Raw genomic sequence first — 110,000 nt, forward strand, 5'->3', positions numbered from 1 at the left:
TGGATTCCTGCTGTTTTTAGCGAGAATACAGTCAATATCCTCCTCCTTGGATGAGCAGACAAGCGAGATCTACCTCAGCAACGCGTCATCACGGGGGGACACACACGCTCCACACGCTCTCACTGAGACTACGTCACGGGGTGGGCGGGGACACACGCTCTCACTGAGACTACGTCACGGGGTGGGCGAGGACACACGCTCTCACTGAGACTACGTCACGGGGTGGGCGAGGACACACGCTCTCACTGAGACTACGTCACGGGGTGGGCGGGGGACACACGCTCTCACTGAGACTACGTCACAGGGTGGGCAAGGGACACACGCTCTCACTGAGACTACGTCACGGGGTGGGCGAGGACACACGCTCTCACTGAGACTACGTCACGGGGTGGGCGGGGGACACACGCTCTCACTGAGACTACGTCACGGGGTGGGCGGGGCACACACGCTCTCTGAGACTACGTCACGGGGTGGGCGGGGGACACACGCTCTCACTGAGACTACGTCACGGGGTGGGCGAGGACACACGCTCTCACTGAGACTACGTCACGGGGTGGGCGAGGACACACGCTCTCGCTGAGACTACGTCACGGGGTGGGCGGGGGACACACGCTCTCGCTGAGACTACGTCACGGGGTGGGCGGGGGACACACGCTCTCACTGAGACTACGTCACGGGGTGGGCGGGGGACACACGCTCTCGCTGAGACTACGTCACGGGGTGGGCGGGGGACACACGCTCTCACTGAGACTACGTCACGGGGTGGGCGGGGGACACACGCTCTCACTGAGACTACGTCACGGGGTGGGCGAGGACACACGCTCTCGCTGAGACTACGTCACGGGGTGGGCGGGGGACACACGCTCTCGCTGAGACTACGTCACGGGGTGGGCGGGGGACACACGCTCTCGCTGAGACTACGTCACGGGGTGGGCGGGGGACACACGCTCTCACTGAGACTACGTCACGGGGTGGGCGGGGGACACACGCTCTCACTGAGACTACGTCACGGGGTGGGCGAGGACACACGCTCTCACTGAGACTACGTCACAGGGTGGGCGGGGGACACACGCTCTCGCTGAGACTACGTCACGGGGTGGGCGAGGACACACGCTCTCCCTGAGACTACGTCACGGGGTGGGCGGGGGACACACGCTCTCGCTGAGACTACGTCACAGGGTGGGCGGGGGACACACGCTCTCGCTGAGACTACGTCACGGGGTGGGCGGGGGACACACGCTCTCCCTGAGACTACGTCACGGGGTGGGCGGGGGACACACGCTCTCACTGAGACTACGTCACGGGGTGGGCGGGGGACACACGCACTCACTGAGACTACGTCACGGGTTGAGCGGGGGACACACGCTCTCACTGAGACTACGTTACGGGGTGGGCGGGGGACACACGCTCATGCTGAGACTACGTCACGGGGTGGGCGGGGGACACACGCACTCACTGAGACTACGTCACGGGTTGAGCGGGGGACACACGCTCTCGCTGAGACTACGTCACGGGGTGGGCGAGGACACACGCTCTCGCTGAGACTACGTCACGGGGTGGGCGAGGACACACGCTTTCACTGAGACTACGTCACGGGGTGGGCGGGGGACACACGCTCTCACTGAGACTACGTCACGGGTGGGCGGGGACACACGCTTTCACTGAGACTACGTCACGGGGTGGGCGGGGGACACACGCTCTCACTGAGACTACGTCACGGGGTGGGCGGGGGACACACGCTCTCACTGAGACTACGTCACGGGGTGGGCGATTTTCCGCTGTCCTCTTGTCCTCTGAGCTGGTGGGCTCCTCTTGGGCTCTGAGCTGGTGGGCTCCTCTTGGGCTCTGAGCTGGTGGGCTCCTCTTGGGCTCTGAGTTGTGAGGTTCTGATCACTCTCAGCTTGTGCTGTAGTGGGTGATTAGAGCCAAAGAGCAGGTTCTGATGCGTGTGTGTAGGTTTCTGTGTAGCACCGTTTTTCCATTAGTCCTGGGCATGGAAAGGACGTAAAAGGATGTCGGCTTGACAGACACACCAACACAAGACAATTACTACACACTAGATTTAATAAAACATCAGCAAAACTGCCATTGTAACCGCCAATAAAGCAGAGCCTGAAGCAGATGGAAGGAAGGAAACAAACACAGAGAAAAGCAAACAGGACATCGAAAACTTTACTCACGTGAAGCGAAATACAAACTACAGTTTACGTTACAATAGTTACAGTACGTTACAGAACGTTACAGTACGTTACAGTAGTTACAGAACGTTACAGTACGTTACAGTAGTTACAGTACGTTACAGTAGTTACAGTATGTTACAGTAGTTACAGTATGTTACAGAACGTTACAGTAGTTACAGTACGTTACAGTAGTTACAGTATGTTACAGAACGTTACAGTAGTTACAGAACGTTACAGTACGTTACAGTATGTTACAGTACGTTACAGTAGTTACAGTAGTTACAGAACGTTACAGTACGTTACAGTATGTTACAGTACGTTACAGTAGTTACAGTACGTTACAGTATGTTAAAGTACGTTACAGTAGTTACAGTACGTTACAGTAGTTACAGTATGTTACAGAACGTTACAGTACGTTACAGTAGTTACAGTAGTTACAGTAGTTACAGTACGTTACAGTATGTTAAAGTACGTTACAGTAGTTACAGTACGTTACAGTAGTTACAGAACGTTACAGTACGTTACAGTATGTTACAGTACGTTACAGTAGTTACAGTAGTTACAGTACGTTACAGTATGTTAAAGTACGTTACAGTAGTTACAGTACGTTACAGTAGTTACAGTATGTTACAGAACGTTACAGTACGTTACAGTAGTTACAGAACGTTACAGTACGTTACAGTATGTTACAGTAGTTACAGTATGTTACAGAACGTTACAGTACGTTACAGTATGTTACAGTACGTTACAGTATGTTACAGTATGTTACAGAACGTTACAGTACGTTACAGTAGTTACAGTACGTTACAGTACGTTACAGTATGTTACAGTAGTTACAGTATGTTACAGTATGTTACAGTAGTTACAGTATGTTACAGTAGTTACAGTATGTTACAGAACGTTACAGTACGTTACAGTATGTTACAGTAGTTACAGTAGTTACAGTATGTTACAGTACGTTACAGTAGTTACAGTATGTTATAGTACGTTACAGTACGTTACAGTAGTTACAGTATGTTACAGTATGTTACAGTACGTTACAGTAGTTACAGTATGTTATAGTACGTTACAGTATGTTACAGTAGTTACAGTAGTTACAGTATGTTACAGTACGTTACAGTAGTTACAGTATGTTACAGTACGTTACAGTACGTTACAGTAGTTACAGTATGTTACAGTACGTTACAGTACTTTATAATACATTACAGTAGTTACAGTATGTTACAGGACGTTACAGTACGTTACAGTAGTTACAGTACGTTACAGTACGTTATAGTAGTTACAGTATGTTACAGGACGTTACAGTACGTTACAGTAGTTACAGTACGTTACAGTACGTTACAGTAGTTACAGTATGTTACAGTACGTTACAGTATGTTACAGTATGTTACAGTACGTTACAGTTCGTTACAGTACGTTACAATACGTTACGGTAGTTACAGTATGTTACAGTACGTTACAGTAGTTACAGCACGTTACAATACGTTACAGTACGTTACAGTACGTTACAGTAGTTACAGTATGTTACAGTAGGTACAGTAGTTACAGTATGTTACAGTACGTTACAATACGTTACAATACGTTACAGTACGTTACAGTACGTTACAGTAGTTACAGTATGTTACAGTACGTTACAGTACTTTACAATACATTACAGTAGTACGTTACAATACGTTACGGTAGTTACAGTATGTTACAGTACGTTACAGTAGTTACAGCACGTTACAATACGTTACAGTACGTTACAGTACGTTACAGTAGTTACAGTATGTTACAGTAGTTACAGTAGTTACAGTATGTTACAGTACGTTACAGTAGTTACAGTATGTTACAGTACGTTACAGTACGTTACAGTAGTTACAGTATGTTACAGTACGTTACAGTACTTTACAATACATTACAGTAGTTACAGTATGTTACAGGACGTTACAGTACGTTACAGTAGTTACAGTACGTTACAGTACGTTATAGTAGTTACAGTATGTTACAGGACGTTACAGTACGTTACAGTAGTTACAGTACGTTACAGTACGTTACAGTTCGTTACAGTACGTTACAATACGTTACAGTAGTTACAGTATGTTACAGTACGTTACAGTATGTTACAGTATGTTACAGTACGTTACAGTTCGTTACAGTACGTTACAATACGTTACGGTAGTTACAGTATGTTACAGTAGTTACAGTATGTTACAGTATGTTACAGTACGTTACAATACGTTACAGTAGTTACAGTAGTTACAGTATGTTATAGTACGTTACAGTAGTTACAGTAGTTACAGTATGTTACAGTACGTTAAAGTACGTTACAGTACGTTACAGTAATTACAGTACGTTAGTACGTTACAGTAGTTACAGTACGTTACAGTACGTTACAGTACGTTACAGTACGTTACAGTACAGTATGTTCAAATCAAATCAAATCAATTTATTTTTGTAAGGCCCAAAATCACAACAACAGTTGCCTCTGAGGGCCACAGGGAGAAATGAATCAACAATGTCTGTGGTGGCGAGGGACGATGTCCCAGGGTCCTCTGTCCTTAGACTCTCCTTCTCGGCCAGGAAAAACTACAAAAAAAAACCTCTTTGGGAAAAAAACGTAGAAACCTGGAGGAGTTCCAGTGAAGGAGAGATCCGACTCTCACAGACGGACAGACGGACACAAGGAGACTGGAGCTGGACCCACTCTTCAGGCAGAAGAGGGACCGACTGAGGCGAACTGGACCCACTCTTCAGGCAGATGAGGGACCGTCTGAGTCGAGCTGGACCCACTCTTCAGGCAGAAGAGGGACCGTCTGAGTCGAGCTGGACCCACTCTTCAGGCAGAAGAGGGACCGTCGGAGGCGAGCTGGACCCACTCTTCAGGCAGACGAGGGACCGACTGAGTCGAGCTGGACCCACTCTTCAGGCAGATGAGGGACCGTCCACACAGGGCAGGGACCACTTCACCAGGGGAGGGGCATCTGGGTCCACAGGTCCTCAGGAGTGAGAGAAAGAAAAGAAGGCGGTGAACAGTTTGCAAGTGGAATCAAAAAATAAATATTGTTTGATAGCATAAGTAGTCAGAAGAAGAAGAGGATAGTGCTCAAGCTGTCATACTTCCCCCAGCACAGTTACTCCTAGGGCAGCGTAGCTGAAGCTGTGGGTTTATCTTTCTGTTCCTAACTACTCTGACCATAAGCGATTTCGAAGAGGAACGTTTTAAGCCTGGACTTAAATGAAGAGACTGTGTCAGCATATTTAACATGGGTCGGGAGCTGATTCCATAACACAGGAGCTTGGTAGCTAAACGCTCTACCTCCTACAGTACTTTTAGAGACTCTTGGCACCACCAGAAGGCCAGCATTCTGAGAGCGAAGAGCTCTGTTTGGATGATATGGTTCTATAGCATCTTTGAGGTAGGATGGGGCCATGTCATTTATGGCTTTGTAGGTCAAGAGTAGAATTTTGAATTTGATTCTAGACTCGACGGGGAGCCAGTGAAGAGACTTCAGCACTGGCGTAATGTGCTCTCTTCTTTTTGTTCCTGTTAGTAATCTTGCTGCTGCATTTTGAACCAGTTGAAAGCTTTTTATGGAGCTTTTAGGACACGCTGCAAGCAGGGAGTTACAGTAGTCTAATCTAGTCGTTACAAATGCATGGATACGTTTTTCAGCATCACTTTTAGGCAGGATTCTTCTGATTTTGGCGATGTTGCGCAAATGGAAATAGGCTGTTTTACAAGCTTGATTTATATGAGCTTTAAATGAGAGCTCCTGGTCAAATAAGACTCCAAGGTTTCTTACAGTAGAACTGGAGGCTACACTGACATTGTCCAGTGTGACTATCTGCTCAGATAGAGCGTCTCGTAGATGCTTAGGGCCAAGCACAATGACCTCGGTTTTTTCAGGGTTAAGAAGCAGGTAGTTTAGTGTCATCCAGGTTTTTATCTCCTTCACACAAGCACTAAGTCTGTCTACTTGATCGCTCTGATCAGGTTTCATTGATAAATACAGCTGAGTGTCATCTGCATAGCAGTGGAAGTTAATGCCATGCTTTCTAATAATGTTGCCTAATGGTAGCATATAAAGAGTAAACAGAATTGGACCGAGTACCGAACCCTGTGGCACACCGTAAATTACTTTAGAGCTTGGTGAGGAGCTCTGGTTTACATTAACAAATTGGAACCTATCAGATAGATAGGATTTAAACCAGCTGAGGGCTGTTCCTCCAACACCTACATCACATTCTAACCTCTGCAGTAGAATGTTGTGGTCGATGGTGTCAAACGCTGCGCTGAGGTCCAACAGAACCAGGACTGAGACCAGTCCATCGTCAGCGGCTAATAACAAATCATTTGTGACTTTAACTAGTGCAGTTTCAGTGCTGTGGTGGGCTCTGAACCCTGACTGGAAAACTTCAAATAAGTTATTGTCCTGCAGGTGGCGACAAAGCTGTTTTACTACAACTTTTTCAAGGATTTTAGAGACGAAGGGAAGATTTGAAATAGGTCTGTAGTTTACCAATAGGTCGGGATCTAGATTAGGCTTTTTCAGAAGAGGTTTAATGACTGCATGTTTGAAGGACTGTGGAACATAGCCACTTTGGAGTGAAGTATTTATTATATTAAGAATAGGGTCTATAATTAGGGGAAGAATGTCTTTGAGGAGTCTGCTTGGAATGGGGTCTAGGACACAAGTTGAGCTTTTAGAGGACATAATGGCTGAAGTTATCTCTGCTTGATCAACAGCTGTGATCCTTTCTAAGTTTACAGGTGGATTTATATGGGACGTTAGATTTACAGCTTGGGCTAGTTCAGGGCTAATAGCGGGGGTAATTTCATCTAATTTATCTCTGATTGTTTTTATTTTATTATTAAAAAATAGGAGGAAATCATCAGAGCTGAGTGTAGCTGGGATTGAGGGCTCTACTGCACTGTGACAGTTTGTTAGCCTAGCTACAGTGCTGAAAAGGAATTTAGTGTTACTTTTGTTGACTTCTATTAGATTTGAATAATATCTGGTTTGGGCCTTACGCAGAGCCTGCTTATAGGACAGCAGGCAACTTTTCCATGCTTTTAGAGATTCTTCGGTGTGAGAGCGACGAAATAATCCCTCTAACTTTCTAACTTTTTGTTTATGTGAACGCAGTTCTTGGTTGTACCATGGGGAGGCGCGCTTTGGCCTAATGACCTTCTGTTTTAACGGCGCTACAACGTCAAGAGCAGACTTCAGAGAATTCATGGTCAAGTCGACACATTGATCACTTAAACTGGGACTAAAGCTGTTCTCAGCAGGATCACATGACATGTCACATGACGTGATCACATGACGTGATCACATGACATGATCACATGACATGATCACATGACATGTCACTGAATATTGGCTCCATTATTTCTTTGAATTTTGAGATAGATTTTTCAGATATTGTCCTTTTCATTATAACTTTATTTTGTGGGACTGGATGATCTTTAAGAATAAACTGAAAGGTAATTAGGAAATGATCTGACAATATAGGGGTTTGAGGGAGGACAATGAGGTCACTAATCTCTGTTCCATACGTTAGGACAAGATCCAGAGTGTTCTTGTGAGTGTGAGTCGGTTTATTTACATTCTGAGTGAAACCAATGCTGTCTAACAAGGCGCTGAAGGCATTACTGAGAGAGTCATCACTCATATTCACGTGGATATTAAAGTCTCCAGCTATAACTATTTTATCCCAGGCTAACACTAAGTTTGATATAAAGTCAGAAAACTCTGTTAAAAACTCTGAATAGGGACCAGGAGGTCGGTAGATAACTATGAACAAAACTCCTTTTTGGTTTTTCATATTTGGACATGTGATCGACACATGAGGCTTTCAAATGAGTGAAATGCATTGTTAGTTTTAGGGCTCATGAGTAGGCTTGAGTGTGAGATCACTGCCACACCACCACCTCGGCCTGTGCTCCTGGCGGTCTGAAAGTTAACATGGGTGGGTGGGGTTAACATGAGTGGGTGGGGTTAACATGGGTGGGTGGGGTGGACTCATTTAGTCTGACGTAGTCGTCTTGTTGAAGCCACGTTTCAGTTAGAGCTGAAGATCTATGTTATAGTCACTAATTAATTCATTAACTAAGAGCGATTTGGAGGAAATTGCTCTAATGTTTAGCAGTCCACATTTTACGTGTTTATTCATTTGTGTATTTGTGTCATTTGTGATTGTTATTTTCCTTAAGTTATTTGGTCTGACGCCTGAAATATTTTTTCTGAGATGTGACTTTTTGGCATTATTTGTATGAGGGACACGAGGGACACGAGGGACACACACAGTCTCTATCTGTCTTGAATCTTAACACTTCACAGGTAACAGAACGGGCGAGAGTTCAGCGACAGAGGAGCGTCTTGAACTGCTGCTCTGCACCTGGGGCTCATCCCTAGATGGTCACTTAACACGACTAAGACTATCGGTCAAATTCCGAACTAATAGGGACGTACCCTCCGAAGTCGGATGGATGCCATCCCTGCGTATGAGCCCGGGCTTTCCCCAAAACGCACTCCAGTTATCAATAAAGACAACGTTGTTTTGAGGGCACCATCTGGATAACCAGTTGTTGAATGCTGAAAGACGGCTGTACAATTCAGCATTGATCCGATTGGGCAGAGGACCAGAAAATATTACAGTGTCCGACATCGACTTCGCTAGGTCACACACCGCGGCTACTTGAACTTTGAGCACCTCTGATTGTCTCCGACGGGCGTCGTTACCGCCTGCGTGAACCACGACTCGCCGGAAACGGGTCCTGCTCCGCTTTAAGATCCTAAGGTTTCCTTCGATGTCACCCATTCTGGCCCCCGGGTAACACCTAACGCTAGCAGCTGGCAGCTTCACGTCTCTAACAATAGAACTCCCGATTACAAGAGTTTCTCTCGTGTGTTCAGCGGGCGTGTGATCGCTGAGGGGAGAAAACCTATTATAGACGTGAAGCTCACGGCGCTCTGAGGTTCGGCGCTTAGCGCCTTGTCCCCTCCGAACTGTCACAAAATGGTCCCTATTCTGTTCCTGGTCTAGTCCCGGCTGCACGGGAGACGCTGAGGGGCTGAGCTCGGCCTTACTGCTACTGCTAATGCTAATGCTACGCCCTGCAGCGCGGTCCGGTAGCCCTCGCGCTAAAACCGAACTATAACTGGACTTAAGCTCCTCTAAACAGCGGATCCGCGCTTCTAACTCCGTAACCCTGGCCTCCAAAACTACCACTACACTGCACTTCACGCACCTGTCATCAGAGAAGGAGCCAGGGTTCTGACTCGACATGTTACAGTAGTTACAGTACGTTACAGTATGTTACAGTAGTTACAGTACGTTACAGTAGTTACAGTAGTTACAGTACGTTACAGTACGTTACAGTACAGTATGTTACAGTAGTTACAGTACGTTACAGTATGTTACAGTAGTTACAGTATGTTACAGTAGTTACAGTACGTTACAGTATGTTACAGTAGTTACAGTACGTTACAGTAGTTACAGTACGTTACAGTAGTTACAGTATGTTACAGTAGGTACAGTAGTTACAGTATGTTACAGTACGTTACAATACGTTACAATACGTTACAGTAGTTACAGTACGTTACAGTATGTTACAGTAGTTACAGTATGTTACAGTAGTTACAGTACGTTACAGTATGTTACAGTAGTTACAGTACGTTACAGTAGTTACAGTACGTTACAATAGTTACAGTAGTTACAGTACGTTACAGTAGTTACTATGGTTATAGTAAAGTCATCAGGCTCGTCTCTTTGTGGTAGGTTTGGTTTTAGCATCAGTCGTGTTATAAAACCGCCGCCTCGTCATCGGAGGATTACGTTCCAAACCAGAGGTTTTACCGCAACATAAAACAATGAAAAAACAACCTATATGAAATCAAAAAAAGAAATAATTTAAATCTGCTATAGGATAAAAATGACTATGTACTGTACACAAGTTGAATTTACAATGAACAATAAACATATGCAGCATGTGTGACGTGACAGTGCCCGTGTGCTCCAGTCATAATCACGCCATAATCAATCAATTATTTATTCAACTTAATTATTTTACGATTATTTATTAGTGGTGCATTGATATATGTATCTGCGTCTGCGCATGTCTGTGCCGAGCGTCTGCGCACGTCTGTGCCGAGCGTCTGCGCACGTATGTTCTGAGCGTCTGCGCCGAGCGTCTGTGCCGAGAATATATAGAATAGAATATATATTCTATTATATTATCTAAATTATATAAATGTAGAGATGTCAATAGAGTACAATAGAGTACATTAGAGTACATTAGAGTACATTAGAGTACAATAGAGTACAATAGAGTACATTAGAGTACATTAGAGTACAATAGAGTACAATAGAGTACATTAGAGTACATTAGAGTACAATAGAGTAGAATAGAGTACATTAGAGGACAATAGAGTACAATAGTATTCTAGAGTACATTAGAGTACATTAGAGTACAATAGAGTACATTAGAGTACAATAGAGTACATTAGAGTACATTAGAGTACAATAGAGTACATTACTCTTCTGCTGTTTAAAACCGGACACACAAGGGTAAAACCACAAGTCTCAAGTCATCAAAACTCAATTCTGACTTTTGTCCAGGTCACAATTTGATATATAAATACATATATATATATATATATATATATATACATATATATATATATATAAAAGTGTGATAAAAGTGCTTTTAGAAGTATAATGTTTAAAATATGACATGTACTGAAATAGATGCACTTTATAAGTTGAATAAGTCCTTTCTTCTTTCAGGGAGGTCATCATTTCAGTCCTGGAAGAGAACCACACCCAAGGGCCCCCACAAGACAGTCAAGGGCCTCCGGGACTCAGTGAGGGGCCCCAAAACAGCAGTAGTGTCCAGCTGAGGAACGGCGTCCACAGTGGCACAGAGGGGGCCCTGGAGCCACACCCCGCACACGGCCCCGCACACGGCCCCTCTCCTGACCCAGACGTGAGCCACATCACTGGGGCAGAGCTGTTGGGGTACGTGGGCATCGAGGCTGTTCTGGACCAAATGAGACGCAAGACCATGAAGGCCGGCTTTGAGTTCAACATCATGGTGGTGGGTGAGTGTCACGTCTGGCTCAATGGCACAGCAACAAGCTGCTGCTTTATGACGAATGCATTTGGGAAATGAGTCACAAATATGGACACTTCTTTGGAATTGCCTTGACTAAATATTTATAATGTAAAAAAATAATAGAATAAACCACTTGAAATGACGGCGGAAAGACCTGGTTGACATTTCCTGCATTTATTCCGTTTTGTCCATGATCTGAGAAAAGATAACTATCAAGCTCAAGGGAAGAAAACAGACAAAACCCACGTATTTTCAGTCAAATCAACCGTTGTGGAAGAGTCAGGGTCAGTTTGTTTCTAACCTCACAATTAAAAAGAATACGTCTAAAATAAAATACAAATATTCAAAGTCAAATTTTGGGCTATTTTATTTAAAAATTCTCTTAATCTCATGTTTAGTTAAAATTGTTTCAGCTTTGAAAAAGGAAAGGTAGACGTCCGGTTATGATGTCGGTCTACGCTACAGCCAATATTTGCCTTAAAAATCTCAGTTTCACCCACATAACTTTACAACAGGTGGCCCAGTTGCGTGAAATGCAGCACGACATGGAGTCACTGAGAGCTGAGGTCAGAGCAGGGAACAACAGTGGCAGGCTCGACCGAAAGAACCAGACATACTGGACCGAAAGAACCAGATATACTGGACCACCTAAAGAATCAGATATACTGGACCTAAAGAACCAGATATACTGGACCTAAAGAATCAGATATACTGGACCTAAAGAACCAGATATACTGGACCTAAAGAATCAGATATACTGGACCTAAAGAACCAGATATACTGGACCTAAAGAATCAGATATACTGGACCTAAAGAATCAGATATACTGGACCTAAAGAACCAGATATACTGGACCTAAAGAACCAGATATACTGGACCTAAAGAACCAGATATACTGGACCTAAAGAACCAGATATACTGGACCTAAAGAATCAGATATACTGGACCACCTAAAGAACCAGATATACTGGACCTAAAGAACCAGATATACTGGACCACCTAAAGAACCAGATATACTGGACCACCTAAAGAACCAGATATACTGGACCTAAAGAACCAGATATACTGGACCTAAAGAATCAGATATACTGGACCTAAAGAACCAGATATACTGGACCACCTAAAGAACCAGATATACTGGACCTAAAGAACCAGATATACTGGACCTAAAGAACCAGATATACTGGACCTAAAGAACCAGATATACTGGACCTAAAGAACCAGATATACTGGACCACCTAAAGAACCAGATATACTGGACCTAAAGAACCAGATATACTGGACCACCTAAAGAACCAGATATACTGGACCACCTAAAGAACCAGATATACTGGACCTAAAGAACCAGATATACTGGACCTAAAGAACCAGATATACTGGACCTAAAGAACCAGATATACTGGACCTAAAGAATCAGATATAATGGACCACCTAAAGAACCAGATATACTGGACCTAAAGAACCAGATATACTGGACCTAAAGAACCAGATATACTGGACCTAAAGAACCAGATATACTGGACCTAAAGAACCAGATATACTGGACCACCTAAAGAACCAGATATACTGGACCACCTAAAGAACCAGATATACTGGACCTAAAGAACCAGATATACTGGACCTAAAGAACCAGATATACTGGACCTAAAGAATCAGATATACTGGACCTAAAGAACCAGATATACTGGACCTAAAGAACCAGATATACTGGACCTAAAGAACCAGATATACTGGACCTAAAGAACCAGATATACTGGACCTAAAGAACCAGATATACTGGACCACCTAAAGAACCAGATATACTGGACCTAAAGAACCAGATATACTGGACCTAAAGAACCAGATATACTGGACCTAAAGAACCAGATATACTGGACCTAAAGAATCAGATATACTGGACCACCTAAAGAACCAGATATACTGGACCACCTAAAGAACCAGATATACTGGACCTAAAGAACCAGATATACTGGACCTAAAGAACCAGATATACTGGACCTAAAGAACCAGATATACTGGACCTAAAGAATCAGATATACTGGACCACCTAAAGAACCAGATATACTGGACCACCTAAAGAACCAGATATACTGGACCTAAAGAACCAGATATACTGGACCTAAAGAACCAGATATACTGGACCTAAAGAACCAGATATACTGGACCACCTAAAGAATCAGATATACTGGACCTAAAGAACCAGATATACTGGACCTAAAGAACCAGATATACTGGACCTAAAGAACCAGATATACTGGACCGAAAGAACCAGATATACTGGACCGAAAGAACCAGATATACTGGACCTAAAGAACCAGATATACTGGACCTAAAGAACCAGATATACTGGACCGAAAGAACCAGATATACTGGACCTACGTCACTATATTTTGGAGGTAGTGAAACTGCGGACAGAGAAAAAGAGGATCCTGGACTTCTGCGTGTGGCTCAAACTGACTCGTAGCACGGTTACGCCGATATCGGCTGCTGCCGATATTTGCCTTTATATCTCTTTTTTTTAGGCACAAACCCAGAAGCTAGACACTTTGAGATATGACTAAACCCAGAAAAGACAAGGGAGGCAATACTTTGAGAACTAAACTTAATTAATACTGAAGGACTATAACCTCGGGCGGGAAAACCGATTTCCCCACAAGCTTACAATGCTACATGCTACATGCTACATGCTAGAACAGCTCCAGAGGGGCGGCTGCCTACCACCACCACACAGCCGAGCTCCGCCTCTGGTGGGGAGCTGACATCACTTTTGTTAACAGGTTGTCCTTATGTTGTCCTTATGTTGTCCTTATGTTGTCATTATGTTGTCATTATGTTGTCATTATGTTGTCATTATGTTGTCATTATGTTGTCATTATGTTGTCATTATGTTGTCATTATGTTGTCTTATGTTGTCATTATGTTGTCCTTATGTTGTCCTTATGTTGTCCTTATGTTGTCATTATGTTGTCATTATGTTGTCCTTATGTTGTCCTTATGTTGTCATTATGTTGTCTTATGTTGTCATTATGTTGTCATTATGTTGTCTTATGTTGTCATTATGTTGTCATTATGTTGTCATTATGTTGTCATTATGTTGTCATTATGTTGTCTTATGTTGTCATTATGTTGTCCTTATGTTGTCCTTATGTTGTCCTTATGTTGTCATTATGTTGTCATTATGTTGTCCTTATGTTGTCCTTATGTTGTCATTATGTTGTCTTATGTTGTCATTATGTTGTCATTATGTTGTCATTATGTTGTCCTTATGTTGTCCTTATGTTGTCCTTATGTTGTCATTATGTTGTCCTTATGTTGTCATTATGTTGTCCTTATGTTGTCATTATGTTGTCATTATGTTGTCATTATGTTGTCCTTATGTTGTCATTATGTTGTCATTATGTTGTCCTTATGTTGTCCTTATGTTGTCCTTATGTTGTCATTATGTTGTCATTATGTTGTCATTATGTTGTCATTATGTTGTCATTATGTTGTCCTTATGTTGTCCTTATGTTGTCCTTATGTTGTCCTTATGTTGTCCTTATGTTGTCATTATGTTGTCATTATGTTGTCCTTATGTTGTCCTTATGTTGTCCTTATGTTGTCCTTATGTTGTCATTATGTTGTCATTATGTTGTCATTATGTTGTCCTTATGTTGTCCTTATGTTGTCATTATGTTGTCATTATGTTGTCCTTATGTTGTCCTTATGTTGTCATTATGTTGTCATTATGTTGTCATTATGTTGTCATTATGTTGTCATTATGTTGTCCTTATGTTGTCATTATGTTGTCATTATGTTGTCCTTATGTTGTCCTTATGTTGTCCTTATGTTGTCCTTATGTTGTCATTATGTTGTCATTATGTTGTCATTATGTTGTCCTTATGTTGTCATTATGTTGTCATTATGTTGTCATTATGTTGTCATTATGTTGTCATTATGTTGTCCTTATGTTGTCCTTATGTTGTCCTTATGTTGTCATTATGTTGTCATTATGTTGTCATTATGTTGTCATTATGTTGTCATTATGTTGTCCTTATGTTGTCATTATGTTGTCATTATGTTGTCATTATGTTGTCATTATGTTGTCATTATGTTGTCATTATGTTGTCCTTATGTTGTCCTTATGTTGTCCTTATGTTGTCATTATGTTGTCATTATGTTGTCATTATGTTGTCATTATGTTGTCATTATGTTGTCCTTATGTTGTCATTATGTTGTCATTATGTTGTCATTATGTTGTCCTTATGTTGTCCTTATGTTGTCATTATGTTGTCCTTATGTTGTCCTTATGTTGTCATTATGTTGTCATTATGTTGTCATTATGTTGTCATTATGTTGTCCTTATGTTGTCATTATGTTGTCATTATGTTGTCATTATGTTGTCATTATGTTGTCATTATGTTGTCCTTATGTTGTCCTTATGTTGTCATTATGTTGTCATTATGTTGTCATTATGTTGTCATTATGTTGTCCTTATGTTGTCATTATGTTGTCATTATGTTGTCCTTATGTTGTCCTTATGTTGTCCTTATGTTGTCATTATGTTGTCATTATGTTGTCCTTATGTTGTCCTTATGTTGTCCTTATGTTGTCCTTATGTTGTCATTATGTTGTCATTATGTTGTCATTATGTTGTCCTTATGTTGTCATTATGTTGTCATTATGTTGTCATTATGTTGTCATTATGTTGTCATTATGTTGTCCTTATGTTGTCATTATGTTGTCATTATGTTGTCATTATGTTGTCCTTATGTTGTCCTTATGTTGTCCTTATGTTGTCATTATGTTGTCATTATGTTGTCCTTATGTTGTCCTTATGTTGTCCTTATGTTGTCCTTATGTTGTCATTATGTTGTCATTATGTTGTCATTATGTTGTCATTATGTTGTCCTTATGTTGTCATTATGTTGTCATTATGTTGTCCTTATGTTGCGTGATATGTAGCATGACATTATTGAGAGCAGAAGTCAGAACACCGAACAATGAACCCAGATTTCCCAGAATGGAAGCAGAAGGAGGAGGAGTGGGCAGCACTCGCTTCACGGTGGACCAACACATCTCGGACATTATTTATGATGGAGAACAAAAATATGAAAAGAAAGATTCTGGATTTGGCATCCAGATCACGCAGGAGAATATCAGCCTTTTGGGGGTCCCAGAGGGCCAGGAGGGCTCCTCCAGAAGATCATTTCTGAGCTTAAATCCGGCACTGGAGTTGCGGTCCCTTCCATCACTAAAGAAAGAGCACGGCGTCTGGGCCGAAGAAGACAAGAAGCTGATAAACCACCAGGGTTAAAGGAGACCTCCAGGGTTAAAGGAGACCTCCAGGGTTAAAGGAGACCTCCAGGGTTAAAGGAGACCTCCAGGGTTAAAGGAGACCTCCAGGGTTAAAGGAGACCTACAGGGTCAAAGGAGACCTCCAGGGATAAAGGATACCTCCAAGGTTAAAGGAGACCTCCAGAGTTAAAGGAGACCTCCAGGGTTAAAGGAGACCTCCAGGGTTAAAGGAGACCTACAGGGTCAAAGGAGACCTCCAGGGTTAAAGGAGACCTCCAGGGTTAAAGGAGACCTCCAGAGTTAAAGGAGACCTCCAGGGTCAAAGGAGACCTCCAGAGTTAAAGGAGACCTCCAGGGTTAAAGGAGACCTCCAGGGTTAAAGGAGACCTCCAGGGTTAAAGGAGACCTCCAAGGTTAAAGGAGACCTCCAGAGTTAAAGGAGACCTCCAGGGTTAAAGGAGACCTCCAGGGTTAAAGGAGACCTCCAGGGATAAAGGAGACCTCCAAGGTTAAAGGAGACCTCCAGAGTTAAAGGAGACCTCCAGGGTTAAAGGAGACCTACAGGGTTAAAGGAGACCTCCAGGGTTAAAGGAGACCTACAGGGTCAAAGGAGACCTCCAGGGTTAAAGGAGACCTCCAGGGTTAAAGGAGACCTACAGGGTTAAAGGAGACCTCCAGGGTTAAAGGAGACCTCCAAGGTTAAAGGAGACCTCCAGAGTTAAAGGAGACCTCCAGGGTTAAAGGAGACCTCCAGGGTTAAAGGAGACCTACAGGGTTAAAGGAGACCTCCAGGGTTAAAGGAGACCTCCAAGGTTAAAGGAGACCTCCAGGGTTAAAGGAGACCTCCAAGGTTAAAGGAGACCTACAAGGTTAAAGGAGACCTCCAGGGTTAAAAAAAGAGCTCCAGGGTTAAAGGAGACCTCCAGGGTTAAAGGAGACCTCCAGGGTTAAAGGAGAGCTCCAGGGTTAAAGGAGACCTCCAGGGTTAAAGGAGACCTCCAGGGTTAAAAAAGAGCTCCAGGGTTAAAGGAGACCTCCAGGGTTAAAGGAGACCTCCAGGGTTAAAGGAGACCTCCAGGGTTAAAGGAGACCTCCAGGGTTAAAAAAGAGCTCCAGGGTTAAAGGAGACCTCCAGGGTTAAAGGAGACCAGCAACAAAAACACCAGGAGAAGCAGAGGTGTTCCTCAGAACACCAGGAGAAGCAGAGGCGCTCCTCAGAACACCGGGAGAAGAAGAGGTGCTCCTCAGAAAAACACAAGAGGGTTTTTGCTTGGCGTGTGTGTTTATCTCAGCAGCATTATTAAGACCATGAAGATGCACAACAGATAAACTCTTACTTTAAATTCACAGTGATTTAATTGACTGTCACTGTGAAGTTAATGGCACCAAATTGAAGATGGTATTTACATAAACACGTCTTATGTGTCTACTTCCATCATCTGAGTGTTAAATGTGCGAGAATCGCTTTGTGGGAAACTGGACAACAAATGCAGAAGATGGCGGAGGAGCGGAGAGTTTGGAGAGGTAGAGGATCCAGTTCTTTGAGAGGATTGGTACCAGGAGCCGGCTGGAAGAGGATCAGGGGCCCCTCATTAGAGTCAGAATCAGAAAGAGGTTTATTGCCATTGTCAGTGAAAGTTCAAAGTGCAAAATACAACAATGAATAATCATTGTAGCAAAATATATATATTAAAAAAGGGAATGTAAACAATTTAGAATTGAATAATAAGATAAAATAGACTTTTAGGAAGAGTCTTCTACACAATCAGGTTTAGAGATGAGTTTATTTGCATATGTTTATGTGTTCTCTCGTAGGTCAGTTCATCACAATCAAAACCAATCAGGTGTTTGGAGCATCCTTTAATGTGAATGGCATATTCAACCCAATCAAACGATCGTAAATATTTGCAAAATAAATATAAAAAAATATATATACATTATATATTTACAAGAAACATGTTTAAGTGATATAGAACATCAAAAACTAGCCACATTTTATTATAGAAAGTACTTTTCATCATACAGGGGAGTTGCAATATTGATGTCAAACCAAATAGCTTTTGAACCAATCTTTGAATTTAAAGACAAAGAGGACAGATGTGTACTGATTAAAGGAACTAATAAAGGTCCCATATCATGCAAAATCGACTTTTAACCTTCTTACAGTGCTATTGTTGCCTCATATATGAGCCCAAAGTGTTTTTTTGAGTGATTCCTGCTGTTTTTAGCGAGAGAACAGTCTATATCCTCATCCTCGGATCAGCAGAAAAACGGATGCTCTCGTTGAGACTACGTCACGGAGCGGTACAAAGCTCTAAAGACACACCTCAGAGTGGTATAAAGCTCTAAAGACACACCTCAGAGTTTACAAAGCTCTAAAGACACACCTCAGAGTTTACAAAGCTCTAAAGACACACCTCAGAGTATATAAAGCTCTAAAGACACACCTCAGAGCGGTATAAAGCTCTAAAGACACACCTCAGAGTGGTATAAAGCTCTAAAGACACACCTCAGAGTTTACAAAGCTCTAAAGACACACCTCAGAGTGGTATAAAGCTCTAAAGACACACCTCAGAGTTTACAAAGCTCTAAAGACACACCTCAGAGCGGTATAAAGCTCTAAAGACACACCTCAGAGTTTACAAAGCTCTAAAGACACACCTCAGAGCGGTATAAAGCTCTAAAGACACACCTCAGAGTGGTATAAAGCTCTAAAGACACACCTCAGAGTGTTATAAAGCTCTAAAGACACACCTCAGAGTGTATAAAGCTCTAAAGACACACCTCAGAGTGTATAAAGCTCTAAAGACACACCTCAGAGTGGTATAAAGCTCTAAAGACACACCTCAGAGTGATATAAAGCTCTAAAGACACATCTCAGAGTGTATAAAGCTCTAAAGACACACCTCAGAGTATATAAAGCTCTAAAGATACACCTCAGAGTGTATAAAGCTCTAAAGACACACCTCAGAGTGTTATAAAGCTCTAAAGACACACCTCAGAGTGTATAAAGCTCTAATGACACACCTCAGAGTGGTATAAAGCTCTAAAGACACACCTCAGAGGGGTATGAAGCTCTAAAGATACACCTCAGAGTGTATAAATCTCTAAAGACACACCTCAGAGTGGAATAAAGCTCTAAAGACACACCTCAGAGTGTACAAAGCTCTAAAGACACACCTCAGAGTGTTATAAAGCACTAAAGACACATTTTAGAGTGTATAAAGCTCTAAAGACACACCTCAGAGTGTATAAAGCTCTAAAGACACACCTCAGAGTGGTATAAAGCTCTAAAGATACACTTCAGAGAGTATAAAGCTCTAAAGACACACCTCAGAGTGGTATGAAGCTCTAAAGACACACCTCAGAGTGTTATAAAGCTCTAAAGACACATCTCAGAGTGTATAAAGCTCTAAAGACACACCTCAGAGTGTATAAAGCTCTAAAGACACCTCAGAGTGGTATAAAGCTCTAAAGACACACCTCAGAGTGTATAAAGCTCTAAAGACACACCTCAGAGCGGTATAAAGCTCTAAAGACACACCTCAGAGTGTATAAAGCTCTAAAGACACACCTCAGAGTGTATAAAGCTCTAAAGACACACCTCAGAGTGTATAAAGCTCTAAAGACACATCTCAGAGTGGTATAAAGCTCTAAAGACACACCTCAGAGTGTATAAAGCTCTAAAGACACACCTCAGAGTGGTATGAAGCTCTAAAGATACACCTCAGAGTGTATAAATCTCTAAAGACACACCTCAGAGTGGAATAAAGCTCTAAAGACACACCTCAGAGTGTATAAAGCTCTAGACACACCTCAGAGTGTTATCAAGCTCTAAAGACACATTTTAGAGTGTATAAAGCTCTAAAGACACACCTCAGAGTGGTATAAAGCTCTAAAGATACACTTCAGAGAGTATAAAGCTCTAAAGACACACCTCAGAGTGGTATGAAGCTCTAAAGACACACCTCAGAGTGTTATAAAGCTCTAAAGACACATCTCAGAGTGTATAAAGCTCTAAAGACACACCTCAGAGTGTATAAAGCTCTAAAGACACATCAGAGTGGTATAAAGCTCTAAAGACACACCTCAGAGTGTATAAAGCTCTAAAGACACACCTCAGAGCGGTATAAAGCTCTAAAGACACACCTCAGAGTGTATAAAGCTCTAAAAACACACCTCAGAGTGGTATAAAGCTCTAAAGACACACCTCAGAGTGGTATAAAGCTCTAAAGACACATCTCAGAGTATCTAAAGCTCTAAAGATACACCTCAGAGTGTATAAAGCTCTAAAGACACACCTCAGAGTGTTATAAAGCTCTAAAGACACACCTCAGAGTGTATAAAGCTCTAAAGACACACCTCAGAGTGGTATAAAGCTCTAAAGACACACCTCAGAGGGGTATGAAGCTCTAAAGATACACCTCAGAGTGTATAAATCTCTAAAGACACACCTCAGAGTGGAATAAAGCTCTAAAGACACACCTCAGAGTGTATAAAGCTCTAAAGACACACCTCAGAGTGTTATAAAGCACTAAAGACACATTTTAGAGTGTATAAAGCTCTAAAGACACACCTCAGAGTGGTATGAAGCTCTAAAGACACACCTCAGAGTGTTATAAAGCTCTAAAGACACATCTCAGAGTTTACAAAGCTCTAAAGACACACCTCAGAGTGTTATAAAGCTCTAAAGACACCTCAGAGTGGTATAAAGCTCTAAAGACACACCTCAGAGTGTATAAAGCTCTAAAGACACACCTCAGAGCGGTATAAAGCTCTAAAGACACACCTCAGAGTGTATAAAGCTCTAAAGACACACCTCAGAGTGGTATAAAGCTCTAAAGACACACTTCAGAGTGGTATAAAGCTCTAAAGACACACCTCAGAGTGTATAAAGCTCTAAAGACACACCTCAGAGTGTATAAAGCTCTAAAGACACACTTCAGAGTGGTATAAAGCTCTAAAGACACACCTCAGAGTGTATAAAGCTCTGAAGACACACCTCAGAGTGTTATAAAGCTCTAAAGACACACCTCAGAGTGGTATAAAGCTCTAAAGACACAACTCAGAGTGGTATAAAGCTCTAAAGACACACCTCAGAGTGTTATAAAGCTCTAAAGACACACCTCAGAGTGTATAAAGCTCTAAAGACACACCTCAGAGTGATATAAAGCTCTAAAGACACACCTCAGAGTGTTATAAAGCTCTAAAGACACACCTCAGAGCGGTATAAAGCTCTAAAGACACACCTCAGAGCGGTATAAAGCTCTAAAGACACACCTCAGAGTGTATAAAGCTCTAAAGACACACCTCAGAGTGGTATAAAGCTCTAAAGACACACCTCAGAGCGGTATAAAGCTCTAAAGACACACCTCAGAGCGGTATAAAGCTCTAAAGACACACCTCAGAGTGATATAAAGCTCTAAAGACACACCTCAGAGTGTATAAAGCTCTAAAGACACACCTCAGAGTGTTATAAAGCTCTAAAGACACACCTCAGAGTGTACAAAGCTCTAAAGACACACCTCAGAGTGATATAAAGCTCTAAAGACACACCTCAGAGTGATATAAAGCTCTAAAGACACATCTCAGAGTGTATAAAGCTCTAAAGACACACCTCAGAGTGTATAAAGCTCTAAAGACACACCTCAGAGTGTATAAAGCTCTAAAGACACACCTCAGAGTGATATAAAAACAAACAAAACAAAGCCAAGGCTTTTGATTCCGTTAGCTGACCATATTTATTTAAAGTGCTAAACAAATTTGACTCTGGAGGGAGGGTCAGACAGGGCTGTGCCTGGTCTCTCCTCCTGTTTGCTTTGTATTTGGAACCATTGGCCTAATTTATTAGACAATCAAAAACAATTCACGGTGTTACATTTGATGGGATGGAAAGTAAAACTGTCTGCTGGAGATGATGTTGTTATTGTGTTGTGTTAGACCAAACCAGACATTTCCATATCTAATGTGATGCATTTTCCTCCAAAAAATTGGTCCAATGTCTGGATAAAAAAATGAATGTACAAAAAACTGAAATGTTTGCTCTCATTCTGGCGCCCCCCTCTGTCCTCCTAGATACTTGGGTGTGGTCCTCAGAGGGATCCATCAACAATTTTGATGAAAACTGAAAAATCATACTATTCTTTTTACTACTATAAAAAAGACCTTGGAAAATGTACTTTTAACCAATGAATCCTGTCTGATCTTTGTGGATTCAGTTTGGGAGGATTTGTTCCATTCTTTTGGACATAATTGAGGGGAATAAACGATAGTCCACATTCATGATAGAAATAGTCTCTATTAGGCACAGTCCAGTCGGTCTTTCCCTTCTTTTGGTCTCAGGGACATGATGGCTCACCCTTCGAGTCAAATGTTGCTGAGATTTCGGAAGTTACAAAAATAAATAGCAGTGAATTTTTTCCAACTAGGAGGGCACTTTTTCTCCTGTTTGTTTCTCCTTTGTTTGGTAAAGAGCATTTTCTTAAGTATTTCTTAAGTACTCCTCTCTTCTGTTTAGGCTAGTTTTTTATGTTCCTTAAATGTGTCCTGGTCTAGACCTGGTTTAGTCCTGGTTTAGACCTGGTTTAGTCCTGGTTTAGTCCTGGTTTAGCTGTGATTTAGTTCTGGTTTAGACCTGGTTTAGTCCCGGTTTAGTCCTGGTTTAGCTGTGATTTAGTTCTGGTTTAGACCTGGTTTAGTCCTGGTTTAGTCCTGGGTTAGACCTGGTTTAGTCCTGGTTTAGTCCTGGGTTAGACCTGGTTTAGTCCTGGTTTAGTCCTGGTTTAGACCTGGTTTAGTCCTGGTTTAGTCCTGGGTTAGACCTGGTTTAGTCCTGGTTTAGACCTGGTTTAGTCCTGGTTTAGTCCTGGTTTAGTCCTGGGTTAGACCTGGTTTAGTCCTGGTTTAGTTCTGGTTTAGTCCTGGTTTAGACCTGGTTTAGTCCTGGTTTAGTCCTGGTTTAGTCCTGGGTTAGACCTGGTTTAGTCCTGGGTTAGACCTGGTTTAGTCCTGGTTTAGTCCTGGGTTAGACCTGGTTTAGTCCTGGTTTAGTCCTGGGTTAGACCTGGTTTAGTCCTGGTTTAGCTAAATTCTAAATACATCTTTACGGATGTGTGAGCCTGAAATTGCAACAGGAAGTTCAACGCTGCAAAGGGGAAGTGGTTTGGCCTGCTTCCTGTTTCATACGTAACAAAATGCTGATAATGTTGACAGCTACACATGTAGTAATGTCAACTGCGTTTAGCTACTACACTATTACACTACTTCACTACACTACTACACTACACAACTACACAACTACACTACACTACACTACTACACTACTACACTACACTACTACACTACTACACTACTACACTACTACACTACACTACTACACTACACTACACTACTACACTACTACACTACACTACACTACACTACACTACACTACACTACACTACACTACACTACTACACTACTACACTACTACACTACTACACTACACTACTACACTACTACACTACTACACTACACTACTACACTACTACACTACACTACTACACTACTACACTACTACACTACTACACTACTACACTACACTACTACACTACTACACTACTACACTACACTACTACACTACACTACACTACTACACTACTACACTACACTACACTACACTACACTACTACACTACACTACACTACTACACTACTACACTACTACACTACTACACTACTACACTACACTACTACACTACACTACACTACTACACTACTACACTACACTACACTACACTACACTACTACACTACACTACACTACACTACACTACTACACTACTACACTACTACACTACTACACTACACTACTACACTACTACACTACTACACTACACTACTACACTACTACACTACACTACTACACTACTACACTACTACACTACTACACTACTACACTACACTACTACACTACTACACTACTACACTACTACACTACTACACTACTACACTACTACACTACACTACTACACTACACTACACTACTACACTACTACACTACACTACACTACACTACACTACACTACACTACTACACTACTACACTACTACACTACACTACTACACTACACTACTACACTACACTACACTACTACACTACTACACTACACTACACTACACTACTACACTACTACACTACTACACTACACTACACTACTACACTACTACACTACACTACTACACTACTACACTACTACACTACACTACTACACTACTACACTACTACACTACTACACTACACTACTACACTACTACACTACTACACTACTACACTACTACACTACACTACACTACACTACACTACACTACTACACTACTACACTACACTACTACACTACTACACTACTACACTACTACACTACACTACTACACTACTACACTACACTACTACACTACTACACTACTACACTACTACACTACACTACTACACTACTACACTACACTACTACACTACTACACTACACAACTACACAACTACACAACTACACTACACTACACTACTACACTACTACACTACACTACTACACTACACTACACTACTACACTACTACACTACTACACTACTACACTACACTACACTACTACACTACACTACTACACTACACTACTACACTACACTACTACACTACTACACTACACTACACTACACTACACTACACTACTACACTACTACACTACTACACTACTACACTACACTACACTACACTACACTACTACACTACACTACTACACTACTACACTACTACACTACACTACTACACTACTACACTACACTACACTACTACACTACACTACACTACTACAGTACTACACTACTACACGACTACACTACACTACACTACTACACTACTACACTACTACACTACTACACTACTACACTACTACACTACTACACTACACTACACTACTACACTACTACACTACTACACTACTACACTACACTACACTACACTACTACACTACACTACACTACACTACTACACTACACTACACTACTACACTACTACACTACTACACTACACTACTACACTACTACACTAGTGGCCGGCCCTCCGGTACTTGCCTGGATTCGAATATGGCCCTCGGAGGGAAATAATTGCCCACCCCTGATATATATAATAATATATATATATATATAAAAATAACACTAAAGTCATGTTTTAATGCCCTTGTGTGCAGGTCAGAGTGGTCTGGGGAAGTCTACACTGGTCAACACTTTGTTCAAGTCCAGAGTGAGTCCAAAGTACTACTCCAGTGTGAAACAGGAGAAGATCCCCAAGACCGTCCGGATCCACACGGTCAGCCACAGTAAGTGGAGCTCACAGAGCTCACAGAGATCACAGAGATCACAGAGATCACAGGGCTCACAGAGATCACAGAGCTCACAGAGATCACAGAGATCACAGAGATCACAGAGCTCACAGAGATCACAGAGCTCACAGAGATCACAGAGCTCACAGAGATCACAGAGATCACAGAGATCACAGGGCTCACAGAGATCACAGGGCTCACAGAGATCACAGAGCTCACAGAGATCACAGAGATCACAGAGATCACAGAGCTCACAGAAATCACAGAGATCACAGAGATCACAGGGCTCACAGAGATCACAGGGCTCACAGAGATCACAGAGATCACAGAGATCACAGAGATCACAGAGATTACAGGGCTCACAGAGATCACAGAGATCACAGAGATCACAGAGATCACAGAGATCACAGAGATCACAGAGATTACAGGGCTCACAGAGATCACAGAGATCACAGGGCTCACAGAGATCACAGGGTTCACAGAGATCACAGGGCTCACAGAGATCACAGAGATCACAGGGCTCACATAGATCACAGAGATCACAGAGATCACAGAGCTCACAGGGCTCACAGAGATCACAGAGATCACAGAGCTCACAGAGATCACAGGGCTCACAGAGATCACAGAGATCACAGAGATCACAGAGCTCACAGGGCTCACAGAGATCACAGAGATCACAGAGCTCACAGAGATCACAGGGCTCACAGAGATCACAGAGCTCACAGAGATCACAGGGCTCACAGAGATCACAGAGATCACAGAGATCACAGAGCTCACAGAGATCACAGAGATCACAGAGATCACAGAGCTTACAGAGATCACAGAGATCACAGAGATCACAGAGATCACAGAGCTCACAGAGATCACAGAGATCACAGAGATCACAGGGCTCAATTCAATTAAATCTATGTTCGTAATGCCCAAAATTAAACAATGTTCATAGGGACTTGGCAATGTCCCAGGATCCCCCGTCCTTAGACCCTCCTTCTGTCCTTAGACTCTCCTTCTGTCCTTAGACTCTCCTTCTGTCCTTAGACTCTCCTTCTGTCCTTAGACTCTCCTTCTGTCCTTAGACCCTCCTTCTGTCCTTAGTCCTTAGACCCTCCTTCTGTCCTTAGACCCTCCTTCTATCCTTGGACTCTCCTTCTGTCCTTAGACCCTCCTTCTGTCCTTAGACCCTCCTTCTGTCCTTAGACCCTCCTTCTTTCCTTAGACCCTCCTTCTGTCCTTAGACCCTCCTTCTGTCCTTAGACCCTCCTTCTGTCCATAGACTCTCCTTCTGTCATTAGACCCTCCTCCTGTCCTTAGACCCTCTTTCTGTCCTTAGACCTTCCTTCTGTCCTTAGACCCTCCTTCTGTCCTTAGACCCTCCTTCTGTCCTTAGACCCTCCTTCTGTCCTTAGACCCTCCTTCTGTCCTTAGACTCTCCTTCTGTCCTTAGACTCTCCTTCTGTCCTTAGACTCTCCTTCTCGGCCAGGAAATATTAACAAACCTCTTTGGGAAAAAGTATAAACCTGGAGGAGTTCCACACTGAAGGAGAGATCTGACTCCCTCAGACGGACAGGAGGACGCGAGAGAGACAGTGGAGCTGGAGCAACTCAGAAGGAGAACCAGTTCATCAGGAGGAGAACCAGTTCTTCAGGAGGAAAACCAGTTCTTCAGGAGGAGAACCAGTTCTTCAGGAGGATAAATAGTTCTTCAGGAGGAGAACCAGTTCTTCAGGAGGAGAAGCAGTTCTTCAGGAGGAGAACCAGTTCTTCAGGAGTAGAACCAGTTCTTCAGGAGGAGAACTAGTTCTTCAGGAGGAGAACCAGTTCTTCAGGAGGAGAAGCAGTTCTTCAGGAGGAGAACTAGTTTTTCCTGGCAGATGAAGAAACATTCATATGGAGTAGAGACCGCTTCTCCAGGGACTCGAGGATCATCTGGGTCACAGGTCATCGATGAGCCTGTTCCACTCCCTCTTGGAGTGGCCGGGAGAGAAGAAGAGAGAAGAAGAAAAGGCAATGAATAGATTGCAAGTGAAAATTAAAAACAGTTTGTCAGAATAAGTCAGACATGGGCCAACTACGGCCCGCGGGCCTTCATAATCCAACCTGCCAAAGAATTTGTTTGTTTTTTACCCTTGGGCTTTATTAGACAGGAGATGAAATAATGAAGGGGGGATGAGAGAAAAGGGAGGACATGCAGCAAATGTCGGAGTGGGGATTTGAACTCCGCCGGCCGTTCACATTTCACCTAGAGATAGCGCACTTATGACCTTTTTGGCGCCCTCTTCTTCTCTGTTAAGCTTTTAACATGCTAATGTCACGTCGGATGGATCACCAAATTTAAGAGGAAAAAACGTTGTTGAAAAGAATCCAGGACAAAGTGAAAGAGGAAAACCCTGAGCAGGATGTTATTTCCTTCACTGTATCATCAGAATCACTGTGGAAGTCTATAATGCAGCTTAACCATGTCGTGGATCCCGTTGTAAAACTTGTGAACTTTATATGTGCAAAGGGACTCCAGCATCGTCCACCATCCATCTGTTCCTGGCCCGGCCCCTACCTCAAATTTTAGAACCCACTGTGGCCCTCGAGTCAAAAAGTTTCCCAACCCCTGAAATAAGCAATCAGAAGCAGAGGATCGAGCTCAAGCTGCCATACTTCCCCCAGAGGTACTCCTAGGGCAGCGTAGCTAAAGCTGTGGGTTTATGTTTCTGTTCCTAACTAGTCATTTAGACATAAGACATTTCAAAGAGGAACATTTTAAGCCTGGACTTAAATGAAGAGACTGTGTCACTATATTTAACATAGACAGGAGCTGATTCCATAACACAGGAGCTCTACCTCCTACTGTGCTTTTAGAGACTCTTGGGACCACCAGAAGGCTCCACCTCCTACTGTGCTTTTAGAGACTCTTGGGACCACCAGAAGGCTCTACCTCCTACTGTGCTTTTAGAGACTCTTGGGACCCCTAGCTTTTAGAGACTCTTGGGACCACCAGGAGGCTCTACCTCCTACTGTGCTTTTAGAGACTCTTGGGACCACCAGAAGGTCAGCATTTTGAGAGAGAAGAGCTCTGTTTGGATGATATGGTTCTATAGCATCTTTGAGGTAGGACGGGGCCATGTCATTTATGGCTTTGGAGGCCGGTCCATGTTAAGTCCTGACTCTGGCACCAGCAGGAGGCCGGTCCATGTTTAGTCCTGACTCTGGCACCAGCAGGAGGCCGGTCCCTGTTTAGTCCTGACTCTGGCACCAGCAGGAGGCCGGTCCATGTTTAGTCCTGACTCTGGCACCAGAAGGAGGCCGGCCCCTGAGAACAGGACTAATGTGATGGTACTTCCTGGTTCTAGTCAGGACCCGAGCAGCAGCGTTCTGGATGAACTGCAGCTGTTTTACAGCTCGTTTGGGACCAGTGAGCAGGCCGTTATAGTCTAATCTACTGGAGACGAACACATGGATAAGTCTCTCCAAGTCTGATTGGCAATGTTTTTTAGATGATAAAAAGCTGCTGATGTTATTGATTTGACGTGGCTATTAAAGTTCAAGTCTGAGTCCATTATTACCCCCAGATTTCTAACTTGGTTTGTAGGTTTTAGAGCGAGACTCTGGAGGTGACCGCTAACACTTTCTCTTTGTTTCTGTGGGCCAAAAACGATTATTTCAGTCTTGTCTGAGTTCAGCTGGAGAAAGTTGTTTTGCATCCACACACTGATCTGTTGGATGCAGTGACAGAGTGAATCTACTGGTCCATAGTCACCTGCCGATAGTGAAACATAGATCTGAGTCGTCTGCATAATTGTGATAGGACACATTTTCACTGCGTATCAGTTGACCTAATGGCAGCATGTAGAGGTTGAACAGAAGAGGACCCAGGACTGACCCTTGGGGCACTCCACAGGTCAGGGTCATGTGGTCTGAGACACAAAGTACTTCCTGTCTTCCAGATAGGACCTTCACCAGTTTAGGGCGGGGCCAGTGATGCCCACCCAGTCCTCTAGTCTCTGTAAGAGGGTCCCATGATGGACAGTGTCAAAAGCAGCACTCAGATCTAACAGAATTAAGACTGGGGCTTTGCCCGTGTCAGTGTTCAGGCGGATGTCATTTGTCACCATGACAACAGCAGTCTCAGTGCTGTGATGAGGTCTAAAACCTGACTGAGAAACATCAAATGAGTTGTTTATTAATGTGACTGTTGTAAACAACCTTTTCAAGGACTTTGTCCCAAAATGGCAGATTAGAGATGGGCCGGTCATGACTCAGGACTGCAGCATCAAGACTGCTCTTCTTTAGGAGAGGCTTTATGACCGCAGTTTTCCAAGACATTGGGAATGTTCCAGATTGAAGCGACATGTTAACTATGTGAGTGAATGGTGCTAACAAACTGTTCAGCACAGACTTTAGAAATCTGGAGGGCCACACATGGAGGCAGCATGTAGATGAACTCAGACTGGTGATGATCTCATGGACAGTTTTGTCAGTTACAGGTGCAAAGGTTGTACATGTTCAGCTTCTCTTTGTAAATCTCTTTTTGAACCTGGAGCTTTGACTTGTGTCACTCCCTTTTCTGTGCCCTGACCCAATCATCATGTCTCCATGGCAACTTCTGCTTATTTTAACCATTTTAGCCTTCATAGGGGCGATGGTGTCCAGAACATTCAAAACACTAGATGTAACAGAGTTCAACAAGTCATTTACATTAGAACATGAGACATTTTCAAAGTTTATCATTTCCATAAACAGTGCACATGTGCCATCATTTATGTGTCTCCTCTGAACAACTGCAAGACCAGCCTCTGAACAGCTGCAGGACCAGCTGGTGGTTTGGGAAAAACAGACAGGTCAAAGAAGACACAGAAATGATCAGACAGAGCAGAATCGACCACATTGACATTTGAAATATTTACCTCCTTTGTAATTATGAGATCTAGAGTCTGCCCTCTGCTGTGGGCGGGGCCACTATGCTCTGGGTGGGGCCACTGTGCTGTGGGTGGAGCCACTCTGCTGTGGGTGGGGCCACTCTGCTGTGGGTGGGGCCACTCTGCTGTAGGTGGGGCCTCTCTGCTGTGGGTGGGGCCTCTCTGCTGTGGGTGGGGCCACTCTGCTGTAGGTGGGGCCTCTCTGCTGTGGGTGGGGCCTCTCTGCTGTGGGTGGGGCCTCTCACATGCTGAGTAAGACTGAAGGTTTCAAGGACAGCATCAAGCTCTTTAGCATTTCTGTCACAAATATTATCAACATGCACATTGAAAATCACCTGTAATGACCAAACCATCAAAGTCTGTGCGACTGAAACATCTCAGTAAAATCATCAATAAAACGTTGGCAGTGCTGGAGAGGCTTGTTTAACCTGTTACCATCCACCTATTTCACCCTGTGCACAATGGTTGGACCCAAATGTCATTGCTTATTAAAAGAGGATGTTCTGTTCCACATGCAAGTGTGATGCATCATTAGAAAGCTTAGGCCTTCTAGTTTCTGCAGATGTGCACATGTCACACTGTCAGGGCTTCAGAACTTACACTACAGAGGCCCAAATATAAACAAAACATCCTTTTTTTAGTCTCGCCTGAATATTGTCAATTTGTAATGGTCCTGAGCATGACATACTTCATTGTGTGCATATGCTGTTCACTGTACATGATGTTTATCTTATCGACAACAACTGTGTAAAGTTTCAGATCTGTAGGAACAGGCATTTTAGTGCTTTGACCTTTTTGTATCAAAAAGTATATTCGGAACAAGTGATCCAAATATGTGCCAACTGTGCCAAACTGTTTTATTACAATTTTAATCACTAATACCCATTATAACTGCTAAAAACAATGTGTGTGAAAATGTGTAAATATGAGTTTACCCATGAATTTTCCATATAAAGACCCTCCTTCTTATAAATAAGCTTCAGTTGTAGTCATCTGGACTCAGTTTGAAAAAATAGACGTTTCGACTCTCATCCAAGAGTCATTGTCAATAAAAGAATTTAGATCGAGAACTCTGATATTAATACTGTTCTGTGGTAAGACCCACCCATTGGGCGGAGCCTTCCTGAAGTAGAAAGAGTTGTTTGTTTCAACAGAAACTCCCCCCTTGTATCTACCGAGCCTATTCAGAATCTTAATGGGCTATTAGAATCCTCTTTGTCTTTGTGAGACCCTGGCTCAACCACCCTGAGTACCTGATTAGCATCTAAATGTCCTTGTCCTGGTCCTCTACCTTTCCAGGGGTTCAGTAACCCATTATAAATAACATTAACAGATTAAACCTTAGCCCTCCATTTCTGTTTAAAGAAGGTCTTTCTTTTTTAACAAAAATAGCTTCCTTGACTCCTCTTTCAAACCATCTTTTCTCCCTGCTTAAAACCTTCACCTCACCGTCTTCAAACGAGTGATTAGAGGCTTCAAGATGGAGATGCACGGCACTCTGAGGTCCTGAACTTGTATTTCTTCTGTGCTGATAAAGCCTCTTGTGTAGAGGCTGTTTCGTCTCACCTATGTAACGTTCTTTACAACTTTCTTCACTGCATTGGATCGAATAAACTACATTGCTCTGTTTTTGAGTCGGCAACTTGTCCTTAGGGTGAACCAGTTTTTGTCTTTAAGTGTTTCCTGGTTTAAAATAAACAGGGACTTCGTGTTGTCTAAAAATTCTCTGCAGTTTTTCCGACAGGCCAGACACATAAGGGATAGAAACACCCTTCCTTCTCTGTTCAGTTTCCCATTTGTCCTGCTTTTTGGTTCTCTTCTCTCTGTTGAGGGCCCAAGCGGGGTAACCACAGGCTGAGAGGGCATTTCGGACATGTTTTTCCTCTTTCTTCTTGCCCTCTGAGCTGGTGGGCACTCCTTGAGCTCTGTGTTGTAAGGTTCTGATCACCCCCAGCTTGTGCTGTAGTGGGTGGTTGGAGCCAAAGAGCAGATACTGGTCCGTGTGTGTAGGTTTCCTATATACTTCTATTTGGAGTTTCCCGTCCTCTCCTCTGATCGTGGAACAATCAAGAAAGGCCAAGCGATTCTCCTTAGCGTCTTCTCTTGTAAACCTGATATGTGGGTCCACAGCATTGATGTGATCAGAGAAGGTTTCCAGCTCTTGTTTCTTAATTGTTACAAAAGTATCATCGACATAGCGGAGCCACAGTTTTGGGGCTATGCCTGAGAATGAGGACAGTGCCTTCTTCTCAAAGTGCTCCATGTACAGGTTGGCCACTATGGGAGAGACGGGCGAGCCCATGGCACAGCCATGAATCTGTCTGTAAAATTGTCCCCGGAATTGAAAGTAAGTGGTGTTCAGACAGATGTCCAACAGTTTACATATGTGTTCAGGTGTCAGTTTGGTCCTTTCCTGTAGGGTGGTGTCTTCCTGCAGTCTGATCCTCTGCCTTCTTCTCAAAGTGCTCCATGTACAGGTTGGCCACTATGGGAGAGACGGGCGAGCCCATGGCACAGCCATGAATCTGTCTGTAAAATTGTCCCCGGAATTGAAAGTAAGTGGTGTTCAGACAGATGTCCAACAGTTTACATATGTGTTCAGGTGTCAGTTTGGTCCTTTCCTGTAGGGTGGTGTCTTCCTGCAGTCTGATCCTCACCGCTGCTACTGCATCAGAGGTCGGGATGCAGGTGAACAGGGACACAACATCATATGAAACCATGAGGTCATCTGGGTCCAGTTGGAGATGTTTCACTTTATCTACAAAGTTGTGCGTGTTTTCCACATGATGTTCCGAATTCCCCACAAGCGGAGCCAATATAGTTGTTAAATGCTTGGCCACATTGTAAGTGATGGAATCTGTGCTGCACACTATGGGTCTGAGTGGAACCTCCTTTTTGTGTATTTTTGGAAGGCCATAAATGCAAGGCATGGCTTCACCAGGATACAGTCTGTAATACAGAGGCCGGTCTATCACTTCCTCTTTTTCCAGCCTTTGTAAACAGTCTATCACTTTCTTCTTGTAGCCACTGGTCGGATCTCTTTTCAAGCGCTCGTATGTGGTCGTGTCCTCGAGGAGGGTGTGGACTTTGGCTTCGTAATCAGCTGCGTTGAGAATCACAGTGCAACGTCCCTTGTCTGCTGGGAGGATGTTGATGCTATGATCTTTTTCCAGTGCTGAAAGTGCTTTTCTCTCTTCAAATGTGATATTTGAAGGCGGTGGTTTGGCACTCTTCAGGGTCGCTGTGACACGTAGCCTCAGGTCTGCAGCCTCCGATTCAGTCATTTTGTTGTTTCTAATTGCCGTTTCAGTGGCTGTGATGTAGTCCTCTGTAGGGATGTGTTTAGAGGTGACAGAAAAGTTGAGACCTTTAGAAAGCACCTCCTTTTCTGCCTGTGTCAGAACACGATCTGATAGGTTCTTAATCCAATTGTTTTTGCTGGTCGCTAATTTGTCTGTTTCAGTCCTAATGTCTAGCTCGACCTCACCTGCATTCTTTTTGTTCAAAAGAATGTTGAACTTCTTGATTTGGCGTTCTTTGCTCTTCCTGTGCTGTGCTTCTTGTGCTGTCTGTGTAAAATCCAGCACTCTTTTGAAAGCTTCTTCAGGGAGTATGCTGGTTAATTTCTCCTGTAAAGTTCCTGTTCTGTCTTTCAATTTATCAATTCTGACGTTGTTTTCCTGGATCCTTTCACTGAGCATCTGCATAAGGCTCCTTCTCCAAATCTTCTCTGCTCTGTGTCCTCTGACCGGTGATTTGATCTGCAGGCTCTTCGGGATCATATTGTTCTGTCTGCATCTAAGATTGAACCTCAAGTGATTCCTGTTGTCTGCTAGTTTCCTGGCTACAGATTCGAGTTCCCGAACTAAATCCAAGGTTTTAGGCCCAAAATTCTTGGAAATATGTCGGTGTAATCCCTCATTCGTCCAGGCGTGTTCCATAGTAGAAAAAGCTTCAGTTGTAGTCATCTGGACTCAGTTTGAAAAAATAGACGTTTCGACTCTCATCCAAGAGTCATTGTCAATAAAAGAATTTAGATCGAGAACTCTGATATTAATACTGTTCTGTGGTAAGACCCGCCCATTGGGCGGAGCCTTCCTGAAGTAGAAAGAGTTCTAATAGCCCATTAAGATTCTGAATAGGCTCGGTAGATACAAGGGGGGAGTTTCTGTTGAAACAAACAACTCCTTCTACTTCAGGAAGGCTCCTCCCAATGGGCGGGTCTTACCACAGAACAGTATTAATATCGGAGTTCTCGATCTAAATTCTTTTATTGACAATGACTCTTGGATGAGAGTCGAAACGTCTATTTTTTCAAACTGAGTCCAGATGACTACAACTGAAGCTTTTTCTACTCAGAAGAAATGGAAATCTGTGGAGACGAGAGATGATGTGATCAGTCGCACTACTAAACAAACACACGTGCAGCAGCGGAGCTGTTTCCTGCTTCTGCACGAGGTTTAGTGGGAGGCGGCCTCTTGGAAAGAACAAGTCACTTGAGTTCTCAAATCGTCGAAAAATCCTCTATTATTCCTTTAAGAGAACAAACTTCTGTGTGTGGACATTGACTTTGTGTGTGGACATTGACTTTGTGTGTGGACATTGACTTTGTATGTGGACATTGACTTTGTGTGTAGACGTTGACTTTGTGTCGACATTGACTTTGTGTGTGGACGTTGACATTGTGTGTGGACGTTGACACGGGCGGGACAGACATTTGTCTCTGATGCTGTGACCACTGGACATGTTTAAGACTATTATTGATGAGACTATGTCCACACTTGTTTGACTCGTGTCCAGAAGGACAACAGAAGGACATGTGAGGTGTTTAAGACTATTATTGATGAGACTATGTCCACACTTGTTTGACTCGTGTCCAGAAGGACAACAGAAGGACATGTGAGGTGTTTAAGACTATTATTGATGAGACTATGTCCACATTTGTTTGACTCGTGTCCAGAAGGACAACAGAAGGACATGTGAGGTGTTTAAGACTATTATTGATGAGACTATGTCCACACTTGTTTGACTCGTGTCCAGAAGGACAACAGAAGGACATGTGAGGTGTTTAAGACTATTATTGATGAGACTATGTCCACACTTGTTTGACTCGTGTCCAGAAGGACAACAGAAGGACATGTGAGGTGTTTAAGACTATTATTGATGAGACTATGTCCACACTTGTTTGACTCGTGTCCAGAAGGACAACAGAAGGACATGTGAGGTGTTTAAGGCTATTGTTGATGAGACTATGTCCACACGTGTTTGACTCGTGTCCAGAAGGACAACAGAAGGACATGTGAGGTGGTCTCTGGGCCCTCGGCTCTTTTCTACTGGACAAATGTCCTGGACACTATAAACTTTGAATCTTCCTTGTCTCTTTTAAATTAATTCATAGAATTTACTCCACTGATCCATTGATGCAAAGATATATTAAAACTAAAGATCTGACCTGCACTTTTTGTCCAAAATCCCCTGAAATGATCATGTTTTTTAGAATTGCACTTTTGTAAAAACCTTTTGGAAAGACTTCAAATTGATTCCAAGTTTAGATTAAAATTTGAACAAATTATTTTTGGTTTTCATGAAACGAATAATAAGAAACTGACATTTAATTCAATTCTTATATTTGGCTAATTCTATCTTCATGAAAGTAACATTCCCTCATCAGTAAACAGACTGAAACATTGTATGTATGAACTGTTTCACAGTACTCCAGTAGAGTACTCCTACTAAATATGAAATATATTTTATGAAAGGTTTTACTTCTACTTGAGTACGTCATAAGGCGCTGGTACAGCTAGCAGCCCGGTGTAAACGCTCTCTCTTCTTTCTCACACTTATTGTGCTTTATCTCCTATATTTTGTAAATATAGTTAGTATATTTTTTCTATTTTACTGTACGATAGGGACACGCGCTGGAATAGTTTTTTATTCAACTGTTTTTGACTTTTTTCGGCTGGATTTGAGCGTTTTTCGTTGCGTTCGTTGTGTTGTTGTGATGTGAGCTAGCTCCGAGCGAGCCCACCAGCCCCCCCCCCCCGCGCCCTCCGACCGCGCTAAAGTACGGCGTGTCGTCGGTACACGTTTATATACACGTTTATATGAAAGAGGAACTTCACCAACGATCGGGACACACACTGGAATCGCTTTAAATGAACTTGTTTTGACTTTATTCGGCTGGATTGAGTGTTTTCGTCGTGTCGTTGCGATGTGTCTTGGCTCTGAGTCCCCCGGCTCCGGCCCCGCCCCCCGGCTCCGGCCCCGCCCCTGGCTCCGGCCCCGCCCCCCGGCCGGCGCCGTACCGCGTTTACACAAAGGAGGAACTCATGAAACTGCGGAGAACAGTCGTCTTACCCGGAGATCGTCACGTTATCCCGGCGGACATCCTAAGGAAAACGCAACGAGGCAGACGGGCTGGACGTAAACTCCGAGACATTGTCTGACTCCATCGCCACCACAGACATTGTTGATTCATTTCTCCCTGTGGCCCTCAGAGGCAACTGTTGTTGTGATTTTGGGCCTTACAAAAATAAATTGATTTGATTTGATTTGATTTGAGAGAAGAGAGGGACAAACAGGAAGTCGGTTCCCGCCGTAGTCATGGGTAACGTCAGGTCCCTTCAAAATAAAATGACGGAAATAGCGAGCCTCATGCGGTCCCAGAGGATTTATAGGGACAGCAGCGTCTTGATTTTCACAGAGACCTGGTTAACAGCAGAAATGCCAGACTCTATTGTAGGTTTGGACAATTTTCATCTGCTGCGGGCGGACAGAACGAGAGAATGCGGGAAGAAAAGAGGTGGAGGTCTGGCGGTGTATGTGAACAGGAGCTGGTCCAACCCGAACACTGCACAGTGAGGGAGCAGCTATGTAACAAGGATATTGAACTATTGGCTATTGGCATGAGGCCATATTATCTGCCCCGGGAGTTCTCACATGTGATTTTGATCGCAGTCTATGTGGCCCCGTCTGCCAATGCTGAAAATGCTTGTGAAGCACTGCTCTCCTGCACTTGTAGGCTGCAAACACAGCATCCACAGGCTCTCTTCCTCATCTCTGGTGACTTTAACCACGCTCCTCCCTCTTCTGTCCTACCAACATACACCCAGTATGTTACCTGCCCCACCAGAGAGAATAGAACATTGGACTTGTTTTTTGCCAACACCAAGGAGGCTTATTCTTCTTCCCCCCTCCCTCCTCTGGGCAGCTCGGCCCACAACCTTGTACATCTGAGGCCTGTGTATGAACCCATCGTGCGCAGGCAGCCTGTGGTGTCCCGTGAGGTGAGGATGTGGTCTGCTGAGAGCGAGGAGGCTCTGAGGGACTGCTTCAGCACCACTGTCTGGACTGAGCTTTATGACCCACATGGGGAGGACATCAACACAATCACAGAGTGCATCACGGACTACATCAACTTCTGTTTTGAGAACATTGTTCCCTCCCGGACGGTGCGGTGTTTTCCAAACAACAAGCCATGGATTAACCGTGAACTGAAGGCTCTGCTGAAGGAGAAGAAGAGAGCCTTCAGGTCAGGGAACAAGGAGGAGCTGAGGACTGTGCAGAAGGAGCTGAGGAGGAAGATCAGGCAGGCTGAGGCCGGCTACAAGAGGAGGATGGAGGAGCAGCTGCAGCAAAAGAACATTCAGGGAGTGTGGAGGAGCCTGAAAACCATCTCGGGCTTCAAAATCCCCCCTGCCCAGACAGAGGGGGATCTACAGTGGGTGATTGATTTAAATGCTCACTTCTTGAGGTTTGATCAGTCACCCGCCCCTCCCCCTGCACAGCTGCATGCTCCCTCTTCCACAGCTGGACAATGCCCTGCATCTGTTCCTCTTCGCTTATCTGCCCCGGACCATCAGCTCCCCACTTCGCCTGGACTCACCCATCCCCCCAGCACACGGTCCCCCTGCCAACCACTGACTGTCACAGCAGCACAGGTGAGGAGTGAGCTGAAGAGGATTAAAGTGAGGAAGGCAGCAGGACCTGATGGCATCAGCCCCAGGCTCCTTAAGTCCTGCGCAGATGAACTGTGTGGAGTTATGGAGCATGTCTTCAACATGAGCCTGAAGCTGAGGGTGGTACCACAGGTCTGGAAGACCTCCTGTCTGGTACCTGTGCCCAAGACACCGCGCCCCAAAGACCTCAACAGCTTCAGGCCAGTGGCTCTCACGTCCCACCTGATGAAGACACTGGAGCTGGTCCTGGACCACCTCCGCTCCACCGTGAGCTCAGCCATGGACCCGCTGCAGTTTGCATATCGTTCTGGCATCGGAGTGGAGGACGCTGTCATCTCCCTGCTGCACCGCTCTCTCTCTCACCTGGAAAAGCCTGGCAGCTCTGTGAGGATTCTGTTCTTCGATCTTTCCAGCACCTTCAACACCATCCAGCCGCTGCTCCTGAGGGACAAGCTGGAGACGGCTGGTGTGGAGTATGACCTGGCAGAGTGGATCCTGGACTACCTCACAGACCGACCCCAGTTTGTGAGAGCCCGGAACTGTGTGTCTGACACTCGGACCTGCAGTGTGGGGGCGCCCCAGGGCACTGTCCTCGCGCCCTTTCTCTTCACCCTTTACACTGCAGACTTCAGACATGACACGGACAGCTGTGTCCTGCAGAAGTTCTCTGATGACTCTGCCATCATCGGACTCATCACGGACGACGATGACGAGGAGTACAGAGGACTGGAGCAGGACTTTGTGGACTGGTGTCAGCGGAACCACCTCCTCATCAACGCAGGGAAGACCAAGGAGATGGTGGTGGATTTCCGCAGACGCCACCCCACTGCCCCCTCGCCAGTGAACATCCAGGGACGGGACATTGAGAGAGTGGACTCATACAAGTACCTGGGTGTTCATCTGAACCACAAACTGGACTGGACTCATAACACAGACGCACTGTACAGGAAGAGCCAGAGTCGGCTCTACCTCCTGAGGAGACTCAGGTCTTTTGGAGTGACAGGGCCACTCCTGAAGACCTTCTACGACTCTGTGGTGGCATCAGCCCTCCTGTACGGTGTGGCCTGCTGGAGCAGCAGCATCACAGAGAGGGAGAGGAAGAGGCTGGACAGAGTCATCAAGAAGTCCAGCTCCGTCCTGGGCTGTGCTCTGGACTCGGTGCAGGAGGTGGGGGACAGGAGGGTCCTGGCTAGATTCACATCTATGCTGGACCATGAGTGTCACCCCCTGCAGGACACTCTGTCCCCTGCAGGACACTCTGTCCGCTCTGGAGAGCAGCTTCAGTGAGAGACTAATCCACCCTCGATGTGTGAAGGAAAGGTTCCGTAGGTCTTTCCTTCCTGCTGCTGTCAGACTTTATAACAAAAACTGTTAGTACTGCACACTCGCAATACTGACCTAACCTAATACTGATGTGCAATTCTGTCATATGTGCAATTGCTGTTGGAATTCATGTGCAATTCATGTGCAATTACTGTGAAATTCATGTGCAATCTATGTGCTGTCGTGACACATATTCATGTGCAATTACTGTCGTGATCACATGCAATGGTATTTATGTATTTATTTATTTGTCTAGGGGAGTTTTTATTTATTTATAGGAGATCTTCTACTGAAAGTGTTTTTCAGACTTCCTATAAGTGATCTGTTCTTCTGTATCTACCTCTGGATCTACCTGCGTTGCACCAATGAAATTTCCCCATGTGGGACAATAAAGGAATATCTCATCTTAGTTATATCACGTTAAAGTAACTTTATTCTTACATCTCTTGGTCCCATGAATGTCACTGTGTTTGTGGTTCAGGAGTAGAACCAGGCTGTGATTGACACAGGTCAACATCTGTCCAGAAAAGTACAAGTATTTGAGTACAAGTATTTGAGTACAAGTGTTTGAGTACAAGTATTTGAGTACAAGTATTTGAGTACAAGTATTTGAGTGGGGCTGCTGTGCTTGTGCTGTGCAGTTATCGAGGAGAAGGGCGTGAGAATGAAGCTGACCGTGGTGGACACGCCCGGCTTTGGAGACCACATCAACAATAACAACTGGTGAGCACAATATCTCAGTCCATTCATTGTGCACCGATAATAAGAAAGTATTTATTCTAAAAAACATTTGACACAAACCCATGACTTAATAATGTCTAAATGTGAGCTACACTCCACATACGTTCTTATATATTATATATTATATACTTTCATGTCTCGTCCATCCAGAGGGACATTTACACCATCATGTGATGCTGCTGTTGTCTTGCAGTTGGGAGCCGATCGTGGCCTACATGAAGGAGCAGTACGAGAAGTACCTGAGGGAGGAGCTGAGCGTCATGCGGAAACGCCACATTCCTGACACCAGGGTGCACTGCTGCGTCTACTTCCTGCCCCCGACTGGACACAGGTCTGACCACATCACCTGGGTCACTGCTTAAGCCATGTGTTCATCTTATAGTCGGATGGAATATCTATATAATGCTGTTGTTTTGAAATTATTTATATGTTTATTTGATTGGGACAGAACAAAATAACCTGCACAGGCGCTCAGAGCTCGCCACGCTCAGAGCTCGCCACGCTCAGAGCTCATTTAGAGACCTGGGGCCTCATTTATAAAAAAGTACATGAAATTGTACTTGAAAGAGTGCGTACCAGAATGGACAAGAATACTTCCCTCTTTCTAATCCCAACACACCTTCATCTATGGCCATGCAAATCATCATCATCATATTCATAAGGGCGAGACACGGGGCCACAAACCGAACGAGAAAAGTTGGAAAAAGAGGATTTCTCCGAGATAGAAACACTAATGGGCGAGGTGGAGGCCCCCAAGGCCCCCAACAGTCTTTAAACAGAAGCCTAACCCTATGTATAAGGTTATCACTGAGGGAGGTCTGTGACACAGAGGGAGGGTCTGTGACACAGAGGGAGGTCTGTGACACTGAGGGAGGGTCTGAGACACTGAGGGAGGTCTGTGACACTGAGGGAGGGTCTGTGACACAGAGGGAGGGTCTGAGACACTGAGGGAGGGTCTGAGACACTGAGGGAGGGTCTGTGACACTGAGGGAGGGTCTGAGACACAGAGGGAGGGTCTGTGACACTGAGGGAGGGTCTGTGACACAGAGGGAGGTCTGTGACACTGAGGGAGGGTCTGTGACACAGAGGGAGGGTCTGAGACACTGAGGGAGGGTCTGAGACACTGAGGGAGGGTCTGTGACACAGAGGGAGGGTCTGAGACACTGAGGGAGGGTCTGTGACACAGAGGGAGGTCTGTGACACTGAGGGAGGGTCTGTGACACAGAGGGAGGGTCTGAGACACTGAGGGAGGGTCTGTGACACTGAGGGAGGGTTTGAGACACTGAGGGAGGGTCTGTGACACAGAGGGAGGTCTGTGACACAGAGGGAGGTCTGTGACACTGAGGGAGGGTCTGTGACACAGAGGGAGGGTCTGAGACACTGAGGGAGGGTCTGAGACTCTGAGGGAGGGTCTGTGACACAGAGGGAGGTCTGTGACACTGAGGGAGGGTCTGAGACACTGAGGGAGGTCTCTGACACGGAGGGAGGTCTGTGACACTGAGGGAGGGTCTGTGACACAGAGGGAGGGTCTGAGACACTGAGGGAGGTCTGTGATACTGAGGGAGGTCTGTGACACTGAGGGAGGGTCTGTGACACAGAGGGAGGGTCTGTGACACTGAGGGAGGGTCTGAGACACTGAGGGAGGGTCTGAGACACTGAGGGAGGGTCTGTGACACAGAGGGAGGGTCTGTGACACTGAGGGAGGGTCTGTGACACAGAGGGAGGGTCTGTGACACTGAGGGAGGGTCTGTGACACTGAGGGAGGGTCTGAGACACTGAGGGAGGGTCTGAGACACTGAGGGAGGGTCTGTGACACAGAGGGAGGTCTGTGACACAGAGGGAGGGTCTGTGACAATGAGGGAGGGTCTGTGACACTGAGGGAGGGTCTGAGACACTGAGGCAGGGTCTGAGACACTGAGGGAGGGTCTGTGACACAGAGGGAGGGTCTGTGACACTGAGGGAGGGTCTGTGACACAGAGGGAGGGTCTGTGACACTGAGGGAGGGTCTGTGACACTGAGGGAGGGTCTGAGACACTGAGGGAGGGTCTGAGACACTGAGGGAGGGTCTGTGACACAGAGGGAGGTCTGTGACACAGAGGGAGGGTCTGAGACACTGAGGGAGGGTCTGAGACACTGAGGGAGGGTCTGTGACACAGAGGGAGGTCTGTGACACAGAGGGAGGGTCTGAGACACTGAGGGAGGGTCTGTGACACAGAGGGAGGTCTGTGACACAGAGGGAGGGTCTGAGACACTGAGGGAGGGTCTGAGACACTGAGGGAGGGTCTGTGACACAGAGGGAGTCCATGATGGAAAACACCGTTCCTCCATCAGGGGGCGTTCAAGTGCCTTTATGCGGCTGTGAAAAAAAGAAAAAGCTTACTTTTTTATAAACAAGCTCTTTGTGGAGTCCTTTGGCCAGTTGGGGCTTGTCTGCAGCGTGGGGTCTTTCTAGACTTCATGACTACAGGCCTGAGGCGCTGACGTCTGTAGTTATGAAGTCATTTGAGCGCCTGGTCCTCCCCCACCTCAAGTCCTTCACCTCCCCCCTGATGGACCCCCTGATGGACCCCAGCAGTTCTGTAGACGACACGTTCAACCTGGCTCTCCACTTCATCTTGCATTATCTGGACGCCAGGATCCTGTTTGTGGACTTCAGCTCTGCATCAACACCATCTCCTGCTCTGCTCCAGGAGGGATCAGAGGCAGTGGGTTCAGCTGGGGCAGAATGTCTCAAACACACGGACTATCAGCACAGGAGCTCCACAGGGTTGTGTACTTTCTCCCCTGCTCTTCTTCCTGTGCACAAACTGCTGCACTTCCATCTGTAAAACTGATCAAGTTTGTGGACGACACCACCATCATCACCATGACGACACCACCCTCATCGGGCTCATCTTGGACGGGGATGAGTCCGTCTACAGGAGGTGGAGTGGCTGGTGTCCTGGTGCAGCGGTAATAACCTGAAGTTTAACGCCCAGAAGACAGTGGAGATGATCGTGGACTTCAGGAAAGTGGGAGCCACCATCAGCTCCTCATCAAGAAGGCCCAGCAGAGGATGTACTTCCTGCTGCTGCTGCTGAGGAAAGACAAGCTGCCAGTGGAGATGATGGTGCAGTTCTACACGGCCATCACCTCCTCTATCACCTCCTCCATCACCTCCTCCATCACCTCCTCCATCACCGTGTGGTACACTGGAGCCACAGCCAGGGACAAACAGAGACTACAGCGCCCTCTGATGAGAAGGTGTTCGGCTGCAGACTTCATCTCTGCAGGACCTGGACGTCTCCAGGACTCTGGGACGAGCAGGTCTGATCACTGCTGACCCTTCTCACCCTGGACATGGACTATTTGAGCCACTCCCCTCAAGCAGGAGGCCACTCCCCTCAAGCAGGAGGCCACTCCCCTCAGGCAGGAGGCCACTCCCCTCAGACAGGAGGCCACTCCCCTCAGGCAGGAGGCTACTCCCCTCAGGCAGGAGGCAACTCCCCTCAGACAGGAAGCCACTCCTCTCAGGCAGGAGGCTACTCCCCTCAGGCAGGAGGCAACTCCCCTCAGACAGGAAGCCACTCCCCTCAGGCAGGAGGCCACTCCCCTCATGCAGCAGGCTACGGCCCATCCGGACCAGAACCTCCAGCCTCAAGAGCAGTTTCTTTCGATCTGCCCGTTGGACTCGTGCCACTTTAAGTTATTCAAACCAACAACCATTTATTGCACTGCTTATTTTTTGCACTGTTCTAATCAACTGTAATTTGTGTATTTATCCTGACCAAGTCTATTTGATTTGTAAATTCTAAATGTAATGCATGCCCTTTTGATGTATTTTGCTACTATTATTATTTGTGTTGTATGTTGCACTTTAATGGTAATGAACCCCTTTCTGATTCTGATTCGTGGTTGCATGATCCTTGCTAATGAAATAAGGCCTTATATAAATGTGTTGTTTTGCCTGTTTACATTCGAGTTGAAATTATACTATGTGAAATACCTGTGATGTGTCCAAAATGAACTAAAATAGCCTGAATATATATATTTGCGTTCAGATTCTAGAATGTGGTAATGCTTCGCCAGAAAAGGACGAAAGACCATTTTTTTATATTTTCATATAAAAGACAACATTTGGAACGTGACATTTTATATTAGTAAATATATTATTAGACTCCGCCCTACTGAAGTACATATCCTCAATAGTAATGTCCCATACTAAGCTTACAGAATGGTTTAATCTGTTGTGTGATACAGTACAGTCTGGTGCATTATGATGTGGCTCTGTGTCTGCGGCAGGTTACGGGCCATAGACGTGGAGTTGCTGAAACACTTGGGGAGCATCGTTAGCATCGTGCCGGTCATTGCTAAAGCCGACACGCTAACACTGGAGGAGCGGCTTGACTTTAAGCACAGGGTGAATCTATCTCTACCTCCGCTGCTTCTGGTCTGCAGTGGCTCACGTTAACCATCTGCTCCTGACACAGATCCGACAGGACCTAGCGGCTAACGGCATCCAGGTCTACCCCCAGAAACAGTATGACGAGGACCCAGAGGAGCGCATCCTCAACAGCAGCATCAGGGTGAGCAGCAGCACCTCAGGGTGAAAAAGGGACAGAACACAGTCTTAAATGGACCAAACACACAGCTTTAGAAATATAATAATAACATAACGGACCAAGTTTACCATCAGAGCCCAGAGGTAAGTTGGAATACTAACTTAAGACAACAGCTCATCCAACTAAACTGGATGTTAGCTAAATCTAAACTAGATCTAACCGAAGGCTCTGGTCCCAATTCATCTTAGAGTTCTTTGATTTGATTAGGTTAATGTCGGCCTGATTCTCCGTGTTCAGGTCCTGGCTCTGGGTCCAGAGGCCGACCTCTATTGCGTGACCAACTTACATCAACACAACCTAACTTATGTGTTCTTAATATATCAACATGAAATAATACCTGAATTCAAATTTTAAATCATTCGCAGCCATTCTCAGCAATTTACAAAAAGACATTAAATAATTCCAAGTTTGTGTGGCTCTGAGATGTTGCTAAAGCTAGGGTAAACGGGAAACTACTTCCGGTCTCTCCTCAGCTTTTTCCCTACAGGAAGTCAGCCATATTGTATAAAATCCAAACCTTGGTCATAAGACAACCAGTTTAAGATTGTAACATCTTTGTTTAGTTTGTATCTTTTGATCAGCTCCTTCCATGTTGTAAGAACAGATTTCACTCAAGGATTCTCCACCTCCTCCTCATGACTCAAGCGACTCATCTGCAGTAAGACCTGTACAGGAACCCCCGGCACCACATGACTCTCAGTATAAGACCTGTACAGGAACCCCCGGCACCACATGACTCTCAGTATAAGACCTGTACAGGAACCCCCAGCACCACATGACTCTCAGTATAAGACCTGTACAGGAACCCCTGGCACCACATAACTCTCAGTATAAGACCTGTACAGGAACCCCTGGCACCACATAACTCTCAGTATAAGACCTGTACAGGAACCCCCGGCACCACATGACTCTCAGTATAAGACCTGTACAGGAACCCCCGGCACCACATGACTCTCAGTATAAGACCTGTACAGGAACCCCCGGCACCACATGACTCTCAGTATAAGACCTGTACAGGAATCCCCGGCACCACATTACCCTCAGTATAAGACCTGTACAGGAACCCCCGGCACCACATGACTCTCAGTATAAGACCTGTACAGGAACCCCTGGCACCACATGACTCTCAGTATAAGACCTGTACAGGAACCCCCGGCACCACATGACTCTCAGTATAAGACCTGTACAGGAACCCCCGGCACCACATGACTCTCAGTATAAGACCTGTACAGGAACCCCCGGCACCACATTACTCTCAGTATAAGACCTGTACAGGAACCTCAGGCACCACATGACTCTCAGTATAAGACCTGTACAGGAACCCCCAGCACCACATGACTCTCAGTATAAGACCTGTACAGGAACCCCCGGCACCACATGACTCTCAGTATAAGGCCTGTACAGGAACCCCCGGCACCACATGACTCTCAGTATAAGACCTGTACAGGAACCTCAGGCACCACATGACTCTCAGTATAAGACCTGTACAGGAACCCCCAGCACCACATGACTCTCAGTATAAGACCTGTACAGGAACCCCCGGCACCACATGACTCTCAGTATAAGACCAATACAGGAACCCCCGGCACCACATGACTCTCAGTATAAGACCTGTACAGGAACCTCAGGCACCACATGACTCTCAGTATAAGACCTGTACAGGAACCCCCGGCACCACATGACTCTCAGTATGTTTCCTTTGAGCTTCATATTCTGGGTCACACCAGCAACGCTCTGATCTGAGCTGGAATAAAGTAATTTTTCAGAAAAGATAAACCCCAATTTATTTTGATAATTGTAGAGTTTTAAATCGGATAAGAATTTTTTGCCTTGCCATATAAATCTTGAGATTGTTTACATCAAACGTCGTTGGGGATGGAAATCAGAAGAGTCTGTAACAGAAATCTGGATAAAACATTCATTTTCATAGTTTAAATTCTTTGATTTAGACTTAAAGGCGGTATGGACGATTTTTCGGCGATTTGAGAACGCAGGCGGAAGTGCTCATGCCACTCCCCTGTGCACATGCCACTCCCCCGTGCTCATGCCACTCCCCTGTGCTCATGCCACTCCCCCGTGCACATGCCACTCCCCCGTGCTCATGCCACTCCCCCGTGCACATGCCACTCCCCCGTGCACATGCCACTCCCCCGTGCACATGCCACTCCCCCGTGCTCATGCCACTCCCCCGTGCACATGCCACTCCCCCGTGCACATGCCACTCCCCCGTGCACATGCCACTCCCCCGTGCTCATGCCACTCCCCCGTGCTCATGCCACTCCCCCGTGTGGACTGATACAACACACACGTGCGTTTGTTTATTAGCGCGACGGATCACATCGCATCTCTCGTCTCCCATAGATTTCTGTCCACTTCTGCGTCAGCTCGAACTGTCTTTCTCCGTCTTCATTTTGCCCCGTACACTGAGGGAACATTATTATGATAGATCCATGCGCTTAGGCACGCGGAAACGTGGGGACGAGCCTGACGCGGCTGCAGGTGAGCGGTAGGTGCGTTTTATGATTGACACGTGGCAGGACAAATGATTTATCCACGCCACGAGGAAATATGATAAACAATTTGCTGAAAAAAATCGTCCATACCACCTTTAAGTATGGGATAAGAGCCAAATGTTCATGTAATATGAGGTCATTAACATTTTTGGACATTCCATTTGTTTCCAGACACTGGACCAACTTCTTGGTTCATCACATTGGGTATGGAAATGTCTAGTTTGGTCAAATACAATAGAATATCATCTGCAGCAGGCAATTTAATGTTCCATCCCATCAATTATAACACCGTGAATTGATTTAAGATTGTCAAGTATATGGGCAAATCTTTCCACATGCAAAGCAAACAGGAGGGGAGACCAGGCACAGCCCTGTCCCACCCCTCTTTTATAAAGCGCCCTGATATACTTTTTTATTACGTCGTCTAGTTGAAATTTGTTCAGCACTTTAAATAATTAATACCAACAAACAATCCAGAGTCTTCTCAGCGTCCAGACATTATTTCATTATGACGTCGACCCACATTTATAATACTTTTGTCTGATGAAGAGCATGTTCTTATTTCCCATTGTGTGTGTGTGTGTCTGTGTCTGTGTCTGTGTCTGTGTCTGTCTGTGTGTGTTTGTGTCTGTGTGTGTGTATGTGTGTGTGTGTGTGTCTGTGTCTGTGTCTGTGTCTGTGTGTCTGTGTCTGTGTCTGTGTGTGTGTGTATGTGTGTGTGTGTGTGTGTGTCTGTGTCTGTGTCTGTGTCTGTGTCTCTGTGTCTGTGTCTGTGTCTGTGTCTGTGTGTGTGTGTGTGTGTGTGTGTGTGTAGGAGTGCATCCCCTTTGCTGTGGTGGGCACTGACAGGGAGCACCAGGTCAATGGCAACAAGGTCCTGGGACGCAAGACCAAGTGGGGCATCATCGAAGGTGCGTCCAACTCTGCATCAAATTACACTTACTGACACCCGCTGTCACCCGCTGTCACCCTCTGTCACCCTTTGTCACCCTCTGACATCCTCTGATACCCTCTGACACCCTCTGACATCCTCTGTCACCCTCTGACAGCCTCTGTCACCCTCTGTCACCTTCTGTCACCCTCTGACACCCTCTGTCACCCTCTGTAACCCTCTGTCACCCTCTGACACCTTCTGTGACCCTCTGACACCCTCTGTCACCTTGTGTCACCCTCTGTCACCCTCTCACCGTCTGTCACCCTCTGTCACCCTCTCACCCTCTGTCACCTTCTGTCACCCTCTCACCCTCTGTCACCCTCTGTCACCTTCTGTCACCCTCTGTCACCCTCTGTCACCCTCTCACCCTCTGTCACCCTCTGTCACCCTCTGACACCCTCTTTCACCCTCTCACCCTCTGTCACCCTCTGACACCCTCTGTCACCCTCTCACCCTCGGTCACCTTCTGTCACCCTCTGTCACCCTCTGTCACCCTCTGTCACCTTCTGTCACCCTCTGTCACCCTCTTTCACCCTCTCATCCTCTGTCACCCTGTCACCCTCTGTCACCTTCTGTCACCCTCTGTCACCCTCTGTCACCCTCTCACCCTCTGTCACCCTCTGTCACCCTCTGACACCCTCTGACACCCTCTGACAGCCTCTATCACCCTCTGTCACCTTCTGTCACCCTCTGACACCCTCTGTCACCCTCTGTCACCCTCTGACACCCTCTGTGACCCTCTGACACCCTCTGTCACCTTGTGTCACCCTCTGTCACCCTCTCACGCTCTGTCACCCTCTGTCACCCTCTCACCCTCTGTCACCTTCTGTCACCCTCTGTCACCCTCTCACACTCTGTCACCCTCTGTCACCTTCTGTCACCCTCTGTCACCCTCTGTCACCCTCTCACCCTCTGTCACCCTCTGTCACCCTCTGACACCCTCTGTCACCCTCTCACCCTCTGTCACCCTCTGACACCCTCTGTCACCCTCTCACCCTCGGTCACCTTCTGTCACCCTCTGTCACCCTCTCACCCTCTGTCACCCTCTGTCACCCTCTGACACCCTCTGACACCCTCTCACCCTCTGTCACCTTCTGTCACCCTCTGTCACCCTCTGTCACCCTCTGTCACCCTCTCACCCTCTGACACCCTCTGTCACCCTCTGTCACCCTCTGTCACCCTCTGTCACCCTCTGACATCCTCTGATACCCTCTGACACCCTCTGTCACCCTCTGTCACCCTCTGACACCCTCTGTCACCCTCTGACACCCTATGTCTCCTTCTGTCACCCTCTGTCACCCTCTCACCATCTGTCACCCTCTGTCACCCTCTCACCCTCTGTCACCTTCTGTCACCCTCTGTCACCTTCTGTCACCCTCTGTCACCCTCTCACCCTCTGTCACCCTCTGTCACCCTCTGTCACCTTCTGTCACCCTCTGTCACCCTCTCACCCTCTGTCACCCTCTGTCACCCTCTCACTCTCTGACACCCTCTGTCACCCTCTGTCACCCTCTGTCACTCTCTGACACCCTCTGTCACCCTCTAACCCTCTGTCACCCTCTGTCACCCTCTGTCGCCCTCTGTCACACTCTCACCCTCTGTCACCCTCTGTCACCCTATGTCACCTTCTGTCACCCTCTGTCACCCTCTCACCCTCTGTCACCCTCTGTCACCCTCTGTCACCCTCTGTCACCTTCTGTCACCCTCTGTCACCCTCTGTCACCCTCTGTCACCCTCTGACACCCTCTGTCACCCTCTCACCCTCTGTCACCTTCTGTCACCCTCTGTCACCCTCTGTCACCCTCTGTCACCCTCTGACACCCTCTGTCACCCTCTCACCCTCTGTCACCCTCTGTCACCCTCTCACCCTCTGTCACCCTCTCACCCTCTGTCACCCTCTGTCACTCTCTGACACCCTCTGTCACCCTCTCACCCTCTGTCACCCTCTGTCACCCTCTGTCACCCTCTGACACCCTCTGTCACCCTCTCTCACCCTCTGTCACCCTCTGTCACCCTCTGTAACCCTCTGTCACCCTCTGTCACCCTCTGTCACCCTCTCACCCTCTGTCACCCTCTGTCACCCTCTGTCACCCTCTGTCACCCTCTGTCACCCTCTCACCCTCTGTCACCCTCTGTCACCCTCTGTCACCCTCTCACCCTCTGTCACCCTCTCACCCTCTGTCACCCTCTGTCACCCTCTGTCACCCTCTCACCCTCTGTCACCCTCTGTCACCCTCTGTCACCCTCTCACCCTCTGTCACCCTCTCACCCTCTGTCACCCTCTGTCACCCTCTGTCACCCTCTCACCCTCTGTCACCCTCTGTCACCCTCTGTCACCCTCTCACCCTCTGTCACCCTCTGTCACCCTCTGTCACCCTCTGTCACCCTCTCACCCTCTGTCACCCTCTCACCCTCTGTCACCCTCTGTCACCCTCTGTCACCCTCTCACCCTCTGTCACCCTCTGTCACCCTCTGTCACCCTCTCACCCTCTGTCACCCTCTCACCCTCTGTCACCCTCTGTCACCCTCTGTCACCCTCTGTCACCCTCTCACCCTCTGTCACCCTCTCACCCTCTGTCACCCTCTGTCACTCTCTGACACCCTCTGTCACCCTCTCACCCTCTGTCACCCTCTGTCACCCTCTGTCACCCTCTGACACCCTCTGTCACCCTCTCTCACCCTCTGTCACCCTCTGTCACCCTCTGTAACCCTCTGTCACCCTCTGTCACCCTCTGTCACCCTCTCACCCTCTGACACCCTCTGTCACCCTCTGTCACCCTCTGTCACCCTCTGTCACCCTCTGACATCCTCTGATACCCTCTGACACCCTCTGTCACCCTCTGTCACCCTCTTTCACCCTCTCATCCTCTGTCACCCTGTCACCCTCTGTCACCTTCTGTCACCCTCTGTCACCCTCTGTCACCCTCTCACCCTCTGTCACCCTCTGTCACCCTCTGACACCCTCTGACACCCTCTGACAGCCTCTATCACCCTCTGTCACCTTCTGTCACCCTCTGACACCCTCTGTCACCCTCTGTCACCCTCTGACACCCTCTGTGACCCTCTGACACCCTCTGTCACCTTGTGTCACCCTCTGTCACCCTCTCACGCTCTGTCACCCTCTGTCACCCTCTCACCCTCTGTCACCTTCTGTCACCCTCTGTCACCCTCTCACACTCTGTCACCCTCTGTCACCTTCTGTCACCCTCTGTCACCCTCTGTCACCCTCTCACCCTCTGTCACCCTCTGTCACCCTCTGACACCCTCTGTCACCCTCTCACCCTCTGTCACCCTCTGACACCCTCTGTCACCCTCTCACCCTCGGTCACCTTCTGTCACCCTCTGTCACCCTCTCACCCTCTGTCACCCTCTGACACCCTCTGTCACCCTCTCTCACCCTCTGTCACCCTCTGTCACCTTCTGTCACCCTCTGTCACCCTCTGTCACCCTCTGTCACCCTCTCACCCTCTGACACCCTCTGTCACCCTCTGTCACCCTCTGTCACCCTCTGTCACCCTCTGACATCCTCTGATACCCTCTGACACCCTCTGTCACCCTCTGTCACCCTCTGACACCCTCTGTCACCCTCTGACACCCTATGTCTCCTTCTGTCACCCTCTGTCACCCTCTCACCATCTGTCACCCTCTGTCACCCTCTCACCCTCTGTCACCTTCTGTCACCCTCTGTCACCTTCTGTCACCCTCTGTCACCCTCTCAACCTCTGTCAACCTCTGTCACCCTCTCACCCTCTGTCACCTTCTGTCACCCTCTGTCACCTTCTGTCACCCTCTGTCACCCTCTCACCCTCTGTCACCCTCTGTCACCTTCTGTCACCCTCTGTCACCCTCTCACCCTCTGTCACCCTCTGTCACCCTCTCACTCTCTGACACCCTCTGTCACCCTCTGTCACCCTCTGTCACTCTCTGACACCCTCTGTCACCCTCTAACCCTCTGTCACCCTCTGTCACCCTCTGTCGCCCTCTGTCACACTCTCACCCTCTGTCACCCTCTGTCACCCTCTGTCACCTTCTGTCACCCTCTGTCACCCTCTCACCCTCTGTCACCCTCTGTCACCCTCTGTCACCCTCTGTCACCTTCTGTCACCCTCTGTCACCCTCTGTCACCCTCTGTCACCCTCTGACACCCTCTGTCACCCTCTCACCCTCTGTCACCTTCTGTCACCCTCTGTCACCTTCTGTCACCCTCTGTCACCCTCTCACCCTCTGTCACCCTCTGTCACCCTCTGTCACCTTCTGTCACCCTCTGTCACCCTCTCACCCTCTGTCACCCTCTGTCACCCTCTGTCACTCTCTGACACCCTCTGTCACCCTCTAACCCTCTGTCACCCTCTGTCACCCTCTGTCGCCCTCTGTCACACTCTCACCCTCTGTCACCCTCTGTCACCCTCTGTCACCTTCTGTCACCCTCTGTCACCCTCTCACCCTCTGTCACCCTCTGTCACCCTCTGTCACCCTCTGTCACCTTCTGTCACCCTCTGTCACCCTCTGTCACCCTCTGTCACCCTCTGACACCCTCTGTCACCCTCTCACCCTCTGTCACCCTCTGTCACCCTCTCACCCTCTGTCACCCTCTCACCCTCTGTCACCCTCTGTCACTCTCTGACACCCTCTGTCACCCTCTCACCCTCTGTCACCCTCTGTCACCCTCTGTCACCCTCTGACACCCTCTGTCACCCTCTCTCACCCTCTGTCACCCTCTGTCACCCTCTGTAACCCTCTGTCACCCTCTGTCACCCTCTGTCACCCTCTCACCCTCTGTCACCCTCTGTCACCCTCTGTCACCCTCTGTCACCCTCTGTCACCCTCTCACCCTCTGTCACCCTCTGTCACCCTCTGTCACCCTCTCACCCTCTGTCACCCTCTCACCCTCTGTCACCCTCTGTCACCCTCTGTCACCCTCTCACCCTCTGTCACCCTCTGTCACCCTCTGTCACCCTCTCACCCTCTGTCACCCTCTCACCCTCTGTCACCCTCTGTCACCCTCTGTCACCCTCTCACCCTCTGTCACCCTCTGTCACCCTCTGTCACCCTCTGTCACCCTCTGTCACCCTCTGTCACCCTCTGTCACCCTCTCACCCTCTGTCACCCTCTCACCCTCTGTCACCCTCTGTCACCCTCTGTCACCCTCTCACCCTCTGTCACCCTCTGTCACCCTCTGTCACCCTCTCACCCTCTGTCACCCTCTCACCCTCTGTCACCCTCTGTCACCCTCTGTCACCCTCTGTCACCCTCTCACCCTCTGTCACCCTCTCACCCTCTGTCACCCTCTGTCACCCTCTCACCCTCTGTCACCCTCTGTCACCCTCTGTCACCCTCTCACCCTCTCACCCTCTGTCACCCTCTCACCCTCTGTCACCCTCTGTCACCCTCTGTCACCCTCTCACCCTCTGTCACCCTCTCACCCTCTGTCACCCTCTGTCACCCTCTGTCACCCTCTCACCCTCTGTCACCCTCTGTCACCCTCTCACCCTCTCACCCTCTGTCACCCTCTCACCCTCTGTCACCCTCTGTCACCCTCTGTCACCCTCTCACCCTCTGTCACCCTCTGTCACCCTCTGTCACCCTCTCACCCTCTGTCACCCTCTGTCACCCTCTCACCCTCTGTCACCCTCTCACCCTCTGTCACCCTCTGTCACCCTCTGTCACCCTCTCACCCTCTGTCACCCTCTGTCACCCTCTGTCACCCTCTGTCACCCTCTGTCACCCTCTCACCCTCTGTCACCCTCTGTCACCCTCTGTCACCCTCTGTCACCCTCTCACCCTCTGTCACCCTCTCACCCTCTGTCACCCTCTGTCACCCTCTGTCACCCTCTCACCCTCTGTCACCCTCTGTCACCCTCTGTCACCCTCTCACCCTCTGTCACCCTCTCACCCTCTGTCACCCTCTGTCACCCTCTGTCACCCTCTGTCACCCTCTGTCACCCTCTCACCCTCTGTCACCCTCTCACCCTCTGTCACCCTCTGTCACTCTCTGACACCCTCTGTCACCCTCTCACCCTCTGTCACCCTCTGTCACCCTCTGTCACCCTCTGACACCCTCTGTCACCCTCTCTCACCCTCTGTCACCCTCTGTCACCCTCTGTAACCCTCTGTCACCCTCTGTCACCCTCTGTCACCCTCTCACCCTCTGTCACCCTCTGTCACCCTCTGTCACCCTCTGTCACCCTCTGTCACCCTCTCACCCTCTGTCACCCTCTGTCACCCTCTGTCACCCTCTCACCCTCTGTCACCCTCTCACCCTCTGTCACCCTCTGTCACCCTCTGTCACCCTCTCACCCTCTGTCACCCTCTGTCACCCTCTGTCACCCTCTGTCACCCTCTCACCCTCTGTCACCCTCTCACCCTCTGTCACCCTCTGTCACCCTCTGTCACCCTCTCACCCTCTGTCACCCTCTGTCACCCTCTGTCACCCTCTCACCCTCTGTCACCCTCTGTCACCCTCTGTCACCCTCTGTCACCCTCTCACCCTCTGTCACCCTCTCACCCTCTGTCACCCTCTGTCACCCTCTGTCACCCTCTCACCCTCTGTCACCCTCTGTCACCCTCTGTCACCCTCTCACCCTCTGTCACCCTCTGTCACCCTCTGTCACCCTCTGTCACCCTCTCACCCTCTGTCACCCTCTCACCCTCTGTCACCCTCTGTCACCCTCTCACCCTCTGTCACCCTCTGTCACCCTCTGTCACCCTCTCACCCTCTCACCCTCTGTCACCCTCTCACCCTCTGTCACCCTCTGTCACCCTCTGTCACCCTCTCACCCTCTGTCACCCTCTCACCCTCTGTCACCCTCTGTCGCCCTCTGTCACACTCTCACCCTCTGTCACCCTCTGTCACCCTCTGTCACCTTCTGTCACCCTCTGTCACCCTCTCACCCTCTGTCACCCTCTGTCACCCTCTGTCACCCTCTGTCACCCTCTGTCACCCTCTCACCCTCTGTCACCCTCTGTCACCCTCTGTCACCCTCTCACCCTCTGTCACCCTCTCACCCTCTGTCACCCTCTGTCACCCTCTGTCACCCTCTGTCACCCTCTCACCCTCTGTCACCCTCTGTCACCCTCTGTCACCCTCTCACCCTCTGTCACCCTCTCACCCTCTGTCACCCTCTGTCACCCTCTGTCACCCTCTCACCCTCTGTCACCCTCTGTCACCCTCTGTCACCCTCTCACCCTCTGTCACCCTCTGTCACCCTCTGTCACCCTCTGTCACCCTCTCACCCTCTGTCACCCTCTCACCCTCTGTCACCCTCTGTCACCCTCTGTCACCCTCTCACCCTCTGTCACCCTCTGTCACCCTCTGTCACCCTCTCACCCTCTGTCACCCTCTCACCCTCTGTCACCCTCTGTCACCCTCTGTCACCCTCTGTCACCCTCTCACCCTCTGTCACCCTCTCACCCTCTGTCACCCTCTGTCACTCTCTGACACCCTCTGTCACCCTCTCACCCTCTGTCACCCTCTGTCACCCTCTGTCACCCTCTGACACCCTCTGTCACCCTCTCTCACCCTCTGTCACCCTCTGTCACCCTCTGTAACCCTCTGTCACCCTCTGTCACCCTCTGTCACCCTCTCACCCTCTGACACCCTCTGTCACCCTCTGTCACCCTCTGTCACCCTCTGTCACCCTCTGACATCCTCTGATACCCTCTGACACCCTCTGTCACCCTCTGTCACCCTCTTTCACCCTCTCATCCTCTGTCACCCTGTCACCCTCTGTCACCTTCTGTCACCCTCTGTCACCCTCTGTCACCCTCTCACCCTCTGTCACCCTCTGTCACCCTCTGACACCCTCTGACACCCTCTGACAGCCTCTATCACCCTCTGTCACCTTCTGTCACCCTCTGACACCCTCTGTCACCCTCTGTCACCCTCTGACACCCTCTGTGACCCTCTGACACCCTCTGTCACCTTGTGTCACCCTCTGTCACCCTCTCACGCTCTGTCACCCTCTGTCACCCTCTCACCCTCTGTCACCTTCTGTCACCCTCTGTCACCCTCTCACACTCTGTCACCCTCTGTCACCTTCTGTCACCCTCTGTCACCCTCTGTCACCCTCTCACCCTCTGTCACCCTCTGTCACCCTCTGACACCCTCTGTCACCCTCTCACCCTCTGTCACCCTCTGACACCCTCTGTCACCCTCTCACCCTCGGTCACCTTCTGTCACCCTCTGTCACCCTCTCACCCTCTGTCACCCTCTGACACCCTCTGTCACCCTCTCTCACCCTCTGTCACCCTCTGTCACCTTCTGTCACCCTCTGTCACCCTCTGTCACCCTCTGTCACCCTCTCACCCTCTGACACCCTCTGTCACCCTCTGTCACCCTCTGTCACCCTCTGTCACCCTCTGACATCCTCTGATACCCTCTGACACCCTCTGTCACCCTCTGTCACCCTCTGACACCCTCTGTCACCCTCTGACACCCTATGTCTCCTTCTGTCACCCTCTGTCACCCTCTCACCATCTGTCACCCTCTGTCACCCTCTCACCCTCTGTCACCTTCTGTCACCCTCTGTCACCTTCTGTCACCCTCTGTCACCCTCTCAACCTCTGTCAACCTCTGTCACCCTCTCACCCTCTGTCACCTTCTGTCACCCTCTGTCACCTTCTGTCACCCTCTGTCACCCTCTCACCCTCTGTCACCCTCTGTCACCTTCTGTCACCCTCTGTCACCCTCTCACCCTCTGTCACCCTCTGTCACCCTCTCACTCTCTGACACCCTCTGTCACCCTCTGTCACCCTCTGTCACTCTCTGACACCCTCTGTCACCCTCTAACCCTCTGTCACCCTCTGTCACCCTCTGTCGCCCTCTGTCACACTCTCACCCTCTGTCACCCTCTGTCACCCTCTGTCACCTTCTGTCACCCTCTGTCACCCTCTCACCCTCTGTCACCCTCTGTCACCCTCTGTCACCCTCTGTCACCTTCTGTCACCCTCTGTCACCCTCTGTCACCCTCTGTCACCCTCTGACACCCTCTGTCACCCTCTCACCCTCTGTCACCTTCTGTCACCCTCTGTCACCTTCTGTCACCCTCTGTCACCCTCTCACCCTCTGTCACCCTCTGTCACCCTCTGTCACCTTCTGTCACCCTCTGTCACCCTCTCACCCTCTGTCACCCTCTGTCACCCTCTGTCACTCTCTGACACCCTCTGTCACCCTCTAACCCTCTGTCACCCTCTGTCACCCTCTGTCGCCCTCTGTCACACTCTCACCCTCTGTCACCCTCTGTCACCCTCTGTCACCTTCTGTCACCCTCTGTCACCCTCTCACCCTCTGTCACCCTCTGTCACCCTCTGTCACCCTCTGTCACCTTCTGTCACCCTCTGTCACCCTCTGTCACCCTCTGTCACCCTCTGACACCCTCTGTCACCCTCTCACCCTCTGTCACCCTCTGTCACCCTCTCACCCTCTGTCACCCTCTCACCCTCTGTCACCCTCTGTCACTCTCTGACACCCTCTGTCACCCTCTCACCCTCTGTCACCCTCTGTCACCCTCTGTCACCCTCTGACACCCTCTGTCACCCTCTCTCACCCTCTGTCACCCTCTGTCACCCTCTGTAACCCTCTGTCACCCTCTGTCACCCTCTGTCACCCTCTCACCCTCTGTCACCCTCTGTCACCCTCTGTCACCCTCTGTCACCCTCTGTCACCCTCTCACCCTCTGTCACCCTCTGTCACCCTCTGTCACCCTCTCACCCTCTGTCACCCTCTCACCCTCTGTCACCCTCTGTCACCCTCTGTCACCCTCTCACCCTCTGTCACCCTCTGTCACCCTCTGTCACCCTCTCACCCTCTGTCACCCTCTCACCCTCTGTCACCCTCTGTCACCCTCTGTCACCCTCTCACCCTCTGTCACCCTCTGTCACCCTCTGTCACCCTCTGTCACCCTCTGTCACCCTCTGTCACCCTCTGTCACCCTCTCACCCTCTGTCACCCTCTCACCCTCTGTCACCCTCTGTCACCCTCTGTCACCCTCTCACCCTCTGTCACCCTCTGTCACCCTCTGTCACCCTCTCACCCTCTGTCACCCTCTCACCCTCTGTCACCCTCTGTCACCCTCTGTCACCCTCTGTCACCCTCTCACCCTCTGTCACCCTCTCACCCTCTGTCACCCTCTGTCACCCTCTCACCCTCTGTCACCCTCTGTCACCCTCTGTCACCCTCTCACCCTCTCACCCTCTGTCACCCTCTCACCCTCTGTCACCCTCTGTCACCCTCTGTCACCCTCTCACCCTCTGTCACCCTCTCACCCTCTGTCACCCTCTGTCACCCTCTGTCACCCTCTCACCCTCTGTCACCCTCTGTCACCCTCTCACCCTCTCACCCTCTGTCACCCTCTCACCCTCTGTCACCCTCTGTCACCCTCTGTCACCCTCTCACCCTCTGTCACCCTCTGTCACCCTCTGTCACCCTCTCACCCTCTGTCACCCTCTGTCACCCTCTGTCACCCTCTCACCCTCTGTCACCCTCTCACCCTCTGTCACCCTCTGTCACCCTCTGTCACCCTCTCACCCTCTGTCACCCTCTGTCACCCTCTGTCACCCTCTGTCACCCTCTGTCACCCTCTCACCCTCTGTCACCCTCTGTCACCCTCTGTCACCCTCTGTCACCCTCTCACCCTCTGTCACCCTCTCACCCTCTGTCACCCTCTGTCACCCTCTGTCACCCTCTCACCCTCTGTCACCCTCTGTCACCCTCTGTCACCCTCTCACCCTCTGTCACCCTCTCACCCTCTGTCACCCTCTGTCACCCTCTGTCACCCTCTGTCACCCTCTGTCACCCTCTCACCCTCTGTCACCCTCTCACCCTCTGTCACCCTCTGTCACTCTCTGACACCCTCTGTCACCCTCTCACCCTCTGTCACCCTCTGTCACCCTCTGTCACCCTCTGACACCCTCTGTCACCCTCTCTCACCCTCTGTCACCCTCTGTCACCCTCTGTAACCCTCTGTCACCCTCTGTCACCCTCTGTCACCCTCTCACCCTCTGTCACCCTCTGTCACCCTCTGTCACCCTCTGTCACCCTCTGTCACCCTCTCACCCTCTGTCACCCTCTGTCACCCTCTGTCACCCTCTCACCCTCTGTCACCCTCTCACCCTCTGTCACCCTCTGTCACCCTCTGTCACCCTCTCACCCTCTGTCACCCTCTGTCACCCTCTGTCACCCTCTGTCACCCTCTCACCCTCTGTCACCCTCTCACCCTCTGTCACCCTCTGTCACCCTCTGTCACCCTCTCACCCTCTGTCACCCTCTGTCACCCTCTGTCACCCTCTCACCCTCTGTCACCCTCTGTCACCCTCTGTCACCCTCTGTCACCCTCTCACCCTCTGTCACCCTCTCACCCTCTGTCACCCTCTGTCACCCTCTGTCACCCTCTCACCCTCTGTCACCCTCTGTCACCCTCTGTCACCCTCTCACCCTCTGTCACCCTCTGTCACCCTCTGTCACCCTCTGTCACCCTCTCACCCTCTGTCACCCTCTCACCCTCTGTCACCCTCTGTCACCCTCTCACCCTCTGTCACCCTCTGTCACCCTCTGTCACCCTCTCACCCTCTCACCCTCTGTCACCCTCTCACCCTCTGTCACCCTCTGTCACCCTCTGTCACCCTCTCACCCTCTGTCACCCTCTCACCCTCTGTCACCCTCTGTCGCCCTCTGTCACACTCTCACCCTCTGTCACCCTCTGTCACCCTCTGTCACCTTCTGTCACCCTCTGTCACCCTCTCACCCTCTGTCACCCTCTGTCACCCTCTGTCACCCTCTGTCACCTTCTGTCACCCTCTGTCACCCTCTGTCACCCTCTGTCACCCTCTGACACCCTCTGTCACCCTCTCACCCTCTGTCACCCTCTGTCACCCTCTCACCCTCTGTCACCCTCTCACCCTCTGTCACCCTCTGTCACTCTCTGACACCCTCTGTCACCCTCTCACCCTCTGTCACCCTCTGTCACCCTCTGTCACCCTCTGACACCCTCTGTCACCCTCTCTCACCCTCTGTCACCCTCTGTCACCCTCTGTAACCCTCTGTCACCCTCTGTCACCCTCTGTCACCCTCTCACCCTCTGTCACCCTCTGTCACCCTCTGTCACCCTCTGTCACCCTCTGTCACCCTCTCACCCTCTGTCACCCTCTGTCACCCTCTGTCACCCTCTCACCCTCTGTCACCCTCTCACCCTCTGTCACCCTCTGTCACCCTCTGTCACCCTCTCACCCTCTGTCACCCTCTCACCCTCTGTCACCCACTGTCACCCTCTGTCACCCTCTCACCCTCTGTCACCCTCTCACCCTCTGTCACCCTCTGTCACCCTCTGTCACCCTCTCACCCTCTGTCACCCTCTGTCACCCTCTGTCACCCTCTGTCACCCTCTGTCACCCTCTGTCACCCTCTCACCCTCTGTCACCCTCTCACCCTCTGTCACCCTCTGTCACCCTCTGTCACCCTCTCACCCTCTGTCACCCTCTGTCACCCTCTGTCACCCTCTCACCCTCTGTCACCCTCTCACCCTCTGTCACCCTCTGTCACCCTCTGTCACCCTCTGTCACCCTCTCACCCTCTGTCACCCTCTCACCCTCTGTCACCCTCTGTCACCCTCTCACCCTCTGTCACCCTCTGTCACCCTCTGTCACCCTCTCACCCTCTCACCCTCTGTCACCCTCTCACCCTCTGTCACCCTCTGTCACCCTCTGTCACCCTCTCACCCTCTGTCACCCTCTCACCCTCTGTCACCCTCTGTCACCCTCTGTCACCCTCTCACCCTCTGTCACCCTCTGTCACCCTCTCACCCTCTCACCCTCTGTCACCCTCTCACCCTCTGTCACCCTCTGTCACCCTCTGTCACCCTCTCACCCTCTGTCACCCTCTGTCACCCTCTGTCACCCTCTCACCCTCTGTCACCCTCTGTCACCCTCTGTCACCCTCTCACCCTCTGTCACCCTCTCACCCTCTGTCACCCTCTGTCACCCTCTGTCACCCTCTCACCCTCTGTCACCCTCTGTCACCCTCTGTCACCCTCTGTCACCCTCTGTCACCCTCTCACCCTCTGTCACCCTCTGTCACCCTCTGTCACCCTCTGTCACCCTCTCACCCTCTGTCACCCTCTCACCCTCTGTCACCCTCTGTCACCCTCTGTCACCCTCTCACCCTCTGTCACCCTCTGTCACCCTCTGTCACCCTCTCACCCTCTGTCACCCTCTCACCCTCTGTCACCCTCTGTCACCCTCTGTCACCCTCTGTCACCCTCTGTCACCCTCTCACCCTCTGTCACCCTCTCACCCTCTGTCACCCTCTGTCACTCTCTGACACCCTCTGTCACCCTCTCACCCTCTGTCACCCTCTGTCACCCTCTGTCACCCTCTGACACCCTCTGTCACCCTCTCTCACCCTCTGTCACCCTCTGTCACCCTCTGTAACCCTCTGTCACCCTCTGTCACCCTCTGTCACCCTCTCACCCTCTGTCACCCTCTGTCACCCTCTGTCACCCTCTGTCACCCTCTGTCACCCTCTCACCCTCTGTCACCCTCTGTCACCCTCTGTCACCCTCTCACCCTCTGTCACCCTCTCACCCTCTGTCACCCTCTGTCACCCTCTGTCACCCTCTCACCCTCTGTCACCCTCTGTCACCCTCTGTCACCCTCTGTCACCCTCTCACCCTCTGTCACCCTCTCACCCTCTGTCACCCTCTGTCACCCTCTGTCACCCTCTCACCCTCTGTCACCCTCTGTCACCCTCTGTCACCCTCTCACCCTCTGTCACCCTCTGTCACCCTCTGTCACCCTCTCACCCTCTGTCACCCTCTCACCCTCTGTCACCCTCTGTCACCCTCTGTCACCCTCTCACCCTCTGTCACCCTCTGTCACCCTCTGTCACCCTCTCACCCTCTGTCACCCTCTCACCCTCTGTCACCCTCTGTCACCCTCTGTCACCCTCTCACCCTCTGTCACCCTCTGTCACCCTCTGTCACCCTCTGTCACCCTCTCACCCTCTGTCACCCTCTCACCCTCTGTCACCCTCTGTCACCCTCTCACCCTCTGTCACCCTCTGTCACCCTCTGTCACCCTCTCACCCTCTCACCCTCTGTCACCCTCTCACCCTCTGTCACCCTCTGTCACCCTCTGTCACCCTCTCACCCTCTGTCACCCTCTCACCCTCTGTCACCCTCTGTCACCCTCTGTCACCCTCTCACCCTCTGTCACCCTCTGTCACCCTCTCACCCTCTCACCCTCTGTCACCCTCTCACCCTCTGTCACCCTCTGTCACCCTCTGTCACCCTCTGTCACCCTCTGTCACCCTCTGTCACCCTCTCACCCTCTGTCACCCTCTCACCCTCTGTCACCCTCTGTCACCCTCTGTCACCCTCTCACCCTCTGTCACCCTCTGTCACCCTCTGTCACCCTCTGTCACCCTCTGTCACCCTCTGTCACCCTCTCACCCTCTCACCCTCTGTCACCCTCTCACCCTCTGTCACCCTCTGTCACCCTCTGTCACCCTCTCACCCTCTGTCACCCTCTCACCCTCTGTCACCCTCTGTCACCCTCTGTCACCCTCTCACCCTCTGTCACCCTCTGTCACCCTCTCACCCTCTCACCCTCTGTCACCCTCTCACCCTCTGTCACCCTCTGTCACCCTCTGTCACCCTCTGTCACCCTCTCACCCTCTGTCACCCTCTGTCACCCTCTGTCACCCTCTCACCCTCTGTCACCCTCTCACCCTCTGTCACCCTCTGTCACCCTCTGTCATCCTCTCACCCTCTGTCACCCTCTGTCACCCTCTGTCACCCTCTGTCACCCTCTCACCCTCTGTCACCCTCTCACCCTCTGTCACCCTCTGTCACCCTCTGTCACCCTCTCACCCTCTGTCACCCTCTGTCACCCTCTCACCCTCTGTCACCCTCTGTCACCCTCTGTCACCCTCTGTCACCCTCTCACCCTCTGTCACCCTCTCACCCTCTGTCACCCTCTGTCACCCTCTGTCACCCTCTCACCCTCTGTCACCCTCTGTCACCCTCTGTCACCCTCTCACCCTCTGTCACCCTCTCACCCTCTGTCACCCTCTGTCACCCTCTGTCACCCTCTCACCCTCTGTCACCCTCTGTCACCCTCTGTCACCCTCTGTCACCCTCTCACCCTCTGTCACCCTCTCACCCTCTGTCACCCTCTGTCACCCTCTCACCCTCTGTCACCCTCTGTCACCCTCTGTCACCCTCTCACCCTCTCACCCTCTGTCACCCTCTCACCCTCTGTCACCCTCTGTCACCCTCTGTCACCCTCTCACCCTCTGTCACCCTCTCACCCTCTGTCACCCTCTGTCACCCTCTGTCACCCTCTCACCCTCTGTCACCCTCTGTCACCCTCTCACCCTCTCACCCTCTGTCACCCTCTCACCCTCTGTCACCCTCTGTCACCCTCTGTCACCCTCTCACCCTCTGTCACCCTCTGTCACCCTCTGTCACCCTCTGTCACCCTCTGTCACCCTCTGTCACCCTCTCACCCTCTGTCACCCTCTGTCACCCTCTCACCCTCTCACCCTCTGTCACCCTCTCACCCTCTGTCACCCTCTGTCACCCTCTGTCACCCTCTCACCCTCTGTCACCCTCTCACCCTCTGTCACCCTCTGTCACCCTCTCACCCTCTGTCACCCTCTGTCACCCTCTGTCACCCTCTCACCCTCTCACCCTCTGTCACCCTCTGTCACCCTCTGTCACCCTCTGTCACCCTCTCACCCTCTGTCACCCTCTGTCACCCTCTCACCCTCTCACCCTCTGTCACCCTCTCACCCTCTGTCACCCTCTGTCACCCTCTGTCACCCTCTCACCCTCTGTCACCCTCTGTCACCCTCTGTCACCCTCTGTCACCCTCTCAACCTCTGTCACCCTCTGTCACCCTCTCACCCTCTGTCACCCTCTGTCACCCTCTGTCACCCTCTCACCCTCTGTCACCCTCTGTCACCCTCTGTCACCCTCTCAACCTCTGTCACCCTCTGTCACCCTCTCACCCTCTGTCACCCTCTGTCACCCTCTGTCACCCTCTCACCCTCTGTCACCCTCTCACCCTCTGTCACCCTCTGTCACCCTCTCACCCTCTGTCACCCTCTCACCCTCTGTCACCCTCTGTCACCCTCTGTCACCCTCTCACCCTCTGTCACCCTCTGTCACCCTCTGTCACCCTCTGTCACCCTCTGTCACCCTCTCACCCTCTGTCACCCTCTGTCACCCTCTGTCACCCTCTGTCACCCTCTCACCCTCTGTCACCCTCTCACCCTCTGTCACCCTCTGTCACCCTCTGTCACCCTCTCACCCTCTGTCACCCTCTGTCACCCTCTCACCCTCTGTCACCCTCTCACCCTCTGTCACCCTCTGTCACCCTCTGTCACCCTCTGTCACCCTCTCACCCTCTGTCAACCTCTCACCCTCTGTCACCCTCTGTCACTCTCTGACACCCTCTGTCACCCTCTCACCCTCTGTCACCCTCTGTCACCCTCTGTCACCCTCTGACACCCTCTGTCACCCTCTCTCACCCTCTGTCACCCTCTGTCACCCTCTGTAACCCTCTGTCACCCTCTGTCACCCTCTGTCACCCTCTCACCCTCTGTCACCCTCTGTCACCCTCTGTCACCCTCTGTCACCCTCTGTCACCCTCTCACCCTCTGTCACCCTCTGTCACCCTCTGTCACCCTCTCACCCTCTGTCACCCTCTCACCCTCTGTCACCCTCTGTCACCCTCTGTCACCCTCTCACCCTCTGTCACCCTCTGTCACCCTCTGTCACCCTCTGTCACCCTCTCACCCTCTGTCACCCTCTCACCCTCTGTCACCCTCTGTCACCCTCTGTCACCCTCTCACCCTCTGTCACCCTCTGTCACCCTCTGTCACCCTCTCACCCTCTGTCACCCTCTGTCACCCTCTGTCACCCTCTGTCACCCTCTCACCCTCTGTCACCCTCTCACCCTCTGTCACCCTCTGTCACCCTCTGTCACCCTCTCACCCTCTGTCACCCTCTGTCACCCTCTGTCACCCTCTGTCACCCTCTCACCCTCTGTCACCCTCTCACCCTCTGTCACCCTCTGTCACCCTCTGTCACCCTCTCACCCTCTGTCACCCTCTGTCACCCTCTGTCACCCTCTGTCACCCTCTCACCCTCTGTCACCCTCTCACCCTCTGTCACCCTCTGTCACCCTCTCACCCTCTGTCACCCTCTGTCACCCTCTGTCACCCTCTCACCCTCTCACCCTCTGTCACCCTCTCACCCTCTGTCACCCTCTGTCACCCTCTGTCACCCTCTCACCCTCTGTCACCCTCTCACCCTCTGTCACCCTCTGTCACCCTCTGTCACCCTCTCACCCTCTGTCACCCTCTGTCACCCTCTCACCCTCTCACCCTCTGTCACCCTCTCACCCTCTGTCACCCTCTGTCACCCTCTGTCACCCTCTGTCACCCTCTGTCACCCTCTGTCACCCTCTGTCACCCTCTGTCACCCTCTCACCCTCTGTCACCCTCTCACCCTCTGTCACCCTCTGTCACCCTCTGTCACCCTCTCACCCTCTGTCACCCTCTGTCACCCTCTGTCACCCTCTGTCACCCTCTGTCACCCTCTGTCACCCTCTCACCCTCTCACCCTCTGTCACCCTCTCACCCTCTGTCACCCTCTGTCACCCTCTGTCACCCTCTCACCCTCTGTCACCCTCTCACCCTCTGTCACCCTCTGTCACCCTCTGTCACCCTCTCACCCTCTGTCACCCTCTGTCACCCTCTCACCCTCTCACCCTCTGTCACCCTCTCACCCTCTGTCACCCTCTGTCACCCTCTGTCACCCTCTCACCCTCTGTCACCCTCTGTCACCCTCTGTCACCCTCTCACCCTCTGTCACCCTCTCACCCTCTGTCACCCTCTGTCACCCTCTGTCACCCTCTCACCCTCTGTCACCCTCTGTCACCCTCTGTCACCCTCTGTCACCCTCTCACCCTCTGTCACCCTCTCACCCTCTGTCACCCTCTGTCACCCTCTGTCACCCTCTCACCCTCTGTCACCCTCTGTCACCCTCTGTCACCCTCTCACCCTCTGTCACCCTCTGTCACCCTCTGTCACCCTCTCACCCTCTGTCACCCTCTCACCCTCTGTCACCCTCTGTCACCCTCTGTCACCCTCTCACCCTCTGTCACCCTCTGTCACCCTCTGTCACCCTCTCACCCTCTGTCACCCTCTCACCCTCTGTCACCCTCTGTCACCCTCTGTCACCCTCTCACCCTCTGTCACCCTCTGTCACCCTCTGTCACCCTCTGTCACCCTCTCACCCTCTGTCACCCTCTCACCCTCTGTCACCCTCTGTCACCCTCTCACCCTCTGTCACCCTCTGTCACCCTCTGTCACCCTCTCACCCTCTCACCCTCTGTCACCCTCTCACCCTCTGTCACCCTCTGTCACCCTCTGTCACCCTCTCACCCTCTGTCACCCTCTCACCCTCTGTCACCCTCTGTCACCCTCTGTCACCCTCTCACCCTCTGTCACCCTCTGTCACCCTCTCACCCTCTCACCCTCTGTCACCCTCTCACCCTCTGTCACCCTCTGTCACCCTCTGTCACCCTCTCACCCTCTGTCACCCTCTGTCACCCTCTGTCACCCTCTGTCACCCTCTGTCACCCTCTGTCACCCTCTCACCCTCTGTCACCCTCTGTCACCCTCTCACCCTCTCACCCTCTGTCACCCTCTCACCCTCTGTCACCCTCTGTCACCCTCTGTCACCCTCTCACCCTCTGTCACCCTCTCACCCTCTGTCACCCTCTGTCACCCTCTCACCCTCTGTCACCCTCTGTCACCCTCTGTCACCCTCTCACCCTCTCACCCTCTGTCACCCTCTGTCACCCTCTGTCACCCTCTGTCACCCTCTCACCCTCTGTCACCCTCTGTCACCCTCTGTCACCCTCTCACCCTCTGTCACCCTCTGTCACCCTCTCACCCTCTCACCCTCTGTCACCCTCTGTCACCCTCTGTCACCCTCTGTCACCCTCTGTCACCCTCTGTCACCCTCTCACCCTCTGTCACCCTCTCACCCTCTGTCACCCTCTGTCACCCTCTGTCACCCTCTCACCCTCTGTCACCCTCTGTCACCCTCTGTCACCCTCTGTCACCCTCTGTCACCCTCTGTCACCCTCTCACCCTCTCACCCTCTGTCACCCTCTCACCCTCTGTCACCCTCTGTCACCCTCTGTCACCCTCTGTCACCCTCTGTCACCCTCTGTCACCCTCTGTCACCCTCTGTCACCCTCTCACCCTCTGTCACCCTCTGTCACCCTCTCACCCTCTCACCCTCTGTCACCCTCTCACCCTCTGTCACCCTCTGTCACCCTCTGTCACCCTCTGTCACCCTCTCACCCTCTGTCACCCTCTGTCACCCTCTGTCACCCTCTCACCCTCTGTCACCCTCTCACCCTCTGTCACCCTCTGTCACCCTCTGTCACCCTCTCACCCTCTGTCACCCTCTGTCACCCTCTGTCACCCTCTGTCACCCTCTCACCCTCTGTCACCCTCTCACCCTCTGTCACCCTCTGTCACCCTCTCACCCTCTGTCACCCTCTGTCACCCTCTGTCACCCTCTCACCCTCTGTCACCCTCTCACCCTCTGTCACCCTCTGTCACCCTCTGTCACCCTCTCACCCTCTGTCACCCTCTGTCACCCTCTGTCACCCTCTCACCCTCTGTCACCCTCTGTCACCCTCTGTCACCCTCTGTCACCCTCTGTCACCCTCTCACCCTCTGTCACCCTCTGTCACCCTCTGTCACCCTCTCACCCTCTGTCACCCTCTGTCACCCTCTGTCACCCTCTCACCCTCTGTCACCCTCTCACCCTCTGTCACCCTCTGTCACCCTCTGTCACCCTCTCACCCTCTGTCACCCTCTGTCACCCTCTGTCACCCTCTGTCACCCTCTCACCCTCTGTCACCCTCTCACCCTCTGTCACCCTCTGTCACCCTCTGTCACCCTCTCACCCTCTCACCCTCTGTCACCCTCTCACCCTCTGTCACCCTCTGTCACCCTCTGTCACCCTCTCACCCTCTGTCACCCTCTCACCCTCTGTCACCCTCTGTCACCCTCTGTCACCCTCTCACCCTCTGTCACCCTCTGTCACCCTCTCACCCTCTCACCCTCTGTCACCCTCTCACCCTCTGTCACCCTCTGTCACCCTCTGTCACCCTCTCACCCTCTGTCACCCTCTGTCACCCTCTGTCACCCTCTGTCACCCTCTGTCACCCTCTCACCCTCTGTCACCCTCTGTCACCCTCTGTCACCCTCTCACCCTCTCACCCTCTGTCACCCTCTCACCCTCTGTCACCCTCTGTCACCCTCTGTCACCCTCTCACCCTCTGTCACCCTCTCACCCTCTGTCACCCTCTGTCACCCTCTCACCCTCTGTCACCCTCTGTCACCCTCTGTCACCCTCTCACCCTCTCACCCTCTGTCACCCTCTGTCACCCTCTGTCACCCTCTGTCACCCTCTCACCCTCTGTCACCCTCTGTCACCCTCTCACCCTCTCACCCTCTGTCACCCTCTCACCCTCTGTCACCCTCTGTCACCCTCTGTCACCCTCTCACCCTCTGTCACCCTCTGTCACCCTCTGTCACCCTCTGTCACCCTCTCACCCTCTGTCACCCTCTGTCACCCTCTCACCCTCTCACCCTCTGTCACCCTCTCACCCTCTGTCACCCTCTGTCACCCTCTGTCACCCTCTCACCCTCTGTCACCCTCTGTCACCCTCTGTCACCCTCTGTCACCCTCTCAACCTCTGTCACCCTCTGTCACCCTCTCACCCTCTGTCACCCTCTGTCACCCTCTGTCACCCTCTCACCCTCTGTCACCCTCTGTCACCCTCTGTCACCCTTTAGTTTCGCTCGTCATCTGGTGTCAAGTGTCGAGCAGAGACACTGAGAACAGAGTCAACAATGTTAAGAAGGATTTGGCAATGATCACCAATGCTTCACCTTTCTTGTTGAGCAGGAAGTGCTGAGCAGGAAGTGTTGAGCCGGAAGCGCTGAGCAGGAAGTGCTGAGCCGGAAGTGTTGAGCAGGAAGTGCTGAGCAGGAAGCGCTGAGCCGGAAGTGCTGAGCAGGAAGTGCTGAGCCGGAAGTGTTGAGCAGGAAGTGCTGAGCAGGAAGCGCTGACGCTGAGCCGGAAGCGCTGAGCCGGAAGCGTTGAGCCGGAAGCGTTGAGCAGGAAGTGCTGAGCAGGAAGCGCTGAGCCGGACGTGCTGAGCAGGACATGTTGAGCAGGAAGTGCTGAGCAGGAAGTGCTGAGCAGGAAGTGCTGAGCCGGAAGTGCTGAGCAGGAAGCGCTGAGTTGTGGCAGGGTGGAGTAAAGTGAATAGTTTTGGCAGTATATTTTAGCCATGTAACTGTATTGACTGCTGTTTTACTGAATAGTTCTATATAATTTAGGTTTTGAAACAGATTTAGTCCCAAAACGTTTGCATTGTATGAAAAGATGTAAAATAATTCATGACATTGTTTCTCCACAGTTGAAAATGCAGCTCACTGTGAATTCTCACATCTGCGAGATCTGCTCATCAGGTCAGTCCAAAGTCATCACTTATTTACAAAGACATGTTTAATCTTACTGCAATAAAACCAATAGTACTGTCACTTCCACAGCTTTCTCCTGACCTAGTTTAGACAAAATTCCCTTCTCACCCTCTGCAGATGGTCTGGTCCCTTTTTCTAAGCTCAGGTCCTGTACCAGAGGCCCCAGAGGCCCCAGAGGCCCCAGAGGCCCCAGAGGCCCCTGGGAGCTTGAGGGTTCTTCAGTATATTTGCTGCACTGCAGTTTTCTGGACTGAGATGTCCCATGTTTTTCCTCCTGTTGAATCTGCTGTAGCCCCTCCTCCAGTTTGGGGGTCGCTGCCCTGAGTGTTCGGATGACCACGAGCACAACTTTCACCTTCACCCACCAGGACTCTTCTCTGAGCCCTTGCTATTTCTCCTTTTCCCTGATGTTGTCATCACTTGGTTGGTTCTCCATTCCCATGTGGTCTGTCTGTATCTGTCCCAGAGGACCTTGTCTCGGTCGTTCTCCACCACCTTTGGAGGTGTTTCCACTTTGTCCTTGGGGTCTCCAGCCCGTACTCTGCACAGATGTTTCTGTACACTATGTGTATATATATATATATATATATATATATATATATATATATATATATAAATATATATATATATATATATATATATATATATATACACATAGTGCACAGATGTTTCTTACACTATGCCAGCTCCTGGTGATGGCGCTCCATGTGTGCTGTCCCTGCAGCATCTGCACCTGCAGTTATGTGTGGGATGGTCTCTGGACCTCTATTGATCTGGTGTTCAGGTCCTGCCCCTGTCCTGCTCCTGTCCTGCTCCTGTCCTGCTCCTGTCCTGCTCCTGTCCTGCTCCTGTCCTGCCATGATCAGGGCCTCTGTCCTTCAGACCGGCTCCTTCTAGCCATTGGTAGGATTTCATGATATCAGCCACTTCAGTTATGTTCCTGTGGTACATCCCATGTAGGGGCGTGTCCTCCCATGTAGGGGCGTGTCCTCCCATGTAGGGGCGTGTCCTCCCATGTAGGGGCGTGTCCTCCCGTGTAGGGGCGTGTCCTCCCATGTAGGGGCGTGTCCTCCCATGTAGGGGCGTGTCCTCCCGTGTAGGGGCGTGTCCTCCCATGTAGGGGCGTGTCCTCCCATGTAGGGGCGTGTCCTCTCATGTAGGGACGTGTCCTCCCATGTAGGGACGTGTCCTCTCATGTAGGGACGTGTCCTCCCATGTAGGGGCGTGTCCTCCCATGTAGGGGCGTGTCCTCCCATGCAGGGGCGTGTCCTCCCGTGTAGGGGCGTGTCCTCCCGTGTAGGGGCGTGTCCTCCCGTGTAGGGGCGTGTCCTCCCATGTAGGGGCGTGTCCTCCCATGTAGGGGCGTGTCCTCCCGTGTAGGGGCGTGTCCTCCCATGTAGGGGCGTGTCCTCCCATGTAGGGGCGTGTCCTCTCATGTAGGGACGTGTCCTCCCATGTAGGGACGTGTCCTCTCATGTAGGGACGTGTCCTCCCATGTAGGGGCGTGTCCTCCCATGTAGGGGCGTGTCCTCCCATGCAGGGGCGTGTCCTCCCATGTAGGGGCGTGTCCTCCCATGTAGGGGCGTGTCCTCCCATGATGGTCCCTCCAGCACCTCATTATCCTCTGTTCCCCATTGTCTGAGACATTCACTGAGCACGTCCTCTGTAGGAGCCTTGTCCTTGATGTACTTATGGATCTTGAACATTTCGTCCTGGATAGTGGCTCTCACGCTCACTAGTCCCGCCTCCTTCCTTACAGCTAGTGTCCAGTCTCAGGGTGCTAGTGTCCAGTCTCAGGGTGCTAGTGTACAGTCTCAGGGTGCTAGTGTCCAGTCTCAGGGTGCTAGTGTACAGTCTCAGGGTGCTAGTGTCCAGTCTCAGGGTGCTAGTGTACAGTCTCAGGGTGCTAGTGTCCAGTCTCAGGGTGCTAGTGTCCAGTCTCAGGGTGCTAGTGTACAGTCTCAGGGTGCTAGTGTACAGTCTCAGGGTGCTAGTGTCCAGTCTCAGGGTGCTAGTGTACAGTCTCAGGGTGCTAGTGTCCAGTCTCAGGGTGCTAGTGTCCAGTCTCAGGGTGCTAGTGTACAGTCTCAGGGTGCTAGTGTACAGTCTCAGGGTGCTAGTGTCCAGTCTCAGGGTGCTAGTGTACAGTCTCAGGGTGCTAGTGTCCAGTCTCAGGGTGCTAGTGTCCAGTCTCAGGGTGCTGGATTTGGGGTGGAACCCTCCATGGTCAGGAGCTTTCACGCCTTAACATCTGTGATCTCTATCTCTCCCTTAAGACCCTTATTATTCCTGCAGCGCATCTGGGCACTGGCAGGGTGAAGCAGTTTGGTGTGTCGGGTTCTACAGTCTTAAGCAACTGTTTTGTCAACCATGAGTTGGTGCTTGGCTCCCATGATGTCTTTGCCGATGCTTTGCTCATGTATTGATCCATGTGCTCACTTATCTTAGCCGCAATGATGCCTGATATGAGCTTCCATGTTGTGGAGAGACAGCTTATTGGCTGATAGTTAGATGTGACTGGAGGGATCCTTCAGGATCAGGATAGTACGGCCCCTCAGTTAGCCATTCAGGGTGAGTCCCATCCCTTAGCAGCTGGTCCATTTGGGCTGCTAGGCGCTCAGAGAGTGTTGTGTGAATCATGTCAGGGCCCGGTGCTGTCCAGTTTTTCATAGCTGAGACTCTTTCTTGGATGTCTGTCACTGTGATGGAAACTGGGTTGTTCATGGAGGTTGCTGTGGTCCGCTCTTTGATCCATCAGCCACTGTGCATCGCTGTTGTGTTGCCTCTTTTTCCCATATACTTTTCCAGTACCTTTCACTTTCCAGCCTTGGTGGGCCTGCTCTGCAGTTATTGCACTGACATTGAGGGTACACTTTCGCTGGTTGAGTTGCGAACATGTGTCTGGCTTGATTGTCTCTTTAGGTGGCTAGCCAAGTCTTGGAGCCTTTGTTTGTGCTTCAGGTTTAGGCATCTGGTTGTACCTCTTGGGTTTTTCATTGCACATCTCAGCCTCTGTCAGTTGGCTCACTTCTCTTTGCGCTTTCTTGATTTTAGCCTCTAACCTTCGTTTCCACGGTGGGTATTGTTTCGCATGGCTCCTCTAGGATCACTGCTGCTGTAAATATCAGCTCATTGGTTTCAGTGATGGTTGTGATGGGGATGGTACTCGATGCTGAGTCTTTCTTCATCTAGCCGCTGTAAGGGGTGCCGGGGTTGTCATTCTTGCCATGATCTTATCTTTCAGTCGCTGCCTCGTTCAGTGCGATTGCACTAAATGGGGTTTTGTACCCAATCTTTGGTTGGGGAGTAGCTGCTTGGTTGGTTGGGTCAAGTTAAGTTTATTTCAAACAGAAATGACAGACTGAAAAAGACACTGAAATATGACAATAACCTTTAAATTCATTCATGTTTCTTCTTCTATTGAAGTTTGTTTTTAGCATTATGTTCCTGTGCTGAGACGTTGTTCTTCACCATGTTGTTATGATCAGAATCCTCAGTCATATGATTTGTTTTGCAACAGTTGCATTCTTTAATCCATTCACACTCCTTCAATCTTTACTTTGCTCAAAATGTACTGCAGTTTTTGTCTTTTTTCGTTTGTTTTTCGTCCAAAATGGTTATACAGTCATTTACCTGGGATCCCACAGTAAACCTGACCATGTCTGAATGACCTTTAGTCCACACTTGACCATCAATCATTTAACTTGTGATTGTGTCACAGGTCTCACCTCCAGAACCTGAAGGACGTCACTCATAACATCCTGTATGAGACGTACCGTGTCCAGAGGCTCCGCCAGGCCAACGTGGACTTTAGCCAGCTGGGTCAGCCCCCTGCCGGCCTCCCCCCTGCCGGCCTCCCCCCTGCCGGCCTCCCCCCTGCCGGCCTCCCCCTGTCCTCCAGCCTGTGCTCTGGGGCCTTCGACATGTGTGAGGCTGGGAGCCAGCAGTGACCCCGCCCACCTGCATGTGACTCTGCCCCTCCATCAGTCACTTCCCATGCTGTATGACCACAGTACAATCAGCCATCTGTAACCCCGCCCACCCATCATATGACTCCGCCCCACCTGGACCTGCTGATGTAACCCCGCCCACACATCATATGACTCCACCCCACCTGGACCTGCTGATGTAACCCCGCCCTCACATCATATGACTCCACCCCACCTGGACCTGCTGATGTAACCCCGCCCACACATCATATGACTCCACCCCACCTGGACCTGCTGATGTAACCCCGCCCTCACATCATATGACTCCACCCCACCTGGACCTGCTGATGTAACCCCGCCCACACATCATATGACTCCGGCCCACCTGGACCTGCTGATGTAATCCCGCCCACCCATCTTTCGACTCCGCCCTGCGTGGACCTGCTGATGTAACCCCGCCCAACCATCATTTGACTCCGCCCCGCGTGGACCAGCTGATGTAACCCCACATGGTTCCTGTGACTCCTCTATCCTTGACTCCACCCTCTTTGTCTTTCCCCAATTTGAGTTGTTTACCAAATTCACATCTATCATGTTTGTTAGTTTGGCTTTACTGTCATTATTATGTTATCAGTCAGTTATAGCCTAAGTTAATAATTTATTTCATAACAATGTTTATGTTAGAACCACGTAAATCGTCGTACCTGCCATTACCACAACCACAGCTTTTAACTATGAGCTTTTAACATGTTATATCATTTTAAGTTATCAACAATATAATTTTGGGAAATATCAAAAACAAACATCCACATATTTAAGGTATTTTTAGAAATAAATACAAATTGCAGGTGTAATCAGCATCTGAGCGCTTACTTACAGTTACATAGGTTCCAGTTACTTAAATGTGGGGTAAAAAAACATTATACTTCCTATTGACTGTTTTTAAGGACACATTTTATACTAAATTGACTTTGAACCATGTCGTAACCTTGTTCCCTTATCACAAAACCACAGCTGCAGTTGTGTTTAGCTTCATTTGTGTCATGAGTTTGTCTTCTACGCTCCTTGTATCAGACTCACAAAAACACTTTCACCTTTGCCATATTTGTGACATCAAAGGTCGAGCTTCTTTTCATTTCTGCCGTTCGCTTTTTTAAAATTTGTTTTTAATTGTACGACACGTAATTGTGTGTTTCTCTGTTTGCTCAGGGTTACTAACATTTTGGTCTCATATTTGACATTTACTTTGATTGCATATTTGATGTAGTTTGTGCATGTACGTGTTGCCGTAGTGACCAATGTTAGTGCAGAAGCATCTGGGAATGTGTAGATTGATCTTTTACAATTTGGTTCTGACTCAAAGTTACTGCTATGGAATAATCAAGGCAAGCTCCCTGCCATGCTCTGGACCAATCACAGCACAGAGGAAATATTATACTGATTCATTAACGATCAATGATATAATGAACGTTTTTACAATGGGATTTGAGTTAAGTGTTGTTTTTGTTTGGTGTTTTTGTACATTTTAAAAGTTTTGAAGAAATGATTCTAAATGTTTGATGATGACGTTCAAGGACCAATAATGCCACTGATCGTTACCGGGACGACAGACGCAACATGATTATGTAAACAACCATTAGAGCAAACAGCCGCAAATGTATCGGCAATTTGTATGTAAGATCTGATTTTAATGCAATAAACTACTGTGACCAAATATGGGACTCACAAGTACTTTCACTTCATAAAAATCAGACACAGTGTAGAAGTTGTGATTTATTTGGTCATTTTACCGTGTAACAGGGACACAACATCCTTACCAGAGACATGACCTAAGTGTTGAAAAGGATTTTTTTGAATGATCACCCAGCTTGTTCCATATACTAACCACCTTTAACAGAAATGTAATTCATTTTTTAATTAGTTTTGGTTTGAATAGTTTGAATATACCTGTTTTTCTAAGGTTATATTGGCTCTCTCGGCTGTTACGCATATGATTATACGCCCTGTGCATCGCCACAGCTGTGCTCATGTTGACAATTCTTTTTGATATTTCTTAGTTACATGAATAGGATTTGTTGTTGTATGATGGTCCTCATTATTAACTATTCTAACAGCCTTCTTTTGGAGTAATACAAATAAATTAAAATTAGATAATTGTGTAAAATTATTGTGAGTATTTGAATAATAAATCATATCTTAGGTAAATTAGAAAAAACACAACTGTTCAAAGCTTTTGTCGAATCCACTACTATTAACTTCAAAATGATACTTCAAAATATTATTATTATAAAAATAAGTAAAGTAAAGATAAAGAGTATGTGATAACAGAACTTAACCTAGGGCTGCAACCAACATTTTAGTAGAGACATTTTATGAATAAAGTGTATTATTAATCAAAATCGCATGTGTGCAGTAAAAGCCAGTGACTGTGACAGCACAGCAAAGCACCCGTCTTAGTAACACCGCTCCAACACACACTCTCCGGGTGCCGTGTGAGCAGTGTGGGCTGTGTGAGCTATGTGAGTAGTGTGTGACCAGTGTGTTTGCAGTGTGAGCCGTGTGAGCAGTGTGTGACCAGTGTGAGGAGTGTGAGCAATATGTGAGCAGTGTGTGACCAGTGTGAGGAGTGTGAGCAATGTGTGAGCAGTGTGTGACCAGTGTGAGGAGTGTGAGCAATGTGACCAGTGTGTGCAGTGTGATCAGTGTGGGAGCCGTGTAAGCAGTGTGTGAGCCATGTGACCAGTACATGAGCCATGTGAGCCGTGTGTGAGTAATTAAATTAAAAGCACTTTTGTAACGCCCATAATCACAACAGCGGTTGTCTCAGAGGGCAACAGTGAAAAATCAGATTGCCATACTTCCCCCAGAGTTGCTCCTAGGGCAGCGTAGTTGAAACTGTAGGTTTATTAGAAAGTTTTATTTAGAAGGCCGGCATTTTAGAGAGAGAAGAGCTCTGTTTGGATGATATGGTTCTATAGCATCTTTGAGGTGGGAGGGGCCATGTCATTTATGGCTTTGTAAGTCAGGAGGAGGAGTTTAAATTTGATTCTAAATTTGCTGCTGCATTTTGAACCAGTTGAAAGCTTTTTTATAGAGCTTTTAGGACATGCTGCGAGCAGGATAGAATATTTGATCTATATTGCACAAATGGAAATAGTCTGTTTTACAGGCTTGATTTATATGAGCTTTAAATGAGAGCTCCTGGTCAAATAAGACTCTGAGGTTTCTTACAGTAGAACTGGAGGCTACACTGACATTGTCCAGTGTGACTATCTGCTCAGATAGAGCGTCTCGTACATGTTTAGGACCAGCACAATGACCTCGGTTTTTTCAGGGTTAAGAAGCAGATAATGAAGTGTCATCCAGGATTTTACAGTTTTTTTTACAATTGAATAAACACTACAATCTAAAGTTTTGCCCAATCATCAAACCCTTACACTCAAGGAGCAAAACTCGGCCCCAGATTTGCACCACTGTAAACACAATAAGTCAGTTCACACTTTGTGCACAACAACACACACAGTGAAGTGCAACACTGAACACACTTGTGCATTTAGACACAGAAGTACATCAAGATGTCACTTCTGCAATTCTAAAGCACTGACCGTCAAATAACCACACCCAGAGACTAACTCTGGGGACATGGAATGTCACCTCGCTGGGGGGGAAAGAGCCTGAGCTGTATCGACTAGATATAGTCGGCCTCACCTCAACGCACAGTTTGGGCTTTGAAACCCATCTCCTCGAGAGGGGCTGGACGCTCCACTTCTCTGGTGTTGCCCGAGGGGAGAGGTGGGGCTGGTGTGGGCTTGCTTATAGCCCCTCAGCTCAGCCGCCACGTGAGAGTCGCGTCCCTTCGTCTTCGGGTGGGGGACAGGTCTCTCACTGTTGTGGCGGTCTACGGCCGAACAGCAGTGCAGAGTACCCGGCCTTCTTGGAGTCCTTGGGAGGAGTACTGGACAGTGCGCCGACCGGGACTCCCCGATCTGAACGCGAGCGGTGTTCAGTTATTGGACTTCTGTGCTAGCCACGGATTGTCCATAACGAACACCATGTTCAAGCACAAGGGTGTTCATCAGTGCACATGGCACCAGGACACCCAAGGCCGGGGGTCAATGATCGACTTTGTTGTCGTGTCATCTGACCTCCGGCCGCGTGTCGTGCACACTCGGGTGAAGAAAGGGGCGGAGCTGTAGAGCACCACCTGGTGGCGAATGAATTGGATCCTCTGGCGGAGGAGGAAGCTGGACAGACTTGGCAGACCCAAGCGCATTGTGAGGGTCTGTTGGGAACGTCTTGTGGAGCCCTCTGTCAGTAGGGTATTCAACTCGCACCTCCGGGAGAGCTTCTCCCATGTCCCGGGGGAGGTTGGGGACATTGAGTCCGAGTGGACCATGTTCTCCGCCTCCATTGTTGATGCGGCTGCTCGGAGTTGTGGTCGTAAGGTCTGTCGTGGCGGCAACCCCCGAACCCGGTGGTGGACACCGGAAGTAAGGGATGTCGTCAGGCTGAAGAAGGAGGCCTATCAGGCCACTCTGGCTTGTGGGTCTCCTGAGGTCATTGACAGGTATCGGCAGGCCGAGCGGGCCGCAGCTCGTACTGTCGCAGGGGCAAAAACCCGGGGCTGGGAGGAGTTCGGGGAGGCCATGGAGGAGGACTATCGGTCGGCCCCAAAGAAATTCTGGCAAACCGCCAGACGCCTCACCGTTTACGGTGCGGGTGGACACCTGCTGACCTCGACTGGGGATGTCGTCGGACGGTGGAAGGAATACTTTGAGGATCTCCTTAATCTCTCAGTCACGTCTTCCGAAGAGGAAGTAGAGACCGGGGACTCAGAGGCTGGCTCATCCATCACTCAAGCTGAAGTCACTGAGGTTGTTTGCAAACTCCTCAGTGGCTCTGGGGGTGGATGAGATCCGCCCTGAGGACCTAAAGTATCTGGATGTTGTAGGACTGTCTTGGCTGACACGTCTCTGGACTGGCAGAGGGATCACTTTCCTCAGCCTCCCCTGAGGTCTATTTCAGCCACATGCTCCATCTGCAACGGCTCCTGTGACTACGACCTCCGCGTGGAAGAGCCCTTTCAGGCCACCTCCAAAAAAGAGAAGGAGGTCGTCTGGAGCCCGTCCAGCGTCAGTCAGTGGAGCGTGGAGACACTTTGTTATATATTTAACAGTGACTGCACATCGGCTCTGGATCTGACCGTTTACCAGCCTCCACAGAGAGTGGCACTGAGCTTTAGGAACCACTCGGGGCCCCTGCTGGAGGACCACTCGGGACCCCTGCTGGAAGGCCATCTATACTCACCGCTTCTCCTCCGCTGCACCGGCGTTTCCACGTCCGAACACCGGCTCCACCACGAGCCGCACGCACCACGAGCGAGCGGCACCGCTTCTCCTCCGCTGCACCGGCGTTTCCACGTCCGATCACCGGCTCCGCGCTCCCGCACCCGCCGCCCCGGAGGTCTGTACCTGGGCGAAGGTGTGGCCCCAGCCCGCCACAGGAGCAGACACGGAGAGCGGGGCACCGGCTCCACCCGGAGAAAAGCAGCCCCATACAACCAAGGTACAGCCCCGTTTCTCTGCTTTCCCCGCTCCACAGACGGGGGCGATCTGGTCACAAAACTGGACTCAAATGCGTCTTGATTGGGCTAGAGCAACGCCGGCGTCTGGTATGTGGACTGCCGCTTCTGTCCCAACGTCTTTGTTTTGTTTGTGTTTGTTAGTCGTTTCCATTGTTTTGTTTTGTTCCCGCGTCTCTGTGTTGTCTTCTGTCTACATCCCTGTTCCTTAACTTAACTTCATCGGACACTACTGCACCGTCCATCACTCATCTCCTCCCTCACTCCTGGACTATCTACTGCCCTAGCCGCCAGCTAACAGCTGGCTTAACAGGTCCGCTGAGGTCCGTCATGGTATCGCGGAGCCTCCCTGCCGTGCAGACAAGGTCTGGGGCAACCAACGCCACTCACTCCACCAGCTTCAACACCCGGTCCACTGCTGCTTTTTCACAACTCTCTGCCCACCAGCTTCTAGTTAACCAGCCTCTAGCCACCGCCAACATACTAACTGGATTACTCTCATCTGCTGCTACGTTCCATCTCCTCCTCGAACTATCACTCCCACGCCTCCAGGCCACCGCTCCACCAACTTCTCGCCTACTCACCTACACCGCTGCTGACCTTCACCTCCTCAACCATAACCACCGTCTCCCAGCTGCTGCTGCCTCTGCAGCTAGCTCAGCTGGGATCCTTCGCCGGCCCCGCTACATCCACAGGGGCTCTGGTCTCTCCCATAACCAACACTCCAACGACGGCTCACCTATCCCCTCACTCTGGACTAGTTTTCGCCCCCCGTCACCCCCACCTGCCGCACTGCCAACCTCAGCAACCTCCGCCCCCCCACCCCTGCGCCCCCATCCATCTCCGCGCCCCCATCCATCTCCACGCCCCCATCCATCTCCCTTGCACTGCTGAACTGCCGCTCCCTCGCCAACAAATCACCTGTTATATCTGAACTGTTACTGGACAATAACATTGATCTGCTTCTCCTGTGAAACATGGCAACAGCCCCTGGACTTCTATGCTCTCAACCAAGCCACTCCCTCCAACTACACTTACACTGCCAAACCCCGCCTCTCCGGGCGTGGGGGAGGTCTTGCTGTTATTCATAAAAAATCTACATCCATCACTGAACTGAACCTCAACCTTCCATCCATCTCATCATTTGAATACCTCGCCTTCTCCCTCCCCAACTCTATCACCGCTATCCTGATCTATCGTCCCCCAAAGCCCCACCCCTCTTTCCTCACTGAATTGTCTGAACTCCTCACCATCGCATCCTCTCTCTCTGCCCGCCTCCTACTCACTGGTGACTTCAACATCCACATTGACTGCCCCAACGCCCCACTGACATCCGACTTCCTCTCTCTCCTGGACTGCTTCCATCTCACCCAACATATTGACTTCCCCACCCACACCAAAGGCCACACTCTGGACTTAGTCTGTTCCTCTCTCCTACCCATATCTAAGCCCCACCCCCTCCCCTTCCCACTCTCTGATCATCTCTGCATCCTTTTCTCCGCCCCCCTACCCTCGCCCCACAACCCCAAAAAACGCACCATCACCTACCGCAATATCAAGTCAGTCAACCCCCTCACGCTCTCCCAGCTCATATCCTCTGCTTTCCCCCCTGACTCCCCCCCTCTTCCCCCGACGACTATGCTGTCATGCTCAACACCACCCTATCCGACTCCCTTGACTCTCTAGCCCCCTGGAAAACCTCCTCCGTCTCATACATCAACCCCGCCCCCTGGTACACCCCTGAACTCCGCCCCATGAAGCAGACTGGCCGCCAACTCGAACGACTCCTCAAAAGAACCCGCCTCACCGTCCACGCCGAAGCTTTCAAATTACACATCTCCTCCAACCGTGACGCTCTCCAAGCCGCCAAATCTGCCCACCTCTCCACCCTCATCAACAGCTCCCACCGGAGCCCTCGCACCCTGTTCTCCACCGTCAACAAGCTGCTCCAGCCACCGGACATCACTCCACCCTCCTCCCCTGACCTCTGCAACTCTTTCCTCCTTGCCTTCAATGACAAAATTTCCAAAATCAACAGCTCCATGACTGCCGTCTCCATTAACTCCATCACCACCCCCACCCCTGCCCCCCCTCCTCTCCCTGACCACCCACCCTTCCCTGCCCTCACCACCTTCTCCTCTGTTAACTCCTCTCATATCATAGACCTCATCACCGCTTCCAAAACCACCACCTGCTCTCTCGACCCCCTCCCAACGACTCTAACCAAGGCTTGCCTCCCTGCTCTCATCCCCCATCTCACCACCCTCTTCAACCAGTCTTTATCCCTCGGCCATGTTCCTTCCATCTACAAACTGGCCTCCATCACCCCCATCCTCAAAAAACCCACCCTAGACTCCGCCAACCTCTCCAACTACCGCCCCATCTCCAACCTGCCGTTCCTCTCAAAAACGCTGGAACGCATCGTCGCCGCCCAACTTCACACCCACCTCCAGTCAAACAACCTCTATGAACCCCTCCAATCTGGCTTCCGCCCACATCACAGCACTGAAACAGCCCTGGTCAAAGTACTCAACGATCTCCTCACCTCTGCAGACTCCGGGGCCCTCAACATCCTGTTACTACTGGACCTCAGCGCAGCCTTTGACACTATAAACCATTCCATCCTCCTACAAAGGCTGCGCCAACTGGGTGTTGAGGGCTCTGCACTTGACTGGCTCACATCCTACCTCACCAACAGGCAAGAGTTCATTTCCCTCTCCGGTCACTCATCCACCCTCTCCCCAGTAACGCAGGGTCCCCCAGGGCTCAGTCCTTGGCCCCCTCCTCTTCATCTGCTACATCTTCCCCCTTGGTCACATCCTCCGGCCCCCACCCTCTCCTTCACTCCCCATGTCAGCCACATCGTCAAGACGTCATACTTCCACCTCCGCCGCATCAAAATCCGACACTGCCTCACCCTCCCCGCTGCTGAATCCCTCATCCATGCCTTCATCTCCTCCCGCCTCGACTACTGCAACTCCCTCCTCACTGGCATCTCCTCCCATTCCCTCCACAGACTCCAAATGGTCCAAAACTCCGCTGCCCGCCTCCTCACCCACACCAGGAGCACAGGCCGAGGTGGTGGTGTGGCAGTGATCTCCCACTCAAGCCTACTCATGAGCCCTAAAACTAACAATGCATTTCACTCATTTGAAAGCCTTATGCTGTCAATCACATGTCCAAATATGAAAAACCAAAAAGGAGTTTTGTTCATAGTTATCTACCGACCTCCTGGTCCCTACTCAGAGTTTTTAACAGAGTTTTCTGACTTTATATCAAACTTAGTGTTAGCCTGGGATAAAATAGTTATAGTTGGAGACTTTAATATCCACGTGAACATGAGTGATGACGCTCTCAGTAATGCCTTCAGCGCCTTGTTAGACAGCATTGGTTTCACTCAGAATGTAAATAAACCGACTCACACTCACAAGAACACTCTGGATCTTGTCCTAACGTATGGAACAGAGATTAGTGACCTCAGTGTCCTCCCTCAAAACCCTATATTGTCAGATCATTTCCTAATTACCTTTCAGTTTATTCTTAAAGATCATCCAGTCCCACAAAATAAAGTTATAATGAAAAGGACAATATCTGAAAAATCTATCTCAAAATTCAAAGAAATAATAGAGCCAATATTCAGTGACATGTCATGTGATCCTGCTGAGAACAGTTTTAGTCCCAGTTTAAGTGATCAATGTGTCGACTTGACCATGAATTCTCTGAAGTCTGCTCTTGACGTTGTCGCGCCGTTAAAACAGAAGGTCATTAGGCCAAAGCGCGCCTCCCCATGGTACAACCAAGAACTGCGTTCACATAAACAAAGAGTTAGAAAGTTAGAGGGATTATTTCGTCGCTCTCACACCGAAGAATCCCTAAAAGCATGGAAAAGTTGCCTGCTGTCCTATAAGCAGGCTCTGCGTAAGGCCCAAACCAGATATTATTCAAATCTAATAGAAGTCAACAAAAGTAACACTAAATTCCTTTTCAGCACTGTAGCTAGGCTAACAAACTGTCACAGTGCAGTAGAGCCCTCAATCCCAGCTACACTTAGCTCTGATGATTTCCTCCTATTTTTTAACAATAAAATAAAAACAATCAGAGATAAATTAGATGAAATTACCCCTGCTATTAGCCCTGAACTAGCCCAAGCTGTAAATCTAACGTCCCATATAAATCCACCTGTAAACTTAGAAAGGTTCACAGCTGTTGATCAAGCAGAGATAACTTCAGCCATTATGTCCTCTAAAAGCTCAACTTGTGTCCTAGACCCCATTCCAAGCAGACTCCTCAAAGACATTCTCCCCCTAATTATAGACCCTATTCTTAATATAATAAATACTTCACTCGAAAGTGGCTATGTTCCACAGTCCTTCAAACATGCAGTCATTAAACCTCTTCTGAAAAAGCCTAATCTAGATCCCGACCTATTGGTAAACTACAGACCTATTTCAAATCTTCCCTTCGTCTCTAAAATCCTTAAAAAAGTTGTAGTAAAACAGCTTTGTCGCCACCTGCAGGACAATAACTTATTTGAAGTTTTCCAGTCAGGGTTCAGAGCCCACCACAGCACTGAAACTGCACTAGTTAAAGTCACAAATGATTTGTTATTAGCCGCTGACGATGGACTGGTCTCAATCCTGGTTCTGTTGGACCTCAGCGCAGCGTTTGACACCATTGACCACAACATTCTACTGCAGAGGTTAGAATGTGATGTAGGTGTTGGAGGAACAGCCCTCAGCTGGTTTAAATCCTATCTATCTGATAGGTTCCAATTTGTTAATGTAAACCAGAGCTCCTCACCAAGCTCTAAAGTAATTTACGGTGTGCCACAGGGTTCGGTACTCGGTCCAATTCTGTTTACTCTTTATATGCTACCATTAGGCAACATTATCAGAAAGCATGACATTAACTTCCACTGCTATGCAGACGACACTCAGCTGTATTTATCAATGAAACCTGATCAGAGCGATCAATTAGACAGACTTAGTACTTGTGTGAAGGAGATAAAAACCTGGATGACACTAAACTACCTGCTTCTTAACCCTGAAAAAACCGAGGTCATTGTGCTTGGCCCTAAGCATCTACGAGACGCTCTATCTGAGCAGATAGTCACACTGGACAATGTCAGTGTAGCCTCCAGTTCTACTGTAAGAAACCTTGGAGTCTTATTTGACCAGGAGCTCTCATTTAAAGCTCATATAAATCAAGCTTGTAAAACAGCCTATTTCCATTTGCGCAACATCGCCAAAATCAGAAGAATCCTGCCTAAAAGTGATGCCGAAAAACTTATCCATGCATTTGTAACGACTAGATTAGACTACTGTAACTCCCTGCTTGCAGCGTGTCCTAAAAGCTCCATAAAAAGCTTTCAACTGGTTCAAAATGCAGCAGCAAGATTACTAACAGGAACAAAAAGAAGAGAGCACATTACGCCAGTGCTGAAGTCTCTTCACTGGCTCCCCGTCGAGTTTAGAATCAAATTCAAAATTCTACTCTTGACCTACAAAGCCATAAATGACATGGCCCCATCCTACCTCAAAGATGCTATAGAACCATATCATCCAAACAGAGCTCTTCGCTCTCAGAATGCCGGCCTTCTGGTGGTGCCAAGAGTCTCTAAAAGTACTGTAGGAGGTAGAGCGTTTAGCTACTAAGCCCCTGTGTTATGGAATCAGCTCCCGACCCATGTTAAATATGCTGACACAGTCTCTTCATTTAAGTCCAGGCTTAAAACGTTCCTCTTCGAAATCGCTTATGGTCAGAGTAGTTAGGAACAGAAAGATAAACCCACAGCTTCAGCTACGCTGCCCTAGGAGTAACTGTGCTGGGGGAAGTATGACAGCTTGAGCACTATCCTCTTCTTCTTCTGACTACTTATGCTATCAAACAATATTTATTTTTTAATTCCACTTGCAAACTGTTCACCGCCTTCTTTTTCTTTCTCTCACTCCTGAGGACCTGTGGACCCAGATGTCCCTCTCCTGGTGAAGTGGTCCCTGCCCCATGTGGACGGTCCCTCATCTGCCTGAAGAGTGGCTCCAGTTCGCCTCAGTCGGTCCCTCATCTGCCTGAAGAGTGGGTCCAGCTCGCCTCCGACGGTCCCTCATCTGCCTGAGGAGTGGGTCCAGTTCGCCTCCGACGGTGCCTCATCTACCTGAAGAGTGGGTCCAGCTCGCCTCCCACGGTCCCTCATCTGCCTGAGGAGTGGGTCCAGTTCGCCTCCGACGGTCCCTCATCTGCCTGAAGAGTGGGTCCTGCTCGACTCCGACGGTCCCTCATCTGCCTGAAGAGTGGGTCCAGTTCGCCTCAGTCGGTCCCTCATCTGCCTGAAGAGTGGGTCCAGCTCCAGTCTCCTCGTGTCCGTCTGTCCGTCTGTGAGAGTCGGATCTCTCCTTCACTGGAACTCCTCCAGGTTTCTACGCTTTTTTCCCAAAGAGGTTTTTTTTTTGTAGTTTTTCCTGGCCGAGAAGGAGAGTCTAAGGACAGAGGACCCTGGGACATCGTCCCTCGCCACCACAGACATTGTCTGACTCCATCGCCACCACAGACATTGTTGATTCATTTCTCCCTGTGGCCCTCAGAGGCAACTGTTGTTGTGATTTTGGGCCTTACAAAAATAAATTGATTTGATTTGATTTGACCCGCCTCCTCACCCACACCCGGTCCCGTGAACACATCACTCCCGTTCTCCGCTCTCTCCACTGGCTCCCCATCAAGCAGCGCATAAACTTTAAAATACTCCTCCTCACCTTCAAAGCTCTTCACCACCTTGCCACCCCCCTACCTGTCTGACCTCCTCATCCCCCACCGCCCCTCCCGAGCTCTCCGATCCTCCTCCTCTCTCACCCTGACTGCACCAACATCCCGACTCAAAACTTTTGGCGACAGAGCATTCTCCCGAACAGCACCCCGACTCTGGAACTCCCTCCCCCCCCCGTCCCACTCTCCCTCACTCACAACATTCAAATCCCGCCTAAAAACATACCTCTTCACCCAAGCCTATGACCTCCCCTACCCCTAGCCTCCTCTACCCCATTGCCTACTCTTCTACCCCCTGTTACATCCCCATCTTTTTCTCTCTACTTCTTCTGTCTTGTTCATTTTATCTGTATATTAAAGTGTTCTGTACGTGTTGTCCCCCCTGTCTGTAAATACACCCCCCCTTTTTTATTATGTTCAGCGTCTTTGGGTCACTGAAAAGCGCTATATAAATAAAAGTTATTATTATTATTATCATTATCAGGTCCTGGAGAGGAGAATCCGACCGATGGTGGAACCTCGGATTCAGGAGGAGCAGAGCGGTTTTGGTCCTGGTCGTGGAACACTGGACCCTCGGGGTGTCCTTTGGGGGGTGCTCCGGGAGTACGGGGTCCGGGGCCCTTTGCTCAGGGCTGTCCAGTCCCTGTATGACTGGAGCAGGAGTTGTGTTCACTGCAGTAAGTCAGACCTGTTCCCAGTGCATGTTGGACACCTCAGGGCTGCGCTTTGTCACCGGTTCTGTTCATAGTTTTTATGGACAGAATTTCTAGGCGTTGTCAGGGGTCGGAGGGTGTGGTCAGGGGTCTCACAGGATCTCATCACTGCTGTTTGCAGACGATGTTGTCCTGATGGCTCCATCAAACCCGGACCTGCAGCTGCACTGGGACGGTTTGAGCCGAGTGTGAAGCGGCTGGGATGAGAATCAGCTCCAAATCAGAGGTCGTGGTTCTCAACCCGAACAAGGTGTCTTGCTCTCTCCAGGTGGGTGGGGAGTCCTTGTTCTCGCCAGGTGGGTGGGGGGTCCTTGCCCTCTCCAGGTGGGTGGGGGGTCCTTGCCCTCTCCAGGTGGGTGGGGGTCCTTGTCCTCTCCAGGTGGGTGGGGGGTCCTTGTTCTCTCCAGGTGGGTGGGGGGTCCTTGCCCTCTCCAGGTGGGTGGGGGGGTCCTTGCCCTCTCCAGGTGGGTGGGGAGTCCTTGCCCCAAGTGGAGGAGTTCAAGTATCTTGGGGTCTTGTTCACGAGTGAGGGAAGGATGGAGCGTGAGATTGACAGTTGGATCGGTGCAGCGGCTGCAGTGATGCAGTCGCTGCATCGACTGTTGTGGTGAAGAAGGAGCGGAGTTGAAAGACAAAGCTCTCTATTTACCGGTCACTCTACGTTCTGACCTCACCTATGGTCATGAGCTTTGGGTAATGACCGAAAGAACAAGATCGCGGATACAAGCGGTCGAAATGAGTTTCCTCCTCAGGGTGGCTGGGCGCTCCCTTAGAGATAGGATGAGGAGCTCAGTCACACGGGGGGAGCTCGGAGTAGAGCCACTGCTCCTCCAGCTGAGGTGGCTCGGGCATCTGTTCCGGAGCCTTCTGGGCTGGGGAGGTGTTTCGAGCATGTCCCACCGGGAAGAGGCCAGGGTTTGTTGTCATTACATGTTTTTTACAAAGTAGCTTCAAAGTGACAGACCCAAAATAATCTTGATTTGAGTATGTTGTATTATTATGTTGAACTATAGTTTAAATCTGTACAAACATGCGCTGACAGAGGTGAGTCTTTTTGTTGTTTGTCTGTCCATTGTCCTATTTGTCAATTTTCCTTTAAATGTAAACTTTTAACAGAATCTTATATTTAAATTATAAATCTCTAATCAGAATAACAATTGTTTTCTGAAAAAAATGCTAAATGTATCATTCATTTCCATTCTTTATTTGAATAAAGTAACTGGATTCTGAACGCCACCAAATGAAAGAGTACAAGAATACACTCAAATGAGTCTAGTGAATATGTCCGATCTGAGAAGCCGGGGGTCTTCAGCCAAATCACCAGGACGGGCGAGGCGGGTAAGAACCGGACCGGGCCAGACAGCGCGGGTTTACCGGCAGTTTGACCGGCTGTTCGACCGAGAGCAGTCCGGGACAAGAAAAACCAAGCACACTGAGTTAAATGAACTCTAAGGTCAATCTGAAATGCTACTCAAATATATTGGTCATCCTACATCGCCTTGTGATTATTCCAGTCACATCAGCAAGTGCAGAAAGGTCCAATTCAGGCCTCAAAATGGTCACGACTGTCCTGAGATCTACAATGGCTCAGGATAAATTCACTGCCTTCGTGTTGCTTTGTGCATAAGGACATTACCATCAATATAGAAAAAGTAATTGACAAATATGCAAGGAAGAACCCAAGAAGGACGGCTCGTAAATCCATTGAGTGATTAACTGTATACAAGTTATTCTTACTTCTATGGTTCTCACCTTACATCAGAATACTTTTAAGTTTTATTACCTTTTGAAAAATACTATATGTAATTTAGTTTTCTAGTCAGACGTTTAATTCAAATCTTGATCATTTTGTCAGAGTAAAGTTGACATACTTTTATTGTTTTATTTTATTTTATTTATACTTATATTGTTTTGAGAGTTCCTCTCAACGTGAATTAGTTGTTCTTGCATTTCCATTGTTAATTTGAAATATATAAAATTTTGCTTACAATTTGGCATATTGATTGGGATTTGAATCTGTTCATCTACTACTTGAAAATTGTATGAGGACAATCAATCTAATAAATAATATTTTTGTTTCATAATTGTTGAGTTTGTCTTTCTATGCCAAAAATTAAGTCATCAACAGGGTTTTTACAAGGACAAAGTGAACTTAATGTCTACATCCATGTACATCATTTTTATCAAATGGCCTTTCATCTTTAATTGGCTTTATTCTATTGACTGTAAAATTCTTCTTGGTATGCGCACCCCCATCAGAAAATCCTTGATCCGCCCGTCTAGCTCCATAAAACTAAAATGTAGACTTCGTCCTGGCTCTGGGCACCAGAAGGAGGCCGGTCCTTAAGGTCCTCAGAGTCTGAGATGGTTCAGCAGCAGCGTTCTGGATGAACTGCAGCTGTTTTACAGCTCGTTTGGAGAGGCCAGTGAGCAGGCCGTTACAGTAGTCTAATCTACTGGAGACAAACGCATGGATAAGTCTCTCTAAATCTGGTTTTGACACTATATTTTTGATTTTGGCAATGTTTTTAGATGGTAAAAAGCTGCTGATGTTATTGATTTGATGTGTTAAAGTTCAAGTCTGAGTCCATTATTACCCCCAGATTTCTAACTTGGTTTGTAGGTTTTAGAGCGAGACTCTGGAGGTGACGCTAACACTTTCTCTTTGTTTCTGTGACAAAGACGATGATTTCAGTCTTGTCTGAGTTCAGCTGGAGAAAGTTGTTTTGCTCCACAAACTGACTCTGGCACCAGCAGGAGGCCCTCTGGCACCATCAGGAGGCCCTCTGGCACCAGCAGGAGGCCCTCTGGCACCAGCAGGAGGCCGGTCCACACACTGATCTGTTGCACCAGCAGGAGGCCCTCTGGCACCAGCAGGAGGCCCTCTGGCACCAGCAGGAGGCCGGTCCACACACTGATCTGTTGGATGCAGTGACAGAGTGAATCCACTGGTCCATATTCACCTGCGACAGTGAAACATAGATCTGACTCGTCTGCATTATTGTGATAGGACACATTTTCACTGCGTATCAGCTGACCTAATGGCAGCATGATATTTATGATCATGATATAATATTTTTAATGTTCTGAACTTAATCATTAAAGAAGATTGGAATGGGGCTTACGGTTCTGGCGGCGCTCTGAGCTGACCCCCAGGAAGAAGAACAAGGAAAAGAAACCAAGTCTGGTAACACTAGGGGACCAAAACAAACAAAGCTGACGGTCCACGGCCCCATTGGAAAACAGCCCGCATCACAAGCTAACAAAGCGAGTAAGATGGCTAGCAAACCTGACGCGGACGCCCGGAGTCCCTCCCCGCCAGAGAAACAGGGTCCCGCCGGCCCAGATCAAAATTCTCACGACTTCATTGCAACGTAAGGGGGAGAAAATGCTTGTCCGTGCCTGACTTCACCTGCAGGGGGAGCACTGACTTCCTGACGGATCGGAGGCAGTGGGTGCGGCCGGGGAAGAATGTCTCAGACACTGGGACTATCAGCACAGGAGCGCCACAGGGCTGTGTACTTTCTCCCCTGCTCTTCTTCCTGTGCACAAACTGCTGCACCTCCAGCCACGACTCCGTTAAACTGATCAAGTTTCCAGACGACGGGCTCATCTCATACGGCGATGAGTCTGTCTACAGGAGGTGGAGCGGCTGGTGTCCTGGTGCAGCGGTGACAACCTGGAGTTCAATGCCCAGAAGACAGTGGAGATGATCGTGGACTTCAGGAAAGTCACAGCCCCCCAGCCCCCCCCTCACCATCACAGACTCCCCCATCTCCACTGTGGACTCCCTCCACCTCCTCTGCACCACCATCACCAGGACCTCAAGTGGGAGGAGCCACCATCACCAGGACCTCAAGTGGGAGCCACCATCACCAGGACCTCAAGTGGGAGGAGCCACCATCACCAGGACCTCAAGTGGGAGCCACCATCACCAGGATCTCAAGTGGGAGGAGCCACCATCACCAGGACCTCAAGTGGGAGCCACCATCACCAGGATCTCAAGTGGGAGGAGCCACCATCACCAGGACCTCAAGTGGGAGCCACCATCACCAGGATCTCAAGTGGGAGGAGCCACCATCACCAGGACCTCAAGTGGGAGCCACCATCACCAGGATCTCAAGTGGGAGGAGCCACCATCACCAGGACCTCAAGTGGGAGCCACCATCACCAGGATCTCAAGTGGAAGGAGCCACCATCACCAGGATCTCAAGTGGGAGGAGCCACCATCACCAGGACCTCAAGTGGGAGCCACCATCACCAGGACCTCAAGTGGGAGGAGCCACCATCACCAGGACCTCAAGTGGGAGGAGCCACCATCACCAGGACCTCAAGTGGGAGCCACCATCACCAGGATCTCAAGTGGGAGGAGCCACCATCACCAGGATCTCAAGTGGGAGGAGCCACCATCACCAGGACCTCAAGTGGGAGGAGCCACCATCACCAGGACCTCAAGTGGGAGCCACCATCACCAGGATCTCAAGTGGGAGGAGCCACCATCACCAGGACCTCAAGTGGGAGGAGCCACCATCACCAGGATCTCAAGTGGGAGCCACCATCACCAGGATCTCAAGTGGGAGCCACCATCACCAGGACCTCAAGTGGGAGCCACCATCACCAGGACCTCAAGTGGGAGGAGCCACCATCACCAGGACCTCAAGTGGGAGGAGCCACCATCACCAGGACCTCAAGTGGGAGCCACCATCACCAGGATCTCAAGTGGGAGGAGCCACCATCACCAGGACCTCAAGTGGGAGGAGCCACCATCACCAGGATCTCAAGTGGGAGCCACCATCACCAGGATCTCAAGTGGGAGGAGCCACCATCACCAGGACCTCAAGTGGGAGCCACCATCACCAGGACCTCAAGTGGGAGGAGCCACCATCACCAGGACCTCAAGTGGGAGGAGCCACCATCACCAGGACCTCAAGTGGGAGCCACCATCACCAGGACCTCAAGTGGGAGGAGCCACCATCACCAGGACCTCAAGTGGGAGCCACCATCACCAGGATCTCAAGTGGGAGGAGCCACCATCACCAGGACCTCAAGTGGGAGCCACCATCACCAGGACCTCAAGTGGGAGGAGCCACCATCACCAGGACCTCAAGTGGGAGCCACCATCACCAGGATCTCAAGTGGGAGGAGCCACCATCACCAGGATCTCAAGTGGGAGGAGCCACCATCACCAGGACCTCAAGTGGGAGCCACCATCACCAGGACCTCAAGTGGGAGGAGCCACCATCACCAGGACCTCAAGTGGGAGGAGCCACCATCACCAGGACCTCAAGTGGGAGCCACCATCACCAGGACCTCAAGTGGGAGGAGCCACCATCACCAGGACCTCAAGTGGGAGCCACCATCACCAGGACCTCAAGTGGGAGCCACCATCACCAGGACCTCAAGTGGGAGGAGCCACCATCACCAGGACCTCAAGTGGGAGCCACCATCACCAGGACCTCAAGTGGGAGCCACCATCACCAGGACCTCAAGTGGGAGGAGCCACCATCACCAGGACCTCAAGTGGGAGGAGCCACCATCACCAGGACCTCAAGTGGGAGCCACCATCAGCTCCTCATCAAGAAGGCCCAGCAGAAGATGTACTTCCTGTTGCAGCTGAGGAAAGACAAGCTGACAGTGGAGATGATAGTGCAGTTCTACACGGCCATCATTGAGTCCATCATCACCTCCTCCATCACCTCCTCCATCACCTCCTCCATCACCTCCTCCATCACCTCCTCCATCACCTCCTCCATCACGGTGTGGTACACTGGAGCCACAGCCAGGGACAAACCGAGACTACAGCGCCCTCTGATGAGAAGGTGTTCGGCTGCAGACTTCATCTCTGCAGGACCTGGACGTCTCCAGGACTCTGGGACGAACAGGTCTGATCACTGCTGACCCTTCTCACCCTGGACATGGACTATTTGAGCCACTCCCCTCAGGCAGGAGGCCACTCCCCTCAGGCAGGAGGCCACTCCCCTCAGGCAGGAGGCCACTCCCCTCAGGCAGGAGGCCACTCCCCTCAAGCATGAGGCCACTCCCCTCAGGCAGGAGGCCATTCCCCTCAGGCAGGAGGCCACTCCCCTCAGGCAGGAGGCCACTCCCCTCAGGCAGGAGGCCATTCCCCTCAGGCAGGAGGCCACTCCCCTCAGGCAGGAGGCCACTCCCCTCAGGCAGGAGGCCACTCCCCTCAGGCAGGAGGCCACTCCCCTCAGGCAGGCAAAAAAGTGCAAAAAGAACCATTAACAAAGTAGTTATATTTTATTTTTGCAATCCAACCTTTTAAAATGGCAAGACTTTGTTAGTTCAGCACTGCACAATTTGTGCTCAAAGCCAGTAGAAACACCTTACCGGAAACTCAAACAGATGAACTTGAGAGGCAGTAGTAACTTTAAACTCCGAGCGGTGAGAGTTGGTGCGTGTCTGTCTGTGGGGTTGAGCTCAACTATCCAACAGTTTAAATCAAAGAATATAAAAACAGTGTGGACACAGTATAGGATGAAGGAGGATAGATAAATCAAGTTGAAACCATTAGAAAACTAAAAGACTTAGTGGTCAAGATGTTGTACATGTGTAAATATGTGAATATTTGAGTGTAGGTGTATACGATTGTGATTGTCTATGTACAGTATGATGAATAAGCATACAGGTATTTGTATTTGTGTATGTGCCTGCATATGTACAAGGGTGTGGATGTCTGTATGTATGAATGTATATAATATAAATATTACAGGGACTATAAATGTATAAACGTGTGTAACTATGTAACAGTGTATGCAGGAATGGATGTGCTTAGGTATGAATAATGACTGCTAACAAATATTCTGTACAACTATGTACATATCAAGTGGACAAACAGGACAAATGGACAATGGAGTTACAAGAGTGGAATTAGGGCAAATGTTAATTTGAAAATTGGAAACATTGTGTATTGTATAAATAGAATGACGTGGAGCATCAGGTGATGGTCGAGGGCAGGTGATGGCGCGGTCACTCGGGCTGGTCTTGGACGTGGGCCGCGGGTGCGGTTGTAGCGGCTGGTGGTGTGAGGGAGGGTGGGCCGACGTCATGATGCCGTTCGACGGTGGTGCAATGGGTTATTACATCATTGAGACAAACTTGGGACATTTATAAGAAGGAGAAATCATTGAACAGGGCCCACTGCTGTCTCTCAATGTCCTTAGATCTGCAGCAGAGCAGCGACAGTCACAGCGCTGATCCCCGAGCAGCATTACAACCATTGTTATGGAAACCCCAAATTACAAATTACAAATGGCTCATTACAAAATCATGCCATTATTGAGCTAATTTAACAAGTCATGAGGTAATGGCTGATTGCATTCTTGTGTTGTGTTGTTGTGTGGTTAGCCTATATATATATATATATATATATATATATATATATATATATATACATACATATAAATACATACATAAATATAAAACATAAGAAGAGAGGCGAGTCCAGCCAGTCCCAGGAGAGAGGCGAGGCCAGCCAGTCCCAGGAGAGAGGCGAGCCCAGCCAGTCCCAGGAGAGGCGAGCCCAGCCAGTCCCAGGAGAGAGGCGAGGCCAGCCAGTCCCAGGAGAGAGGGGTTTGTTATGGAAACCCCAAATTACAAATTACAAATGGCTCATTACAAAATCATGCCATTATTGAGCTAATTTAACAAGTCATGAGGTAATGGCTGATTGCATTCCTGTGTTGTGTTGTTGTGTGGTTAGCCTATATATATATATATATATATATATATATATATATATATATATATATATATATATATATATATATATATATATATACATACATATAAATACATACATGAATATAAAACATATATACAATGTTTTTTATGATAAAAAATAAATAAATCAAGCGTGGGTGTTCGATTACCTGGCTCCTAAGAGTGTGGGTGTCACATCCCCACGGGTGGGAGGCGGCTGTCACAAATCCCATATGGATGATGATGAGGAAAATGTCCACTATGTTGCTCAAAGTCTGCTGTCTGTGATGAGTTTCCAGCCGGTGCAGTTCACACGGGTTCTGGACCACCAAACTCTCACTCTCCGCTGCATGTCAGTCTCGCTGAGCGCAGTGGGCACGCACAACTGAATCGGTGTACACTCGCTCAGTGATGACTTTTACGCACCAATTCAGCACCTGCCCAAGCACTCATCACCAATCAGCCCTGTGAAAACAGGCCTGGAGGAGGACACTGTCCTGCATCTTTGGCTCCACAGCGCCCCAGGCAATGTGGATTGCCACAAAAATATTATCTTTCTCACAGTGGCATACGTCAGGGCAATCAAAGCAAGCAGTGATTGACCAATAAAATCCAAAATTCTTGTGTGTCACAACTATGTTTTGATTCTAAAATTTATCCAAACAAGCCTGTTTTCCCCTCACTTCTGCTGCTGAAGCTTGACTGAAGTCACAATGTCCTTTAGTGGCCTCTAGAGGCCGTTGAGCAGTAGTGCAGGAAGCTTGGTTCTTCTCTTGCAGATGCTCACTTTGTGGGCGTGTTCAGAGGCCCGTTCATGCTCCGCCCTCTAACATGAGCTTTAGAACCAGAGCGGACAGCAGCTTGTTTTAGAGCTCTGCACAAGTGCTCTGAGGACAAACTCAAGCCACCTGAATAAACCTGTGACTGAGCATGTGCAGAGGAGACGCAAAGCAACAGCAGCGCCAAGTTTCAGCCAGTGCCTAAACCAGGCCTGTCCAAACTACGGCCCGGGGGCCAAATGCGGCCCTCAGACCAAGAAGTTTGACTTTTTACTGTAAAATTGGAAAAATTCCAGGATAATACCAACCTAATATTAAGGTGGAGGCTCATCAAAACCATGTCAAATTTTGAATGATTCACTTTGTCATTTGACAAATTGGACATAGTCGGGTTGTTTGTGGCCCTCTGCTCCGTATAAGTTTTAAAATGTGGCCCTCGGTGAATAAAGTTTGGACGCCCCTGGCCTAAAAAGAGACTTTTTTGTAGCACAGGCTCTGTTCACGTTTCTAATGATTAGACGTGAATTAGAAATACAGACAGTATTTTAAGAACACAGAAGTCTGACTATTTACACTATTCAGCTGATTTTTAGTTTTACAGCTACGGAATTGTAGAAAAAGATTCAGTTGTATCATCTGGACTCTTGTTTTCAGAAAAACAAAACGTTTCATTTTCAATCTGCACATCAAGACTGGGAACTCAGATATTTATCTTACTCTGAGTAAGCCCTGCCCACCGGGCGGAGCCTCCTGATAAAGGAGTATTTGGTTTCACTTGAAACAACCCTCTTTGTTTACTATCTACATCCTATTGTAAACTCACTTTCGCTCCCTCCTCACTGAGTTTTTAGCATCCGAATGCCCTTGAGGTCTACCTCTCCAGTGTTTCAATACACTATTATATAAGACTGGAGTGGGCTCCACTTGAGCTCTGTGTTGTAAACTCCCAGCTATTGCTGTATGTGCTGGTTAGGGTTAGGGTCAGGGTTAGGGTTGGTTAGAGCAACCCACTACAGCACAAGCGCAACCCACAAAAGGGAAACAGAACCAAGAAGGAAGAGTGTTTCTATCCGTTATGTCTCGGGACTGTTGGGAAAACTGCAAAGAATTTTTAGACAACATCAAATCCCTGTTTATTTTAATCCAGGCAACACTTTAAGACAAAAGCTGTTTTCACCCTAAGGACAAGTTTATTCTGTCCAATGCAGTGAAGAAAATTGTGAAGAGCGTTACTAAACAGCCACTTCACACGAGGCTTTATCAGCACAGAAGACACTGAAGTTCAGGACCACAGAGCGCCGTGCATCTTCATCTTAAAGCCACTAACCACTCTATCAAAGACAGTGAGGAGAAGATTCTGAGCAGGAGAAGAGATGGAGGTTTAAGATTCAACCTTCCGGTCGTGTATAATAGTGTCTTGAAACACTGGAGAGGTAGACGCCCAGGGTATTCTGATGCTATCAGGTACTCAGTGAGGAGGGAGCGAAAGTTAGTTTGCAATAGGATGTAGATATCCCATTACAGGGCTGATAGTAAACAAAGGGTTGTTTCGAGTGAAACCTGATAGGTCCCGCCCGGTGGGTAGGGCTTACACAGAGTAGCAGGAGAGAGGCCAGTCCAACCAGTCCCAGAAGAGAGGCGAGTCCAGCCAGTCCCACAAGAGAGGCAAGTCCAGCCAGTCCCAGGAGAGAGGCGAGGCCAGCCAGTCCCACAAGAGAGGCAAGTCCAGCCAGTCCCAGAAGAGAGGCGAGGCCAGCCAGTCCCAGGAGAGAGGCGAGGCCAGCCAGTCCCAGGAGAGAGGCGAGCCCAGCCAGTCCCAGGAGAGGCGAGCCCAGCCAGTCCCAGGAGAGAGGCGAGGCCAGCCAGTCCCAGGAGAGAGGCGAGGCCAGCCAGTCCCAGGAGAGGCGAGCCCAGCCAGTCCCACAAGAAAGGCGAGGCCAGCCAGTCCCACAAGAGAGGCGAGGCCAGCCAGTCCCACAAGAGAGGCGAGGCCAGCCAGTCCCACAAGAGAGGCGAGGCCAGCCAGTCCCACAAGAGAGGCGAGCCCAGCCAGTCCCACAAGAGAGGCGAGGCCAGCCAGTCCCAGGAGAGAGGCGAGTCCAGAGAGGCGAGGCCAGCCAGTCCCACAAGAGAGGCGAGGCCAGCCAGTCACACCAGAGAGGCGAGGCCAGCCAGTGCCAGGAGAGAGTTTATTCACTGCATGTAACGTTGTGCTGTACAGTGCTGTAAGACACTGGAGCCTCGACACATGGGAGCCATCTCTGAGAGAACGCGAACACAAGAAGGATCTGTGGAGGCTCTGAACACTGTTTGACCACAGAGTCTGCCCACTGTCTGACCACACCCTCTGAACACTGTCTGACCACACACTCTGAACATTGTCTGACCACACACTCTGAACATTGTCTGACCACACACTCTGAACATTGTCTGACCACACACTCCGAACACTGTCTGACCACACACTCTGAACACTGTCTGACCACACACTCTGAACACTGTCTGACCACACCCTCTGAACATTGTTTGGTGAAGGGTCAGGGTGAAGGGTCAGGGTTCTGGACGCTTCCACAGATCCTTTGAGTTCAACATCACACAACAGGACCCTTATGGATTTGTAAAAAATGTAAACATTCTTGGCCATGTTGTAGGCAATTTTTGGGCCCCAGAGCTCAATCTGAGGGCTCCAGAGAACATAAGCATAGTTTGAGGGCCCCACAGCACCGTCTGAGGGCCCCAGAGCCCAATCTGAGGATCCAAGAGCACAGTCTGAGGGCCACAGACCACAATCAGAGGACCCCAGAGCACAGTCTAAGGGCCCCAGAGCACAGTCTGAGGGCCCCAGAGCACAGTCTGAGGGCCCCAGAGCACAGTCTGAGGACCCCAGAGCACAGTCTGAGGACCCCAGAGCACAGTCTGAGGACCCCAGAGCACAGTCTGAGGGCCCCAGACCACAGTCTGAGGGCCCCAGACCACAGTCTGAGGGTTTCAGATACAGACATCAGTAAACACAGCGTTCAATGCTGGCCATCAGTTTAATAACTCTTCAGCTACACTTTCAAATTGATGAAGAACAAATTACTTAATTTCAACAATTGTAAATGATAAAAGAAAAACAAAAAAGTGTGGAAATATCAACATATTAACAGTGGCAAACACATCCACATTTTTGGTGTTTTAAAAAAAAATACTTTTCGCATATATAAATCTGCATCTGCATCTGAGCTAACAGCTGAATGGCTCCTCTTTAAAGCGGTCGTGCCTGATGTCAGTGTAATCCCTCATCGTCCAGGAGTGTTCGGTTAGTTGTATCATCTGCACTCTGTTTTTAGAAATACAAAATATTTTGACTCATCCAAGACTCATTCTCAATCTGTGGATCGAGTCTGGAAACTCAAACATATATTCTATTCTGTGTAAGCCCTGCCCATTGGGCGGAGCCTCCTGATGAAGGTTGTTTACAGTGTCACTTGAGACTAGTCTTCTTTGTATAATAACAGCCCTTTAATGGGCTAGCTACATCCTGTTGTTAACTGATTTTCGCTCCCTCCTCACTGAGTACCTGATAGCATCAGAATGCCCTGGGCGTCTCCCGGTCCATGGCTTCAAAACACTATTATACACGACCGGAAAGTTGAACCTGAAACTTCTGTTTCTGTTCAAAAAAGGATTCTCTTTTTTGAACACAAAAGGATTCTCTTTTTTGAACACAGATTGTCTCTTTAACTCCTCTTTCAATCCATCTTTTGTCCTGCTCAGAATCTTCACTTCACTGTCTTTGATAGAGTGGTCTGTGGCTTTAAGAGGAAGATGCACGGCGCTCTGTGGTCCTGAACTTGACTGTCTTCTGTGCTGATAAAGCCTCGTGTGAAGTTCCTGTTTAGTCCCTCCTATGAACCAGTTTTGGTCTTAAAGTGTTGCCTGGATTAAAATAAACAGGGATTTTGTGTTGTCTAAAGAGTCTTTGTAGTTTTTTTCTGATAGTCCTGAGACATAAGGGATAGAAACACCCTTCCTTATTGGTTCTGTTTCCCTTTTGTTCCTTTTGTCCTGCATTTTTTTTTGTGCAATTTCTTGCATTTTTGGTTCTCTTCACTTTGTTAAGAGCCCAAGCGGGGTATCCACAGGCTGAGAGAGCATTCCGGACGTGTTTTTCCTCTTTCCTCTTGCCCTCTGTTAGAGTCAAAAACAGGATCCCTCAGAGAAATGGAGGTTTAAGATCCAACCTTCCAGTCATGTATAATAGTGTGTTGAAGCCGTGGCTGTTCTCAGCAGTGATGAGGGAGCGACAGTCAGTTTACAAAAGGATTTTGATAGTCCATTACAGGCTGTTAGGATACAAAGACGTGCAGTCTCAAGTGACACTGTGAACACTCTTGATAAGGAGGTCCCGCCCAGTGGGCAGGGCCAACTCAGAGTAGGATAAATATATGAGTTCCCAAACTCAATAGAGAATGAGTCTTGGATGAGATCCAAAATGATACAACTGACTCTTTTTCTACAATGGTTGTGCCTGATGTAGTTAATATCTGTTTTGCCCCAGCAAAACATAACACTCGTTCTGAACAATGTTCTAACATTGTTCCCTCATCACAACATCACAGCCGAGGTTCAGTCACACTTCACCCTCTCAAAAACACTTGCTGTACAATTTCCTAGATTCGTGTTGTTAAAGGTCAAGCCGAGGCCTCCTGTGCTGTTTTTAAGTCCATAAATCATCACCAGACTTGTTCTGAGCATTTCTGCCTCAAATCACATGAATTACAAGAGCATGTTTACATTAGCAGGTTTATTTCCCCATGGTAATTCCCTCTGCTGCCAGTAGATGGAGTGCTAACACAAATCCTGATGAAGGAACACCTGACTGATAGAAAGTCATGTGATTTTCAGTAATTGCAGTATTTTAAGTTCTAAATCATGATTAAAAAAGCCCACAGCATGTTTAATGGACAAGAGCAATACTAATACTGCATTATCTGAGTCCTTTGTGATACAGACAGGTACATCATGTAATAATAGTAATAAGAAATAATTCATACTACCTGTATTGGTTTAGAATGCTAACAGCGGCACCAATGTAACAAATGCTGCGTCAACTGATGTCTGTGGCTCCAGATCACATGACCATAGCCTTAGGGGCCCCTGATCACATGATCAAGAGGGAGCCCCCTGCACTGTGAGTGTTGTACACAAATGCAGAGAACACAAATGACACAAACTGCACATGACTCGATGTGTTGCATGTTAGACATGTTAGCATGTTAGCATGTAGCATGTTAGACATGTTAGCATGTAGCATGTAGCATGTTAGACATGTTAGACATGTTAGCATGTTGGACATGTAAGTATGTTAGCATGTATCATGTTAGCATGTTAGACATGTTAGCATGTATCATGTTAGCATGTTAGACATGTTAGCATGTATCATGTTAGCATGTTAGACATGTTAGCATGTTAGACATGTTAGCACGTTAACATGTTAGACATGTTAGACATGTTAGCATGTAAGCATGTTAGCATGTCAGACGTGTTAGCATGTTAACAAGTTAGCATGTTAGCTAACTGTCGCAGTCCTCTTTTGGCTCTGAACAAAAATAAAACAACTGCTTTTCAGGGCCCCAACATTCATCGCACAATTCTTCAATAAATACACTTTTTTTTTTTAAATAAGACACAAATCAATAAATAACTTAATTAAATAGAGGTATGTACAATGAACAAACCATGCACAGTCCGCCGCGGCCCCGTGGGGTCCGCACTGCTGTTTGGCACTGACTAATACTGGCCTGGTCACATGACTCAGCCTGAGAGGGCCCAGCACAGTCTGTGGATGTCGCTCAAGAGCACAACAGCAGAGATTTACACACTCATCTGCTCTGAACAAAGCCACTGTGCGCTGCAGGAATAATCACATTTTGTTTGCCTCGTTTTTTACAAGAAAAACGATATAATATCACATTTTACAGTTCACGGTTAAGAATACACTTGTAAAAACAGATTAAAACAAGGTAAAAAGTCTGTAATTTGTCATTTCCAGTGGTGAAGCGTAACACTAGTAACTAGTACAATAGTAAAAGTACTCTCCTGCTGTTTACAGTGGATACCTTTTACTTTTATTTCACTACATTTGACAGTATTTTGTCTTTTCAGTATTTGTATTTTTTACGCTCTTTTTTGACTCTTAAAGTATGTTTTTAAATGTAAAAGTAGATTTATTTCCTGTGGGTGGGTAATTCTTCTAACCCAAGCACTGCTTCCCTTCTGATAACTGTATGATAAATGTATGTCACATAATGAGATAATACTGTAAAGAGAACGTCTTTAGTAAAAACCTTAATGTTTCCATAGTTCTGGAGCCACGCCCACCACAAGTCGCCTGGTCACAGTTCAAAACTTCGCCTTTTTCAAATGTGACCTTAAATAATTGAGATAATTAGACAATATAAACCCTGGACATAAGTGATCAGGACATCCACAAACTGCCCGGCCCTCCACAAACCAACGGCTGGAACCAAACACATTTCAAAAATCAAAATCAAAAAAGGCAAAAGTGTCCCATTTTTACCAGGACTCACATTTTCGTCCACATTCTAACACAAGCGGAGACAAAAATAAAGTTCACCCTGTTTCAAAAAATATGAATATGAATAATAAATAAGTCAGGGACACATTCCGGGCAAACGGCGTAAGTCGCACAGCTTCAACTCAAACAAAGATGTATCAAAAGGCAGAGCCAATACTGAAGGAGCTGTAAACATGATCCGCCCACATCCGTCCCAGTGAGCGCGTGAAGACATGTCCTGCGCCGGAGACAAACGTGAGCTCGTCCCGGCGATGATGAGGCCCCGGCGTACACGAGGCAGAGAAGCGCAGCGGCGTGTTACTTACAGCGGAGAGAGTCAGATTCTGTACACGTGTGGATGACGGCGTCCCGGCGTCTGTGGGCTGTACACGTCCTCCTCAGAGTCTTTTACAAGTCTGTCCCATTTCCAAAAAGAACCCGGCTCCGGGACAAGACGTCTCACACAGAGCTTCGATTCCCCACCAGCGAAAGGGGTCGTTGGGCGGGGCCCCCGGGAGAGTGGCGTGGCCCCCGGGTGAGTGGCGTGGCCCCCCGTCCTGCTGATCCGGATGTGGGATGGCGTGAGGAGGAATCGGAGGCAGGACAGGTTCTGGATGTGTGGGCAGGTGGGTGGTCTTACTCGATGACCATGCAGTGGGGCAGGTGCTGGGAGTAGTACTTGAAGAGCTCGGCCGTGGCCCCGGGGCAGTTGGTCAGCTCCAGCTCCTCCAGGTCAAGCAGCTGGATGAGCCCCGACAGGCCCGTGGTGGTCAGGAGCGGGCAGCCTGAGGAGCGACAGGAGCGTGTTACTATGGACACCAGCATTGACACAAATGTAAGAGAGTAAACACTCTATCACATTCATTTAAAAGAGCATAAAATACCCTCCAGACACATGGTTGTTCTTTATATGTTCATCACATTTGCCAACATTCCTAACTTCTACTTCTAGTTTCTAAAGTTGACGTATTACTGTAGGATTTGTGGCACTCGGTGTAACAAAAGAAACGTTATCTTCTCAATCCATAATCTACGAGGCTCCGGTGTGAATCACGTGTGTTTGAAGTGACAAGTTTTTACTATTTTCTCATTTGAACTTTTCTAGTGTTTTTTTACCTGTCGTACATATGAAGGACAGTTTTATATATGATATATTTATCGAGCAGGTTTTTGTGGAGAAACTGGTGAAAATGTAAAAGTGACATCACTCTTGGGACACTCACCTTTTTGACATTAATTGAACAAAATAAAGTTGCTATCACATATTTGTATTTGTCAAATAAAAACATTGTGCCATTAGATGAGTTTTTGTCCAGTGTTTGCAGGGTAATTTCCTAGTGTGATGTCATCAATTACACAAAGGAAGTTAAGATATAAACCCAAAAAGTTAGCTATTCTGGGATAGCATCTTTATCATTTCTAGCTAAATTCTAAATATATCTATCTTAACTGTATTTTACTTTGTCCAACCTGTCATAGGCATTTTAAGTTACCAAAACAGCCTTGTTTGGAGGCTAACGCCATCACTGCCATGGTCGTGATAACCCCATCTACAGAGGACAGGTCAACAGTTACCATGGTTACCATGGTCAACAGTCACCATGGTCAACAGTTACCATGGTCAACAGTTACCATGGTCAACAGTTACCATGGTGACACAATAGACTTATTAGCAAACATCACTTTTTATTAGCAAGAACATTTGAGGGTCAAATCCAGGACGAAGTGTGCACTAAAGGAGCGCTTCACACGGGGATCCTCATGATTGCGCTCGTTTGCTCTAAGTCGCTCACTCATGCGTTCAACTCATGACCGCTCCGTGCACAGAAACATGTGATGCAGTATTTGAACATTATGACTGTATTGAGGGCCAATGACACTCAAAAGTGCCACCACAGACATTGTTGATTCATTTCTCCCTGTGGCCCTCAGAGGCAACTGTTGTTGTGATTTTGGGCCTTACAAAAATAAATTGATTTGATTTGATTTGAAAAGTAACTGATGGGTACGAAAGACATTGTTTTGGCATCAGAATATTTAGGCCCGAGCCCCAGCCTGGCTAGGGCTGATTTCACTCCACGGCGACCAGGGGAAGACTTAGAGCTTTCAAATGATGCATAATATGTGGTTGCGGTTTGTTTTTGTTAAACAATTCTTCTTAGTTTTTCTTCTGCTCTTTGATCTCTAATTTGACCCCCTGAATACGCTCAAAAACTCACAAAACTTTGCCAAATTGTTTGTGCATTCAAAAATGGCGCCACCTACAATAGTACAAATACATTGAATCAGGACCTGTGACAGCACCCCCTACAGAGTGAAATATAAATGTAGTTATTTGGTGTCCCAATCAGAAAAAACAAATGGACCCATGCCTATTTGTTTATGGCGTAGTCGTAGTGATTAGACAAGTACCCAATGTGCAAAATCTCTCTTAAACAACCTCCATCTTGGGAAATAGCCCGATCAAGCTCAAATGTGGGGAATATAATACTGAGGAGTGGGGCATCAAACGTTATTGAACTTGTCAGGACTTCCAGGACGATGGTGGCATCGTGCGGAAGTGTATCTAGCCATGTCGTATGTCATGATGTCGTATCTGCAGAAATAATCTGTACTTATTACGAGTTCACCAGCGGAGACCCAATATTTACACATGGTCACATGACAAGACTGGACATTTATTTTGTGAACATGTCTAAGAAAAGCAAGAAGCAAAACACCACAGAAAATCAGGCGAGCAGTAATGCGCCTAAGCTAGCTGCTAGCTCTGCGTTAGCCTCTGCACACTCGGGCAGGAGACTCAGAGCGAGAGAGACCCGGTGGTTATGGCGGCTCTATGGGAGATTACTGACAAGATTACAAAGACAGCGGATAAAAAAATAGACAAGGCCCTGGCGAAGATGCGTGATTTGAAATCCAAGAACGGCAAGTTGCGTGGCCGGATTACAGAAGTGGAGGAGGAGGTCTCTGACCTTTAGGAGACTGTCTCTGCTTTGCAAACCAAGGTGGGCGAATGGACAAACTAGGTGCGTGTTTTGACAAGCAAACTGGACGACATGGAGAACCGAGAGCCAAGATGTAATATCCGGCTTGTCGGTATCCCAGGGGACACTGAGGGCTAGGATGCGGTCAAGTATATGGAGACCTGAATCCCTGAACATCTCAAACCCCCAACAAAAACTAGGAAAATAAAGATAGATCCTGTACATCGCTCCTTGGCTCTCAAACCGGCTCCAAACCAGCGTCCAAGACCTATTATACTGAAATTCCAAAACTTCAGTGATAAACAGCATGTCATGGCAGCATCCAGACGTCTCGCCGCGGAACAACCCAAATCAACCAAGCCCAAGTCTCTTTCTTCAAAGACTACTCAGAGCAAGTGGTCAATAAACCCAAATCTTTTGATCTGGTGAAATCTCACCTGGGAGAGAAGAACGTGGAATACGTCCTACTTCATCCTACAATGCTGAGCATCAATGTGAAGGGGTGGATTAGAAGGTTCACTTCAGTGGACGAGGCATTAGCCTTTGCACACAATGAAAGGGACGTGGACAGTACTGGAGACAAGTGTGTGCCCAATGTGGGCCAGTGTGTTCACACTTTGGTTTCCAAATAACCAGGTGAAAAAGTTATAACAACCGTACCGGAGTGCCTTTTTTTAACCTAAAAATGTATTTTTGGATCAGTCATTGAGCTCATTGCATTTTTTAGCCTGAGCTTTTTGTTTTTGCAATTTGTTCTATTATGTTCTGATGTTGTCGAGCGGTGGAAGGAATACTTTGAGGACTCGGAGACTGACTCGTCCATGACCCAAGCAGAAGTCACTCAGGTTGCTGGCAAACTCCTCAGTGGCAGGGCTCCGGGGGTGGATGAGACATTGGGGGGACAGTGCCTCTGGACTGGCAGACCGGGGTGGTGGTCCCTCTGTTCAAGAAGGGGGACCGGGGGGTGTGTTCCAACTACAGAGGGATCACACTCCTCAGCCTCCCATAAGGTCTATTCCAGGTCCTGGAGGAGAATCCGACCGATAGTCGAACCTCAGATTCAGGAGGAGCAGAGTGGTTTTCGTCCCGGTCGTGGAACACTGGACCAGCTCTATACCCTCCATCGGGTGCTCGAGGGTTCATGGGCGTTTGCCCAACCAGTCCACATGTGCTTTGTGGATCTGGAGAAGGCTTTCGACCGTGTCCCTCGGGGTGTCCTTTGGGGGGTGCTCCGGGAGTACGGGGTCCGGGGCCCTTTGCTCAGGGCTGTCCGGTCCCTGTCTGACCGGAGCAGGAGCTGTGTTCACTGCAGTAAGTCAGACCTGTTCCCAGTGAGGGACTCTTCAGGGCTGCGCTTTGTCACCGGTTCTGTTCATAGTTTTTATGGGCAGAATTTCTAGGAGCAGTCAGGGGTCGGAGGGTGTGGTCAGGGGTTGGAGGGTGTGGTCAGGAGTCGGAGGGTGTGGTCAGGGGTCGGAGGGTGTGGTCAGGGGTCGGAGGGTGTCCGGTTTGGGGACCACAGGATCTCATCTCTGCTGTTTGCAGACGATGTTGTCCTGATGGCTCCATCAAACCCGGACCTGCAGCTGCACTGGGACGGTTTGAGCCGAGTGTGAAGCGTCTGGGATGAGAATCAGCTCCAAATCAGAGGTCGTGGTTCTCAACCCGAACAAGGTGTCTTGCTCTCTCCAGGTGGGTGGGGAGTCCTTGTTCTCGCCAGGTGGGTGGCGGGTCCTTGTTCTCTCCAGGTGGGTGGGGGGTCCTTGTTCTCTCCAGGTGGGTGGGGGGGTCCTTGCCCTCTCCAGGTGGGTGGGGAGTCCTTGCCCCAAGTGGAGGAGTTCAAGTATCTTGGGGTCTTGTTCACGAGTGAGGGAAGGATGGAGCGTGAGATTGACAGTTGGATCGGTGCAGCGGCTGCAGTGATGCAGTCGCTGCATCGACTGTTGTGGTGAAGAAGGAGCTGAGTCGAAAGGCAAAGCTCTCGGTCGGTCGGTCTACGTTCTGACCTCACCTATGGTCATGAGCTTTGGGTAATGACCGAAAGGACAAGATCGCGGATACAAGCGGTCGAAATGAGTTTCTTCCGCAGGGTGGCTGGGCGCTCCCTTAGAGATAGGGTGAGGAGCTCAGTCACACGGGAGGAGCTCGGAGTAGAGTCGCTGCTCCTCCAGCTGAGGTGGCTCGGGCATCTGTTCCGGAGCCTTCTGGGCGCCTCCCTAGGGAGGTGTTTCAGGCATGTCCCACCGGGAAGAGGCCCCGGGGAAGACCCAGGACACACTGGAGGGACTATGTCTCTTGACTGGCCTGGGAACGCCTCGGAATCCCCCCGGAAGAGGGGTGTCTGGGGAGAAGGAAGTCTGGGAGTCCCTGCTTAGACTGCTGCCCTGCGACCCCGCCCCGGATAAGCAGAAGAAGATGGATGGATGTTCTGTTGGTGTGGTTGTATGTTGTGTTCGACCAGCTGTGCAACAGGCAGATTTACTAGAATGATTCCGTGTGTGATACAATGGCATCTGAAAGGTTATGAAAAGCATATTTTAATGTTATTGGAATACTGGGTCCAATTAAGCAGTTAAAGAAAGTGACAAAGATGAGAAAAGAGAAAATGTATATTATATATCTACAAGAAACCCATAGCAGAGGTATATGGGTTTGGAGAAGTTGGAAGGTTGATGCCAGTCAACTCAATAACCCACCATTTTATTTAAATGATGATAAAGGACATTGAGACGTTTGTAGAGGAAAATGACAATGATGAAGTTTCTCCACCAGTTCTCAGTGTTGCACACTTCAGTCAGGTGTGTAGTGCGAGTGTTGCACACTTCAGTCAGGTGTGTAGTGCGAGTGTTGCACACTTCAGTCAGGTGTGTAGTGCGAGTGTTGCACACTTCAGTCAGGTGTGTAGTGCGAGTGTTGCACACTTCAGTCAGGTGTGTAGTGCGAGTGTTGCACACTTCAGTCAGGTGTGTAGTGCGAGTGTTGCACACTTCAGTCAGGTGTGTAGTGCGAGTGTTGCACACTTCAGTCAGGTGTGTAGTGCGAGTGTTGCACACTTCAGTCAGGTGTGTAGTGCGAGTGTTGCACACTTCAGTCAGGTGTGTAGTGCGAGTGTTGCACACTTCAGTCAGGTGTGTAGTGCGAGTGTTGCACACTTCAGTCAGGTGTGTAGTGCGAGTGTTGCACACTTCAGTCAGGTGTGTAGTGCGAGTGTTGCACACTTCAGTCAGGTGTGTAGTGCGAGTGTTGCACACTTCAGTCAGGTGTGTAGTGCGAGTGTTGCACACTTCAGTCAGGTGTGTAGTGCGAGTGTTGCACACTTCAGTCAGGTGTGTAGTGCGAGTGTTGCACACTTCAGTCAGGTGTGTAGTGCGAGTGTTGCACACTTCAGTCAGGTGTGTAGTGCGAGTGTTGCACACTTCAGTCAGGTGTGTAGTGCGAGTGTTGCACACTTCAGTCAGGTGTGTAGTGCGAGTGTTGCACACTTCAGTCAGGTGTGTAGTGCGAGTGTTGCACACTTCAGTCAGGTGTGTAGTGCGAGTGTTGCACACTTCAGTCAGGTGTGTAGTGCGAGTGTTGCACACTTCAGTCAGGTGTGTAGTGCGAGTGTTGCACACTTCAGTCAGGTGTGTAGTGCGAGTGTTGCACACTTCAGTCAGGTGTGTAGTGCGAGTGTTGCACACTTCAGTCAGGTGTGTAGTGCGAGTGTTGCACACTTCAGTCAGGTGTGTAGTGCGAGTGTTGCACACTTCAGTCAGGTGTGTAGTGCGAGTGTTGCACACTTCAGTCAGGTGTGTAGTGCGAGTGTTGCACACTTCAGTCAGGTGTGTAGTGCGAGTGTTGCACACTTCAGTCAGGTGTGTAGTGCGAGTGTTGCACACTTCAGTCAGGTGTGTAGTGCGAGTGTTGCACACTTCAGTCAGGTGTGTAGTGCGAGTGTTGCACACTTCAGTCAGGTGTGTAGTGCGAGTGTTGCACACTTCAGTCAGGTGTGTAGTGCGAGTGTTGCACACTTCAGTCAGGTGTGTAGTGCGAGTGTTGCACACTTCAGTCAGGTGTGTAGTGCGAGTGTTGCACACTTCAGTCAGGTGTGTAGTGCGAGTGTTGCACACTTCAGTCAGGTGTGTAGTGCGAGTGTTGCACACTTCAGTCAGGTGTGTAGTGCGAGTGTTGCACACTTCAGTCAGGTGTGTAGTGCGAGTGTTGCACACTTCAGTCAGGTGTGTAGTGCGAGTGTTGCACACTTCAGTCAGGTGTGTAGTGCGAGTGTTGCACACTTCAGTCAGGTGTGTAGTGCGAGTGTTGCACACTTCAGTCAGGTGTGTAGTGCGAGTGTTGCACACTTCAGTCAGGTGTGTAGTGCGAGTGTTGCACACTTCAGTCAGGTGTGTAGTGCGAGTGTTGCACACTTCAGTCAGGTGTGTAGTGCGAGTGTTGCACACTTCAGTCAGGTGTGTAGTGCGAGTGTTGCACACTTCAGTCAGGTGTGTAGTGCGAGTGTTGCACACTTCAGTC

General features: G+C 49.1%; 2 protein-coding genes across 2 annotated transcripts in view; one reads left to right on the plus strand and one right to left on the minus strand.

The window, feature by feature from the left end:
- Positions 1-10,967: 10,967 nt before the first annotated feature.
- On the plus strand, positions 10,968-75,140 carry LOC140357815 (neuronal-specific septin-3-like). Its single transcript, XM_072442330.1, has 9 exons — positions 10,968-11,269; positions 25,777-25,905; positions 40,735-40,816; positions 41,028-41,165; positions 45,116-45,233; positions 45,304-45,399; positions 48,763-48,859; positions 70,396-70,447; positions 74,181-75,140. Exons 1-9 carry the CDS (start codon positions 11,218-11,220, stop codon positions 74,407-74,409), a joined length of 993 nt encoding a protein of 330 aa, XP_072298431.1. The 5' UTR covers positions 10,968-11,217; the 3' UTR covers positions 74,410-75,140.
- Positions 75,141-102,396: 27,256 nt separating this feature from the next.
- Positions 102,397-110,000, minus strand: part of fbxl16 (F-box and leucine-rich repeat protein 16) — a 49,726-nt gene continuing 42,122 nt past the window's right edge. The window contains exon 7 of the mRNA XM_072442331.1: positions 102,397-103,289. Coding sequence (XP_072298432.1) covers positions 103,141-103,289 — 149 coding nt within the window. The 3' untranslated portion in view covers positions 102,397-103,140. The remainder of the gene's footprint in view (positions 103,290-110,000) is intronic.

Source organism: Eucyclogobius newberryi, unplaced genomic scaffold (genome assembly GCF_026437365.1).
Source record: "Eucyclogobius newberryi isolate DKJ021-1_F unplaced genomic scaffold, fEucNew1.0.hap1 SCAF_13, whole genome shotgun sequence".
NCBI lineage: Eukaryota > Metazoa > Chordata > Actinopteri > Gobiiformes > Gobiidae > Eucyclogobius > Eucyclogobius newberryi.

Bases quoted from the DNA above. Each gene is read 5' to 3' on its own strand.
- LOC140357815 (XM_072442330.1), top strand. From the start codon at position 11,218: ATGAGACGCAAGACCATGAAGGCCGGCTTTGAGTTCAACATCATGGTG. The intron at 25,906-40,734 runs GTAAGTGGAGCT...TGTGCTGTGCAG, and splicing joins GATCCACACGGTCAGCCACA to TTATCGAGGAGAAGGGCGTG. The intron at 48,860-70,395 runs GTGCGTCCAACT...GTTTCTCCACAG, and splicing joins CAAGTGGGGCATCATCGAAG to TTGAAAATGCAGCTCACTGT.